This window comes from Amphiura filiformis, chromosome 17 (assembly GCF_039555335.1).
Source record: "Amphiura filiformis chromosome 17, Afil_fr2py, whole genome shotgun sequence".
Taxonomy (NCBI): domain Eukaryota; kingdom Metazoa; phylum Echinodermata; class Ophiuroidea; order Amphilepidida; family Amphiuridae; genus Amphiura; species Amphiura filiformis.
Window position 1 is genome coordinate 28,937,330 of NC_092644.1, and position 116,675 is coordinate 29,054,004.

The window sequence follows — 116,675 nt, forward strand, 5'->3', positions numbered from 1 at the left end:
TTACTTTCAACCGTATTCATTCCATTAACCGCCCAGGGCGATTAACAAAGTCATTTGGGGTGGGCGCTTATTTTTTTATATTGTTTACATAATTACATTATGTAAAAATGGCCCAGAATATGAAATGGCCCAGAATATGGACTTTGTGTGTTGATGGCTCTGTGTTTGATACACCAAAAGAAAAAAAGTTGCATGCATGGATCCTGCACATGATGATAAAGGATCATGTGTAGTAAAGTCGCTGGGTGGGTGCTTATAGGGGTATGGGCGGTTAATGGAACGAATACGGTACATGTTGTGAGCGTGAATTAAATATAGGAACAAAGTTGGCTGTTTTTGTATGCAATCTTGCTGCAGCCCTTCCATACAAAGCAATTTTAATTAGTTGAGTGGAAAAAAGGCAGCGGAGAACTGTTTATATTTCTGTTTATCATTGTTCTTGTGGAGATAGATTATTGAAGAATACAGTCACGATTTCAACGGCTAAGAAGTTAACAGTTTCCTCATTGTTGCTCCCATTTCAGCGTGGACATTTAACGGTGCTACTCTGCGGAGAGAGAGGATTAGTCAAGTGCATGGAGTATGTCTTACAACATGGCTTCAGATCGGCGAGACTATTCCGCAATAATTTCTTTGTCTGGGATTTCCTAGGTGAGTAACATATGGATATGGATTTTGAATATCTGTTAACAAACAGTAATTTGGCTTTTCATTAGAAATTATTCGTGGATATTTCCGTGGATAAACCATATAAATTTTTAAGAAAATCTAATTTTCACTTGGGGTATACTATAATATCTTTAAAAAATGATTGACGAGTAACAAAATGATGTTAATCAATGATGTCGATAGAGATAAGAATGGTAATAAAAACAGCAACCATCTCCCAGCCCACCCAGGTGTGTTACCTGTTTACTAAATGCATTTTGAATTGTATACCATACCATCGTGTTATTATATACGGATTCGAGCAAGGATATGTAGTGACTTGAGGGTAGTCATGCTGATGACTGAAAAACCTTACTTTACCATTCTCTGAATCATTTAATTGTTGCATTACCCACTCTTAACCATTTTTACTGCATTTCTATTTACAGAGAAAGTTTCCAAGTATTTGGACAGTCTAGATTGTGACGATGAAGGGCGTCTAAGCTCCCAGCAGGAGAAGCGTGCCAGAAGGACTTTCTGCCATACCATAGATGAGATCAATTTTGGAGCACACATGGCTGGCAAAGATGGCAAATTTCAGCTACTAGTGTGCATAGGAATCAGGTAGGTGCTTGCTTGCATGGATGGCATAGAATTGGAGTATAGTCTGTCTCGTCATAAGTTAAGAATAATGCAAATTTTGCAACAGGAGACTCACTAAGCTAATCCCGTGGGGTGTATACACATGTGTAGAAGGGCGATTTGTCTGTACGCTGGCGGCACAATCACGTAAAGGCACTTATTTGAATCTGCCACTGTGAAATCTTAACTACAGATGAGACATACTATATTAGTGGTAGGGCTCATATTATACTGCAACAATATGTATACTGTATTTAACCTAATTGGCATCCTTCCCCCAATAAACGTCGCCAACTATATTTTCAAGTGACCACTGTTCAAGTGGCCCTTTCCAGTACACTTGTACAACTCAATTTGGTTTAAAAATGTGTCTAAATAAAATTACCATCTAATAAAATCATTGTAAATTATCTCACACAGCCCTGTTCCATCTAGTTCTGGTAAGTAACCTCTGCGCCTATTTCTAGGAATGTCCTATCCTGACTTGCCCATTTATGTCCAACATCAGTCCATTGCACAGTTTGGGATAATTCAGTTTTGCACCTTCAGGCCTCTTATGAAAATGAGTGTTACTGTCACCTTTGATTGTTACTGTCACGTGTGAAAAGTGTTTCTTTTTTTATTGTCAATTTAATTAACAGAGATCACATGCTGCATCAGTGGCTCCCTCTGCTAGCCGAAACACCAGTAGCAACCAGCATGTACGACGAATGCTCCTTCTTTCACTCGCACAGCGCCCTCGACTTTCTCGTCAATCTTCTCATGCAACTTGAGGAGTTCACCATCACCTTGGAATCATCTATTACCAAAGGTTTGGAGTTATAGCATCAGCGTGTAAGGTAGATTGTCTTATATATGGTGCAACTGGTAGAAATAGTTAACATGATGTATTTTACTCCCTTAATTTTTTTACTGGTCATGTTATAAACACATTTGTTTCATGAGTATTGAGGTATAGGACATTGATATTCTGAGATGAAGTACTGTCTAGTGAGTCTGTTCCTTTGTACTGTCTTTTAAGTATTAGGACATAAAGAGGTGCAAAATTTGGCTACAAGCTTAAAACCAATTGAACACTAAGGTCATAGCACTCTCCAATGGCTACTCTCTCCATAGAGGTACATTTAAAACACCATTTTGCTGAAAAAAACACACCAGAACTTAAACAAACAGAATCAAAATTATATAGAGAAAAAAAACCACAAATTCCCGGCATGTTTTATAAAAGTACAGGTATCATGTAAGCAGAATCTAAACTCTTTATATGGACAAAAACCCAAATTCTCGGCTTGTTTTATAAAAGTATAGGTATCATGTAAGCCACTAGCCACATGTTTGTCCTTTCGAATATAAATTGTCCGCTCTGAAACAAAGGTAGTTGACTGAATGTGCTGGTTATACTAACAATCCAACATGTATGTTTGGTTTGACATATATCAAGATAAAATGCTGCAACATTTTAGTATTTTATGAGGTAAAAAGTATTACTTAATTGCAAAAAAAAAAAAAAAAGACAGTGTTCAAAATTGAGAATACTAATCCTTTTTGAAAACCACCTATATTTTGGTGAAGCAGGCAGATACGACTCTTTCTGTACACACATTTGCATTGATAATGTAGGTTGAATACTATGTAACTTAATTTTGGTAGGCGAGCTTTCAATTTTTCGTCAATTTTTATTTTAGTTTTAAGAGTCAAATATTTGGTTGACATACTTATCATATCATACAATCACATGGTTGTAAGATTTTGTTAATTTGAAAGACAGAGAGGTGCTAATATGGTTAACCCCCTGAGCACTACCTGCCGATCTAACATTGCCTCTTATTGGTCAATTACATGATATCTTCCCTTTAATCACCAATCAGAATGGAGCTTTTTAAATAATTCATCCCAATTTTTTTGTGTGGTGAAATTATTCTAACAATGTTGCTGATTGGTCCAATTGATAATGAAAACTTCTCTTTGGCCAATCGGCAGGTAGTTCTCATGGGGTTTAATCCTCAAATGAAAATGTGCTGTTGTGTATGCTGCTTTTACTAATTCAAAATTCTGTGGCTCCATGCATGAACCTGATAACCCACACAGACACGAAACTGAGAAAAATCAAGTTGAAGTGATTTATTTCTGTATGCTTTTGCAGGAATAACAGAAACTTTTGCCCTCTATAGTAAAAAACAATTATGCTATTTGGGATTTTTAGCAAAGAATTATACAATGATACCCTACAAATCCATGAACTTATCTCAAAATGTACGGCGCCACAGAATTGTAAAACACCTAACTTCCATATTCCCTTCATGTAAGCATACTCAGAGTTAGTCTAGTATCAAGACAGCCTATACTGAAAGACAGAGATAAAAAGACTAGTTTGCGTCTGATGTCATCTGTCAATCAAACTCGAGCACGGTTTGTTTACAAATGTTGTGATGATATGAGTTGCTGAAGGCGGTGGTAAAACCGGGCGCCTTATTGTTAATTTTGCACCTTCAAACATACAAACCGTCTCAAAAGTTAGGTCTTTATAGTAGGAAAGCGAAGGCACCATGTCACAATGCCTAGAAAAGTTGCTTTTTGCCTTGTAAAAGTACGTAATTTTTCGCCATGTTCTGCTATTCCTTTTCTCCGATTGGCACCAGATAAATCGACCTTCCTTTTACGTGCTATCAACCAATCAAGGATCGTAGGGAATTTGATTGACAGTGACGTCAGATGCAAACTAGTCTTTTTATCTCTGTCTTCAATTATAGACAGGGATTATACAGCTTAAAGCTGACTTATCCCTCAATGAAGTCCTGACAATAGGCTAATTCCATGTATACATGCCTACATGTAGGATATACCCTAAATTTGCAGCACTTAATTTCACTAAAATAGTTTATTTATTTTATAATTTTATTTTGTTTATCTATTTCTAGTTTATTCATATATTTTTTGTGAGATCACATTGATCCAATTTTTATTATTTTATTGGGCTCAAAACTTATATATAAATGAGGGAACAATTTGGTACCACTTTTTAAAACACATTTTTTTAGAAAAGATATTGACGAAATTAAGTGTTTTACAGAAAACACCTCATGTTATTTTTTGTTACACTTTCCATATTGTTTACAAGTTACCACAAAATTGCAGTAAATATGACCATTATTAAAATGATATCATGTTTTATGTTTTCAAATGAAAAAAAAGAAGTTGTATGTATTTTCAAAATTATACAGTTGATTACTCGTATTACAGTAGGTTGAAAGTTTCAAAAACCGATTTCAATATTTCTAGCAAAGACATAAGCTTTGATATTTTTCCATACATATAATCTCTCGACAGAATTTTCGTCTATATACAATATATAATATGAAACAAACACCGTTTGGTAGCTTAGTTTTGTAATAATAATGTTATTAACTCTGTGGTCACTACCGGCCAGATTAGTGGCGTCTAAGAACTGTTTTGATTGGTTACAAAGATGGCGATATCATGTATTGAGCCAATCAGAGATATGGTAAGAATAGTCAGTAGGGCTGCAGAGGATTATGCTTAAGATTGCTAAAAGCTTGATTTTGATTGGTTACTCAGATGATTATATCATGTAATTAACCAATCAGGCGCACTGTAAGAAAGGCGATAGTGCCCATAGAGTTAAGATCATGTGGAACCCTAGCTTCAATCTTTTCAAACATTTTCTTCCCTTTCTCTTTGATTCCAGTGTGAGATTTTGTTTAATGTTTCATTTTAGAAGAATTGGGGCATCCATTGCAGAAAACTACCTCATTAAAGACACAAACAAATTGTAATTTATTCGTCATTTCCCAAATTACTGCCATTTTGCATCATTGTTAGTATTAGCAGTATGCATGTCATTAGATTATGCATCATTTACCTGTGTAAAAAAAAAGCAAGCGGCAGGGAAAATTGAATGCCCCATAATCAGCAAATGAGATACCAATGGTACAGGAAACATTTCTGTCGTATCTTATTTTTGGCACAAGCTCAAAAAGCCTTTTCCCCTTTCCTCTGTCAAAACAAATTGATTGGAAAATGGGGTAAACCATGTGGTATAGGTATGATAAAGCTACATGTGATACTTGATCCGCATCAAATCAGTACTTTCTGAAATCCAGATAAGTATGGACTTGCATAGCATCCTTTTGGACTGTTTACATGGTGCAAATTTTGTGAGCGAACTGATCTAGTTTACTTAGTAACAGTTGAACATGACTAACAGTAGCACATCAGAAATGTTGCCTCGTGTTGAGAGAGGTCTACTTCTATATGCATTCACCATGCAGTACAGTATTGCGATATACCTATCTCAGTGCAGTGTAGGCCATGGAAGAATCACATTGATGTGGGTTGATGCAGATCCCCTATCCCATGTGGATTACCCCATTGTTAGTCACTGTATTGTTCATTCTTAACACACCTGAAGCTCAAAAAGTAAGTTTTGTCTTTTCTATCAAATCAAATTTATTTCAAAAATATGTTTTGTGATATTGAGTCATTAGGCCTACTTATAAATTCAACTTGTATTGATGTTATAGCATCAAACAAGTAGCACTTCAAATAGATTGAAGTTGAAACTTTTCTCCATGTTACTAGAAAATAATTAGGGCTCCACATGATTTTAATAAGTGTACATATTAATTAAACAAGTACTGTCCTAAGGTTTTTGTCTCCCGTAAAATGCTAGTGAAGTATACCATGTAAACTTGGCTAGCATTCAAAACTAAGTATTGTGCAATGTAATTGAAAAAATAATAATAATGTACTTATGTACTGTATTTTCCTTTTAAATAAAATTCAACACCAGGTGTATTATGTAAGGCAAGGTCAGGGCCTTAAATTCAATAGTAGACAAAAAAGTAAAACACATGTGGGGTGAAACACATGTCTGGTGAATACTTAGGTACCTATGTAGTCACGTCTTGAACTTACTTATATATTGTCTGCTACCATCATCATAGCATATTGTTTGAAGATTAGGATGTGTCGCAATATGAAGAAATCAGGTGAAAACACTGTGTGCTGCCTTGTGTGTTTATGTTTTTTTATCAATATTGTTATTGACAATTTTTTTCATAATTGTCCTTATTATTTTTCTAACCTGGACATGACCTATGAATATCTTAATCTCCCTAATTAAATGCCGTCTCTAATTAGAGATTACTAAGATATCGCATTACATAACAATATTAATACAAAGATACCACAAGGCAGCTATATATTATTACACAATTAAATGTAACGCAAGGCAGCCTTTTGGTTTATCACATGTTGCATCTGAACTTTTCATGTTAACCATCATGCTCTGAAAATCGGCAGACATGGGGTGAGTCATAACTAGTTCAGGTTACCTTACCAAACACCTTGGTGTTGCTACTATTTAAGGTCCCCAGTTAACGGTGCTGTCATTAGGAGTGACGAAATAGTGATCACCTGATCTTTCCATTGAAGTTTGGTATCAGCTAAATTGTGTCAAATTTTCAAATGACTTTCTGGTGTAGGCTAAATTGTGCCGAACAATATTTCAAATGACTTATAAAGTTTTAAGTCTTAAATTGTAGTGAAAACTAAGTTAGTAAGAAATAAAAATATTTGTAACCACGTCAGATTCCAATTTACAAGGATAATACAGTATATTACAACATAATAGGTATAGATAGCAATAGAAAAAAACACCCTTGAACAACATAAAAATTGTTAAAAACTCATCTATTTTATACATGATTCAAACTAAAGACCTGTGTATATAGTTGTATGTTGCAATGTTTAACTAATTGGTTTGTTATACGAAGGCTTGTTTTGTGTATTATGGAAAGCAGCATTTTTGGTATAGTATAGTCCCCCCTTTAAATCCCTGTTATTTTTGCTATGGATGATTGCACTGATTCATGCAAGTTGGTATTGACCTTGTCATTTTTCATTTTAGATAAGTCCCTGGACAAGCAACTAATGGTTAATATTGTTAACAAGTTTTAAAGCACAATTTTATCAACGTGAGAAACGACACGGTGGGGTGGTTCGATCTGAACTGTTATGCATCAGAGGTTTTCTGCCTTTCTTTTCACCATAGAAAGTCAAGGCTCTTGTGTTTTGGTCAAAGTTAGAGTAATTTACTGCATAGGAACGATCACAGAGCATTGGAGGGGTTACACTTAAACTTACACTTTAACTTGAGATTATGTGGAGAGTAGTGTGTGTTAGTGTAGCATCAAGGAAATAGGGGTGTATGAAAAGGACTTGAAGTAAATGAATCCATCATCTTAGCACTACTTTCAGGCCCTGCCACTTTGGTACACTATAGGCATTAATAAACTATCCATACAGAGAGGGTGCAATGCCCTTTAAGCTGTGCCAAGTCAGCAGGGTGCTACAGACTGCAGCTACCAACTTGAACATCTCAGATGTTGATATTAAAATGTGTCCCTTAAAGCAGTGGTACAATCCAATCGGCCAAGTTATAGCATGTCAGAGCAAAGAGTGGGACATTTGACCGGTGAACACCCCACCAGGGGCATACCAGGGCCACCGAGCCAGGGGGAGGGGGAACGATTTGCAAATCATTGTTGTTCCAAACTGGGCACATGACAACTTTTGGTCAATTTAGTCACAGTATGGGGCAACTTCCTTCCTACCTGTGAATTGGTACACCCCTACCCCACACACCAATACCCATAAAATCTGGTTGCAGTTTATTCATGCATCTTTGGAGAAAGTTTAGTTTTTGCCCTTTGAACAAGCATAGGGCCCCTTGATTCTGGATTGCGAAAGTATGGCATACCGCTGTGCAAAGACTTTTTTGGCGAATGTCCAAAAGTTGAAAAAAAATCAAAGTCAAAAATTGTATAGTATAATCTGCTGGTATCCTTGTAATAATTCTATGAAAGTCATAGTCATACATTCCATTTCTGTTGTAAGATAAAATTGCATTATTTGCCTGTCATTGTTTGGTGGGGCATTTACCTAAAATGGCACCATCAGGAAGGAACACCAGTTACTTTATTGGTTATTTTTCATTTTGACAGAATTGTCACAAATTAAGCATTTGTAGTTGCAAATGATAAAAGTGCCCTTGTATCAAACAGAGAACTTTCCAGTTGTGTGTAATGTTTAGGCTAACAATTGCAACATTTCGGTTAAATAATTTGAGCAAGATCTGTGCAACTGTGAGTCAGCATTGCCTACATTGACCTCATTGGGAAGGGAGAAAAAGTTTCCGTTTGTTTGTGCATAGCCCATATCTGATATAAATGTGAATTTCAGTAGTCAGATTCTATATAATATACCAATTGTATGTTCATCAAAACTGCAGGACTTACACAAGTCCCAAAACTTATGGATTAAAAAATTGTAATTTTGTTGTGCTAGGAGATTCTAGAAACAACTTTCCAGCTCTACAAGGTCAAGGCCATATAATTTTGTTCAGCCACTTTTAAAGGTACCTATAAAATGCAACCAAGCATGAAAACAGAACAAAAAATTGGTCAATTTTTCTTTTTTCTTTTCAAGATTAGAATTCAAGGTTATTTGGTAAACCTGTAAACAACTGTCACAATGCAAGGTGTTGTGAAATCTTTTTTGTAGTGGAAAAAAATGCTCGCAATGGAAAAAAACCATCCCACTTGAAATTGAGACTACTTCATTTTGCAGACCGTATTGAAGTAATATGTTTAAAGCGCACTTCTAATTGGCCAAAATATGGGGGAAAGATTTGTTGGATGTTCAACTACTAGCAAATTCACTAAGCCGCTGTCCTCGTAAGTGTTAAATTAAAGTTTAAAATAAAAAGATAATAATAAAAAACCACACACCCACACAGGGAAGATTTATTGGCTGGCTACAGTTTCTTGGTGAAAAAGGAACGATTCCATCAGGCATAAAAATGTTCCCTATTTCCTGAAATTTCTAGTAATTGACAAAAGTTCAAATTGCACAAAATATTAGTTTTGAGAATTACAACCAATTCAAATACAATATACTTGTTTTGTTTTGTTCCACATCTTAATAAGAGCATGGACCAACATGATATTAGGTGTTGATGGTATTACATTATGATAATTTATTGGATATAGATCCTGTGGAAATGATCAAAGTAATTCTTATTACCATTAATGTTGTTAATGCATTTTAATTTTTATATTGATCTCTTGGTCCCATAATTATATCTGATGCATATTTTAACTTACGACATGATATGCTAAGTTATAATGCAGTACTGAGCCATGTAATTGATTTGGTAGTAGTGGCATACCAAACGACCTTTGCGAGGAAGATGAGGACAGATGACCTTTCAAAGATGGTGTTGGGGGGGGTAGTGGTTGTTGTACAGACAACCTGCAGAAATTTGGTAGTTTTAATACTACAGCATCCCAAATGAGGCTGTTTTGGGTTAGAGACAGGTCTGAAGGAAGATGCACATTGCAATTTTGTTGTTCCTGGTATTTTGAGCTGAGGGATGAGCAAATTACCACTGTTGTATGTGCAGCTGCACTGATGTGAAATTCGCAACAGATTGCGTATGCCGTTGATGTTTCTCTCAAACCAGTTCCAACTAGCCACCACTGTCCAGATAGTGGGCGTATGACTTCCCATCTGTTACTGCTTTGATTTGATTGTTGTGACATCATCATCATCATCAGTAGACTTGTTATATGGTGCAAAAATGTCGTTAAAGGTCGGCAAGTGTTGGATATCGTCAGAGAGACGCTTCCATGCTGTTGCCGCCATTTCCTTGAATGAACTCGCTGCTAGTCTGCCATTACAGAAGGTTCTGATATATTTGTAGGGTTATAAAAGTTTGTTGATGATTTTTATGGGAATTGTATCATTCTCGATGTTTATGAGGACTTGGTGACCCCTCGAAATGGTGTTATAACCTTTACCGGTACCCCCTCCAATCTTCATGAAGTGGTATCACCCATATTGCTACCAAAAACAGTATAAACAAAGCACAAAAGATCAGTCTTCTACTTTGAATATGTTTAAAGGTGTAGCGGAAGCCCGTAGTAAACACAGTGAAAATTAAGGAGGGCTGAAATTGTCATTGATATGTCACATGCAGATTCCTTTTCAAATTGGATGCATGCGTTGGGATGATTCAATCAAGAGCATGTGGATGTCAATGTGACCGGCATGGATGTGATAGGGATTTAAGGTTAAAGACCGCTTTAGGTGTGGGAGAAAGGGCCTTTAGGGTTACATTGCATTGAGTTGTTTATGTACATCTTAAGGGTACATGTCGGACAAATCTCGCTGACAATTCTCAGGTTATATTAAAGTGTGCATGTTTACATTGAAAACAAGGTGAATTTTTTCCTTTGTTGTAATTTTTTTTGGCATTGGTGAAAAGAAAGAGAAAAAAACTACTGGTTTCAAAAATTGTGTAACCCTTTCACAGACACAGAGTTGGAATTTTGATTAAAGTTGGTAAAATGGTGGGGCAGTTTTTATAAATTCACCTGCATATCCTCTGAACCAATAGCGTAGCATCAAATTGAAACTTTCAATTGAAAATTGCTGAAAAAAATGACTGGTGTCCCCTCAATCAGACCCCTCCCCAGAATTCACACTACGCCACTGCTCCAAACCAAAATGATAACCAACCCTCACACCTGTGATCTGCCCATTGAATTAAATTAAAGTACTAAACTTAGCTGCTTTCTTATGCTAGTAGTTAGGCCATTTGAAATGAATAATGTGTATTCATATGGACCAACATTAGGATCTCAAACATCTGTCAAGGGCAAAGTTCCGGAACCCCAATAGATTTCTAGATACATAGACTGACCTTTCTATGTGGTGGGTACACAAACTCATCATCCACAACTAGAGGTCAGCTATTGAGCTATGAATTATCGAATGCAGGTTTTTGAACTTTGCTATTGGAGATGATATTGCTGTGTGGCTTATAGTGCAAAATTCATTGCTCTAGTTTCGAATTAAGAATTTATGTTGTAAAAGTTTGTCAATTTACATAAAAGTTGTAAGTTTAATTCATTTGATGAAATATATTGGTACCCTATTGGACAATTCTGTTATAACTATTTCTGTATAGTAAGACTTAATGCTCATGTATAAATTAAGGAAAAAATCTTGCCTTTTTAAATTGCCAGATTTGATTATTCATTGTCTAATGTTACATAATAATGCTAATTATGTTTGTTGTCGTACAGAGTGTATACTTATCATCATCATATTAACAACTGCACATATTATTGTATAGTTAGGTATTTATTTCAGCAACAACAACTCAAGATCATATTTATCAATTATATCTATTATTATAGTCATGGTATTATATAGTTTGGTGTTCAGTTTAGAGTTGGTTGCCTTTATTAATTTTTAATGACGTGTATAATATTTTGCTTATCTTCTAAGGCATAAAAGGCGGTAAATACTGCTTAAAAGTGTTGTAATTTATGGCTTTGGTGACTTTTTCATATTTAGTGCAACAATGACTTGCAAGAAATGGAATTGGTAATACTGGGTGACTTCATATTTCAGGCAAATCTGCATCAATGTGCACTCCTTTGATCCGCATCAATAATAACAACTGTCTACACAGCACCAGATCTGCACTAGGAACGGTGTTACAGTGTGCGTGTGTGTAGGGGGCTCATGGCGCGATGGTATGTGTGTACAGGGTGCTCGTGTTGCGATGTTGTCTGCTCGCACAAGAGTAGTCCACATTAATCCGCATCTCAGAAGTGTGCATTGATGCGGTTCTAGCCTCCAATGTGGACTGATCCAGTGTTGCACTATGAAAAAAGGTGAACGGTACTTATTAACATTAGTAATGATCGAATGATGTTTGCTGTGTAACTGATTGTTTTGTGAAACAGTTGGGTAACCATGGTAACAATGATGTGATCATAGAAGAAAACATGACTGAAACTTTCATAATATAGCCGTCACCGTGGAATTGGTTGGATGTGGGTTTGCTTCTTTCTTTAACCTTCATAAATTGGATCAAATAAGATAGTAACTTCCTTAATCCATATCAGACCTACACGCCGACTGCTCAGTGCCAGAAGTGGGAGCAAGGTAATTAGTTCTTTGGAGCTCCTAATTTGTACATTTTGAATGGTTTGCCTTTAATATAACTAACATGCATATATGGCGGTATATATTTGTCTTTGTTTCATCATTGTATGTATCTTTATTATTAACTTTTATTATTAACTAAGTTGTTGTTTGTTTGCCATTGTATTTGGGATATCTTATTCATTGATAACAGGGGCAGTTGGTAAGAACCATTTGTGGCGTGATGTTTCCGATTAAACATGTCGGCTAATACAAGAAAACACCTGTTGCTGGTTTCCCAGGAAAGACAAATTTTCAAGTTAAAAATGAGAGAAATGCATGTTTAAGGGGGTACTACACCCCTTGATAATGTTTTGTCTATTTTGCATTTTTCTCAAAAACTAATACTACAGTGGTAACAAAAGTTACGTATATTATAGGGGCAAGGAATCCAATTACTACGCTGGAATTTCAGTGACCCATGACAAGCGGTTCGGTATTTATAATAAGAAAAGAGGTACCGCTAGATTGTACCTCATTTCCAATCATATATACTGAACCGCTTGTCATGGGTCACTGAAATTTCAGTATAGTAATTGGATTCCTTGCCCCAATAATATACATAACTTTTGTTACCATTGTGTTATTATTTTTGAGAAAAATGCAAAAATAGTCACAAATTTACCACAGGGGTGTAGTACCCCCTTAAAAGCCCAGTATTGAATATATTGAAAGTATTAAATATATGGTGCCTAACTTTGGTTTCCAGCATTTAAATTCACAGATATGGATCCTAAGAGTTGCTTCTTCTCTGTACTCCTTTAAGCAGTAAGCCTATATAAGATAACAGGTGCATATATTTGCATAGTATGCTCAACTTGGTCCAAGTAACTATTTAAAATACTGCAGAATAGATTGGAGTCTTTATTTATGGCACAGATGTATTGATTATATAATAGATAAGATCACAACTCTTGTGTACATATTTCTATGTTATCAACTGATTAAATGCAAACTGGTTTATTTTTAGTCAAAAAGTCTCATTTATAGCATATGCATAAATCTCTCATATGTAGCATACGTATAGTGTAAGATGTACACAAAGTCCTAAATTGGGTACCACTGAGTTACTCTATCAGGTACCTTTTGGTACTTGCCTGTGAAGTCTGTAACTCTCAGTGCCATAATAAAATTACCACCATATTAAATTAGAGTGGTATATAGTAGGTACCAGAGTACGTACCATATAGAGGTGTACTTATGGGCACACAGGGAGTAAGGAATCTGGTTGTGTTAAGTTACCATTTATGACATTGACAATGGTATGCTGCTGCTGCTACCACAAGATTTATAAACATCTGGACCAAAATATGCAATAACAACATGATGCAATCAATCAATGATTGAACATAAAAATTCAAAATCTATTAAAGCCATAATATATGATATCGGTCAAATTGCGATTTTGTTATTGTTTTGTCAAAGATGAAATTACTGTCAGGAAGGTTGTCTGTCCATTTTAAGCTGAAATGATAAGGTAAAATGAAAGAAAACAATGGGGGATTTAATGTTGTAATTACGACATTAATGCAAAATTGCTCTGTTGTGTTACAAACGCAACAACTTTTGCTGATTCCATTTACTGAGTATGTGAAACATTACAAATATGCTAAAAATTCAGGCTAGGAAAAAAATAACCAAATTCATTCAAAATGGTCGCATATTATGGCTTTAAGGGACAGTTTCATTGGCAGATAGTCATGAAAGTTTTATGACAGATCTGCCATTTTTATCCCATTGCCATGTGGACAGGTGGTTTTGAAAATTATCCAAAGCATCACTAATCTTACCGAGTTTACCAACACAAATGTGTGCAAAGTGTATATTATGACATTGTCAAAGTAAACATGTAAGAAAAATACATATAACATAATTTTTATGCCATATTATTGTATTTTTGTTAGCGGTATAAATAATTGCACCCAAACATCATGGAATTGAAAGTAAAGCTAGCCACCAAGATCAATCAATCAAAAAATTAAAGCCTGCCAACAAATATTTTCTGAAGACTTGTTTCGGCAGGCTGTTGTTATTTTTATATTCAAAATAAAACAATTTAATTTTTTCTTTCCAAGTAATTTCTTCAGAAATTGAAACTAAATCTAGTGATTGTTGGAGGTACGTGTCAGTTTGACATATGAAAGCAAGGTCATACGTGCTTTGTTATTACTATGTGCTTGCCACCTTCATGCATTCAACTGACAAACTAAGAGCACAAAAAAGTTAACTGCTTTTTCAAATTGGTCACTTGAACACTGGCCTATTTGCATTGTGATATGCAAAACCAAGGGCATCAGATATTTCTGAAATGTATGATCAAACTTTACATGTACTTTGGTCAACTTTTTTTGTAAATAACAGGACTACATTTCTGAAATGTCTTATAATGCCATTGGCTTTATATGCATACATTTACAATGCTTATATAGTCCAGTACAAGTGACTGATATGAAAAAGCACTCAACCTTTTTGTGCTCCAAGTACTTGTTATGGTACTATCTTTGCAATTAAAATTTATTTTTGTTGCGGCCTATTTGAATGTAACAGATGCTTTTGCCGAATTAATGGATTTATTGTTAACAGCTGGTAGCATTATGGCTTAATTAACATAAGAGGAATATGTAAACAGTCATATTGTTTCACACAATATAGTAGCCTTGTCCAAGGCTCTTCATTAGTACTGAGCACTGAACACATTGACCATCCATAGATATTATCAGTGGCGTATCTGGAGGGGGGAGGTAGCTTCCACCAGTGAGAAGTTTTGCCTTCCTCTGTAGGATGCTGGCCGGCCTGATATTTAAGATTTGTAGGCCTTTTTTGTACTTTTCAGCCAATTTTTGACCATTTCCATCAAATTTTGCCCCATTTCAAAGTTGTCTTTGCCCCCCCCCCTCGGATATATTATTATTATTATTAAAATAAATGATGTCTGAATTGAGTATAGGAGTAAGTGCATGTGTAGACTCGTAACAGGCTTGTAGACTCTACCCAAACTCAGTTGGTCAACATGTTACTCACTGTCATTGGGTTGTGCTGATCATGACGGAGGAAATCTTAGAGAGCCTTGGACAAGTCTAACAACACAGCAAAACTCGCAAGATGGAAACTGAGCTGAAGTTTAACTACATCATTTGGGCATATATTTTAACCCTGAAATTGAAAACAAAGCAATGAAGTTGTTATAAAATGATGTAAGGGTTTAGGTGTTTTTAAAGAAATAATTTCAGTTACTCACTGCTAATTGCTACTAAACTAGTGTTCATAATTGTACGATTTTGTTTACGTACATGCACTAATTGTACCATTTGAAATGGTTAAAAAGCACATTTTGCCCTTTCAATCAGTTTTATTTTTGTCCACACAATAATTTGATTTCACTTGAATGGACTGATGATTGGATAGTGTTCAAAAGGATGCTTTAAATCATGTTGATTGAAAAATTATAAAAAAAATACTCGTAATGTTAAAAAGCATATTTTAATTATGCATTTAATTGAATATTTATTAATCTTTATGTAATAATGTTATCATATTCAACTCAAATTCTGCAGTTTATATGTAGTTGTATCGCTAAATAATTGTGTACACATTTGTATTGATTTAAAAATTCCCTGATTTAGGAAATAACCTACACGGAGGTTCGCAGAAGTGACTGATGATCCACCAGCCTATGAAAACATCCTTAATTGTGTCGAATATTGCAGTCATGTCATGCAATGGGCTATTCCATTTCAAATCCAACTCCCCCTGTGGAAGATTTTGGAAATCTCTTCTGTATGGGGAGTATGAATTTCAAATGGAATGAATGCATAGCAGATCCATTTGAAACTTGCCCTCCCTCTGTGGAAGATCAGGTTGAATCTCTCTCAGAGGGTGTATGAAATTCAAATGGAACTCCCTAATGTGCTCATTCATTTGAAATTCATACTCCCCCTGTGGCAAATATTTCCAAAATCTTCCACAGGGGGTGTGTGGATTTTAAATGGAATTGCCTAATATGGGTATTTCACAATGTGGACAAGCAGATGGGCATATCATCCACAGACGAACCTTTTGCAAGTTAGCGCTTGCTTGTGTTGCAAAACTTCAGTTAAGTGGAACCAGACACACTGTGGCTAGTGGTACAGGCTTCAACTCATGATTGCAAAGTTGCCGGTTCAAACCCCATGTTCAAACCCGGGCTCTGCCAACCTGTAACAGTTCCACTGGTTACTAAGCCAAAGCCCCTGTGAAGCCTATGTTGGGAATGAGCTTATCATCATGATTACAAGGTTGTGAGTCCGAACCCATCAGGGCAACCATTGTGTACAAATTAGCATCCTGAATACCACAGTATTTTACCATCCTGGGTATGATGAAGGTATGAAGCTATTGTGATTTATCACTTGACTTCCAGATTTCACAAATAGGCCTAAATTGCAGTGGTGGATCATCAATCAAGTGAATTTCTTTAAGCGTCATTTTAAGTAAAGGGGATGAACATGTTTTTACAGGCCGGAGTGCCTATGTCTCTTTCAAAGCAATTGGGCCAGACTTTTTCAGATAATGTTGCTGCAGAGGGATCACTACACCTCCCCCACAGAAAGTCTGTTACCGTCCCCGACATCGACTAAAGCCCGTACCCATTTGTACACCAGGTTGAGGAGAGGCAATAGGGGTGAAGAGCCGTAACTAAGTGCATCCCGCAGGGACTCAAACCCACGACCCCCTTTGCAATTATGAGTCGAAGTCTTGGACCGCTGCATCACCATGCCCCCCCCCCTGATCACTGTACACATGTAGTATCATTGTAATTTGGTATAAAACTCATCACTTGGTATCTCAGGATTCAGTCACATGAATGTATAATAGAATCTTGTCGTCTTGTATCAATAAATAACTCCAACATATTTTCTTCATAATGTATACTAATGGAATAAGAAAATCATAGCTTCAAATCAGTATTAATAAAAAATCTGGCATGTATTGATTTTTGTGCAAAAAATGTGTGTTACTGTGTTATTTCTGTTTTTCAAAATGTGTAAATTGAGAGTAATGAGAACGTCTGGAAAATCAATATTATAGACTGGACAGTATTTGTCCAAATTAGTAACCCAGTTACTTTGGTAAATCGTTATGAGGGGGCATTTATTATTTGTGACCTGCTATCACGAAATAAGCATAAAAGTCACAAATTGGTCTGAGATGCTCTGGCTACTGCAATGGTGTTCTTCGTTTCTTATGTGATTCTCACTGTTCAAGCCAGTAGTATGTCTTTATGTTCTGGGGGGCACATGGGGCCATTCTCGAATGACATACTACTGGCTTGTACACATGGGCGACAAACAAAGAACATCAACTCAGTCAACCAGGATGTCTTAAAACTACCAACTTCCGACTTTACGCTCATTTTGTGGTAGCAGGTCACATATAATAAATTTTGGTGTTATAAATTCATACTGGATGTTTCCATTCAAAATAGTGCTGCAATTCAATTGGTCTGCTTTTACTAGGCAAGATCCCAAAGGAATTCTTGTATGTTACACCCAGGGAGGCTACATGCGGCATTGAAGGGGCTGGGCTTGTTCAGCTGGTTAAATAGGTATCACCCTCCCCAATTTTTTAGTGGTCTTTATGCTGAAGTACAATTGAATTCCATAAATGTTTAAAAACCTGGTTCAGGCCTAGAAATCCGTGGCAGTGCGGGCGAATCCATTTAGATTCTCGCAAGAGAATTTCGTGAGAATCCTTGATCCGCGCAAATCTACATCCCGCTCCACAATGATTGAAAAAAAATACTGCCCTCATACAGTCTGATTTAGTCATCCAAGATGGCGACTCTGCCGAACAAAAGATTGGCCTGCAACCGATGGCTGTTTTTGCTTTTAAAATGCCCTCTCAAATCAGTATTATTGCACAAATTATTAATGATTTAAGTAAATTATACCATAATTCGCCATTTTGGGGGTTCGGTTGCTTAAAAAATGAAGTATAGGCCTAAATAGTCAAACCTGGCCGGTACGTATTTTTTCCTTTCTGTAAACTGCCAATGCACTAGGCGAATCTATATGGATTCGCCCGGTTGATGTTTTACGAGAATCTTAGCGCGAATCGATTCACGTCGGATTTCTGAGCCTGTGGTTACACCAAACAAAAGACACAATCACAACATTATTTGATCACCTTTCATTATTTAATCTATCACTTTTTTTAAATCAAAATATACACATACTCCTTTTATCTCATAAATACCAACTTTTTGTTGGTCAAATTAAGTTTGTAATAAACTTATCAGTCATCGTTTAATCAAACATCACTTCTGGTAACATTTTCTCTTCATATTTTATACATTTATGATATTAATAGATATTTATTACCTATACCATTTAATATTTGTTGTTAATTAAACACTCCTTAATAGATAATGCTGAAATATTTATACCAAGGATTTCTGCAAGATTGATACGAGATGGTTGTACATAAAACTGGACAAACAACTATGAAATTGCCAACTTCAAACATGGTTGTATATCCATTTTGTGTACTATATGCCTGTAACCATGGTAATTGTGATGTAACAGGTAATTAGTGAATGAAAGGTACCAATTAAACATTAAAATCTATTAATGAAAGCCTTCCACGAATGCTACATATTATCGACGACAGCAATCAATGAATGCTTCCATTAAAACATGGTTAATTAACGGTTGGCCTTTCATTTTACGATACCTGTTACATCACACATGGAGGTATAGATTTACAAGTCAATTATTTGGTTCACCTTGGGTTCGTTAGTGACATCAATGTATTTTTGAGGTTGCGATGTAAGTGCAGACAAACCATTCTGGTGTGCATGTATGTTCTGTGCGATAAACATTTATCACACGCTTGATTTGATACTGCAACCAGCAAAACCTACGTCACTACTATTGTTTGCCTCAAGTTACGTTGAAAATGGTGTATCTACAAGTGAATAACCATGCAGGTACTGCATTCTTATGTGGCAGGCAGATACATTGAATTTGTCTGCTACCACAATAAAATGTAATATCTGCTTGTAATTTACAAAGCAGAGACCGTGTTTTTACCTACCAGGGCAGTAATACCATTACGGTTGCAGCTCATTTCATTCCCTCACTAACATATGCAATATTTCATTTACTCAGTTAATATATTTTGTCATTGCATCGTAGATCAATGGAAATGAAAGGTCGCCACAAAAATGACCTATGAACTTTTGACCTTTTGACATTCAAATTTCATTGATGTGGGTTTTCAGGGCTAGTGTATTAGTTTTGCTACACTTCTTCAATTCTATTAAGTTTGGTACGGAATACATTTTCATCAATTGCTCTGATACTCAAATATGATCTGAAGTTGGCAGTTTCCAAATACTTTTTACATTAAAACATTACTGCAGAATTGGACATTTTTTGAGCTGTAACTATAATTTGTAACTTTAACTCCTATGACATGTGCAAGTGGGTAACATATTTGATTATAATATTCACATTACCGCAGAACTTGAAATTTTGAGTTGCACCGTTTAGTAACTAGAATTCCTATGACATGTGCAACAGGGTGAATTTTGTGAGCATGCTTGATTATAATATCCACAAGTTAAGTTACATTAAATCCATAATGAACATTTTACATCACACTTTTTCGTACACTAGCACTACTTGGTACATTGCATAAGGCTATCATTAAATCTGTGTCGCAATTACAGAATAAAGTCTGCCACCCAAAAAAATAATTCTGGTTATGATTAGGAGGCAGACTATAATTCTGTAATTACGCCAAAAATCTGCAACTACAATATTTCTAAACGATCTACCCAAGAATTGTACTGAACAATGTTCAGAAGAGGTAATTTCTACTGTTGTATTATGTACAATTTCTAATGGTCTACTTGGCAATTATTTCTAAGATTATGTAGCATAATGTACAAGAAATTTTCTAGTGTTTTAGAAAGTTTTTATGCCAACATAGAAGGAGAACATATGTGATTCTATGTTGGCATAGTGCTTTGTGGCAGTAAACATACTACATTTAAAATCAACAAAGCCACACGTACAGTTATTAGAACAAGTATTACAATATGTATTAAGTAACTAATTACCCCCCCCCCTTAATTAACACACACATATACAGCATAGGCTAGATATAATTCAGAGGTTTCTTACAATCTATGCCAACATCAGTTAAATTGAGTCACTCACAGAGTGATTTTGATTGATTTTACTGGCATACACATATCAATATAGAATTGGCGTAAAACTCTCTGAAATAACATCTTTTGAGGTCACATCGCCATTTTATAAGGGCAGTAATTGCCAATGCCAATAACTGGGGATATCAAAATAATGATCTCTAAAACTAGTATTGACACCAGCATACAACACACACATATAGTTCAGTTTTCAACAGTTTACTTTGTTTTGCAAGTCTTTTCTATTTTTTCCTGTTTTATCCAAACAAATCACATAATAGGAAAATAGTTCAAAGAACAATAACGTATGTACACCAATATTTCAGTACATATTTGTAGTTCTAGAATTATAATTAATTAATATACATTGTATACAAAAATATCTTTTTCTTTTTGTTATAACTCTAGAACTTGAAAGATTTACTGAAATATTTTTTCCTTGACAATTTTCCTATTAAATATGTTTTGTTTTGATAAAACAAGAGCCAAATGTAAGAAAACTTACAAAATAAAGGTCAAACTGTTGAAGACTTGGATACGACAATGTTCTAAAATTAGTTTCACCTTAGTATTTCAAAACAGATTGTTTTGATATAGATCACACATCTACACAGATTGCAAGACTTTCAGACAAACTAACTTGTTATAGTTTCATCTTTTATATATATATACATCTACAATATCGATTGCTTGGAGCGCACAAAAGCTAACTTCATTGGCTGCCATGTGTACAAAAGGGTTTATCGCCAGGTTAAAACCAAGGCAGTTAGTTAACTCTTTTGTCCTTCAGGCAGCTAATGTAGTTAGGTTTTGTGCGCTCCAAGCAGTTAATATTTTAAGATTTTTTGAATCACATTTTTTGACAGACAATTTTGATATGGTCTATGTATCTATCTCCAGTCACCGTCACTAGCTTTGAAGTTCAGCTTGTGCTGCGTTGGCTTCGCGTGGTTTCTTGCGTGTACATAGGCACAAAGTAATGAAAAGCTAACGCAGAACACGCTGAACTTCAAAGCTAGTGCCGGTGATTAAAGGTAGATATATGGACTATATTATACAGTCATAATTATTTCAAACACTTTGTTTCAAGCAGGTAAGTTCAGAATACACATGTACAAAACAAAAAATAGAAAAGTTTGCATTTTGCATCAAGTGCTCAGACCTTGACGGTCAAGACATGAAATATGTATAGATCACAAAATAAATTCCGACTAGTATCATATCGCATGATACATAAAACAAGAATATTTCACATACAAGGAACCCAATTTGACCAAAAAAGATACAAATTTGTGCAACATTTTAAAATATATATTTGAAAGACACCACAAAGTTCCACTATTTCATCACTTGTCGTATCTTATATAAATCTATTACTCGCTTTCTTATGCTGCGATGGTATAATTTTATAATTGGTCCATAATTTTGGTTTTGTTGAATAGAATGTCATCTTTTTAGGTCAAAATGGGTTTTCGTGTAGTTTGATATTCGTGCTACTTATTTGTAACACTCCATTGGTGCTAAACTTGATGATAATTGTTAATACACAAACAGTGTTGTTAGTAAGAAATTGTTTTGATAAAAACTGTATTAGTTGGTATGATATAAATGACAAAAATGCAACTTATACTAAATTTAAATATGAACAAGTTAAATAAATGTAAGAAACAGTTGGGGTTAAACCTTATATATGCACTAATATCACACACAATTGGAAATTAAATGAATGGGAACGATAAAACAAGATTAATTGTATGTAAGTTTTGCATCTTTTTGCATTGCATTGCTTTACAAAAGCAAATTAAATCAATTGTGTTATTATTTTTCTTTCATATATATACTTAAAAATCTTCACATGTAACTCATAAATTGAACTTTCAGTTAATCATTCAAATATTCAAAATACATAAAAATGCTTCTACACCACACTTCACCCAGACACATCAGGTTTTAAGCTTTTATCATCATTACTCAACTTTTTGTGCGACGTGCAAATTTGCATCTTTTTACAACTACTTAAACTCTCAAGCATGAAAATACCCACATAATCAAGTATTAAATTCATTCTTCATGCTTGGAAGTTTGAACTAATAAAAGCTTAAAACTTGTGTATACTGGTAATAAAATTTGCATGTGAATCATTTTCCCTATATTGAAAACCTTATGTCATGTGAAGCATTATTTTCGGCAAACTACTGAAAAAGTAGTAATTTTTATTCGTAATTTTTTCACCTTGCCAATTTTGAACTACGCTTGAGTTTGAGTTGTCTTACATAGACCTAAAATATAACATAAAAATACCATAAAACCCCGTTTACAAGCATATATAGTGTCTTTGATGAAAGATAAATTAATATGATACATGCGTAAATATGCCAATTAATAGATTGGTCTTACAATAATACTTGTTTGTATGTGCTTGGATCTATAATTTATTTGCTCTAATTCCATAATGGTGCCTGGATTAATTTAGCTTTTATCAGAAGCACTCTATATGCTTGCAGACAAGGTTTTACAGTATCCATTTCAGCTGTATTTATTTTTGTGTTAGCTGCATTGAGCTTGAAAATTAATTTTGCACGAAAAATGTGCACTTTTTCAGATTTCTTATTTTTGATTTCTCAAATGCAATTGAAATGCTAGAATATCATGTGTCAATTATTTTGTTGATACTTGTTACCTAAGAACTTATTTGTGCATAAAGACTGCGAGGTATGCCTAATGCAAGCACAGCAAATCTGATAAGTGGTTAAGTTTCTAGACATAACTACTTCAAAAATGCCCAGTTTGTTAGTACATATTGAATCTCAAGATCATTCAACCCCACAAGTCACTGTGGTTTAATCTTCAACACACTACTGACAACACAATGTGTTAAAGATGTTGGGTTGAGTGATCATACCACTATCTGAATACAATCAGACAGTTACATAACTTTAAAGAGTGATAAAGTTCACATTATGCAATCAATGCCTTCCACATGATACACCAAGGGTTATTTGCCAACTGGGTTACCATTTTACCCGCTCTATCATATTTACATAATACATGGCAAAGTTGCTACATATGATTAAGTTATTATCACTGTGACAAGCATTGATGCATACTGTGTTTAGGTGGTTGAGAGGTACTATCTCAACTGCAGTACAAAATTAATGTTTAATTATGCTACAAATTATTTGAAACAAGTAACGAGAGTGTCAAATCCCAACATTGGCTTAATTATTAACCCTATGAGAACTACCTGCCTATTGGTCAAAAAGAAGTTTTCATTATCAAATGGACCAATCAGCAACATAATAACATTGTTAGAATAATTTTACCATGCCAAAAAAATTGGGATGAATTATTTGCAAAGCTCCATTCTGATTGGTGATTAAAGTGAAGATATTACACAATTGACCAATCAGAGGCAATGTTAGATCGGCAGGTAGTGCTCAGGGGGTTAAACATGTTTCCATCTGTGTTCACCTGGAATTGGTGAGTCAAAGTTGGGACATGAAGCACCCTGCTTTCCTGTTAAACATTAACAGGGCACAGTAATATTGATAAAACAAAATCAGAAGAATCAAATTCGCACCCTGTTGAAAAGTATAATGTTCATAGGTCACCTCCTCTCTGGGAAGCGAACCCATTTCCTCCTTACAACCAACACCTCCAATGCTTGGTTCCTCATCCAGATACTGAACAAGCGTTGATGAGTAACATCATAGATAAGCAAGAAAGCCGATTTGTACAGCTTTTTTATAAGCTTACTCACAGCTACTTTATTGAACAACCACCAAATACAAGACTATATAGAATTGCTTTCTTTGAACGACACTTCTTATGTACAGACAAAGCAACCAGCCTGCTGAATTTGTAGGCGCAATTCATGCAACCTATTCGACCGTTCAATATGAGTTTTTTTCTGATGAAAGTTCTGAATTCAGAATTTCTTTTTACTGAACTTGCCGCGTGGCCATAACTGCCACTCTCTTCAGCTGCTCAAAGGTGACGAACATAACGATGTTCCACGCACCGAGACGGATGAAGTTGGGAGTGAATCTGTAACAAGAAAAAAATAAAAAGATACCGGTAGTTTGAATTAATTAGTCTCAATTCACAGTGATGTTTTTCTCATTTATAAAAAAGGTTCTTTTTGCATGCTTTTTTGGAGTCTTACAAATCCTGCCACAATTTCTTTGCTTGGTCTGGCATCGGTTGGATTGATCATGATATCCCATCAATTTTGCACATGGTAAAGATTCTTTAACTTCAGATTGAGGATACAGTATGTATATGGTGTATTATTTTATTCCACAGTGATGCTTACCCTTTGTAGAATGCTACTGGTCCTCCTTCTTTGAACATTTTCATAGCACAGTCGATGGCGCTCTTGTACTGTCCTGATTTGGAATTCATGTATCTTGTCTTGACGACATCTACCGGGGATGCGACGCAGGTGGTGACGAATCCAGCTCCAAACGCAGAGACTACATGGAGGGGGAACAGATCTCTCATGTATCCCGAGCGGAGGATGCGTTCTTTGATCATGCCGTATGCTACGAGTTCGCTGGCGTTTACAATGGCATTTCGTGAGATGTTTGGCATGATACCTGGAGAAAATGACAAACATGGAAATTCAACAAAATTAGTCGATCAACATCAATTAAACTAAGATGCATGAACTATTTTAAGTTCTTTTATATCATTTTATTTCTGAAGATAAAACTGAAAGATGAACAAATTTAGTGGTTTGAAGCAGTGCATGTATTTCAATGTAGTATTGGCTTTAAAAGTTTATACATTACCAGTACAGTTAGAAAATGAAAATTTAATCATAGAAATTGTTTTTCTTTCATAAATGCATGACCAACCATACACTGCCATTGCCATAGCAAAGTAATTTCTTTGTAGAAAATGTATCTAGCTAGGACTTGGAAAAAATGTTTGTTAGCCTGGAAGAAAAATAATTTCCCTGGAATTTTATTTCCAGATCCGAACCAACATACCTTTCCAGAGTCCTGCAACGCCTTCAAATTTGGCAATACTTCTGTAGGCATCCAAAGCACCGTTATACCTGATGGCTCCAACAGCCCCGACGTTGACTTGAGCTTGCATGCGCACTTTGACGACATCTGTTGGCTGAGCGCATGTTACTGCGAGGGCGCCAGTGGTAATACCTGCTGCAATTTTGATGAAGATTGCAGGTCCATGGTATCCTATAGTCAAAGAAAAACAACATAGAAATGCTCATTAATTTCAAATCACATTTTTTTAAACAGCCAGGCATTACCCTGATCAGAACTGGCTGTGAGGTCTTTGTCCTCACCTGCATCTACCCCACAATTCAAATGTAGTAATGGAGAGAGCAGGTAATTGCATATGAATTTTGCCTGCAACAGGATCGAACCAGGAACCTCTCGCACCCGAGTCAAAGACCTTAACCATTGGATCACACCGCTCTCTATTTGTTTTTTGGATGGTAAGCACTGTGAGGTTCATGGAACTCCCATTTTCAATAATATTTCCAACATGTGCAAGCAAGTGTCAAATTTCTAATAGAAAAAATTAAACATATTCAATAAAAGAGTGAAAAATTGTTAGTTACTTACCATTTCTTTTTGCCTTTTCAGTGTAAATCTGACTGACGGTATCATAGCAACCAATTCTAACTGCACAGAAGCACATTTGTCTCTGAAGACCTGGTACCAGTCCATTGTAGAGGCTCTTAGCTCCCTCCTGACGTGTGATGGTAGCGATGGTGCCAAAGACGCCCTGATATTTAAATTGCGCCCTCTGTTTGGCCTTGCTTAAATGTTGCATGGAGTTCTTCTTCTTCTGCGTACTCTCTCCTTGTATCTAAGTAATGTAAACATGTAAAAAACATGTTTGTTGGCTATTATAGCCATTGAGGGGAAAAGGAAATTTTGTAGAAAAAACTTATTTAGTAAAGTTTGAATTTGTTTTTCTACTGAATCCTAACAATTGGGTGAAGTTGTGACTTCATTAATGTTTGCTCTTTCTTCTAAAATATAATCCCATATCTGAATAGCTCACCACTACAGAAGCTGGCACTTGGTCAAAGAGGAAGCCCCATCAGTGCATTTCTTCTGGGGTGAACCAAACATGCCTGGTTATCAAATTAATCAGTGATCAGGTTATCTCTGAATTTGTCAGGGAGTAATTGATGCAAAAACATTAAAACATCAATTAGCACCTGTCAAATTCAGAGATAACATTGTCACTGATTAATTTGATAACCAGGCAGGTTTGATTCACCCAGAAGAACTGCTCTGGCGGGGCTTCTTCTTTAAATGGTCCTACTACATGTAGATCAGTACCATACATGCATATAGTTCATAATCTGAAATCACAAAGTTATTTTCAATAGCTTACCTGTAATCTGACTTTGGCAGTGTCCAATGGGAAGGTGAGCAAGTCTGCGATACACCCTGCGCTGCCTGCTGCGATGACCTTTGCCCCTAGAGTCGGGGTGATGTCTGATGGCGTTAATCCAACCATGGTTATTGAGTTGTTGATGATTGGTCAGTCCGAATATAGCGGAAATGATGAATTTTTTTGTAGTAGTAGTAGTTTTGGAACACAAGGATGTTTGTGAAAGGTCATCCGAAACCTTAGGAATTGGAATATTGCACTGATCTGAAATGACAGAAACAAAATATAACATTGAAAATTAAAATATTTAAAAATAAATTCAACGAAAGCTGTTATCAACATATCAAATTCCAATTTAGTTATTCAAAAATTATTTCAAACTATTTCCTAGAGATCAAATCCTGTATCAAATAAAGAAAGTTTTTTGTGTGTTTAATTTGAATATAATTTTGGCTGAATCGAAACAAAATAATATGAACCTCACCATGTTCATAGTATTAACTGCATTGTGCATAAAAAAAATTGTGGATGCGTATCATGTGTGTAATTAAGACACAGCTAGCATATTAAGGTTGTAATTAGAAGCGCACAGTAATTAATCTTGTAATTACTTTTTGTTTTAATTAACAGCAGATGTTCATATGCCATGATCAAAATTAATTAAATATTTCAATACATCAAACTAGAGTGGCAAGTTTTCCATTTTCTAAAATATGTCAAATTTCTTGTTTGAAGATTCTAGTGAAATCTGAAGATTAAATTTTGGTTCTAGAAACACTATGTAAACATAAAAAATATTTAAAATCATCATACTCACCAATAAATAAGTAAAAAAGATATAAAAATATTCTTAGTTGTGTTGATTAAATATCGATGTGCCGTTTTCCCTGTATTCCTCTTTCTTACTTCTGTGTTGTTGATGTATACTTGATCGTATCTGAGGGTAGCCCATGAGGTAGTTTAATGTGGTTGTGGTGGGAGAAAATATCATCTGAAAAGAGACAAATAAACAAAAAAATATGAACGCTATGGATAAATCAGATACCATTCGGTGATTGAAATTGGCATAATATAAATCATTTCAAACAAAATAAATCTGTCCAGTATCGGCAAATCTGTGATTTTTACTTTTGATGGAATTGCTTCTGTGATGTTTCTCAATGAATAAACAATTTTGAAGTTAGTGAATTCAACTTCCCCGCATCCACAATGTTTTTGAATGAAAATTTCTATATCAATAATTCCTCCACAAGATGAAACTTTTGATATTGTACTGAAGTTAAACTTTGGAAGGGATTGTAGATATTTCATCTTTAATGGCATTGGTCCATATATTGATAACAATGAGTACTGTCCAGTTCCAGTTAGATTTTTCTGCGTAAAGTCAATCTGAAAATCAATAGCTAGTTAGTACAATTAAATAAATCAATTATTTTTTCTTTCTAAATCATTATCGGTCAATGCATTGCTTAATGGCTAGATACGGTACATAACCTTCCACTCCTTTTTGAATTTTTTTTTTGACAATGACTTTAATATGCTCAAAATGCAAATTGAGGAGCGATTGCCAAATAGGGTGCAACTCTACTAGTCTTATTACAAGACTGCCCTACCCCAACCCTAAACCCTAACCCAAAACTCCATAAATGAGGACTGGACTCAAGTCTAGCAAGTTGCACCCTATTCGGGTAATTGTACCCAAATAAAGCCAGTCACATCTATAAGCTCCTCCATGATTGGCTAAAAAGTTAGATCTCAATGTTCTGTGTGTGCTCACTGTGAATAGAAAACCGGTTCGTTCCAGTTCACCATGTGCTCGTATGTGTTGCAGACAGAAACCTCTTGCATCATCCTGTGGTTTGTCATGGCAACAAAGCTCAGGGAAGTGAGAGTACATCTATAATTTTACTTCCCAGGTTCAATGAACTCAGGAAAGACTTGAAAATTACTTTAAAAATATTCAAAGAATTAGGAAGAATAAAAAGGAAATAAAAATATATCCAAAACCAACTTCAAGTAACAAAATTTTCCTTACAACCAAGCATACTCTGAAGATTAAAACAAAAGAAAGAAAGAAATAAAGAAGGAAAGCAAAAACTACAAATCAGGAGTCACATCAAATGTTGTTTTGTCACACAAACTTGGCAAAGTTTTAAACGAAAAGAAGAATCCACAAAACAAGATTTTATTCAAATGCTAAGACTAAAACGAAATGATGAAAGAAATGAAAGTACCGGTACAAAATGTTTCGAGTTGAACAATCACAAGCTATAAATTTTTTTTGTTAATCCAATAAAAAACAACTGAGAAATAATAACTTACCACTATAAAACTGTATTCCAAATATATGGTCACAATATGGACCTAAATCCTTAAGAAAATCCAAGGAAGACTATAATTCACTGAAACTCATACCAGCAAAAGGCTGATCAATTGTATGGTAATTCTCTGTGCCGCTTCACTGTGCACAACCTCTCTATAGCAATAGCTTTGATAAACTGGCATGTTGCTGGGCTCTGTGCTGTATTTATAGATTATTTGTGACTCACAGCTTGGATGACGCAAGATCTCACCATAACTGGTTGTCGCCCAGTCGCCCACTATGATCACCTGATCACCATGTTGTACGTAAATTGAACTTGTGACCATGTATTATAATAAGTAGAACATTGTATGAATGTCTTTGGAAAATGTTTGAATGGACTAGAATCATGAATGGCCCCATATAATTAATTAAGGAGGGCAAAAGTTCATTTCAATAATCAATTAGAACAAAGAGATCCAAATTAATTTAAAAATTGGATTTTGTGAGTTCCAAGATAAAAATTGTATAATGCCAGCTCAGTACTCATGTTGACATATTAAAATCAATTGCACATTGTCCGCTCTGTGATCATTTTTGTATCATAACTAAATAATTCACAATAACAAAACCTGATTGAATTTACATGAAAATTGCTGCTTAGATGAATAAACACAAAAAGGTAAATACCCCTATGACCAAATATAGAGCTAACAGGATCAAGATGACTGGACAAAAGTTTTATCACAACAGAGAACAGGAAAAAGGAAAAAGTGCTGCAAGTAACTTTTTGTGTCACCCTTTTGACGTCAATAAATGCCAAGATACAATAGGCAAAATTATTTCGTTCTCATTATTTGACACTTGAAAACTGAGTGACTTTCTAAAAATATCTGTTTCCCTATTTGACCACCCAAGCGTGACCAGGTAAACATGAACAAAAATATCCAGATTGGGTGGGTCACAGGTATTCAGTATCCTATGATGTGGGGTGGGGGATCCCAATTGCTCTTACCAGACAGGCCAGGTCAAAAATGGGCTAAAAGGAAGACAAATTGTGGCCTGAAACCAGTGGTGGTGCTACAGTGAGGGGTGGGGAGGAAGGGGGGGTGTAAAAACCCAAATCACAAAAATGTCCACTTTTTGCAGCAAGTTTGATATAAAATTGGACGGATTGAGTGTGATACCTGAATTTATCGGTGAGCTAGAGTTTTCAAATATCATGCGAGGCGAAAGTCGAGCGTGATATTTGAAAACTCTAGCGAAATAAATTCAGGTATCATGAGAAAGTATCCGTCCAATTTTATCATTATTATGTCTTCAGAATCTTTTTTTTGGTCAAAAACATGATTTTTAGTTAAAAAAACATGATTTTTGGTCAAAAATGCAACTCTTGGTCAAAAATGATTTTTGACATGATTTTTAGTCAATTAAGGTGATTTTTGTCAAAAATATGATTTTTGATCGAAAATGTGATTTTTGGTCAAAAATATAATTTTTGGTCAAAAATGTGATTTTTGGTCAAAAATGTAATTTTTAATCAAAAATGTACTTTTTGATCAAAAATGTGATTTTTGGTCAAAAATGTGATTTTTGGTCACAAATGTATTTTTTGGTCAAAAATGCGATTTTGGGTCATGGCTTGTCACATTTACAAGAAAAAATCACACCAAAAGAGACTTTTACGCATGAAGTATAATGAACTATGCACTCTTATGAAGAGGCTACAGATATGAAAAAACCCTGTAGCTCCAGGTGACCGATACACAATTTTATCAGACAGCCAGGTTATGTACAAAGTATAGGAGCCAAGATTCTGAAGACATAATAATGTGCAAAATTGGTTGATTTCCCACCTTTACCCTCCCCTCCCCCCGAAAAATTCTTGGCGCCGCCACTGCCTGTAACTGAACCAAAGGAAAATACACAACTTATGGTCATCTTTGACCTTTTGTTTTGACCTGAGGTTGCCCCCAGTCAGTACACCACTGCTTCCCCCCCCCCCTTGAAACCATCAGAAATCCTGTGTTGACAACCAAATATTGAAATAGGCCTATACAAATTATTTTACCAACCCCAACCCCATTTTTACTTTCATATAAGAACTATTTTGGGAATGTTTGCCTAACACCAATGTTTGCCCTTTAAATAATGTCATAGATGAAGGACCAGATGTAATTCAATAACATAACAAATACAAATGCCAAGTCACATGACCTAAGGTATTCACTCACTGTGTGCATTAGTACTCAGATTACATTTACATATAATAGTATAACAGCTGTAGCCAATCAGAAGGCACCATTTGGACACACCCATGTCGAGCCCACGTCAAGCCTCTTAGGTAAATAATACAATTCTTACAATACAATAGCCAAAATGATTTTATTCTCATTTGTTTAACACTTGAAAATTTTTCATGCGCTGACAAATACTTGATCTAAGAGGATTTTCATGACATACTTTTCCACTTCACCAGGTAACCATTGCAAAAACATGAGAACAAAATAAAAGCGGTGGGTCAGATGAGAATAGGTACAGTACTTAGGCCTACAACCATTCAGCTTCCCCCCCCCCCCCATCACCACCACCACTTATTAATAAACCCATCAGAAATCCTGGATTGACAACCAAATTTTACAATCCCCTTGTTTAGCTCCCTTTTTTCTTTTCCTTCATGATGTATAAACAAATATTTTGTGAATGTTTCCTGGCACCATTATTTGCCCTTAAATTGAATATCATCACAGATGACGTACCAGATTAACGTTGATATTTAAGCCAAGTCACAAGACCCAGGGTATTCACTGTGTGCATTGGAGCTCAGATTACATTTACATAAGCACCCCAGCACGACAGCAGCAGCCAATCAGAAACCTCCATTCAGACACACCCACGTCGAGCCCACGTCAAGCCTCTCTGGTAAATAACACAATTCTGGCTACCTTCCAAGTTGCCCTTTAAATTTTTGCAGTGTCACAGCATCACAGGCTGCTGCTGGCAATTTCGAGCAGGATATAGGACCGGATTATTAATAATAGAAAATTAATCAATACATTTAACAGCTCCAGCAGCTGTTATGAATTAATAAAACAATCATCAAGATCATGTACAATTATATTTTCATTCCAAATCATTTTTTGAGCTCATTTTCAGCTTTATACATTTTGTTTTTAAGGCTCATATATCTTTTAAACTTTGTAATTGTACATGGGTAGAGTTTTTTGTGTTTTGGGCTACAATTAATAAGTCAAAAAATAAAGAAACATAATAATTTAAATCACCCACTATAAGCAACAAAAATGTCCTTATAAATGATAATTTTATAACCATATGCATCTCCAAAATAAATGAGCTTAAAAGATGATGTACTTTTTCAACAACTGGCATGTTTTGATGCTGCACTATCTATGGTCACCTTCTGGATGTGGTCAGCCTAAAAAGCCCATTTGCAGATAACAGGGGTCTGTGTAACTTAAAGGGGCTTTCAGCAATCTGCTGATGACCAACAAAATCTGCAAAATTTTCTTTAGTCATTCAAAAATGTTTTATATATCAGGAAAAAATCCTTAAAATCATTTTCTTTATCAGAAATATCAACAAAATGAAGAAAACTGACCAGTTAAAGTAACCATGATCTTTGAGATCAGGTCTCCTGTTCAGATTTCCATGTGTATAAATGTGCCCAGGCAGTGATGTTACTGACGTAGCCAGGATATTAGAAGGGATGGGGACAAAGACAATTTGTTGTCCCCAGTTGTCAATTTGTTGTCCTGTTTTTAGTCATTTTAATAACATTTTACTCTTTGTTGTCCCATTTTATCCCTGAAAAAATTCTGCGAGGGGAAACACCCCTGGCTCCCCCACTGCCCATGCATTAAGAATTAATTATTGACATGAAAAGCAAAGCAATAGCATTCTAAAATGGCAAAAATATTTGACATATATGTGGGGAATATTGTAGTATAGGATTGACAGATCTCAAAATGACCCTTTATTAGACTTCAAAATAAAAACAGGAATAAAGATCTTGGATTAGTAATCTCAAACTTCCTGATCAATTGAAATCCAGGGACGATAAATTTAATTCACTGTCTCTCAGGAAGTTTTGACCACATGTGACTATTTCGCTTATTGACATTAAAAAGTGTTCAGCCCAAATCTTGGGTTCAGTCATCAGAAAGTTGCCCAATTTTTCTCTTAGCCATTGATTTTTACAGGACAGCAAGCAACCAAAAGTTGCAGAAGCAAATGTTGAACAATCACCAAAAGTTTTTCTTAAACATTGGTTTATACCGTACAAGAATTGCCAAAGTCAAGTCCGATGTATTATATACTCCACTTCGCGACCGTAATTTCGCAGGCCGCGAAGTAATTTGAGCTAAAATTTTAGGAAATTCCTTCGCGGAACAGGTTTCTTTGCTTCGCGGAACATGTTTCTTCGCTTCGCGGAGAGTTGGATTTGGTTCAAATTTTGGGGGGTAGGCCAGCGAAGTTTCTATATGAAAGCACAGAGCGGGCAACAATTCTTCGCGATACTCTGCGATATTTTGATGAAGTATACATGAATGCCTTCGCGCGAAGCTGCAAATTAATTTTTTCATCACAACTTCTCGCGAAGTGGAGTATACATTGAACTTCATACAGGAAGTCTTCAGCTATCACCCAATTGGGCTATTTACATTGCTATTTAATCATGTCCCTAACTTCCTGAAACCCTTTATGGTCATCAATCAATATACTGTCCGAGGCTATCATGGGAAATTTTGACGATGACTAGCAGTTACATTTGCTATTGGCAGTTTACTGGGCACACGCCCAACATTTGAAATACATGTGAATTGTTATTATTTGCTTGATTTCACTCAGCCCATGACATAACTTTGATCAATATAATATTGCAAATCAATAACATTACAAAATACTCTTCAATGCAGTAAAGTGGAGAACTTTCCTGTTTAATGTTTACCAAAACAGAATTCTTATCAGGGAATATTCCCTACCGTTGGCCCCAGGCAGGGTCAAAACTGCCCAGGGGGCACATCAAAAATTTTTGGTGGGTATGTTCCCCCTGAAATTTTGAGGTGGTGGGTCTTTGGGAGCTGACGGGGTACCGATAAAAGGTAGTCCATACAGGACCAACGCAATATTTAGCACCATCATCAACGCCGTCAGGCGTTGGTCCTGCAAACCGTTCGCTACCCCCAGCAGTGCACCCTCATTATAATAAACAGTGACCAAAACCAAACCAGTCGATAAGTTACGTCATGAATCCAAATATGGGAAATAGTCCCGCCCATCATTCGGGCCATCATTCAACCGCATCTATTACATAACTGGGACTCTCAAGTCATCTCAAGTACTTGGTATCCCAATCGATTGATTTTGATAATGCAATCAAAGCAATACAAACTTTTGAGGTCGCTTACCAGTGCATGGAAGTAGTAGATATCTACTATTTTCCATGACCAGTGTAAATCGGGCTGGTATGAATTAAATGCGAGTTTTTTGTTGCTATATCAGTGCAGAGATAATGTAGGCCTAATCAGTGTTAACAAAAAGTCATTTGTATGATTCTAGGTTTGTTTTCTTTTTTTAATTTAATATTGTCACATTTGTCGATAGGCCTAACGTGATACCATTAAAAAAGCCCGGTAAAAAGCTAAAAGAACATCAATTCTACACACCGTTTATTTGGAACTGAACTTTGATTTATTAAAGTCATAATGTACGATCTTATAATATGAATTTGGTTAATTTTTTTCAAACCTGATTTTATGGCATATTTGTAATGTATACACATGTCACAACTTGCATTTAAATGGAATCAGCCAAATTTGTTGTGTTTGTAGGTAAACAGAGCAAAGTTCGACATAAAGTCATAATTCAAGAATTATGACTTTATAGAACTGCGTGTTAAACAACCAAAATAACAAACAGTGTTTACCTCGTTATTTCAGTTCAAAATGGACAGAAGCCATTCCCGATAATTAGGGCCTATTACTGGTATTATTTCAGCATTTTGAATATATAATGACAAATTAAAAATTTGAAGAAATCGTACATTAACCCTTTAACACCAAACTGGAAATAACAGAGTGAGTAAAATAAAATAAAAGGCGATACCACTCACAAGTAGGCCTACTGTTGAATGTGTTGATATTTCAAATGCATAAAAAAAAAAAAGGAACGGAAAAAAATCACAGTATATTTCTTTAATCTCGAAGGCATGAAAGGGCCTGTGATTACTATTTGAATTTAGGGTTTTGATTTAAACTATTTTAATATCAAATCTTTAAAAAAAAAACATGGTCTTCTCGTTTGAACCGAGGGGCATGGGATTCATCACTTTTAACTACGTCATTCACGGGCGGAGCTGAGGCAACGGCTCTCCGCTCCGTTGATAGTAATACTTTCCTGGTCTTTGTTTCATTTCAAAGTTACAAACAACTAAAGACAAGACAAGACAAAATTTTAAAAAGTGCACTGCTTTCATCGTTTTTCAATTTTTGGCAGCCGTCTGTTTGTATGAGGCGAGGTCAAAAAAGGAACACTGCAAAATCTAAATGTTTATAGGCCTAATTTGCCATATTTGGAAGAGATACAGTACTTAAAAAGCTAAGGAACGTTCATAAATACTTGGGGGCTGGAAAATTTTGATATCGGTATGTCAAAACTTTTTGACCCCCTACACATGTTAAACTTTTAGAACCACTTTTTTGGATCCTTTTTTGTATACACCAAAATATTTTGTACCCCACACCAAAATCACTAAAACACCCGTTTTAGGCCTACTTATGAATTCCAAGGGTCATAGGTCAAAAACCATAGGTCGCATAAAAAGGTTATGAGTGACGCTTTTGATCCAAACATCCATCTTATTAAACTGATACACTTTGCAAGATGTATATGTCAATTTTCAAAAAAAATCCCATATAAAACCTTGTTCTTTTGGTCAAAACTGAACAAAAACCACCAAAAAATGCCATTTTTTAAATTAAATGTATTGAATAAAGCGATGGTCTTTTTTTGCCTTATTCCAGGGTCCTAAAATAATGGAGAAAATTTGAACATCATTAAATGAAGAGTTTGGTTCCAAAAGGCATTAAGTCCAAAGACTGTTTTGTGGGATTTTTATTTGAAAATATTGAGTAGCAGTAACCTTGCCACTCTAATAACATTGGCGTAGTAGAATATATAGTTATAACAATAATATTTTGGCAAATAATTGCAAATCCCTTTAACTTCCCACGTGCGAAGAAGAAAAGGGCATCACGTGCAATGGCAGCCATTTTAAAACCTTGGATTTGACAATTTTAGGGGACAAATCTATTATTGAAAGAGAATAAGCCAGATGTGCAAACATATCCATTCCAATCGTTAAATGTCATTTAAACTTTAGAATGTAAAAATATTCCAGCAAAATGTTACACAAGGCAGCTATTGAACTAATGCCTTTTGGAAACAAACTCTTGAAATATTGTGTTAGTAAAGAAAGTGAATAGACCTACCTCACTTTAATAGGAATTGGACTAAACTACAAATCAAGTAAATGACTACATTTTATGGCGATGTCGACATTTTAAAGAAAATTAACACAAATTGGCGCTGACTGGAAAATAAAGCTCTTCCCATATCCTGTCGGAAAACCATGTCCATGTAAAATTTAGTTTATTGAAGCATGCAAAATAGCGGCGTCATCCATTTTTATAGTATTGTAAAACAAATAATAATAACTGAGGCCTAATGATAAAATGAAACGATGGCCACCCCCCCCCAAAAAAAAACCCCTGTATAATGTGCGCAACCTACAAAGTGAAGAACTTGAAAAAGAACATTTCAGTCCGAGTCACGGGTCAAATAATCGCCTAGTATCTTCTTAACCATTGATTTATATGGGACAGGAATAGAGGTTATCCATGTTCTATAAGCCGCATGTCCTATCAACGACTGCTATACCTTGTTTAGGACATTCTAAAGAAGTACCTGCTGCATGTGCAACCATGACTGTTTCAAAATAGCCCGCCAAAGTCATGCAGGTAACTCCGAGGTCGTGCATTGAATTAGTTTGAATGACGAATACTACGGGAACCAGTGCCTTTTGTTAGAAGTCACACATGAGTGAAGTGGATAACCTCTATTATCAAAAGTCCCGGGGAAAATCTTCAATAGTTTCCCAATTGAAGAGGACATAGATAAATTGAATGAATGAATGAATGGACATGATTATCGATATTGTTACGCATAATAGTGGTGTTAGATCCAAAGCTGGAAGCTAGTAGTTGGCAGGTGGAAGGCAAGTCTAATCTGATTGGCTAAATATCGTCAGTAGCTGTCAGTAGGCGTGGTTAGTCAGTTTGACATTTCCCTTGACTTTCCAAGGGAGGATATGTCGGATCTATAAGGACCAACGCCTGACGGCGTTGATTATAGTACTAAATATTGCGTTGGTCCTGTATGGACTAATAAAAGGGGGTCTTTTGGAGCTGCGAACAGTAAAAATCAAGGGTCTTTCTTGGCGTTTTGGTTGAAAATCGCCTGAAAAAAACCCCCAAAAATATGAGGAATGAGTAATTTTTGGGTCGTTTAGAGCTGAAATGATTAAAATCAAGGGTCTTTCGGAGCTGCAAAATCCAAAAAGGGGGGTCTTTCCGGGGGAACATACCCGCATGGTCATTTGTGTTGAGTGCCCCCCGGGCAAAACTGCCTGTCCAAATTTGACCAGGAAATTGTGACCAGGAAGTCTGAGAAAATCTTTAAGGTTGCCCACTTGGGGGGTTTGGCAACATGATTGTAGTTAGGCCATAGACCTTTGGTCATTCTTTTAGGAAAGTAATGCTATAATATCACCCTATCATGGAAGAAAGAGAGCGACTTATCTCTTTCTTACATGTACATGTACATGCATGATTAATAAATTATACGTTTACTTGTAGTAGCCCATTGTGTTTGACCTTTGTATTGTGTATGTGTCTTGTGCCACATACGATTACATAACATGTTGACTCATGAATGATGTGCTTGATTACTCCAGATTCCAAAGAAATGGAGCAAAATTTAGTAATTTTTTGAGATTGAAAAAAAATTCTGTTTTGGCAATAAACTGGCAATTAAATAAATAAATAATAAATAAATGTAATTAAAAAAATAAAATAAACAAATAATAAATATGTAAAATAAATAAATAAATAGGATAATTAATTAATTAAATAAATAAATAAATAAATAAATAAATAAATAAATAAATAAATAAATAAATAAATAAATAAATAAATAAATAAATAAATAAATAAATAAATAAATAAATAAATAATAAAATATGCAGTTTTACTTTTATTTTGGTATTTATGTTTTATTTTATAATTAATTATTAAAAATTAATGATGATATATAATTCTGTGGAGGGGGTAAATATACCCCCTCCACAGAATTTCAGACTGTTTTGGTGGTAAATATTCATTTACTTATTATTTGGTTATTTTATTTCATTCAACCTAACCATATGGGAATTCCAGTCTGTTTTTTTGTAGTCAACTGTTTTTTTAAATAAAATTTGGCTATTTTCAGAAACCCATACTACTCCATGGACTTCAAGATTTCTTCCTCAAAACATGTCTGGAATCCAGTTTTCTTTATCAAGTTTACATTGCACAGTGGCACCACCATGGAAGGGTTGGGGAGGGGGCAGAACTCTTGCCCCATTAAAAACTCAAAATGTCCACTATTTGCAGCAATTTTGTGGAAAATTGGTTGATTTTACCCTGGATGCCCCCCCCCCCCAAAAAAATCCTGGCACTGCCACTGCCACTTGCTTAGCAGTGTCCCAGATTTAATAAAAGTCAATATGAAGGAGTTATTAAAAAAGTGTCTATATTAAGGGGGTACTACACTCCTCGATAAATTTGTGTCTATTTTTGCATTTTTCTCAAGAACTAATAACACACTGGTAACAAAAGTTATGTATATTATTGGGGCAAGGAATCCAATTACTACACTGGAATTTCAGTGACCTAAGACAAGCGGTTTGTTTTTTATGATAAGAAATAAGGTACCGCAAGGATGTACCTCATTTTCTATCATATATACTGAACCGCCTGTTTTGAGTCACTGAAATTTCAGTGTAGTAATTGGATTCCTTGCCCCAATAATATACATAACATTTGTTACCAGTGTGTTATTAGTTTTTGAGAAAAATGCAAAAATAGTCACAAATTTACCACAGGGGTGTAGTACCCCCTTAAATTACTTTCAGGAGAAATGGTTTAATTTAGCCACCCCCCCCCCCCACTCCTTACCTAGGCCTAGCTGTCATTTCCCTTGAATCTCTTTTTAATAATTATCCTGCCTTGTAGCTTAGTTTCCATTTCTCCTATGCCGCTTCTCATTCCTATTGTTGTTTATAATTATGTACCCCCCCATCTCAAATACCACAGCAATCTGGATCTGGAAGATAATTTCAACACTTCCTGATTCTTGTATCTCTAAATTGGATCCCTTTAGCTTTGCAGCCATGAGAAACAGTTATAAAACATGCATAAAAATTTTACAATTAATATTTCTCACAATTTTATCAAGTACAGATTTATATTATTATAGCAATAATTTTTACAGAACTCAATAGGCCTACCACTTGCTTCAGCCAGTACTTTTCCAGACAAAGACTTGATGCATCATGGAAAGAGAGAAATCTTACACAATACCGACCGGATCTTGCTCAAATAAAAATATTCAATTTTTTTTGTGCTAAATACCAATATAAAAAAAATCATCTCATTCATACACTCATCTGTGATAAAAATGTAAAAAATTATATCTCTTACCTGAAATGTAACTCGGTAAAACAAAGGCTGCGAAGCTGGGTTTTGGAGAGAACAAAAAACACGTTTGGTCTATCTAACTTGTACTGCAGGAGTGCGAAAGTAATTGCGTCATCTCAAAAATCGAGACAGTGGCACCGTAATGCGCAGGACAAACAGCTGATTGCCAAGCCCCCAGACACACCACCAATTTTAACCAATCACAACGCTGGATTTGGGGGTGTGTCTACGTGTAACCAATAGCACAGATGTTGCTACGCGATGATGTCATACAACTGGACTTAATTTCAAGTGCAGACTGCATGAATCGCGATTTCTTGCATAGGGATAACAGAAATCGGCTGTGAAGGAGGCTATGAGCTGGACTGAGCTGGTTATTCGCTGGAACCCAGTAACTTTTTCGTCTCGCAAGATTTGCCACATGTTTTTTTATACCGGTTTCTACCGTTGGAGCAAATTACAGAGTGGAGAACTATTTAAAGGTACAAAACATAAACCATGTGAGCGAATGGACGATTTCTGGCCTTGATATTTTGCCCTGGTATTTTGCATGTGGTCGTCCATGTGCATGAAGATAAATAATAATAATGTTTGTATGCAAAGCTGATCTTTCTTGTTTGCAAAGTTATATAATCGGTCGGTACACATTCTGGTCTTTGTAGGGATGCATCATTTGACTTGCGGGGGGGGGCGGAAGTTTGGGTTTAGATTTCAAATTTAATGTAGTTCTTTGTTCACAGCGTGAGTGAGTCAAGTTTTGTTTGTTTGTTTTTGTTGTTTTGTTTGTTTGGTTGTTTGTTTGTGTTTTTTTTGGGGGGGGGATGACTGGGCAAAGTTTTTGCGCATATATGCGTATAGGCCTAGGCCCGCCTGGCCGCTAGTGAGTGTTTTTTTTTTTTTTTTTTGAAAAACTTCCAGTTGAGTTCCTCCCTGGATATCTAATGGTGCATCCCTTAGTCTGAAATTCTGTGGCCTGCTGGGATCCGGGATTCAGAATGACCGCAAATGCTGCTTAGCATATATTTGCATACAATAAATAGGCCTACTAGTAAATAAGTGAGTGGAATATTTCACCTTTAAGGGCCGCACCATTATTAGATTTCCAGGGGTGACATGAAAGTTTTTTTTGAAAAAAACCCAAAAAACTTCGCCCACTAGTGAGACGAAAAGAAAAACTTCGCCCACTAGTGAGACGAAAAAAAAAAAAAAAAAAATTGCCTCCCTTACCCAGCACCAGCATCATTATGATTACCAACCCGGGCACCAACCCCATCGTGAGTGCTCATCATCTCACTTCACAACTACCATTTGGCACCAACCCCCTCCAAAGTGAAAACATTTGGGGAAAAAAATGAAAATGTTTGCAAAATTTTAATCTTTTGGTGATATTTTAGGGTAATTTTAGCCTCCAGAAAAAAAAAATTGTTGCCACGCGACCGACCCTACTTGAAAAGTCCATCCGCCAGTAACACAGGGTTTTTTTTCGTCGCCTTTAGTGCAAACCCTACTCCACCATCTCCTCACACCTGGCACCAGCATAATTATGAGCGCAGCACCATAAAGCATCAAACATCATCACTTACCCAGCACCAGCATCATTATGATTACCAACCCGGGCACCAAACCCCATCGTGAGTGCTCATCATCTCACTTCACAACTACCATTTGGTACCAACCCCCTCCAACATCATTGTGAGCGCCCAGACCCACCCCTCCATCCTCACCTCATCATCAATATGAGCACCCAGACCCACCCCTCCACCATCCCTGATACTTTACCCACGTCCTCACCTCACCAAGTTATGAGCACCCAGACCCCACCCACCCCCTCCATCATCCCTGATACTTTGACATCACCTTGGTCATCATCATTATGAGCAACCAGACCCATCCCTCCATAATTCCTGATACTTTACCTCACCTCACCTTCATTATAAGCACCCAGACCCACCCATCATCCCTGATACTTTGACCTCACCTCACCATCACAATGAGCACCCAGACCCTACCCTCCATCATCCCTGATACTTTGACCTCACCTCACCATCATTATGAGCACCCAGACCCACCCCTCCATCTTCCCATATACTTTGACCTCACCTCACCTCACCATCATTTTGAGCACCCAGACCCACCCCTCCATCATCCCTGATACTTTGACCTCACCTCACCATCACAATGAGCACCCAGACCCTACCCTCCATCATCCCTGATACTTTGACCTCACCTCACCATCATTATGAGCACCCAGACCCACCCCTCCATCTTCCCATATACTTTGACCTCACCTCACCATCATTTTGAGCACCCAGACCCACCCCTCCATCATCCCTGATACTTTGACCTCACCTCACCATCATTATGAGCACCCAGACCCACCCCTCCATCTTCCCATATACTTTGACCTCACCTCACCTCACCATCATTATGAGCACCCAGACCCACTCCTCCATTATCCCTGATACTTTGACCTCACCTCACCATCATTATGAGCACCCAGACCCACCCCTCCATCTTCCCATATACTTTGACCTCACCTCACCATCATTTTGAGCACCCAGACCCACCCCTCCATCATCCCTGATACTTTGACCTCACCTCACCATCATTATGAGCACCCAGACCCACCCCTCCATCTTCCCATATACTTTGACCTCACCTCACCTCACCATCATTTTGAGCACCCAGACCCACCCCTCCATCATCCCTGATACTTTGACCTCACCTCACCATCATTATGAGCACCCAAACCCTACCCCTCCATCATCCCTGATACTTTGTCATCACCTCACCATCATTATGAGCACCCAGACCCACCCCTCCATCATCTCTGATACTTTGACATCACCATCATTATGAGCACCAAGACCCACCCCTCCATCTCTGATACTTTGACTTCACCATCATGAGTACCCACACCCACCCCTCCATCATCCTGGATACTTTGACCTCACCTCACCATCATGAGCACCAAGACCCATCCCTCCATTATCCCTGATACTTTGACATCACTATCATTATGTGCACCAAGACCCACCCCTCCATCATCTCTGATACTTTGACATCACTATCATTATGAGCACCAAGACCCACCCCTCCATCTCTGATACTTTGACCTCACTATCATGAGTACCCACACCCACCCCTCCATCATCTCTGATACTTTGACCTCACCTCACCATCATGAGCACCAAGACCCATCCCTCCATTATCCCTGATACTTTGTCCTCACCTCACCATCATTATGAGCACCCAGACCCACCCCTCCATCATCTCTGATACTTTGACATCACCATCATTATGGGCACCCAGACCCACCCCTCCATCATCCTGGATACTTTGACATCACCTCACCATCATTATGAGCACAGACACTCCCCCTCCATACACCCCCCCCCCCATATCCGATACTTTGACATCACATTGTCCACAACACAAAATATACCTTGCCGTAATTCTGAGTCTTGGTCATGAATCACACGTACACATCCTCATTTACATATGTACCAGGTTCCAGGTATCATCATCTTTATTTAGTAACCTAGCTACCATCTTCTTGTGTACAAATCATACAAGTGTTTATCATCTCAAATTTGTTCATGATACACATTTCTATTTTTAACATGACAGTACAAAAAACAAAAATATAGGACTGTTTTATTTTTCGAGTACACATTTTGTGAAATAACTGTGTACAATATTTATAAAACAAATTAACTTATTTACATATTTTATGTACAAAACTTTTGAGTGCAAAACTATACAAACCTTGATTGATTAACCTGTCACTATACATGGTCAGTAATAGAATGCAATAAAATCTCTGGCTCTTATACCTTGATGTTAGAAAATACATATATACAATTAATATAAAATAATGCACAAACATAATGAATGATTTTGTTATTTTCCCCTAGTCTTATAATCTGAAGTGAAATACATACATGTCACATTGCTGCAGTTGCTAAATCATACACACAGCGTTTGAAATAAGAACTATTGCAGTGCAATTTGCACCCCAAAATTTGCCTGTTGCGATACAACTTTAAAAACGTGGTGCAAATTTAAATTGCGAAACCACATTGTACTGACTTTATTGGCTGATTGTCTAAGACTGTACTTGCTCAGTGTCAGATAAAATTGCACCACAACTTTCAAAATGAAGTGCAAAAGTGCACCCCAAGGTAAAAACCAATTAATTTGAAGACTGCATACACATAAATATGATTTTTAGGATTATGCTTTCATTACATCTGCAAAACCATTGAAACCAATTATAGAATCAATTTGCTACAAACCATGGGCAAAACCAGCTGATACAGTGGCATAGCCTTGACTTTTTCAGGGGGGGGGCAAATTGGCAAGGCAATTTGAAAGGGGGGAAAATTTCATGAAAGTGGTCAAAAATGGGCTAAAAGTACAAAAATGGACCCCCTACTCAATGCACATCCACTGCAAGTGATCAGCATCAAATCCATTAACATCTGGCTGATAACAAATTAAATTAAACATAATTTTTGTTGTTAATTTCATACAAAAAACATAATATGTACATATAAAATAATGTGCAGCATTAATGTATTATTGTGTATTTAACACAACTTTTTCATAAATTGGTACATTTTTCTGAGTAGCAGCAATTTGGTTAAAGAGGAATTGTTTTGAATTTTTACAAATAAACATCAAAATACATAATTAATACCAATAAAATAACACATATGGTTTACATAATTTGTTAAAATGTCAAAGGTAAGGGTACAGTATACATGTACTATAATAGGTTCCAAATTACATTGGAGCATATTCCTGGACCTTGGCCATTGTCTAAAATAGTAACGGAATTTAATATTATGGATCTCTTCTTGACAGGGGCGTAGCTAGAGTCTCGGTCAACCTTCATTTAACTTGCAAAATCAGTGTTTTACCAACGTTTATGATGATTATACAATAATGTAACCTTTCTCTCTCTCCAAGATCTATGCTGAGAGAAATACATCCAAACTATGTTTGTAAACAAAAATATAAACATTTAGTAACATGTAAAAGAAATAAAATAGTGAATATTCTCAGTCATCCAGTCGTTAAAATCACAAAGTTTTGAATTAAATCAAATACTGGAACTTACATTTTTTTGCAACTTGTTACGTTGCGTCTGAAACCATCAGACTTCATCAGGTAAAAGAAATACTCATTATGGACCTAAATATCAATAATTACATGCTAGCTACGCTAGGTACAGTGATAGTAATTGATAAATGATATGATACATTTATGATGGTAAATCAGAATGCTTAGAATCATACTTGGCTATGTTCAACATTGAAAAGAGAAGACCTATACATTTCTGGTTTTAAGCCCACTCATGATGTCCAAAATAAACATGGAAACCTTGTATTAACTTGTTTGTTCAATTCATACACAAACCTTTGTCCTGACATCATCTTTGTGCATTGCATGGCACCACAATTCTGAAGTACACATAATTATTTTACAGTAATCTAATATACCATAATAATAATAATAATAATAATAATAATGTATTTAAGGCATATTAAAACACCATCGCAAAGCGACCTACATATTTATAGACCATTACACAGGATCATCCATATTATACCTGGGGGTATTGTCCCTCCCAAGTTTTTAAAACTGAAATATCATTAGAACATGGGGTGGGATCATATTGTGATCTCAGACAGAACACAGGATATATAGGTTTTACATATTTGCTTAAAATAAATCACCTTTAATTAATAAATCATCGAAACCATCTTCTTTCATTGCAACCACACTTGCTGTAGTCAACATTTGTGGTACAAAATCAGTCTGATGTGGTACATATTTAATTTTCAGTTTCTTATAGTATTGTAAACAGCATTTGCAAGGCTACATTTTGCAGAAAACCTTATTGAATTTGGATAACCAGTTCAAAGATGTGAGCAGTTCAAGAGTTTCCAAAACAATTTGCCAGCCAGCAAAGTATTACGTTAATCCGATTATCACTAGGTCAATTGGATCACGCTTTTGAGTTCTGCACCACGATCGAAATGATCACAACATAATGTTTACGGCATTTTACTACCAATTCCAAAAGGTACGTGATCCAGTTACCAAGGAGTTATGTAACCACTTCACTGGCGAATAGGAAACATAAGTAAATACTTCCTTTGTTTGGCGGTATCTCAAAACAATATTTCCGACTTCTGACGGATTTTGCTTGATCACATCACATTTAGAGATGGGATTAAATATTAAAGCTTACCTTTGGCAATTAATGGAATTTTAAAAAATGGGGGTGGGGTGGGATTCAACACACTATATGTGTAATTATTACAATGCCCATATCCCATGATATAAGTATCACATGGCAGCTGACATGCAATTTCAATGCCTGTAAATTGCAATTTCTTGATTCTACATGGCATTTTTAAAGGTCCAATTCTTGAAAATAACAATATTAAAGGGGCATTTTGTGATCAATACCACAGCCTCATCCCCCTACTTTTATAAAAAAAAGTTTGAGATTTTTATACCATCAGAAACTTATGGCTACATAATGTTTGTATTATGTTCGTGTTATTAAACAGAACAAAATTACAACACAGTGGCCTATGGCGGGGCCTATGGAGCTTATGTAATACACATGATCATACATAACTCGCAAACACAAAATCAGAATCAACCAACATTTTGGGAATAAGTTTTTGTGAATATCTATTGAAACACATCATAAAAAGAAGATGCCAGAATCACAAAATACTCCTTTAATAATAATAATAACAATATTAACAATAACAGCTACTGACAATGACAATAAATACCTTGTGCGTGGAACTCTCCTTGATTTAACTTGCAGTACTTTGGTCTTCATTTGGCAATTATTCATGTTGTAAATAGTTTCTTTTCATATAATACATTATACAACATTACCGTTTCCTTGCTATAAAACATGATTTGCTCGTTTTCCCAATTTGACAAACTATTTGTGCAGCATTACATTGACAAAAGTTGATATTTAAAAATGATATCAGAGCGGAACTCTAGAATAATGTTCCCCACCCCACACCACGATCCTAACTCTATACTCTTAAAAAAAAAGGTTCTTGGCCATTCTGTATGTAGAACTCTCCCGAGAAAAGGATTCTTGAAAATTGAAAGAACTCCAAAATGGTTCTTTCTTGCCTTTCCAGAACCCTTTTCAAGTCTAAAATGGTTCTTTCTTACATTTCCCAGAACCTTTAGGGTCTATGTACAAGACAGCTCAAGAACCATTGTAGGTTCTACTTAGAATTGGTTTTTTTCTAAGGTTGTAAGGGAGCAACCCAAAAGATTGATGAAGCCTCCCCAGTCCCCATCTGTATTAACAAATCTAAAAGTGAGTTAACCTAATGTTGGATGTTTTTTTAAGAGCATAGGAGAAACATAATCAACATATTTAACCCCTTCCTCCGGAAATGTTAAGGCAGGCTGTCAGGTGTTCTATTAAATTGCACTCTGTAAGAAGTTTAGGACTTGAGGTGTGCTATAAATCACACTCACATAGGTGTGCGATGGTGTGTGATCGCACTCCCGCACCTTATAACTCAATCACTGTACAATATCGATCTTTTGTTTTGTTCCTTAACCGTAGCGCTAACGCTTAACATAACAATATCTTAATCCTAAATCTCTTAGGGTGGTGACAACTGTTATTCTGAAGTCTTGCTTGACATACAATTTATTTCAGGGTGGACCCCAACCATAGGTTAAGTACCAATGTGAAAGCTCTTCCTACCACTGAGCGTAGTCCAAACTGATTCAAACCCATTACAAATAACCATACAGGAATGTGACACAAATATATGTTACAAATATATATAACAATGTCTGGTATAACAATATATGGCCCCTTTCTGTTTATTTTGATATAGAAGTGGGTCCTTTAAAAAAAATTTTCAACAACAACAAAAGACCCCCCCCCAAAAAAAATAAAATAAAAACAAACCCTCTTTTACCATAATTTGGATATTCTTTTTGAAATTTTGTAAAAATTCACCAAATTGTTTTAAATGTGTATAAATTCATATGGGTCAACTTTAAATTCTCGGAGGCATATACATGCCCAAAACCCCACATGAGTATCTCCCCCATCCTGATTCAAACACACCTACTTCCAAGTGATAAAGACAGTATCAGCTACAATAGGCTTATATGCAGATACTACCTTCTTACTTGCTGGTCAAGCGGAAGTGTTGTCATAACAGCTGCAAGTGTACATGGGCATTCATTCTGTACACATTAATGTAAGAATATGCATACACACGAGCCAAACTTGTTTCAATGCGACCCCACCCATGTTAAAACCACACCAAACATTGCAACACCCTCTTACCACAGCCATTATTACACACACTTTATCCTGTGATAAATAAAATGTTTCTCTACTATAGCTCTGTCACACACACATTATTGACTTGACAAAATCCCATGATGCTTCACTCAATACTCCCACAATGCAGCACATCTGATCTGTGAACAATAAAAACAGAAAAGGTAGAAATGTTCATTTAGTACAAATTGTCAATCTTGCATTTATTATTTATAAAAACAGACGGAAGATTAGGTTCTCCTTTTCTAATCTAAGTGAATAAAAAATTTCATAATTGGCCACAGTTCCATGATGCGCAGGCAAGTATCACAACTGTGTGCCCGAGTCTGATGTAGATGCGCAACATGACCATGCATGGCACATTGGAAAAACGAATGTATGAGTAAAATATCAGCCGGATGAATATGGTCGCATACAAGCATACATGACATATGTACTCAACATAATCAAGCACAAAGCCAGGTAGGTCTAAACGGGGGTCTGAAGGGGGAAAAAGTATGAAAAAGTGTCCTGGTCAAAACATATTTGGCCCCAAATTGGCTATTTACGATAAAATGTTGTCCTTTTTGATCCAGAATTTGCCTGAAAAATAGATTAATCTAATTGAGTTGTGAGAGTTTCTTTTGTGCCTTCACTTCATCTCTAAAATACCCACTTTCATTTGTACATTTGGGTACCTGTAAGGTAATTGTGTTAATCACAAGAATCTGTTAGCCATTCCATTTATTGTTTTAACTTTAAACTACACAGTAGATCCACGCAAAATTGGAAGATCTGTCATTTATACCGGAACATAGTACATTTCAGACCCGACAGCTGCATCGACAATTTCAGACAGTGATGGGCCGCATAATGTTATTGTATTATAATGGGGAAAAATAGAGGCTAGCAAAATTTACCGCCTGACTGCTGAAAATTTATAACAACTGCGTCCAAAATGTATCAATTTTATAATTTGACATAAAATTCACTGGTGCAAGTGCAACTTGAAAAAAAATCTAGGAATTATAGGATATAGGAAAACATAGGAAGAAATAAAAATATCAGAAAAATGGATATTTTAGGGCTGCTTGAAGCCCTAAATCTTGCCCAGCAACCCTAGACAACCTGCAATTCAGTGATAATTGTTCTTTCTTAATTTGCAGAACTTGTAAGACTTTCAAAGCCACATCTTGGCAACTTTACAAAATATACACCACAGATATGATATCAAATACCAACCGGTCATAATGATAGTACAATTACAAACAACTTTAATAATCAAGGTCAGTGTCCTCACCATGAGATATACAATTAAATAGTGAAATATAATTTTCTATTAATTAAAAGAAAAATTTCAGGCAATTCAACTAATAAAACATTCAAAGATTTAAAGGGACACTTGATATTTTTATACCAATTACCATCATAAACCTGGGACTATACTGTGCATAACCTTTCTTGCAGATTCATTCGTTAATAACAAAAACATTGGCCAATTTGCATTTTCTGTCTGTCGTCAGGCAGAAATGAAAGTTGCCTATGGGGCACTGTAATCCTTACAGCACTCTAGCTTTGATGTCCACATGAAAGTTATTGCACTTGAGGCTAGATTGGGTGTTTCCATAACCTGACCACCTTTTCTGACTACCTTTTCTGACTACCTTTTCTGACCAGCTTTTACAGTGAGCCCTGTGATATTTGATTGGCCTTATCCCAATGCCATAGTCCAATAACATTAACTAAACAATCATAGTGCAAAATTTGACCTCAAGTTGCAGAGTATGAGGTTTTTGTACCCCAATTTTCAAAGGTCATTCAATGAATGTACAAATGTATTGGAGTTAAAGAACTGTGCACTAATAGATGATAATGTTTTGGATCCTAGTGTTTTACACCATAATCATAGACAGTCATGCTGGGTGGTAATTAGCAAGCTTTTCTCTGGGACTTGTTAATAGATAAACAACATTTTTAAGGGTACATGGTTGTTATTTCTTTCTCACTTTAGATTATTTATTTGTACCTTTTGCTTGTCGAGTATCCTTTGATTTTGTTTTGTTTAATACAGTTTTGTTTGTATATTTAATGTCTTGGATGCACCATCGGATCGAGTGCCATGATGTAAAAGCAATTTCCAAATAAAAACTTGAAACTTAAAAACTACAACACTTTCATGGTAAATGAAATTATTTAAAACAAATAAAATAAAATTTTGCACACACATCCAATTTTCCTGACTTCATTCGAACGAGTGCTCCCTAGTGTTACCCTCAGCACTTCCCTGTTCAGACTTTGTCTGTCTGATGGACAATTAAGGGTATACGATGTATTGTTGGTCGAAGCAGCAGAAAACAAAGTAGTTCACAGCACCTTGCAAATGGTAGTGAGCTTTAGCAAAAATTGCATTGCTCAATAAGCCCAATCGGCATTGGAAGTTTGCAATGCATTTTGCAGTTTTGGGACACTTTGTCCTTTGACCTATCGGGAAAATTCAGAAAAATTGGGGTTTTGAGCGTACAAAATATAACTTAAAACGTGTTACTAGAATAAAAACAAACCCAAAAATTTGATTATTGTATAAATTAATTATTTTATTATTTATAATGATAACATTATTACAATAATAAATTAATGATTACAGCAATTTTCCAGATATGTCAGAGGTCAAAGTGTCCCCGGAAAGTGTCCCAAAAACCTGAAAGTTATGGCGATTGGGCTTATTCATAGCGTAGCGTGTAGAATAATTCAAATATCACAGATACACTTTTGTAAAACGTTCTTGAGTTATGTTGTAGAGATCTAGGGCTGAAACAACAACACACAAAGTTTTCCAAAGTATATGATTTGTATAATGAACTTCTGCAAAACACCAAAGTGTTATTTTTCAATAATATATTGATTCAGATAAATGAAAATCTGCTTCGACCAACAATACCTCGTATACCCTTAAACCCATATTCACATTCATGCTGTAATATATCAGGGCATGTTTGACCATAGGCCTGAATGTGACCTTGTGAAGTGGTAATTGTGTTTACTCATAGCTCTATTGACCCAGCACCTGAAATGATAACTGTCTCCTCTCTAAACTGAGAAGTTAACTGCCCTGTGAAAAACCATGGAAGTATGGAAAAACAAAACAAATTTCACTTGATAATTTCAATTTTATGTCACTTAACATCCAGAATGGTACAACATTATTGTGTAAAGTGTAAAGATAATAACAATGAAGCAAACATCAAAATAATGTCAAATAAGATTGTCAGAAAAGATTTATAGAAAAGGTGGTCAGAAAAGGTAGTCAGAAAAGGTGGTCAGGTTATGGAAATTCCCGGCTAGATTCCCTAAGCTATCGTTTTTCGGTATATCAGCATGGACATTTTTGGCAATGCATGTTAATTTTAAATTGATATTTATGTTTTGAAGAGTCATCATTTAGGGATTCAATAATGTTTCACCGTTGTTCATCACCGATTAACAACGATGCATCCGCGTCGTATGCATGGTTTACTTCGCGAGCTAAAGCTGCCCGAGCGAAGTAAACCACACAGACGCGCCGGACGCGAGTTGTTAATCGGTGATGAATAACGGCGAAACATGATTGAATCCCTTTCAACAACGAAAACAAGCTAAAGATCGTCTAATTCACATGATTCTTTCATTCGGAATGTCCATTTGTCACTGCCACTCAACCTTACAAGAAGATCGGTGATTTCTCTGTTGATATCAGCAATAAAACTAAAGAATAAAGTGGTAATGTTTAGCTGCTACTTTTATAACATGTTAAGAAAGTGTTTACGCATAAGTTCCATGCATGACGAGTTTTACACGCTCACACGTAACGCTTACGCGTAACCTTGCGTTCGCGTATACGCTACTGGAAAAGTATGGATTCATCACGGATTAACAACGCTTGGCTCCTGTACAAAGGTATAGGAAGAGTTGTTGAAGTTAAAATAAACCCACTTCTTGGTTGTTTTTGTTGCCTCACCAATACTCAAAACTAGAATGAATCTGAACAAGAATCAGCTTGTATAAGCTTTGTCTTACTTGTGATCGAGGTGGGGACAAGTAGTGGAGCCGCGAGAGGAGCGCCAAAGGTGTGACAGACTGACAGAGTGGCAAACTCTGGTTTCTGTGAGTGTGTGGTACCCAGTAGTTTCTCTTCCTACGGTGACCTTGAGCTACCTTGGTCTGGGGCGGACATTTTAAAAATGAATTTAGAAGAGCAGCAATGACATCACTTGCATTACATTCCAGATGTTAAATCTACATCATATGCAAAATTTGAGGAAATTCGCACGAGTCCATTTTATTTTAGGGCCATTTGTCTATACTGGTCTTTACATGTAGCCCTATGGAGAGAGTGCCCGTTGAGGGCGCTTATAACCCCATTTTAGGAACAAAATGTGATTTAAAAAAAACGGACTCATGAATTTTCTTAAATTTTCAGAGTATGTAGTATGAACATGTAGAAATATAATCGAGTAGTTGCCCTACCTGCTCTTCTTCGAAAAAATAAAAAGTCCTATACCTCAATGATAATGAAACCTAGGTGTGATATGTACATGGTCTGTAGCACAGACTCTGTTAGCTTGTAACTGTTAAATAAACAGACACCATGTCCTCATTTTCTTTCGCAGGTCACAAGTTAAGATAAGTTTTAAGCTTTCTTTCTTACATTTATCCTTGAACCGATTTTTTTGAAATCTGATTGGTGGGTTTATCTAGGGTATATTGGAGGTGTGTCGGAGGTGTGTGTATGGCCTTGTCCCATGAAATTATCAAAATTACTAGACAAAATTTCCAGTATGTTATCGTCTGAATCGCTGCATAATCAACACAACATTTCTCAATCTTTACACAGCGAACAGGCTGGTTCGAGTTATTGATACATGCAGTTATATTGTCAAATATTTGTTTATGATGACACTATTTATATGTAATTACAATAATTGAATACCTGAGTGGAAGAAGGGCCCAACTCCATCAAAACTGTTTTTGAGATATTAAGAAAAAACTTAATATTTGGAAAAGTTTTATAGACAGAATATTTTCGTCTTCAGGGGACCTTTAATACATGAACATACAATATCACATACATTCAAAATTATATATGATGTTTCAATGGCAACGGTACAGGTCTTAATACGAGCTGGAGTTGGGCCCTTCTTCCACTAATATACTGCAAGCGCCAGTTCCGTGTTATAAATAGCTCCGGAAATTAGGTAATCACCATTATGCATAAGTAGAACTCATGTAATATGTTAGCAAGAAAGTTTATTGTAGTAAAAAAAAAAGATTTCATGGATGAACACAATTCCTCTTTAACCCTATATTTGTGGAAGAAGGGCCCAACTCCATGGAGTTGGGCCTTTCTTCCATGAAAACCATGATTAAAGTGTACGTGGAAGACTATTTAGAGTGTAGATTTTGGCTCATCTTTCACACACAAGGAAGAACAGTCTGCTGGCAATAAAATACTGGGTCTAACTCATTTTTGTAAAAAATTGGAGTTGGGCCCTTCTTCCACTCAGGTATTCAATTGCAAAATATCATATGATTTTTCCTATATTAGTGATTGCATCATCTTGTGTATCAATAAATCAGCAGCTTTATTTAATACAGGCATATTTATTTTGCCGATAACATTATACCAGTTATCTTTATTATTTACATTGGCACTTTAATTAAGACGGCTGTCCAGCAAGAGATTTGTTTTAACCAGTTATCGCAGAAATTAATATTTAAATACATATTATTCACCTTCATACAGGAATATACCTGCCAAATTAAGTTGCTGGGATGACGATATTGGCGTATTGACACATATTGATCCTCACAACGGTTCTTGTAAATATATTTGCATATATTCAATAAATACAAAAGTGGTGCCCATGCTTGTTAATCATGCCAACTTTAAAATGCACCATAAATGGCTTTTGAACTGATGTTAGCAAATTTGTTATAACCTCAATGTCAAACGGATACAGTGGCGGTGCCACAGGGGGCCATGGGGAGCAAATTCCCCCCAGTCAAAACTCTTTCCCCCTGTTGCCCCAATTTCCACTTTTTGCAGCAATTTTGCAAACAATTTATTGATTTTGCCCCCCTAAATTTCTGGTGCCGCCACTGAACAGATATGATTTCCAATCAGATCGAAAATTACCATATTTACTCGCGATGTTCAGGCTGGGGGACATGCTCCCACCTTATGACATTGCCTTGCAGTTGTCCTTGTGCATAATATATCATAATGTCATTCTACAGGAAGGGACCATGGGGAAACCACTATATTAATAACCAGCAATCACCAACAGCACACTAAAAACAACCCAGTTACCCTGGTAACTTCTGCTGCTAGGTACCTGGATATTCCTGGTAAATGTTAATGACCTTCACATCCCTGGTACTTGTAAATTAACAAGCCATTAAGGGTCAATCAGTCATACATTACGGCCATCTATAAATTGATATCCATTTTGTACTATTTACACATAGCCCTCTAGGAGTGCAAGATTCTTTTTAATAATAATTATTTGAATTATCAACTTTCTGATATGTACGATATGAAAGTCAAAAAGCCGACCAACAATTCATGCCAGTATTTTTGCAGCATTTCCATCAAATCAGAAACAGACCAAAATTAAGTCATTTCCATTTTCAAACGATTGTGACGCATCCAGGCCTGTATCTTAACTTTCTGAAACTAGCCAGTAATTTAAAAAAAATGAAAATAATTGCCTGGTATTTGGATTCTTACAGGTGGGTGTACTTCATGGGGGATGTGCAATAATTATGAGTCCCAGCCCCCACAGGAGAGTGAAATGGGGGGATGGGGGGGGGGATATTTTTGACAAGCTGAAAGGGGAGGGGCAAGCAATTTTTGGCAGGTCAAAAAAAGGAGGAAGCTACATGTATGTTCTGCACACATTGTGAGGCACCTTATAAATAAAATGCTCTAAAAAGGCTAACAGTATGAAAAGGTTTAAATATGCATTACGGTATTTCATTTATATCATGCATTATATAATTAGACCACTGAAGGTTTGAAGTGGGTTCCCAAAAAGTTGGCATGTGCACACTGAGTAGGGGGGAGATGATTTTTGGCAGCCCCCCCAAAAAAAAAAAGGAGGGTATGGCAAATAATTTGGGCATGCCATTTGGAACTTTTACTCCCAAGCTCATAATTATTGCACAGCCCTTTTAAAGTTGATTTTTTATTTCTTCCGTGGTCGAGGTGGTGATCAGCGATCGTGTAAAAGTGGCCAATGGGTAAACCGTCTTGTTGCCAAGACTGTTGATCAGCCAATTCGTGTGATTGTTTATCGCCTGTGTGTTTACGCTTGTATACGCGATACGCACAGCTCCGATCACTGAAGAAATAAAAATTCACTTTAGGAATCAATATTTATGGTGGGTGATTACATTTTCCATGAAAAAGTTTTTGCGAGTCCCTATTCCTATCATTCAAGGAAATACTACATGTATCACCATGCAGCCTGCTAACAACATTGAGAAACAGGAACTTACATTGAGAAAAGAGTAAGCAACCATTTTTTACAGGACAATGGACAAAATCCTAGGCATTCACAGTGGCAATATGACATCAAGATGACACACATGATAAATAACCTTGGAAAGTTATGAAAAGGAGATGAGCCAGGCTTAGGCTGGAAAAGTGGAACCATAGTTGCATACACAGGGAAAAGGTTGTTTGTTGGATTCCCAGTAAAGAATCAAAAGCTGTATATTTCAATACAATCGCTTCTATATTACCTAATCAACACCGCTCTGAAGAAGGAGGCCCATAAGAGGATTTCCATTTTTTATATAATTTAACCAAAGTGGCTAGCAGACCGTTCACAAACACTTGTTGGGGGGCCTGCCTGATCTTGAAAAAATTTCATCATAAAATTTTTTGGCCCCCCTTTGAGATCTCAAAATTTCAGGCCCCCCTTTTGACATGAAAATTATGGGTCAACCCAATAGAAAAGCATATAAACTCAATTTTCCTTTCCCGGGAAAATTTGTGGTCATTTTTTCAGCCCCCCCTTAGGAGGGTCAACAATGTTAAGGGGCCCCCTTTTGGATCAGGCCCCCCTAACAAGTGTTTGTGAACGGTCCCTAGAATACTTTGATTTAACGTTATGACCCAAGTTTCCAATGCGATCATAGACACTAGAAATGTGTGTGGGTGTGTTCTGCCACATTAAATATATATCAAAACTAAACAACATTAAAATGTTTTTTCTTTTAATACAAAAAGCTCTTGGCTTGAAAGAGTTTCTCAAATATTATCAGGATTAACATTTGTGAAATAACTGTGTGTCAAAAGGGTATGTACAAGGCTTTTTTAATCCCTGAAACACCAACATTTAAAGCAGGGGTCCTCAAATAGCGCCGTGACTTCCTGAGTGGCGTGGCGCCGTTTAGATTTTGAAATAGAAAAAAAAAAAAAAAATTAAAAAAAAAATCAAACCCTTTGATCAAACTTCATCCATCAGGAATATCTTCAATATTCTACATTTCAACATTAAACAATGCGATTCCCATGTTATCCTTGTAAAGACAGGCTAAAATAGTACAAAATGTTGCACCAAATGGCGTCATTTGCACCTCAAATTAAAAAAATCGATAGCTTAAGAGGGGGAGGGGGCTGCGATGGCTGCCTCGTATCCATTGAGTGGCCCCGGGGGGGCACTCCAACTTTGGAGGTGACGCGTATGTAGGGCTGTTAAGACCCCTTTTTCAGCATCGCTGTCACCCAAAGACCCCATATTTTTTACGAACACCTGCTCGCTCCGTGCTCTGTCACCCGAAGACCCCCTATTTTTCCATTTGATCTGTCACCCAAAGACCCTTACAACTTCAATTTGAACAGCAACTTTCATTTATCACTGATTTTGTTACTTATTTTGAAAAATTAAAGAAATTTGAAGCCATTTAGAACTAGAAATTCGATTTTCGAGGTTTTTGTGGCGCTGTTTTGGTTCTCACCCAAAGATTACATTTAAAAAAAGGGCATGTTCTCACCCAATGACCCCATATTTTTTACATTTTGCTCTCACCGAATGCCAAAATCGTGCTCTCACCCAATGACCCCATATTTTTTACATGTTGCTCTCACCGAATGCCCCTTAGTGCGAAAGCACCAGCCCTACACCTATATCCATTTCAAATTGAAGTGCCCCCGGGTGAGTGGCGCTTTGCAGTTTTTTTTATTTCATGTGGCACTTCAACAAATCTATTTGAGGAAGCCTGATTTAAAGCAACACAAGAATTTTTTACCCAAGATATTTACACACACATTTGCAAAGCCATACACCTTAGAACTAAGAATACATCACTTGATTCACTTCCCAGCTCTCTAAAGCAAATATATGATTTCCCTCAATTCTGTTATTCTTTGCCAACATTTATGCAATATTATTAAAAACAGCTGTCAAGTTTATTTTTAGTATCTTTGCAGGAAGGTAGTTCTGTCCATAAGGCAAAAAAAAAATGTTTGTTTGTCCATAGAGGCTTATGAAACAGTTGGGTCGGTAGGTCGGATTTCTTTTTTTTTTTTTTTTAGATATTGCACTTGAAACTGACAATTTGAAGACTGGTAAATAAGTCAAAACACACAGCACTTTACTGGTTTAACTCTTGAGATGGTTCTGCATGTTATACTGTTCATTTTCTTTACATTTTCTTTCTTTACATTTTCTTTCTTTAAATTTATACTAACCACTGTTTTACTAGCACATTCAACGCAAATTTAAAAAAAAAAAAAAAAAAGAAAGACATGGTCGGGATCAGGGTACACGGTCGGTCGGAGGTGGACAAACAATTTTTTTTTTGGCCTAAAGCCAAACTAATGAGGTAAAATGAAAGAAACCCCACACACTATCTTGGCCACTTACTGTGGAGCTCTATGGGGGATTTAATGTCCTAATTATGATATTATTTGTAATTGCGCTGTTGCCTAACAAACACAACACATTTGGCTGATTCAGTATTAGTCCAATTAAGCTGTAGGTATAAAATAGGAGGACATACATGACATGCAAACATTACAAATGTCCCAAAACATCTGCTTTGAAAAAATTAAACAAATGCATTTATAAATATCATAATTATTTGCTGCAATTTTTTTTAGTCAGTTCTTTAAGATTTAAAACAATACCAAAAGTATTCTGCAGAGGAAATAACACAATCTATTAATACCGAGACCAACTTTACTGAAAAATAGGAAAGAGGTTGTGAAATTACTATAATAGAGTAAGACTTCCCCATAAAATAGTATTTGCTTGTCCTTGCCCAACCGACCGACCCTAATCTTGAAAATCTAGAAAAAAGTTTGAACTGTACAAAAGAATATGACCTGGATTTAGGAAATTCCAGGAATAGTTGTTTTTCTTTTGAACTTTTCGCCATCCTCATGACGGAAAGTATTTTTAACAGTTTCTTCACACCTTTAAAAGTGTTTTAAAATAAGAATGAAGTGATGCAGTAGACAACTATTCCAAAGCACAGTTATTGCCCAGGCTTTTTTATTTTCAAGCTAATTGGGCTTGTAATTGTTATTTAAATTCCAACTGCCTGACCCTGTCTTCTACAAAGTGTGCAAGATCAAGCAAACATTTTTTTTCATTGCCCTAGAAAAAGTACTTATGACCTTGTTGCAACTCAGGGGTGTGAGTGACCACAGATAATAAAAGTCTGAAATTTGGAAAGCTCCTATACTTTTGTACAGAAGAAATGCAGAAAAAGAGATACAAATTTAAAGGGGCATTTCGTGATCCACAGCCTCATCCCCCCCTTTTCTCAAAAAGAGTTGAGATTTTTATACCCAGGGACTGCCATTTGAAAATGAGAAAAGAGCTGTAGAATGCTCTTCTGGTCTCTTCAAGAAGAGCTTTAGAAGAGCTGTTTGCACCTGTGGCCATTAAAGCATAAAGAATTTAACAAGTCATCTAGAGGAGCTATAAATCGCTCTTGCAAATGCAACTTAAGAAGAGCTGTAGAGGAGTGATTGCTTTAGCTCCTCTCAAACCAGTCCCAGAACAACGCCAAATATGGATTAAAAGACCTTTGACCTTGGATGTACAACAGCATGTTATGATCTAATGGGAAACTGTGCACATCAACAAACACCATTTCTATCAAAAAGGCAACAGCCGATATAATTTGAAACCACATAAATTACTAGAGTTGGTTCTTCTCTTGGATTTGGACCAAGCTTTAGAATATCGACTGTTGCGCTTTTGAAATAAAACAAACCAGAAATTTATCACCCATTGTAAAGATATGGCACATGTACCGAATACATGTACATACACTGGCTGACCTTGTGGATTTCCTGGCCCAGCCATGCTAACCACATAAGGAGATTATACGATTAACCTAGTGCAGCTATTGTCATAGCAGGGTATTATTATGTAATACTCCTGATCCATATTTGGCGTTCTCTTGGACTGCAAACGACAGTCCCTGTAATACCACTGGAAATCTCTGGCTAAATAATGTTTATGTACCAAATATTTCTTGCAGATTAATTCGTTTAGCAAAAATATCATCAACTTTGAATTTCGTTCTGGTATACCAGAACGAAATTACAACAGTGGCATAACTTGCAAATGCAAAATCGGAATCAACTGAAATTTTGGGAGTACGCTTTTTTCTTGGATATCTACTGAAAAATGTCATAAAAAGAGGATGCTAGGATCACGAAATCCTCCTTTAAGATAAAAAAAGGTCTGAATTCAGATTTCAATCTGAACTCCCACACACCTGTTACATTCAAGTCCCTATAAGTTCAAGTGTCAAATGAAAAGACAACAGCAATGTGAAGAAGTGAGATTGATTGCTGGTCTACATTGCAAAAGTACTCATGCCTGAAAAATGGTTTCTCTAAATTTCTGAAGTTAGACAGATCAATATGTGAGTACTGTTGGCCAGCCTATTTTCCCACCCAATTTACACACAGACATCATGCGCGTATTGGGGGGCTTTAGCGCCAGCCCCGGGTGAAAGCAGGGGCGGCAAGGGAAGAAGAAGGGCGGCAAAAAGAGGGCGGCGGAAGAGGAAGGGCGGCAAAAAGAATTAGTAAAGAAAAAAGGGGGGGAAAATGTGAAAAAAATTTACTATACATCAAAATGTGTTGCTTTTGGGGCGGTAACGCCTATAAATCCTTCTTTTTTTTTTTTTTTTTTTAACCTTTTCGGGCTGTTTAGGAAGGGGCGGCAAAATTAGCTTTTCTTCAGCCCCCCGGGGAAGGGGAGGCCACGGTACGCCACTGGACATTATGTTTTCATCTAAGTAAATGCACAAGTCTTTTTCTAACAGGGTTCCCAGAATATCACAAAAAAAAATCCTTAAAGCCACAGCTAGAAACAACAGATGTGGAAATGAGAGTATAAACTGACCAGTAGATACAGTTTCATGGCACATTAGATGGCTCAAGGGAAAGTTAACCCATACTTGCAACTGTAATACTATGAAATAAACCTACTCGTGTTATCGTCTGGCCATGGTATGGCCTGCTGTCTGATATTTCCCTGGGAATGAAATTTTCCAATTTGGGCCTTATGTTTCCCTGACAAATTTCCAAAATTCCATGAGAAATATTTTCAATTTACCAGCAGATGAAGGCTGAATTGAATGGTCGAAAAATAATTTCCCTCTTGGGCCACTCAAATTACCCGAGTTTTTCCGTCTGGAAAATGTATTTTCATTTTCCCTGACTTCCCTTGGTGACTGGGAACCATGTCTATTAAGCAATATAGTGAGGTATATGTGCATGTACAGGTAGTTGCATTGAATCCTTTTGTGCGACTACACAAGTTGAATTAGCCGTAAAGGTATTCATCTCATTGCTTGTTTTTGCCGGGATTCGACTGGTCTATCTCTTGCCCTCTGACACAAAGTGGACACTTACCATTGCACTCAATGGGAGAAATCACAAACATGTCATAATTGGTGAAACAATTCAAAAAGTTTGGTTTCGTATCAGGGGAATAAACTCACAATAATTACAAAAGGAAAGGCAAATTGGTGTTTTCTATGCAGAGAAAATTGGCTGGAACTGAAACACACTGTACAAACCAATAGGGATTTTGCGAGAGTGTCCCATTTGACAGACGTCAGAAATGGGTAAGTGCAATAGATGGAACAACCCTGACAGAGAGAATGAAGGTAAAATCCCTATGAATTCATCCCACTGGTATAAAACTTACCTTTTTTAAAACTAGAAGCACATTAGGCTGTAGTGGGAAGAGATGAACTGCTTGTATGCTCAGATTCCTCAGCAATTATGGGCATTCTAGGGAAAGACTGTGTCCGCCTGGCGGGATTTGCATAGGCTGAGGGGGGAACCTGTATGGAACCATGACCTTCCGTGCCAGGTACATAAAGACGACGGTATTTGGTTCCAAGGTGCTGATAAGGGCTGAATGTTGATGATATGGCCTGAAAGAAAAGAAAAACAGGACACAAGTTACCACCTCAAAATCAGATGCTAAATTTGAATGAGAAAATCAAAGTACACAAAATACTATGGGCTATTCCATTTGAAATCCACACACCCCCTGTTACTAAAACAATCTTGATTCCCAGTTTTGAGTTGCGTTGCTTCTGCAATTTCATAGATATTAGAAGTAGACATGTGTATCACAATGAGGGATAAGGTGTTCACATTAATTTTTGTTCATACAATCTTGAGGAAACTAACGGCCTAAAGATTTAATGGGGTTATGAGAGAAATATGAGCTTTCTTTAGATGCCAATTTCAAAGGACCAATGTGGGAAAGGGTGTAAGATTATCAATCATCCATATTTACTGACCGTGCAAACATACATATTACCCCGGGATATGACGAAAAAGATAACACACCGCGTACAAGCAGTCAAAGTCTCAGCATCACCTGATAATGAGGGCCGATTGTTCCATGAAATGCGACACGCAAAACTGCTACGTACTTACCGCATATTTTTACGGTCTATTGCGAAAGCATGTAACGCTATATCGGGTATACGCGAATGCACGCAATGCAGGCGTGATTGTAAGACAAGCCACAATCGAACAATCGGCCCTCATGAATATGCAAGAATTCACAGCATACAATGCATGGGGACTTTGTTGATACATGGTCTGTAGTAGTCTGTGCATATTACAACTTTCATAGAAAACTTACCCCATAATCTTGACCGCTAGCTACAAATGTTTCGTCGGTATCTTCCGTCCGATACACAGGATGGAATACTACCAGTAATGTTAATATAGGCACAACAATTTTAAGAATCTGAGGAGAAAAAAGAGAAAACTTATGCTAAAATCAAGCTGGGAAGCATTTATTACTTTACAAACTCTGACCAAAGATGGAAAATGAAGTATCAATGTGTGAACATATGAATTCACCGCATCAGTTGTGTGCACATACTCCCGGCCCCCCAACTCAACACAAAATTTGACAACCATGAGAGTTACCAAATTGTGCGGAAAAGGGGTTATTTTTTTACCAGTAGCAAGGACCTCGAAATTGGCAAAATAGGGGATATTTAATTTGCACTGTCCATGAAATTTGACAGTGAAATCAGCAAAATAGGGTATTTAATTTGCACTGTCCATGAAATTTGGATAAAAGGGTACTTGGGAAAATCTAGAAATTTTATGTCAATATTTAGTGTCATTGATAAGGAGTGTTTGAAATTCTAGTCATTGAAAACCACAAAAAAGGGATTGTTTTTGGCCAAATTTTGTCCTTGATTTTGCATGAAAAAGGGGGGGGGGTAAATTTGATGAAAAATCATTGCAAAGGGGGCTTTTGAAAGATTTGGTAACTCTGATGGTTGTCAACTTTTGTGTTGAGTTGGGGGGCCGGGCACATACTGTGTGCCGACAATACCCGTTTGGCGACAAAGCCCAAGCAGAGGCATACCAACTGCCCCCACCTCAAAATGCCGGACTAAATTGACCAAAAGTTGCATCTTCCTTTGGCCCAGTTTAAGCTCACAATTGTCCTCACTTTTGCCCATTTTAGCATTAAAATTGCAAATTGTGTGTGTATGCTTTCTATGTTAGGGAACAAACCAAACGATCGATGACGTCCTATAAACGAAACTAGTTTCGTTTAGGGAGGAGGGGGTAAAAATACTCGATTACATTTGTAAAAACATCAGTTGAAAGAATGTGTCATTATATATTTTGTAAGCTTTTCTTCATCAAAATGGTTTTGGTATGTCTAAAATGTCTACTAATAGTAATAAATAAATGAAAAAAAATCGCTTCTGCGGTGATACAACTTTTTAGCATTCTTCATAAGTTAACTGAATGCAAGAAAGTTGTATCTGCAGAAGAAATATATTATCTCTATTAGTAAGTTTAATAGCGGGTTCGCCGTCGGACAAGTTTGGAACTGTCAAGCTTTCATGAGGATTAGCCCTGACCTCTTCAGGACGCAGTACTTAAAAATGAGATATGCGCCCCTCACCTACTGATGCCTCTAAAAAGAGTCGTTCACTGAATACTGCCCCTTGTCAACAGAAAACAAGCAGACCTCACCTATCTGCTGATTGCCGTCAGATAATCATTTGACAGCAATTGGATGTGCGATGAGCGTATATCAATTCATTGCGGATGTGGTAGAGATGTAGCCATGAGAACTCAACGTCCCCAAATCCCCTAAAAGCAATACCGTGCCCATATAGTATGTATATTTTAGGTCCCGAGACATCACCATTAGCCTAGTATGGTCTTTTATAGATGTTTCTTTTCTATAGTGATGTTTTATAGGTACCAAGTTTGAGAAAATGTTTAGAAATCAGTTATTTATCCATCCACTATTTGTTGATACCAGGGGTAACCCTGTCATATGTCCCATTTATTATCCATATACCTTTAAAAACCGACCCAAAATTTTCAACATTTCATTATTACGTTTCTGGCAGGGAGGGAAGGGGTCGGCCGAGAAACGAAACTAGTTACGTTTATAGGACGTCATCAATCTTTTGGTTTGTTCCCTTAGGCGTTTTATTGGCATTTCCATGTGTGAATCTATGGGATTTCATAACACGTTGAGCAGATGATATTGGAATTTATGTTATTTATATAAATCTAAGCTCTAGACAAAAAAAACATGAAACCAAAATTATAAATAGCATGAATACTTTTCATGATATGTTGTATGGTATCTTGCTATTTTTGCCTTATTCTGAGAAATGGGCCCAATTAGTTGTCTGCTTTACACAAGATTGACTTGGGATAAGGTCATTTTACATTTCCGAATTTTTTTTATGGCCAAATTTCCGGAATTCCAGCAATTTCCGGAAGATTTAAATCTCTGCATATGTGTACAATATAGAATGCAGAAATGGTCAAATTGTCTATAGGCCAGCTATTGCAGATAGGTCTTTCTTATGTTGTTGTGACCTTGTTTTGTAAATCTGATCCAATTAAGTTCAATATATTTTCTCAACATAGTAGCGTAGCCAGGATTTTAGTGTGAGGGGGCAAAGCCAAAGTTCGTCCCCATTTGTCAATTATTTGTTCAATTTTTAGTCATTTTAAGGACACTTTCCTTGTTACCATCCCCATTTTATCTGATCCAATTAAGTTCAATATAATTTCTCAACACAGTAACGTAGCCAGGTTTTAGTGAGGGGGCAAAGCCAAATTTCGTCCCCATTTGTCAATTATTTGTTCAATTCTTAGTCATTTTAAGGGCACTTTCCTCATTACAGTCCCCATTTTATCCCTAAAACTTTTTGTGGGGAAGGCGGGGGGGGGAGTGTCACCAGCTTTCCCTCAGCTTTCCTGTGCTACGCCCCTGTCTCAACAGGTTTTTTTTTACAGATTTTGTGGGAGTGGGTCACATACAGTTTTTGTGAGAGTCGGTCAACGTCACATACAGGTTTTGTGGAAGTGGGTCATATACAGGTGACACATACAGGTTTTGTTGGAGTGAGTCACATACGGGTTTTGCGGGAGAGGGTAACATAGGGGTTTTGCAGGAGAGGGTCACACACTTCTTTCACTTTATACTTACCATTAAGATGAGGTAGATAACACTATATGTAGTTTGGTTATGATTCTGTTCCAAGAAAAAAAGAAACATTGAAATTAATAAAAAAAAATGAAATACCATGAAAAGGAAATAATGTGTGATAAAAATTGTGTTAAAACATCATGTTCTGAATTCAGGGCCCAAAATACACAGGGGCTAAGGGTGGCTGCCCGGGTGACTGGCTCCCTAATTTGATAAAACAGCCCTCATAGCTCCTCATTTGTCAAGGGGGATTACTTCTACAAGTATGCTGTTCAAACTAGTAGCTCTCATATTTAACAAAGTATTTTAACTCTGTCTAAATTTTTATCAACAATACTGGAATATTATGTAACAATTATGTAACTAAGTAGAGTTAATCTGCATCACTAACAACCAAGATAATTTAGCAAACATACATCCACGAGTTGGCATTTGCTTACCAATTTTTCAATACCAGATTACCATAGAGGGCAGCATACATATATCTGTGCAATACAAGAAATTGTAGAGGGCAGCATATAGGTTCACAAATGACGTTTCAATTTTTTGCCAGGTGGGGTGGGTCATGCTCTTGTGTAGAAAAGAGGGTTTTTAGTTTATAGTTCTATATAATGGACAACTATAGACTAACTATACACTTACATAAATCTCACTGCAGCTATCATGTTCTTTATCTGCAAAGTAACAAAATTAAAACATTGTCAATGAGATGTAAAAATCCATCATCAAAACTCATCCCACTGCAGACTACAACATGTACAGTGCCATTCAATATTAACATTAAACAATAAAGAATGAATGACTTGATGTTAATAAACACCTCACAAACAGAAAGTCTGCACTTGGTACGAATGGTTATTAATAATTTTAACACGATTAATGATTGAATTCCTGTGAAATGAATGATTGATTGACATTTAGGTTATTCCTTCATGTAATTTTACACCAAATTAGGGTTAGGGTTCCAATTAGTTGACTTCAACATTAACTTCAACTTTATTTCCATAATCAAACAAACAGACAAATACTTATTGGATACATTATTACAAAGAAAGATTAAACGAAACGATTATGGAGGGAATGATCGAAAGGCCAATAAGGCCAGAATTGACCACCCCCTTTTATAAGACAGAAAAATGAAAAGCAAAATGAAAAGACTATCACACAAGACACATTAAACTTAAAAATTTGCTACAAGAATTAAATGTATGATGAGAAAAGATGAAATTTGTATTTTCTTCGAAAGTTTTTCAATGATTTAGCTTCTTTGACATTTTCGTTTAGGGAGTTCCACAGGATTGGGCCTGTGGTTCTGACCGCTTGATCAGTAAAAACCTTTTTATTTCTTGTTTGATTATAATTTTTGCTGTTTCTTGTGTGATAGCTGTGGATATCAGAACGTTTTGTAAAGAAGTTATTAAACGAGTTTGGTAATTGATTAAGACAGTATTTGTACATAAATACACCTAATTCTAATTTGTAGGTATCAAATACGTTTAAAAAATCATATTTATGAAAAAGTGGCCCAGAATGACTCCGATAGTGGCTATTGGAAATGGTTCTCACAGCCCATTTTTGAAGCTTGTGTATTTTCTCAAGGGTTATGATTTAAAAAATTGAATGATTGGCAAAGCCAATTTCATTTTGTAACTTTTATTCTTTATTTCATACGCTACAATAATATGTGATGTGATCAAGCAAAATCAGTCTGAAGTCGGATATAATGATTTTCAGATATAGCCAAAAAAAGACAACCATTTCTTTTGTTGCATATTGTTTTGGAAACACTTCAACTGTTCATATCTTTGGAACTAAATGTTCAATTTCAATGGGTTTTCTGCAAAATGTAGCTGTGCAAATGCTTTATACAATCATGCAAAAAACTGAAAATTGAATATGCCCGACTTCAGACTGATTTTGCTTTATCACACCACATAATGTTGAAACCCATCCAAATTTGATCTTTGGTAATTGAAATATGATACACTTCACATTGTTATTTTAAACAAATAAGAGGTAGAACCAAAGAGTACCGTCTCTGCGATGTTTGCATGTCATTCATGGAGGGACAAATAGCGTACCGCCGGATTATTTCGCTATGCACTCGGCAAGCTTTGATTTGAAGTATGTGGTTGTTTACATTATGCGCATATTGCGTTGTACTGAAAAACACGCACTAAGCTCTGCATGCACTAACTTTTGCAAAGCTCATGCTTAAGGGGGTACCACACCCCTGCCCAATATTGTGCCTATTTTTTCATTTTTAAACAAAATTATAGCGCATTGGTGACAAGTAAGATATGTATATTATAGGGGCAAGGACTACAACTACTGCACTGGAAATTTTATTTCAGCACAGGCAACAGTTGTGGAGTTACAGTCAAAAATGAGGGAAAACCAATATTTGATCAATAAATCGATAACTACTTGCCTTGAGTTGCTGAATTTTCAGTGCAGTAGTTGTAGTCCTTGCCCCTATCATATACATATCTTACTTGTCACTAATGTGCTATAATTTTGAGAAAAATGCAAAAATAGGCACAAAATTGGCCAGGGGTGTAGTACCCCCTTAAAGACACCAATTATCATTCTATTTTGGACTTTAGCTGATAATTGCCAGAGGTACACTATTCGTCCTCCATGAGCAACAAACCAGTATGGCATATTTACCATAGCATTACACATGGAGTAATTTTGAGTCTGTACTCTTTAGGTTAGATCTCTTTGGAAATTACAGACACAGTTAAAACTTGTACTTACTTGCAAACATTACAGCATCATAAATTAGGGTAGCAAACGCTGATATTTCAAACGCTATTATAATGCTGCAAAGATAATAGAAAGAAAACAATTGTTGGAGACGGAATTTAGTAGAAATCAACCAAATAATTGTGAATTCTCAATTGGGCTGGAAGGAGAAGGTTGTGTACAGGCCGAAGCAAAATAATTGGTACCTGTCAGTCACTGATAATGTGAAAGACATCAAAATGCAAACATACAGTCCATCTACTAACTTGTAGATTAATTGAATTATAAAAGCTAATAAAAGTATTAATTCTAGCCATTTCAAGAGGATTTGATGTAGTATTTGGAAGATGCAGCCTTTTTAATAAACATCAAAAATGATGGGTATAGGTAATTTTGATATAGCATCTACTTATGTGATAAAATCAATACATTCACTTTGTACTTGGAGATGATTTTGTAAAGATCCCGTAAATGCCATAGCCAGTACTTATTTGTTTATTCCTTTATTTTGGGGTCGAGAGCACAACAAAGTTTGGCTTTTTCATGCCACTTCACCAAAAAAGACAGAACTTGAAATTTCTTCACACAAAACGTGGGTCGTGCGCCATGAATTGGGGGCCAAATGCGTTACATACTAAAAAATTGAACAATTTACATGTGTTTGTACTTAAACTAATCCAATTCATAAAATGTTCATCAAAACCCTGTAAAACTATATATCACTGTCAAGCTTAGAGTACCAGGAATACACACATACAAACAATTGGTCAATAAACAGGGTGCCGCAAATGTCATATAGGGTGGAAAAGTTAAATTTTGGTTCATAAAGTATAAAATTTTGTTCCTCTCTTATTTACTAACGTAAAAACTTTTTCTGTTAAATCCTTTTCAGATGTGCTAATAACATTGTAGGCTTTCAAAAAAAGCAAACATGTAATGAGTTATGTTGCCTTACTGAGATACAGGGTGTTCAAAAGTCGTACATAATTTTTATGATTTTTATAACATTATCAATCAAAACTTTTTTCCTCCAGGCCCTACACAAAAACCAGTGGCATATTTGAATTCCTCGTCAAATTTCCATCAAGAAAATGCTAACTTTCACAGCAGTAGGGTAACTCCTTCATGAAATATGATAGTCAGAACATTTCGGAGCATAAATAAATACCTAGTACAGTAACATATAGGGAAAAGTCTAGAAACCATGACACAGAATGCAGCACACTTGCAACAAATTTTACACATTTTAAAACTTTACTTGGAGTAAAACTAGTCACACTTCAAACTAGACAGAAATACCAAAACAATGGTACATAATCCATCTCAATACCTTGCTGGGTTATGAAGTTACAGTAAAAAATATATTTGAGAGTCGCCAAAAAACAATATTCCCTATACTTTAACACATGCCTCATCCGTAGGCTCCTTCATCCGTAGGCTCCACCACCCCCGACTTGACATCCTTTGATTGGCAATATCTCACAAAGTACAAATAGTATGAAAGTTTTACCTTCCACAATTTTAGCCAGATAAATTAGCAAGAAAATAAGACCAAAACCAGTTCAGTACCCCTATCCATTCTTGAGATCTGTGACAAAATGTTTGGGAAAAAATAAAAAAATGTAACACCGCCACCTTTTCCTATACCCCAATTCATGGCGCACGACCCGTGATGAAACTTTGGTGTCTACGATTACAAAACTTACCTCCAAATATTTCTTTTTTGTGCTCTTCTTTCAATATCTTGTGTTTGTACTGCATTTAATTTGTAAGTTATAAATACTCCAGCAGAGAGGAAAAACTGTACCAGGAGACATTCTACAGTTGATAACATTACCCAATACGGATCTGCAATGCAAGGTGTGAGAATATCATTCAAAACAGCATCTTTCTTTACTACATGTACTCTATACAGTTTTGCAGTAATAGTTTCATTGACCAATTGTGCTGTTCAACAAATCAACATGAACCACATTTCTACAAGATATCTTACTATCCATCTCGATTATCTTCTACATAATAGGTTTACTTTTATTTGTTTTATCCCTTCATTTAATGCTTTGAAAGCATTTGAATGACTTTTCTTTTTTGTCTGTAGTAGTATTTTAAACAAGTAGCAAGTTTTGGTGCTAATTAATAACTTATTCAGTAATTTTCCTTATGTCAATAATACACGCATTAGTAAAATCGCCCACTTTTTGCATGTTATACCAGCTAGATTGAGCAAATTTCAGTTTGTTTTCCAAAAAATCTCACGTCTAACATCGACAGACGTCAAAATAGCCTAACTCGTAAATCTCAATAAAATTCTTCATCTTTACATCTATTCTTGTCAAAAAGCTTGTCCCACAGATTAAAAAAAAATTAAAGTAAAAAAACCTTTAAAAAAACACATTCTGCAGTATGTTTTTAACTTGGGAAGGGCTTCGAGATGAACTATTAAATCAAGATGGCCTTATACATGTAGGCGGTAGATTAAAGCCATGTGTACTTACCAAAACATTCTGTTTTTGTATCTTTGGCTACAACAACAGCATAAACAAATATGGTTGAGAAATATACAGAAAAAGCACCTAGTACTGGTATAACAACACTGCAAGATAAATAAAGCAATTATATGTTTAATTTAGCAAATTTTATATTTATAATAATAATACCACAGCAGCATTTATTTAGTGCATTGTGAACCACCGATCCTTCAATGCACTTTCACAGATCCCTCAATTTACAGTAATACATTATAGAAGCAATATGTACATTACTTCTGGGTTTTAGAACAATAGATTAGGTTTCTGTGGACTTCAACCAAGTCAAAGTCTTGGGCAGAGACCACAGGAGGTTTGAACATGGCATTAAGGATGAAGTCAACATAATTAAAGTGAATGAGCCATTTGTCAACAAGGATGGGTGAAGGTTCAAACTTCCAGGAGTATAGGAGTCTGTGATCATGTCAGAGGTCAAAAAGGTCATGACCTGATGTCAGTGATTATAGTCTCATTCTCACGTATGAAAGATAAAGTACCATCTAAAAATTCCGAGGCAGGAATTCATTTCTTGTGTTTGGATCAAAAGTTTAAATCCATTATGGATTCATAAGCTACCAACACAGGTGAACTTTCAAGAACATATATAGACGAATCGAATTTCACACATTCCTAAACCTCAATGGCAGCCATAGCTGGGTCCCCGTCGGCTCCATCTCACCTAAAATGTGAAATGATGCGGCCTTGGAGGGTATTTTAAACTGCATTCTATCACCCGTGTTACAAGTAGACAAAAGAATGATGACAGTTTACAACACAAAAGAATTTAACATCGACTTTTAAGCGGCTTTAATCCACCCAATTGGGCAGTCACAACACCAGTTTGGTGCTGCGGGGACCCAGTAATGGCCGACCAAATCCTGACCATGACTTGGCTTGTTGGATTCGTCTATAGATGTCATTGTTGCTGATTTTGTTTTTTGATTCCTTCTGACTTCAAGGCCAAGTTTTATTTCAAAGTCCCCTCACAAAAATCAAATATGTTCACTAAAATGTTACAGAAACATTTCCTAGAAACAATAGTCGCTATAATTAAAGACAGAGATAAAAAGAATTTATCGCGTCTGACGTCATCTGTCAATCAAATTCGAGCACGGTTTGTTTACAAGTGTCGTGATGATGACTTGCGCGGCGGGACAACCGGGCGCCTTATTGTTAATTTTGCACCATTAAACATGCAAACCATCTCAAAAGTTAGGTCTTGATAGTAGGAAACTTTCTTTGGTGAAGGCACCATGTCAACAATGCCTAGAAAAGCTGCTTTTGCCTTGTAAAAGTACGTAATTTTTCGCCATTTGCTGCTATAGATCGGTCTTCCTTTTACGCGTTATTAACCTGTGTAAACCAATCAAAGATCGTAATTGACAGTGACATCAGAGGCGATAAATTCTTTTTATCCCTGTCTTTAATTATATTTGATAACAACTTCCAAATCGCTTTGGATTCACAGCCATTTTCATGTGAACCAGGAGCCACTTTAAGCCTACCAGGAGTCAGTCCAATTCAAACTTACCATAAGTGACACATACCTATATTTTTGCTCACCATACTTTAGAATCCAAACTGATAATATTATTTAATTTATCTTAAGTGGAAGTTTAGTCCCCAATAGATTAGTTCAATAATTTCAAGGTTTTTGAAATCATCAAAAAGTGTCTCCTGGTTCAGGCTAGTTGACAGGAAACCGTGGGCCGTGTTTAAGGTTTCGTGGAAGCCAAATAGCTCCTGGCTCCTGCTTATTTTCATTTTTGATTTCTATCCTAAATGGGCTATTCCAGTTGAAATCCACACACCCCCTATGGAAGACGACATGTCCTTAATCTTCCACACATGGAGTGTGAAATTCAAAAGGGGTTACCTGAATGGATGACTCCATTTGAAATCCACACTCCCTGTGTGGAAGATTAAGGTCATGTCTTCCATAGGGGGTGTATGGATTTCAACTGGAATGCCCATTATACTGACTGTTGAGGTCAAGTTACTTACAATTGATTAAGATATTCCCTCCTAAGTAGCCTGGCTGACCTTGACAGATAGAAATGACACACAGCCAAGAGTTGTAACATCTTAAGGTACTGTACTGCTAACTCTAATTGTGCAAAATGAATGTAGATCCAGTGGATTATTCTGAAATCAAGTAGAAATGAGAGAACATGTTAAAAATTGTCAGTGTTTTCGGTATTTTATGATTAGATAAGCCTATGAAGCCTGTACCAGGAAATAAAAAAATATCACCAGGAATAACACTACATTCATCATCATCTGATTTGGAACAATGGGCAATTATCCAAGTTTCAGCATCAATACTTCTTATATTGCAACCACAATGTGCTTTATTGGCTATGAGTATCACAGAATGCTGAGTCTGTGCAAACCCTTTCACAGAATTTTGCAGACAGAAATTTTGAATACCTTGGGGATTTCAGGATATAGCAATTTTGATGCCCTTTCTACATGACTAATGTGACTTGAAGGTGGTGATTTTGATTGTCTATATCCAGTATACATTCTTCTGTAGTCCTGGGCCTGTGAAAAACCCTCATGAGCATGGGTGTCAGACAATACCCAATAGCCCCATGCCAATGAGTACATACAGATAGACTACCCCCCTCTTGTTGAAAAACTTGCCAACTAGCCCTTTCCAAGGTATTAGCCTCCCCCCCCCCATTTTAGAGTGCTATTTATAATTTCTCATCAAAGAATGGTAAGCTTCTCAGGCCTTGTCTTTTGAAAATTGCTGGCGAGTGACAAATCACTCTCCTCAAAACTTGTCAGGAGAGCTGTATAGGTGAGTGATTTTAATCACTTGTATTAGTATTACACCAAGTGTAGGCGAGTGATAAAAAGCTCTCCTCAGCTTCATTTTAGGCGAGTGATGGCGAGTGATCACTCTCACTCACCTCAAAAGACAAGGCCTGGCTTCTACCAGAGTGTTCTCAATAATATGCATCACTGGCACTGGGTCACATTTTAAGTGAAACCAAAGAGTGATCATGAGCCTACATATACATGATGCTGTTCTGTCAAAACCTCTAACTCCAATAGCTGCTAGGTGTTACATATATAATATAAAATATATTGCATTTACATATTTAACACATAGCAGCTATTGGAAATACTGAGGTTTTGACTAAGCTTATTGACGATGTAGTACAATGTATGAGGTTAAGATTTCCCACATCCTAGTGCATAATGAATAATCATACCTAAATTATATACTTTCTTTTTCAGTCATTTTGCTCGCAGGCCACATGCTGGTCTTGACAATGTCCAATAATGCAGGCACCGGGCCGCAAAGCGTTTTTGCAAAATAACACAATAAATTTATTGATAATATCACTATATACAGCCAATCAAAGAGTCTGAACTTTGCAATTCACTATGGACCACAATGGTCTCATCCCAATGGCATAGTTCAATAACCTCAATTAAACACTAGTACCGGTAGTGCAAAATTTGACCTCAAGTTGCAGAGTATGAGTCAGGGGTAGCATTAAGGCCCGTAAGTCGGGGGTTGTTTTCCCGTGTTTATCACTCCCGAGCTTGCAGATAATCCCAATACATTGGCTGAAAAATAAATCTTGGGGTGAAAAATATTTTGCAGTGTAGTCAGGGGTAGGAGTAAGGTCCAAAAGTAGAGGGTCAGAGTTCACCCCAGAACTTGCACATTCCCAATATATGGAGGGTGAAAAATTAATATTTTTTAAATTCAGGGGTCATTCACCCCGATCGGGGTTAACGCTACCCTGGTATGAGTTTTTGTACCCAAATTTTCAAAGGTCATTCAATGAATGTACAAATGTATTGGGGTTAAAGAACTGTGCCCTGATATATGAGCATGTTGTGGATCCTAGTGATTGGTCCAAAATGGTTGGCCACCACCCCTGCTTTATACTTCACATTTTAAAATATTCTGTTGCGGTCTCTACCTTTGTTCCTGTTATCAGTTGTTCCAATCCAAAAGCCATAAAAGAGTGCAATATAGGCCATTGACTCGGAAATAATATTGTTTATTCTGTGAAATGGTGTTCACATATCATTTGGTGTTCAAAAGGGCATCATAAAAAGCGCATCTGCTAGGTCATTGACTCAGAACGATATAAATAAAATATTGAATGGCTTCGAATGTGATACAATACATTGCACCAGATAGCAAAATATTGCACGAGTCAAGGATGAGTGCAATATTTTTCTATTGATTGCAATAAATTCTTGTATCATACGAAAATGCCATTCAATATTATTATAATAGCCGGACTGACTTGGTAAAAATAAATTAAAGCCATATATTGTAACATTTCCATAAAATTATTTTCTTTTCTGCAAAATGTTACTTTTTACTGTCAGATAGTCCACTTTTTAATTTTGAGCCGAATAACCAAGGTAAAGCAAAGAATATTGTAATTTAATTCCAGCACATATGTCGCCAATGTGTGTCACTCCATCAGTTGTGACTAACGTCGGTCCTGTTGATGTGTTATGATCAACCCATGTACAGTGTTATCAACATCATGTATGTGCTTGACTAATATTTCGATCATATGTGACACGATCTGGTCCATGGGGGCCAAAGGAGGCATTTTTGAAAATTGGGTTACTGTAATGATTACATAATACATACAATATGCTATCATGTACTGAAAACACCAAAGGTCTAGCATACTTTGTTCTAAAGTTATGAAGTTTTTAGATGTCTATTTTCTTATGTATTTTATCGTTTTTTACTCCATATTTTTACCTTTATCTCAGTTTCAAATTTACCGCCTTTGGCCCCCATGGACCAGATCGTGTCACATATGAATAACATGACGGGACATATGGTTTTATTTAAAATACCAGATTTTGTCAAATATACAGCACTTAAAGCCTTGATTTTTGCAGGGTATTCTATATTCTAATTATTAAAATAACATTGCAATCATGTAATAAAAATCAGAATTGTGACAAAACTTGAGTGCCTCATCACTCAGCAAATGTTACTATATGGCTTCAATTTCAAATTTGAATGGTTTGATCTGCTTCAGTGTGAGTGTGATGCCATACATCATCTGTGCATACAGTATTTTTTTTTGTTGAATATGATTATGAGTTTGTCTTTTGGAAAATTGTATAGTTGAATTTAACTAAACTGTGTTCAGGGGAGGCTAGTGCAACATGTTATGTTCTTGCATTTATTTTTTGCACACTTTGAGCTTCTTGCCTTATATTACTTGCTTGTTGTTGCTCACACTGGATTTTGTTGAGTATCCCCTGTACACAGACTTTCAACAATTCATGCAGGACTTGCAGGTCAGTTATCAATCTATATACAAATGTAATTTTTTTCTTTTAAATGTGAATTATGTTATGTAACAGGAAGGGAAAGCACTGTGTTTGGACTTTATTTCTGTTTTTTGAATTACCATTTACTTACTTGTACGTTGTATTATATTGTTTGTATTTTGGTAATTCAAATAAATATTACTACTATGTTAAATAATGAGCTTCAGGTAACCCGCCCACAAGAAATTTAGACCTGAGCTCCTTAGGAATGGGTGGGTACCAGAGTCCCCGTCCGAATATCCCAGCCTTAATTAGTGCTCATTAATACTTACATGAGTATGCATTCAAAAGAGGCACAGTAAAACACAAACAGTTGATGGTATAGGCGTTGATTACTATGATGAAGCTTGATAACCTGAAATGCAATTGGATTTAACAATTGATGTTATTATTTGCAGAGCTCCAATTTCATATAATTATTATTATGATTTCAGAATCTTTCTTTCTATACCTCTCTACAGTTTTAAAAATCTCCTTGAGATTGCTTGATTGCATGATGGGGGATCTCCCATCACCTCACATGATATAACTTTCAATGTCACAAGATTTCTTGATTGCAAGATAGGGGGATTTCCCATTTCACATGAAATAACTTTCAATGTAATGAAATTAGATTTATTGATTGCACGATAGGGGGGATATTCCACCTCACATGAAATAACTTTCAATGTCATGAATTTAGATTTATTGATTGCATGAAAGGGGGATTTCCCATCTCACATGATATAACTTTTAATGTCACAAAATTAGAATTCTTGATTGCACAATAGGGGATTTCCCACCTCACATGATATAACTTTTAATGTCACAAAATTAGAATTCTTGATTGCACAATAGGGGATTTCCCACCTCACATGAAATAACTTTCAATGTCATGAATTTAGATTTCTTGATTGCATGACAGGGGATTTCCCACCTCACATGATATAACTTTCGTCTTTCAATCTCACAAAATCAGATTTTTGATTGCACAATAGGGGGACCTCCCATTTCAATATCATAATGCATGATCCACTCAAACAAAAAAAAGGGTCACCAGTCCGCAACTTAGGGTAGGGCAAGGTTTATGGTTAGGGTAAGGATACTGGCAAACTATTCACACTAGCGCACATTCATTTCAGACCAAACCAATTACCTGAGCAATGCACAGAACTAGTAGTGTGGCTGCAAACACTGATAACACGCCATTTCTGAAATAACAATGCAGACAGGGAAAAGTTGTGTAATTACAGTTAGTTACTGAAAACACAACTAGAAATAATAAATGTTTCATGAGTACACATTGTAACATTATCTAAATGGCCTAGAACGAAGGGCAATGGTACAGATCCATTTATATTATTGACACTGGCCTATATCTATTACTGATCAATACAGATATATCAAATCCGGTTCTGTGCAACTGCCGTACACTATACATGTAGCTGTATAAGGCCATGCGTTTTAACCTCGCCGACTTTTCGTCACACACTGATTTTTGAAATTTGTGACACTCTTTCACCTTCAAATGCCCATATTTTTCAAACCATATCCCCCAGCATGATAAAAGTATACATTTTCTGAAAGGAAATTGAACATGGAATCCAACAAGAGCCTCAGAAACACTGTCAGGTGCTAATGCTACCTTTATGTGAATGAGAAAAAACATCAACTGACAGTGGTACAGGGGTATAATGTCACTAACATTTCTGTGTTACCCCTGCATCTTATTTTACGTCATTTTCCAATAGATCAGAGTAAGGGCTTTCCTGCAATATATAAATGTATGGGGGTTATCACTTTTGTAAAATGATACAACCCTTCAAAAAGTGACCGAAATAGAATTAATTTTTCTTATTGTCTTGGAGAACATTGGCCTATCATATACCCTAAAACAGCTAACTATTTGAACTTTTTACAAAATAAAAGTGTAGATAATAATGTCAGCTTTCTTTTGATACCAAATTTATTGACAAACACTCATTTTAAAGGAAAATGGCAACACATTTGCACACCGACTGTGAGGCTCCCAAAATGAAAACTTCGCTTACAGTTTTGTGCAGAGTGCCCTGCTACCTCCACCACCCCTGCCTTGGCCAATTGGATTGAGTCCCATTCTATAGATGTTCAAGATATCATATTGACACCTTTCCATAATTAATAATTGGTGTTTTAGCTGTCATTTGATACCAAATTTACTTTCAAATCTTTTTTATTCCAATGATACATTAAAAAAACTAATGACCACAGTGAAAAATGTGACGCCACTCACCCATTTTAGATGTCAAGTTCAAAGCACTTGCCCCTATCATTAGGTCAAGGCAGTTTATTGTTTCAACTATTTTACAGAATAAAAGTTCAGATAACAATGTCAGCTTTCTTTTGATACCAAATTTATTGATATGCACTAGTTTTTAAAGAAAATTCCAAACTTTTTGCACTGCGAGGCACTAAAAATGAACTTTCCCATTGAGTTTGTACATAGTGAGCCGCTGCCACATGAGCCGCTGCCACCACCACCCCTGACTTGGGTCATTGGATTGAATGCCATTCTGCTTCTGTTCAAGATACCTTCATGTAACTTTCCATAGTTCATCATTATTATATTAGCTTTCATTTGGTACCAAATTTATTGCCATAGCTTCTTAACTTTCAAAGATATACTCAAAAAACATTAAATGATCATGGTGAAAAGTGTGACACCACCACCCTTTTTGGGTGTTCAGATCAAAACGCATGGCCATAAATAATATGTTTAATGGTTAGCCAGTTGGGTCTGGCAATTCTTAGAAATTGAACTTGTTCCTTGTGCAACTCAATTTAGATACCCACCAGCCACCACTACTCCACAGGCAGCAGCCCGAGGCCTGAGTATGTTTCTATTTTTGCATTCATTAGTTTGTATCAAGCACATTAAATCCAGTTTATTCATCAGTGCAAATTCTTTCAAAGTGAAAGTTATACCTAAGCCCAATTAGATTTTTAGAAATGCCAATATGACTCAAATGCACCCTGTTTTTTTGGTTTAAAAAAAAAAAGGATCTGTATGTTTGAAAAACAACCGATTAGGTTTCAGTTTTGTTGTTTCCTCAAAGCGGAAGCACATAGCACATTCAAGTAAATGTTAGTTTTAAGCCACGCATAGACTAAATGAGCTCTTGCCTAGCCCCACTAGAGATATGGGCTTACTTAATAAGTTACTTTTATTGTGGCCATCTGAACACCACAATAACCTAAGAATTATGCCGCTCTGTGAAACTTTTTTTCAGAGCAACACCGTTCTTGAGGATAAGCAGCCACAAAAAAGGTCATAGGGCTATTCTTATTAGCCATTTGCATATAATATTTCATTTATCCACATTAAGATTATAAATCGCAGTCTCTATTATAACATATATCATATATACTTGTCAATGATTCATCATACATAGATTACATACCTGACACAAGCTAGAGGATCAAAATAACAAAAGCATCCTTCTTCCACCACATCCATAGGTCGTTTGGAATGGTTAGCCGTGGTTGCCACGCCAACAACTGTTACCAAGTTCATAGCCTGACCCTGCATTGTCTTTGATGTGTGATGATGGTTTACAAATTGAGCTACATGTGAAACAATGACTGGCCAGGTACCGTATATGGAATTATCAAAATAAATTATTAAATCATTCAAGCTTGGCAAATAATTTCTTTTTCTGAGTTGCTCATACAAAATTGTCTACAGCAAGATGAGTCGTCAGTGTCACATTATAAGTAATGACCTCTCTGACTTTCTTTCCATGTCCTGTAAATCAAAACAGAGAGAAAACATACATGTGAATTATAATCTATAATAAATTACCGAGTTGCAAAACTTTTCGTGATAGAAACTCGAACGGTGGTGATGCAAATGCAAATTTCACTTTTGCAAACCTAATCATTCACCGAGTTACGCTGCATATTCACCTCATTTTTTTCAATCTTAGTGATTAAAGTCTAAAAATGAGCAAAAATACCTTTAAAAAATATCCAGGGACCTCAAAATAGTGAGCATCAGTTACTATGTCCGCTTAACAACTACATCGCGTCAAACAAAAAAATATTGCGTATTCGCGTATCAACACGCCGCGTCAAACAAAAAAACGTGTGTCATTTAGTTCGCGTCATCTCGCGACATCGCTTATCAACACGCTGCCTCTAAGGCAAGTGGGAATAATAAACATGGGAAAATCAAAATGAGTGAGGAGAGTGCATGGGTGCCATGGGTTGCAGATATTATTTTACAATCCACGATGCATGGGTGGCCATCAAACTTTGCGAACATGGCAAAAATACAAATTAATAGCCGTTATAAACTTTTTGAGCATGGGACCTACCTATACTGACAAATTGTACATTTTATGTTCACAAATTTTTTAGCAGTTGCTAAGAAGAAGTATGGTACTAAAACCATGATACTAGGGACAGATAAGAGGCAAAGCGGATTTAAGAGTGGCTTTGTAGAAAGTGTTGAGAAGTATTTAACCAGAACCAGAACAGAAGAGGAATGTGAGCGGGAGGATAGGGGACATCGGGGGGCAAAGAAGTTGATTAAAATGAATTAAATGAAACAACTGCTCTAAAACTGTAATAAATTAAGGGGTTGGTAAAATTGTTCGCTTGCAATAAAAACTCGGAGGGTGATTAAAATGAATTAAATGAAACAACTGCTCTAAAACTGTAATAAATTAAGGGGTTGGTAAAATTGTTCGCTTGCAATAAAAACTCGGAGGGTGATATGCATTTGTAAAATTGCATTTATTTACGAACCGCGAAAGACGGGTGACCGCTAGTGTATAAAAACGGGCGGATGTACACTCAGTTGGTCTGGATTTTTTTTTTTGAGGCTATGACCCTAAACCTAATTATATTCGTTTCAGCCTAAACATCAACAAAAGCTTGAAAGTTAAATGAAAACTGTGGAAATAAAAATGATTTTTTGCAAATTGCATATTGAAAATGTCTTAAGAAAAAAATATCAGTAAAAAATCAATAAATTTTGGCCCAAAACAGCAAATTTTATACGATATCAACCAATTTGTTTAATTAAAAATCTCCCAAAATGTAAAATGTGGTCAGTCGGGCCCGTAAAACAGGGTTTTGCTTTTTCGTCGCCTTACCAAAGGTGTATCTAAATCAATTAACTACACTGGGAAGAAAACATACGCTATATTATAACAGCATGCGTGATTGGTCGACAGCTTTCCGGTCGTAAACAAGTCACACTAGAACCGATGGACGTGCTCGCGAGTAGGATGCACACGGTCGCATGTCATGAACTGGGCATAAAAAGTGTTACACACACTAAAATGTCAAAAATCACACCGATTTGTATTCAACTGAACATAACTTTTTATTTTGTACATATCATGTATAGGAAAGTACATACATTTTTAGGAAGTCTACATTACAAGGATCTCATATGTGCCAAAAACAAAGTCAATATTCAGGGTGGGTAAAATTTATATAGGGTGTAACATAATAATAATTTTAAAATAAATGCAATTTGTTACACCCTGGTAATTTTTCCCCATTGATGAATAAGTAAAAACAGATATTGATCTAGAAGGATGTAACCATGGCCTTTCATTTAAAAAAAAATCTGGGGCTGATTTCATTGTGGTTAGAACATACAGGGTGGTCAAAATTGTGTATTTTTACCAGGTAAAAAAGAAGTTTTCAAGCTATATAGTCCCATGAAAGACCTGTTTATCTGATGTGTGATTATTTACCAGCTAGATAAGTTTAAAAAATCACATTTGCTTAAGTTTCTTTCTGCTTTGTAGAGCTAGTATTGAGAATACAGGGTGATCCATTAAGTGGAGATGATTTTTGTTGTGCGATGACCAAAAAATCCATCTTCTTCATAATACATTGGATTTTGTTGTGTGGTGATAAACAACACATATTAATCTTGTTGTATATTAATCATTTCTGCTCTATTTGGTTATCAATGTTCCAAAACCTAGAAAGGAAGTATGAACAACGTACACAAAACCCCCACAGAAAATGGGTCAAAATGAAGTTAATTAACAGTCAATTAATTAATTAATAGGTTGCATAACATTCAAAACTGTTTATATCATGAAATAGATCTAGTATCAAGGATACTATGTATGAAATTTGTGGTTCATGCTACTTGTACTTTTCTAAATACAGCATTTCAAAGTTGCTTCCTTTTTTGCTTTTTGTGTGTAATTCCTATGGTGTGCGACGTCCTCCCATCATGCGACGTCCTCCGATCCCCCGCAACCCACTCGGACATTTTGACCCCCAACTCGCTTGTTACTAATCCAAATGAGCTATAAATGGTCTTAAATGAAGGGGGAGATCAATAGCAACAAAATGACACCAAATTTACTTCTTTAGGGGATGTAATTCTGAAAATAATTGAGACTGAACAATAAAAAACCTATTCACATGTAACAAATCCCCCATATTTGATAGCCCAATTCCAGTTCACGACATGCGACCACACATACTATGCTTGCAAGCTATAACGCAAAGTGCGAGTGACACGCAATATTCGCGCATGTCCAAACATGTTGGACTGAGCAAGTAAATGTTTTCGCACAATTAGCGACGGAAAAACTTTTAAATAAGGAACTGGTACCGTAGTGTTTTAGTCTATGATGATATTTTTAGTTGTGGAGGAAAATAAATAACAGCATGCAGAATGAGAATGTTGTATGAACGGGGTTCATTCATATATATTTTCATGATTAAACGTTGTTTATGCCCTCGGGCACGATCGTTTAGTCATGGAAATATATGAATGAACCCCTAAATCATGAAATCCAAATTGAAATATCAACAGAAATTGAATATTTGCATTGTAAGTGTAAAAAATGTCAAAGACTAAAGTTAAGTATTTCACCGGGGTATTTCAATAAATCATAGCATGCGCATACTAATCATTCCGGTGGTTTTGCTTTTGACTAAAGACAGCATTCAAAGAGCAACACCACTTACATTACTCAATTCAACTCCATCCAAGTTCACACACCATTTTATTTTTTGCATGACACATACGCCTCACACCGTCGACGTCCTATACGATAAATATAAATTTAATACTCCGTTGGTGAGCGACGGGCGAGTGGTAGTGAGCGACAGGCGAGTGGTATTTCACTGAAAGCAAGAAAAGGAGTTCTATCTGATTGGCTAGCAATCGATCGCTTAGGTCGCTCAGTAGTCAACTACAAACTCATGCATTCAATTCGATTGAAATCGATTATTCTATTATTGCGAAGATAAAGAGCGTGATAGTGTGTCAATAATGTACATTGTATTGCACCTGGTTTTACCAGCATTCCTTTATAAAATAATTTTCTCAAAGAGTTGAATATTATCAAAATTTTTACAGCGGATTTCAAATGTTTTACATCAAAATTGCAGTTAAACATATCCACAGCAAAATACCGGTCCTCACTAATTAGTACATTTAATTTCCAGTTAGTACATTTAAACGAAACCTGTGATTTACGTGACAACAAATAAAATTTTCTTACAATAGAAATATCATATGGGATACTGATATGGTAGGCCGCAACCGCCACAACGTGGAGCTGCTACGCGTAGCTGACTTTTTGTTCCGTGGAGCCAAATTGACCAATCATGTTAGAGTTTTTCATTACTCGGAGGTAAAACTGACCAATCAAGTACGACTTACTCATTACGTGAAGCGAATTTAGTCATTAAGAATTTGCCAGGCAGAGCTTCACGTAGTTGCAAGATATCCTCGGTCACGATAGTTATGATTCAAAAAGTAATTTATGAAAAGTACGAACCGACTTATTATTAAGATGGACATGCACTCACAAGAAACTCATACAGTATTGTACACAACTATATAGCTAGGCAGAGTGGTGGTAAACCATGCACACAATTCTGCGATCTGCAGTGTATCGCCGGGAGCTGATTTGTACATCTTGCGCGTGGCGTGGCCTGCGGAATTCGACCTTCAGCAAACCAGTTCGGATTTACTTTATATACTAGTAGTAGGCCATACATACTGTAGTTACGGTACTGCCCGTTTTCCTATACACAATACTCAGTGCGCTCATCATTGACGCGTGACCTAGTGTATGTTAGAAGTATTATGCCATTGCATATATGACGTCACTGTGTAAAAAATAACCAGTGAATATTTAAAGTATTCTCTGAAATTCTAGAAAATATAGTTTTGTAACATTTCCTAAATGTTTAGCTAATTTAGGTGTTTGGAAATATTGGTACTTTTGTGTTTTAGGAAGGATATGTAAACGACAGATAACACCAAAAAATATGAACAAATTATTTCTAAACCGTGTTAAGTCTGCAAACCATTATGCTTCTCATTTTCAAGAACGCTGGTTAACAATAAGCAGACTATTGTCTCATTTTAAGTAAACAAAAGCCCAGACAGTATTGTTACCTTGCGTTAAGCTTTATAATCATTCACCCAACTGAAACTATAATACCAGCTCATTGTTCATTGCACAGGTAAAACAGACACAAGTGCAGTGTGTATTTAACCAGAGAAGATCTGATGTAACATAGTTGAGCTGTTTTCATTGAGTGTTATCTTGGTTTAATAGCTTTTAATGGGGTTTAAGTCCTTCAAAGGTCGTGGTGAATTCTACTGTAGACATGACTGCATCATGATTATTTTAAAGTCAACAACATTCAACAATATGATCACCGTGATAGTATGACAGTATCAGTACCGTGGGTGTCAGTGATCCTGGCCTGACACAGTAGACAAACACGCCACACACATGGCACATGCATGCAAAGTAACATTGACTATACACTAATCAAACAATGGTATTGATCCTGTACAACTGTTTGTGGTTTATTTACATTCGATTCATTTAAAATCCACATAGTAAACATTAATTTTGGCAAGAGTTTTTCTCTCTGGAGCGATGATGCATCAACTGGCTCCAGCGTAATGAAAAGATCTAACATGATTGGTCAATTTAGCTCCATGAAGTTTAAAAGTAAGCTTCTGGCGTAGCAGCTCCACGCCATGGCGGTTACGACCAGCCATATACTGATCATGCGAAAATCGTAAAACATAGAATAGAAACAGTGTGGCGGCTCTCAAAATCTCAAATTGTATGCATAGCCTGAGTCGCACGGCCTATCTCGAACAAAATAGCTCAAAATCACCATGCGTAGTTGTTGAAAAACGTGAGGATTTATCGTACTACCACGGCAATTTTTAACACGAAGATATAGGGATGATGGAAACAGGACACCTCGCCCCCACGCACTTCGCCTACACGGCATCTCGCCTATACGCCACTTCGCCTACGTGCCATCTCGCCCCCTATGCAATGCATTGCAATGGCGATTGCGGATGTATAGTCGGGCTCTCATTCACGCGCGGATGGGAAATAGTGTTCACTTTATGTTTGATACGGTTTCTAGACTGAAATTTTGCGTAGAACACGCTCCCGTAGTCCACTTTAATTAAAAAATGTGCCCAAAGTGCTTTTTCGGGGATTAATTTTATTCCGTGTGTGATTTGTCGAAGTATGTGAATATATTAAATGATTGATTGACAGATTGACAAGTATTACAGATTAATCATAAAATACAATGATGTATCATACATACCTGTCAATCATTTGTATATCATGCATGATTTGCCTTTTTTGTTGTTGCTTTTATAGTTTAAAAAAAACCCATTGCAATAGGCTATAGCCTACGCAGCATAATATTTATAATAGGTCTACCCCGGAGGCCTATACATGATATGTATAATAGGCCTTGGTCCTACTTAGCGGTTTTTTACATGTTTTGACTCATTAAAACCTGGCACTGTACTGTAAAAGCCAGATCAATTCCGAATTGAAACATACATCAGCCTGTGAATGATGATCTGATGAACCAGAGAAGATGATCTTCTCATCTTCTCTGGATGAACCATGTACTATAAAACGTCAGACTATTATTAACTCAGCTCAGATCGAAAGTGTAGATTATGTTCGGTTTTTAACACACCGTGCTGATGTGGTTATAATAATATTTTTAAATATTTTAATATGTGTAGGCCTATGCATTTTTTCAACATGCATTTTTTATAATTTGATAACTTCGTGTTAAAGTGTTATACGTGAATTTTTATGAAGATAATTTTGTATGAAGATAATTATAAAGAAAAATATGGCAGTCTTAATTTTCTTAATATTTTCCCAGATACCATTGATTGTTAAAACTTTCAGCCTGCTTTTAACAACTTGATAACGTGATAAAGTGTTTAAAATAAATTTTGGCCATTTTCTCCGAGACAAATTTAAAACAAACCGCATGAGGGAGGGCCTGATGTGCTATGCGTTTCGCCCCTTTTTACACCGCGGGTATTTGCTGCCGACGATTGCTTGACAAGTCCCCTGCGTGCCTGCACACCGCCAGCCAAACCACGGAATGGCCCGGAAATTGAATATACTGGATACGTTGCTATGCTACGGTCACAGTGCCATTGATTTACCCATGTCATACCCGGCGATTTCGCGGAAGTCTTTACTTGCCAGCCTTGTTGGAGGACGGGTAGCGTGCGCCGCAACAAAAAATGTGTAATTGCGGGCCGTGTTAAAACATGTTTTGTGCTTGTAAGTCCGGACCATGCACACGAAGACGAAGGAAAGCCATTGAATTATGACAATATCATAAGGGTAATGAAAGTTGATTCCAAGTTTCCCATCATCCGCATCACTTTTTTACATTATATTAGCTTATATTTTCACGAACAATAATTAATTTATTATGTCGAAATTTAGGCCTTATAAATGTATTTTTAAGTTAAATCCTTATGTATTTTACTTGGGGTATTTTATTTTTACAGGTATGTTTTCATGATTGAACAAAGAATCAATTAGGCCCCTATTATATATTTGAAATGTGTTATTTTATTTTACAAATTATGTTTAATTACTTCATATAAGTTCATACTTTTTAGTGTTAAATTAATTATAGCCAGTATGGCCTAATAATTTATATAATATGGCAAAAAAAGCGCTAATTGCGAGTTTTGTGTATTTTTATTTTTATTTAACCGAATCATTCATTTTACCGACTCAAACTCAGTTAAAATAAAGTTTGAGATGTTCAAAACTTTTAAAACTTGCAGTCCTATAAAAGATATTAAATCAGAGATCTTCTTTGACATAGCCTAATGAAACAATTAAGGGAAAAATATTTGGCAAATTTTTCAAAGACAAATACGCACAACTAGCAAATCAAACGCCAGCAGCATGCAGATATTTTGTGGGGTGCTGTGCAGTGACTTATGCCCCATTTTTGCATCGCGTGTTAGCGGCGGATATTAGCTACCACTTACACGAAAACGCCGGGTGTGATTATGTTCAATCAATGCATGGTACCGTGATTCTGAGCACGCAAAAATGCCAGAATACACCGACATACCTTCCTTGACAAGTCCCGGGCCCCGCGCGCGGCCGCATGCCTTACACACTGATGTACGATCGATTGCTTGACAAGTCCCGGGTCAAGTATGCTCTCAGTTTGATTAAGACCCCGAAAATTACACGGGCCATGTTTTGTGCTTGCGACGTAGGCCTATCGGAGGCACGAGAAAAAGAAAAAGTTGCAAATGTTTGCAAAACTGGTTAATACCAAATACGATTTCGGTAAAATTTTAATTTGGGTTTATTCTTCTTGTTTTCACGCAAAAGGCCAGCTCCCAAGACCATTTTGTGGGGAAAGTCCTAAATTTTAGAATATGACCCAGAAAGAACTCTTTTTTTGGGTGGGGGTCTTCCCTCGAAAGGCCTCATTTGTTAGCAACTGCCCCCGAAAGACCTCTTTTTTTTATCCTACTCCTATTTATCGCACAATTTTGCCCACGAAATACCTTATGACCGCAAATAATAATATTAAATATATTTTACTAGCGGGGACCCGGGTCTCCTACTAGTTTTACTTAAAGACCAGAGGAAACTGAAGCTGAATTTCTGTAGGCCTATATAGAAGAACGGCGTTTCCGACATTTGTAGGCCTACTCTTGGAGTGCAGCACGGGTTGGAATGTATCATCATGCACGTATATGCAGGAATGGGATATTTGACGCTATAGGCATACTAAACCTTTAACCATACCCCCACCCACACCCACACCCTTTCATGAGCAGTATTGAACACATGCACACATAGTCCCTACTCGAAGAATTGAGCGCGGAAATGGAAAATGTTACTTTTGCGCGCATTAAACTGAACTTGTGTTTTGTTTTCTTTCTCCTGTAATTCTCTAATCTTTCTCATTAAAGCCATATTATAACATTTGCTGAGGAAGACGCCCTCACTGAATTTTTAAAATTCCTTTTTTACACGATTAAATTGTACTTTATTAAACCAATATATCCTGCAAAAAGTAAGACTCTAGGTGCTGTAGTTTAATTGTCAAAATCCGAGATTTTGAATAAAACGCCGAATCGGCGCTTTATTATTACGATGGAATTATTAGTCGAACGCATACACGATGTTCATAACACACAGTACGTACACAGCGTGCGGGACGGTGATATACATAACAAAGGGTCGTACCACAACATGACCGAAGGAGTGATGTACGTATTGGCGACATGTGCGCTGGTAGTAAATTCCAATTTTCTTTGCTTTGCCGTAGTTGTTCGGCTCAAAAATAAAAGGGATATATCTGACAGTAAAAGCTAACATTTTATGGCAAATAAATGCTAATCTATTTTGTTTGAAAATGTTATAATATGGCTTTAACGTTGGTTTGTTTATTTGTTCTCTCTACGTCCACCCCCACACACACACACCCCACCTAACACTCCATCCACACCCCTTCACGAATACATCTCGAAGAATCAAGCGCGGAAATGGGAAATGTTACTTTTGCGCGCATACATCCGAATTATATTTTTTTTCTCGGTGTTTGACGGTGGTGTTTGTTAGAAATCAGTAAAGAAATGGGATGTGCATATGTATAATATATATACAAGAAGGTATACACATGATAAATGAACGAAAGATAATATAATAATAGAAACAAGGAAGGAATTATTTTAGACAAGTGTTAATTGTGTGTATGGCCAGCCTGATCATGCAAACGACATCCGAGTAATTATAGCTTCCAAATCTGGGTGTTTGATAAGCCTAGATAGGGAAGACCTATTCCTAGACGGTGCGCACATGAACAGGCAAAATAATGATTTATATGAAGTTTAAAATGAAATCATGTATGGTATTTGATAGACCTATGCGGTGCGCGTGTTAACAGGATCTAGGAAAAATAACGAGTTATATGAAGTTAAAATGAATCATACCTGTACCGGTATATAAAGCCAAACAACCTACATCTTCCAAATCTGGGGGAAAATAACGAGTTACGTGAAGTTTCAAATTAAATCACAGCCCGTATATCAATAAACACATTTATTACACAAAATGTTTCCATTTATTTGAATTTTTTCCCAGGGTAGCTCCGATGTCTTACAAACAGAATGAATTTGATGTATACTCAGTGGACATGTTTAAACATTACAATGCCAAAAAATCAGCATGATCAGGGTTGAAACGTATTATGTAAAACGATCGAAGGGGCCTACACTATATGGCTTTATCTCTTGGCCCCGGCTCTTGACAGCTCAGTTTCGACACACTAAATTATGTCACTTCAGTACACCCATTATAATCATTTTTTCTCTTTCCCGTCCAATGTTTGTTTTGTACTCCGTCGGTAATCACATGGTTCAAACTATAATACGAATACCGTATTAGATTGTTAAACCCGGTTTCTTCCTTCAGGCTTAAGGCCAAAGTCTTTCTTTCCTTATGTCCTTAATTTTTCTTTATTCAAATCTGTTCTTTCTTGAGGCCTAGGCCTAATTCTTTTTTCCCCTTTGAAACGTTATTGTATTGTCAATGGTCACGTCATATACATAAATAATTCAAACTTTCTGACTTTGGTTTGAGCTAAGACTAAAATACCTAATACCTAAAGCCTTACTTGCATTTGAATCAAATAAATATATTATATAGGATACATGCTAAATACTTGAAGCCAAAGCAATTAAGTATAACGAGTCAGATCATGATGACGGTGTTTATGCTACATCATATGCGCAGGTGCTCCTTTGTTAAAAGGGATATCCCTGATGAGGAACGGTCAAAGAGTAGTTCTTGCCAGTCAAGAAAGATAAACTGTGAAAGTCCACTATAACCGCCCCACCCTAAAAGGAACTTTCGCGATTCGTCTTCATGGTCTTTCTTACGCCATGTGAGATACTAGTAGTGATCATAGTCTGAGTTTGGTAACTATAAAGAAAAAAAGGTCCTACTCGTCGGACTATCAAAAAGCTGAGACGGTTAAATAATACCGGAAATAATAGCATTGAGTACGACATAGAGTACTAGCTTAAACATATAAATCATCATTATCAGTTTGTTTTATAAAGCAAAGTTTCAACACCAGTATAAATTATACGATATGCATGAATAAAGTGCACATGACATATAGGCCTACGTGTCTTCCAAATCTAGGTTTATCAAACTACCAGATTTGGAAGTTATATGAAATGGTCCTTTAAAAAAAAATTTTTTTATTAATTTTGCATTTATATTAAACAGGACAAAAGACAAAAGACAAATAACTTGAGAAAAAAACATACACAACACAAATACAAAAGCATCTCTTACATTATAATATATGACTAGTACAATATTATGCATTTTGAAATTCGTTTAAATACTTTGTTTGTCCGTGGGCACACGAGAAAGACAATAATATGTTATATTTATATATAATTACTTTGTTGTTACATTATTTTCTTACACAAAACCTCCCCATTTCATACGAAGTGGTCCTTCAATAATGTGTGATTTGCATAAAAAATAGCTTCTTATTTAAATGTTAGTTTTCACTGATAGCTCGTACTGATCGCATTATCCCCTTTTAATTTCGAGCAAAACAAATGAGGTAAAACGAAGAAAATTGCTATTTCATTCCAGCGCCTACAATCTGTGTATTAGCTCGCCGATCATATTATTATCGGGAGCTAAAGGAAAATTATAAAAGACCACGGGACCCAAACCAAACCGATCAGATAGGGCCTACCGCGAGTCAGACTCAGATGCCAACAACAACCCACCAGGAACCACGGAAATCCATCCAAAAGTGGCTATATAATAATAAGATGTTAAATAATAACATAACACATAATCAAAAAGCAGAAAAACAAACATAAAAATAGAACAAAAAGGCCTAAATCCAAAAGAAAGCAAGACCATAATTGATACAGACAAAATAAAACAAACAAAAACGCATAATATACAAAAAACAATACGATCGTACCAAATTAGTATATAGTAGGCTACAAAACAGTACAAAATAAAGAAAAGGATAACTAACCCAAACCGAGCCAAAATAGAACTAGAAACGTAAAAAAAACAAGCAAAAAGCCATAGGCCTATCCCAAACAAAGAAATTAATTTACCAAACAAAGAAAAGCATAAACAACAGTACACTAATTAAAGGAAAAAACTAAATTGAAAATATAACCAAAAATCCACTCAGACAAAGCTTTAATAAATCCAAAACAAATAAACATTAAACAACATAACAAATTATAGCAAGAACCAAGAACAACAACAAAGCCAGACACTAAAAAAAACCCATTACGAAATATAAAAGACGAATATTACAAATTACCCAATAAAGAATTAGAAAACATGCAAAAGTCCAAAAGACTAAAAACGGTACCGTAGGAAACATAAAAACGTAGGCCTATTAAATTTTGATGCACTTTTCGGAAACACAATACTGAGCTACAATTCTAATTGCCGCTTTAGCTAAATTAGGTGAGGGGGAAATACAACTGTACTTCTCAACTTCAAATCACCACAGCACGATCATTAAAAACAATCATCATCCACCTATATCGCTATTCTCAAGACTACACCAGGACGTGGTCACTAGGCCTATTCTCGTCCATTCAATAGGGGCGATTTAATGAATACATCATTGATAAATACGGTCTGAATACACACACATCCTGTGCGCATCGATCGTATACATCCACAATGCCATTAAGCGTCGCATTGCCGCTTATAGCTAATTAGGGGCGAGATGGCACGTGAGGCGAAATGGCGTGTAGGCGAAATTGCGTGTAGGCGAAGTGCATTGTGGGCGAAGTGTCCTGTATTCAGGGATGATGACGATGTGCGCCTGGCTGAATATCCTACCATAATACATTTTAGTTTTTACATTATATTTTTTAAGTTACATGTTTGAGAGTATACAGACATTACAAAATATATCAGTTGGACAAATGTCTATGCCAATAAAATAGTATAATTGAAAATATCATTATATCCAAGTTTTACTGCTAAAAACTGTGTCAAAATAAAATAATCGTTGAACGCAAAATGTAAACAATAAACATAAACACACCACCCGGCTTCTCAGAAATCACGTCATGACCACGCACTTATATCGTCATTTACAAGGCCATATTTAGGACTAAATCCGTTACAAATCACACCAATTTATACCAGAAAATACAGACAGAAATCAGCAAATACCTACGTCATGTACGTGAAAATATTCTCCAATATTTAAAGTTTACCAAGTCAAACAATCTGCAACCGTGATGATTCCGGAAATTATCAGCGTGTTGTTTCCCATCAAAACACACGTAGATTTTGGTGGTTACTTGTAATGAAAACATTGTAGTTTTCAACGGGAGCTTCGGCTATCAGAGAAACTCTCGGGAATCTAATTGGGCGTATTTAAAAAACAAGAAATGCTTTGAAAAGCGTAACAACCCGCCTTCAAGTTCAAGCATGGGAGTAAATAATATTAGTATCCCAGGGGGGCCACTGGTCATTGACCAGGGGGTATCATGCGTGGCCAAAGATTCAAGTAAAAAGGGTCTTCAAGAAGTTTTGCATGATCAGGCACTGTACTTACGTATCGTGAATAGGGTATCTAAAACAAGGAAATTTGAGAAGGGTAGGCCTATACCTTGTACAATAAATCAGTGTTTAGGGTCCTTTGAGACAAATGTAATAAAGGTTAAAAATTATGAACTTCAGTTTGAATTTGTGTTTTCCCAGTTATCATGAACGGTTTTAGAGTCAAAATATGACTGATTTACTTAACTTGCTTCTAATGGGGGCAAAAATAATGTCAATACTAGTTTAGGGTATGAAATTGCACCTGTACTTGTTTAGGGGTGCATTTTCAGACCTCGTAAGTTAGGGGGTGCTAAGTTGAAACTTCGTGGCCACGCATGATACCCCTTGTCAATGACCAGTGCCCCCCCCCCCCGGAATATTATACGATAGATTGTATAACAGGGGTGTGAAATCTCCTCTTTTAAGCTGAATTCCTCTTTTTTGGACATTTCTTTGAGGTAAAATTTTAGCATTTTCAGCCCATTCTGAGCATTTTTCAGTGCTTTTCCTCTTCTTTCCTCTTTTTGAACAAAGTTCCTCTTTTTTCAATAGAGGTCACTCACACCCTGCAAATTGTAGGCCTACCGCATTGCTTTTTTGAATGTTTACGGGGTGCCCGAGAGGGGGTTCCCCCTCGGCAGTGGCATGCCCAGGGCTTTGGGTGCTGAAGCCCCTCGCACTTTGTTAAAAATCATGTAAAATCACCCGTTTTTTGGCGACTATAGCCATTAAGCCCCCTGACTCAGTGAAAGCCCCTGAGCCCCCCCCGCAAGAAAAGATCCTGGACACGCCGGTGCTCGGAGTCAGAAAATTTATACCCGTGCGGGAGCTGCACCCCCTAAGTCCCCCTGGGCTCCTAAACCTATGTTTTGTAAAAAAAACTGTATGAATCATTTAGGCTCGTATATATCTAACCTACTCCGCATTGGCAAATAATTTTAAAAACTTTTTTTTTCATTAAAAAAAAATCTAAAAATTAAAAATAAAGATGAATAAACTGTGCAATTTGAGCAAAATATAAATTAAATTTAAAAATGGCAAAGCGGTCATAGCGTCGCAGCTATACGGCGCTAATGGACACCCAATTGGAGCCATTTGATGGACCATTTTGGCACAATTAGGCCTATAGTGTAAAATCTTAGTTTGAAAAAAGTAGAAAATACGCGAAATGACGGCCTGGCACTGTTATTGTATAAATGATTGCTTCAAACATAAAGGTGTGTGCGACGCAGGCGTGATTCTGAGGGGGGATGTGCCCCCTAGAGAGAAACGTTTGAAAAATGAACTTTGAGATCTATGTTGTTCAGCAATTTGTCATGTTTGTTGGACCATTTTGGCACTATTACTAGTAGTTTGAAAACTGAGCCGAAAATGTGCGTGACAGGCCAAAGTAACTTTAACAGGGAATGTGGGGTGGACATTGTGTTCAGTCGCGTTTCCTGCATTGATTTGAATCACATTTTTGATCAATTACGGACCTGAAGATGCGGCGTACGTAAAGCGTATATAGGCTCTACTGTCTCTATTTCTCTAAAATTCTCTATGCAAAGTAGGACTATTAGGCGTCACGTCGTAAATTGCAAAAATAAATCCACACAAAATATATATATCGACCGATCGACCAGGTGTTGGTACCCAAAGGGCAAGTTAACCAATTTTTTTTAGCATGTGGGCCTGTCATTCCCTCGCTCTCCTTCTCCCTATAATACTGATATCCAGAATATTAACACTGGTACAGCTCTAGCTCCTACTTATACTTTTTCAGATTCACCTTCAAATACCAAAGCATTTGCTGAGATACCCTACTGCTGATAGCAATATTGATAAATTAGCTATATATAATGTTGATAGCAGTATAATATTTGCTGAAGTAGCTATCTACTGCTAAATAAAAAGATTGGTGTAAATAATCTAGATGAAGTAGCTATCTATTGCTGATATCAATATTGATGATGTTGCTATCTATACTGCTGATAGCAATGTTGATGAAGTAGCTACCTAACTGTCGATAACAATGTTAATAGAGTAGCAATCTACTGCTGATAGCAAAACTGGTGAAGCATCTATATACTTCCAACGGTAAAGTAAATGAAGTAGTTATCTACTGCTGATAGCAATATTGATGAAGTATAGCTAACTACTGCTAATAGCAATATTGATGAAGTAGCTAACTACTGCTGATAGCAATATTGATGAAGCAGTTATCTACAGTAGATAACTGTTGATAGCAATATTGATGAAGTAGCTATCTAATAATGCTGATAACAATATTGATGAAGCCGTTATCTACTGCTGATAGCAATATTGATGAAGTAGCTATCTACTGCTGATAGCAATATTGATGAAGTAGCTAACTATTGCTGATAGCAATATTGATGAAGCAGCTATCTACTGCTGATAACAATATTGATGAAGCCGTTATCTACTGCTGATAGCAATTTTGATGAAGTATATATCTTGTGCTGATAACAAGGCTGATAAGGTGGATAACATAGCTATCTACTACTGATAACAATGTTGATGAAGTACCATCTACTGCTGAGAGCAACATTGATGAAGTAGCTTTCTTCTGCTGTAGCCATCTACTTCTACCAATAATATAAATGAAGTAGATATCTACTGCTGATATCAATATCGATGAAGTAGCTATCTACTCCTGATAACAATATTAATGAAGTAGATATCTACTGCTGATAGCAATATTGATGAAGTAGTTATCTACTACTATACTGATAGCAATATTGATGAGGTAGCTATCTACTGCTGATAGCAATATTGATGAAGTGGTTATCTACTGCTGATAGCAATATTGATGAAGTAGCTATCTACTACTGATAGCAATATTGATGAAGTAGCTATAATTACTGATAGCAGTATTACTGAAGTAGTTATCTACTGCTGATAACAATATTGATGAAGTAGATATCTACCGCTGAGAGCAATAATTAATGAAGTGGATATCTACTGCTGATAGCAGTATTAATGAAGTAGTTATCTACTAGGCTACTGATAGCAATATTGTAGCTATCTATTACTGATAGCAGTATTACTGAACATGATGCAGTCATGTCTACAGTAGAATTCATTTCGACCTTTGCAGGACTTAAACCCCATTAAAAGCTATTAAACCAAGATAACACTCATTGAAGCAGCTCAACTGATTAAATCAGATCTTCTCTGGTTGTGCACAAGTGTCTGTTTTCAATGTGCGACATCACAATAAAGCTGGTATTATAGCTTCAGTTGGGTAACCGATTATAAAGGAAACGAAAGGAAACAATGGTATGTGTACTTTTGTTCACGAAATGAGACAAAGACCTGCTTTTTGTTAACCAGCATTCTTCAAAATGAGCAACATAATGATTGTTGACTTAACACGGTTTGGAAATAATTTCTTCATATTTTTGGTGTTATCTGTCGTTTACATATCCTTCCTAAAACACAAAAGTGCGACCCTCTCCAAACATCTAAATTAGATAAAAAATTAGGGACATGTTACAAAACTATATTTTCTAGAACCTATTTAGAATAGTTAAAATGTAGCTTATACCCTTTTTAGTGGCATCCTTCAGAAGTGAGCGGTCCGATACTAATATTTTCGGTCAAATCTCCATTCAATTAACACGGGGAGTTGGCTAGCTATGCCTTGCCCTCACTCATATTTTACAAAAGTGCGACTATTTCTGAACATCTAACCTAGCTGTAATTTTAGGTCATGTTAGAGAAATATATTTGCTAGAAGTTTGGAGAATAGCTAAAATATTGGCTGGTTATTTTTCACACAGTGATGTTAACTAGGCATGTGCCCATTCTTTTGTAGAGTTCACGCGTCAATGGTGAGAGCACTGTGTATTGTGTATAGGAAAACGGACAGTAACTGCAGTATGAGTAGATATCTACTGCTGATAGCAATATTGATGAAGTAGTTATCTAGTACTGATAGCGGTATTAATGAAGTAGTTATCTAGCCTACTACTGATAGCAGTAGGTCCTATTAATGAAGTAGCTATCTACTACTGATAACAATATTGATGAAGTAGATATCTACTGCTGAGAGCAATATTAATGAAGTAGATATCTACTGCTGATAGCAGTATTATTGAAATAGTTATCTACTACTGATAGCAATATTGATGAGGTAGCTATCTACTGCTGAGAGCAATATTAATGAAGTAGTTATCTACTACTGATTATTAGCAATATTAATGAAGTAGTTATCTACTGCTGATAGCAATATTGTTGAAGTAGCTATCTACTGCTGATATTGCAATATTGATGAAGTAGTTATCTACTGTTGATAGCAATATTGATGAAGTAGCTATCTACTACTGATAGCAAAATTGATGAAGTAGCTATCTATTACTGATAGCAGGATTACTGAAGTAGTTATCTACGGCTGATAACAATATTGATGCAGTAGATATCTACCGCTGAGAGCAATATTAATGAAGTGGATATCTACTACTGATAGCAATATTGATGAAGTAGTTATCTACTGTTGATAGCAATATTGATGAAGTAGCTATCTACTACTGATAGCAATATTGATGAAGTAGCTATCTATTACTGATAGCAGTATTACTGAAGTATATAGTTATCTACGGCTGATGACAATATTGATGCAGTATAGATATCTACCGCTGATAACAATATTGATGAAGTAGATATCTACCGCTGAGAGGGATATTAATGAAGTGGATATCTACTGCTGATAGCAGTATTAATGAAGTAGTTATCTACTACCGATAGCATTATTGATGAAGTAGCTATCTACTGCTGATAACAATATTGATGAAGTACCCGTAGCTATCTACTACTGATAACAATATTGATGAAGTAGCTATCTACTGCTGAGAGCAATATTAATGAAGTAGCTTTCTACTACTGATAGCAATATTGATGAAGTAGCTATCTACTGCTGATAACAATATTGATGAAGTACCCGTAGCTATCTGCTACTGATAACAATATTGATGAAGTAGTTATCTACTACTGATAGCAATATTGATGAAGTAGCTTTCTACTACTGATAGCAATATTGATGAAGTAGCTATCTACTGCTGATAGCAATATTGATGAAGTAGCTAACTGCTGCTGATAGCAATATTGATGAAGCAGTTATCTACTGCTGATAAAAATATTGATGAAATAGTTATCTACTGCTGATAGCAATATTGATGAAGTAGCTATCTACTGCTGATAGCAATATTAATGAAGCAGTTATCTACTGCTGATAGCAATATTGATGAAGCAATGTTGATGAAGTAGCTTTCTACTACTGACAGCAATATTGATGAAGTAGCTATCTACTGTTGAGAGCAATATTAATTAAGTAGCTATCTACTGCTGATAACAATATTGATGAAGCAGTTATCTACTGCTGAGAGCAATATTGATGAAGTAGTTATCTACTGCTTATAACAATATTGATGAAGTAGCTATCTACTTCTGATAGCAATATCGATGAAGTAGCTATCTTCTACTGACAGCAATATTGATGAAGTAGCTAACTACTGCTGATAGCAATATTGATGAAGCAGTTATCTACCGCTGATAACAATATTGATGAAGTAGCTATCTACTGCTGATAGCAATATTGACGAAGTAGTTATCTACTGCTGATAGCAATATTGATTAAGTAGTTATCTACTGATGATAGCAATATTGATGAAGTAGCTATCTACTGCTGATAGCAATATTGATGAAGCAGTTATCTACTGCTGATATCAATATTGATGAAGTAGTTATCTACTACTGATAGCAATATTGATGAAGTAGCTTTCTACTACTGATAGCAATATTGATGAAGTAACTATCTACTGCTGATAGCAATATTGATGAAGTAGCTAACTACTGCTGATATCAATATTGATGAAGCAGTTATCTACTGCTGATAAAAATATTGATGAAATAGTTATCTACTGCTGATAGCAATATTGATGAAGTAGCTATCTACTGCTGATAGCAATATTGATGAAGTAGTTATCAACTGCTGAGAGCAATATTAAAGAAGTAGCTATTTACTACTGAGAGCAATATCCTGCTTATAGCAATATTGATGAAGTAGCTATCTACTTCTGATAGCAATATTGATGAAGTAGCTATCTACTGCTGATAACAATATTGATGAAGTACCCGTAGCTATCTACTACTGATAACAATATTGATGAAGTAGCTTTCTACTACTGATAGCAATATTGATGAAGTAGCTATCTAGGCCTACTGCTGATAGCAATATTGATGAAGCAGTTATCTACCGCTGATAACAATATTGATGAAGTAGCTATCTACTGCTGATAGCAATATTGATGAAGCAGTTATCTACTGCTGATAGCAATATTGATGAAGTAGCTATCTACTACTGATAGCAATATTGATGAAGTAGCTATCTACTGCTGATAGCAATATTGATGAAGTAGCTAACTATTGCTGATAGCAATATTGATGAAGCAGTTATCTACTGCTGATAACAATATTGATGAAGCCGTTATCTACTGCTGATAGCAATTTTGATGAAGTATATATCTTGTGCTGATAACAAGGCTGATAAGGTGGATAACATAGCTATCTACTACTGATAACAATGTGGTTGAAGTACCATCTACTGCTGAGAGCAACATTGATGAAGTAGATTTCTTCTGCTGTAGCCAACTGTAGAGAACAAAACAGACCTGACGACAGTGCTGCAAATGCACGCATTGAACGGATTTTTTTGTTTTAACTCTTTTTCGTACCATTTCAGAAAAAAAGGAAACAAAATATATTTCCTCTTGCAATATGTACATTTCAAATGAATGTAAAAAAACTTTTGGTTAAAAATTTGGAAAAAGAGAACTAATATCGGGTATTGAACCGGGTACCTCATGGGTAAAACATTACGCGCTAACCAACTGAGCTATTTGGCCCGCCTCGTTCATAACGGAATTTTTAGATCTATATAGGCCTACTACCGCCGTAAAGCTGGCGTCTCCCTTAGAGTCTCCTCAGCAGTTAGTGTGGTTCGCTCTTTTCACAGAATGTGAATGACGCGAAACAAAAGTAGCGGTTGAGGAGCCTGATTATTCATTCATAATTCCCTACCCAGAAATCCGACGTACTTTTAGTATTTAGAAATTGGTAGCCTGTAATGTAAAGGCCGATGTTTTTCATGATTTCTCCGGAAATACATCGACTTGGGGCGTCAAATTTCAGGATAGTAATGAGAAAAATAGTATCTATTATGTGATAACAAAACCTCATCAACAATGAAAAATATCGGGGGGATGATGCTGTCGATCGGGTTACGGACCTTTAAGGAAGTAGCTATTTACTACTGAGAGCAATATTGATGAAGGACTTTATCTACTGCTGATACGTTATCTACTGCTGATAGCAATATTCATGAAGCAGTTATCTACTGCTGATAGCAATATTCATGAAGTAGCTATCTACTGCTGATAGCAATATTGATGAAGTAGCTATCTACTGCTGAGGCAATATTGATGAAGTAGCTATCTACTGCTGATAGCAATATTGATGAAGTAGCTAACTACTGCTGATAGCAATATTGATGAAGTAGTTATTTACTGCTGATAACAATATTGATGAAGTAGCTAACTACTGCTGATAGCAATATTGATGAAGTAGTTATTTACTGCTGAGAGCAATATATCAAGTAGCTATCTATTGCTGATAACAATATTGATGAAGTAGCTATCTACTGCTGACAGCAAAATTGATGAATTAGCTATATATCTACTGCTGATAGCAAAACTGATGAAGTATAGCAATATCGTTGAAGTAGCTATCTTCTGCTGATAGCAATATTGATGAAGCAGTTATCTACTGCTGATAGCAATATTGATGAAGGAGCTATCTACTGCTGATAGCAATATTGATGAAGCAGTTATCTACTGCTGATCTTGGAATTTTGACAGCTTGGTCGTGACATCTGACAGAGCACTTCTGCTGATAGCAATATTGATGAAGTAGCAATCTACAGCTGAGAGCAATATTGATGAAGTAGCTATCTACAGCTGAGAGCAATATTGATGAAGTAGCTATCTACTGCTGACAACAATATAGATGATATCTACTGCTGAGGATGGAAGGAATGATCTCTGGTGGCTGACCAGCTTGGATCTTGGAATTTTGACAGCTTGGTCGTGACATCTGACAGAGCACTACTGCTGATAGCAATATTGATGAAGTAGCTATCTACTGCTGAGAGCAATATTGATGAATTAGCTATCTACTCCGGGTATCTACTGCTGGGAGCAATATTGACGAAGTAGCTATCTACTGCTGACAGCAATATAGATGATATCTACTGCTTAATTAATGAGGTATAGCTAATGATTATAGCAATATGGATACAGTAAGTAGCTATCTCCTTCTGATAATGCTATTTATGAAGTGGATAACTACTGCTGATAGTAAAAGATACTAATATTTACTGAGTACTGTCGATTTGAAAGTTTAAAAGTATAAAAAAAAACTGTATTAAAATCATACCTATCGAGAAAGGTCTTTTGTCAGGCTAAGCGTGAGTTAAAGCCATAATTTACGATTTCCGTCAACTTAAATATTGATTTTGCTAATAGATGCTAAATGTCTGTGATGAATTTTGTCCGTTTTAAGCCGAAATAACGAGGATAAGTGAAACAAAAAACCTTAAAAACCTAAAATTGCCCCCACACGCCCATTATCTATGTTAGCCGTTAATACGTGGAGTTCTATTATAGGGGACTTAAAATGTCCTTTGCTCTCTTGACCTACACAAACACAATTTGGTTGTGAGTTAGATGAAGCAAAAATTCAGGTTTGAAAATAAAACAAACCAAATTTATAAGATCGTTCATTATTGGTTTTAAATTCAATAGGTTAAATATTATTAAAGGGACAGTCAAGGATGATGTGGGACAGTTTTTGTAGGTTTTTTAACAAAATTTAATGGTTTTTGTTGGGTGTTTGTGTGTTTGTTTAGCTTCTTTCTAATCTTGTTTTTTATTTTTAAAAGTAGGCCTATGGTCAAACATATTTTATCACACGCAGTTTGTCAGTCCACACACATAATCATGCTAATTGAGTGAATTCGTAATTTTGAGCAGTTAGCTATAATGAAATTGCCTACAGAAAACCGTACATATGATAGTATAATTTGCAAAATGCGTACCCAATTTAAAAAACATGATCAGGGAAGTGAGAGTTTTTACTAGTTCTAAAAGGCTAACACAATACATATCCTACATATCCTACAGATACCGGATATCTGATGAACTTTGTGAACATTGGCACGAGTATTGGTTGATAATAGTTAGGTCAAGGTGAAACACCTAATTGGTATTGTGCATGTTCCGGCGAACAATGGTTGTACATTTATATTTAAAAGGTGAATAGCGGAGTGTATAATAGCAACTCCAAAAAGCAAACCTTTGATTCTCTCGAGCGTGTTAGCCTGACTATTATGTACCGCAAAAAAGCTGATGACGTCATTCAAATACCAACAATATTGAACGTGTTTCAATGACTTTGAGCTACATTGTATTTTTCTGTGGCCATAAGGGGCTGTGCAATAATTATGAGCCCTGGGGAGGGTAAAATTGGGGGGGCAAGAAATTTTGGCGAGCCGAAAGGGGGGGCAAGCAATTTTTGGCAAGCCGAGAGGGGGGGCAAGCGATTTTTGGCACACATTCATGGGGCGCCTTATTGATAAAACGCTCTAAAAAGGCTTAGGAAAACAGTACGGAAACGCTTAAATATGCAAATTTTCCTGCTCGCTGCGCTCGCAACATACATCTAGACCATTTAAGGTTTGCAAATTGGGATCCCAAAAATTTGGCATGTTCAAGGGGGGGGGCAAAGAATTTTTGGCGGGCCAAGAGGGGGGGGCAAGCGATTTTTTGGCGGGCCGAGAGGGGGGGGCAAGCGATTTTTGGCGAGCCGTTCGGAAATTTTACCCCCCCGGGGGGGGGTAAATAATTATTGCACAGCCCCTAATGATAAGTTAGTCATAGTGAGGCACTGTGACGTCATCATGGTCATTAAGTTCCGGATTATGTAGGCGTGCTTTTAGATCATGAGAGCTTATTTTATGATTATAGATCAGTTGCCAAAAAGATACTAGCTATCAAAACTTCATTAAAGACTATTGGCCTTTATTGCATCTAGAGATATCGAAGTTTCGGCCTTCATTCCCGGGCCTTAGTTCATTTCATGATTGCCTGACCGTTTAGGAATATCAACATGGGATACAACCAAGGCACCGTTCGTGGTTCCAGCATCGCTTTATTAGTTTTCAGCATTATTTTGTTAGTCTTTTACATTGGGTGTAGTAATTCCTGCAGATATGAAAGCAGCTCTTTATATTCACCAATATGGACATCACTTTGGGTAAGTCAGTAAATACACGTGAAAGGATTGGTATAGGCCTATGATTTACCTCGTATTATGTGCCTTATTATGTTGTTGTGTTATGTTATGTTGTGTAAAATGTCATTTTTATGTGATGTTGTGTTATGAGCCTATTCTATTATCTTATATTAGGACCTGTATTTTATAACATTCAATTATTATCTTATTAGTCTTATATTAGCCTATTACATGTAGGCCTATGATGTTTTGTTACGGCTGTTACTACGTTCGTAGCCCCTACGTTATGCTAGGCCTATGTTATATGTTATGTAATTATGTGTTATTTTATGTTATGTATTTTATGAATGTTATGTTATGTTATGTTATGTTATGTTATGTTATGCTATGTTATGTTATGTTATGTTATGTTATGTTATGCTATGTTATGTTATGTTATGTTATGTTATGTTATGTGTTATGTTATATGTTATTTTGTGTTTTGTTATGTTATATTATATGTTATGTTATTATGTGTTATATGTTATTTTATGTTATGTATTTTATGTAATGTAATGTAATGTAATGTAATGTTATGTTATGTTATGTTATGTTATGTTATGCTATGTTATGTTATGTTATGTTATGTTATGTTATGTGTTATGTTATATGTTATTTTGTGTTTTGTTATGTTATATTATATGTTATGTTATTATGTGTTATATGTTATTTTATGTTATGTATTTTATGTAATGTAATGTAATGTAATGTAATGTTATGTTATGTTATGTTATGTTATGTTATGTTATGTTATGTTATGCTATGTTATGTTATGTGTTATGTTATATGTTATTTTGTGTTTTGTTATGTTATATTATATGTTATGTTATTATGTGTTATATGTTATTTTATGTTATGTATTTTATGTAATGTAATGTAATGTAATGTTATGTTATGTTATGTTATGTTATGTTATGTTATGTTATGTTATGTTATGTTATGTTATGTGATGTGATGTGATGTGATGTGATGTGATGTGGTGTGATGTTATGTGATGTGATGTGATGTGGTGTGGTGTGATGTGATGTGATGTGGTGTGGTGTGATGTTATGTGATGTGATGTGATGTGATGTGATGTGATGTGGTGTGGTGTGATGTTATGTGATGTGGTGTGGTGTGGTGGTGACATCCCGCTATATCTCTAATTTCTTTAATTTTAAATAAGGTCCCCATCTAGGCCTATAAGGTCCGCTATCTCTATAGTTCGCTATCTCTAAGGTTCGCTATCACTAACGTGTAAAGTCTATGGAGATCAAAATCCCGCTATCTCTAATAGAGAAAAGGGTTCGCTATAGGGTCAATCCATATGAAATCAAGGAGTCGCCCCACCTGACCCCCTCAGATTTGCTTTATATTTTAGTCATATGTTGTACCTGTAAAAATATTAAAAACCTGCAAATTTGAGGTCTGTATCTCTTACGGATTTTCTGTGGCAGCCATTTAAAGTTGGAGTAGGGGAGTCTAAATTTGGACCCAAAAGTTGCCCTTTAAATAAATTTCATCTTTGGGAGGCTGTGCCTTCTTTATAAAAAGAGAGAGAGGTCTGAAACTTTGTGTACACACTAACTGCATGCCCAATTTGTCAAAAAATAAAAAATAAAACATTTCTGTAATTGCGTGTTGTGTCACGGGGTCATTAAATATGCAAGAAAAATGTAATGTTTGGTAATCTGGCAAGTTTAGCCCCCCTAAATTCACATTTTTTGTCAGATTAATAATTTTTTGTTGTCACTGATGCTATATATAGGATAAATACAATGCATATCCAAAAAATTGAGGTCACAACTCATTTACATTTCGAACAGCGCCCTCGCGAAGATGAAATTTATTGCAAATTCAACATTTTCAGGGGGCCCGAAGTCGATGTGGTCTACCTTCAAAATTTATAAAACATCACTTTTATATAACTACTAGTCTTAAATTACAACTTTGCTAAGTCCCAGTAATTGTATAGGTTGACTTCATATAAAATGACAAGCCCAAAGTTGACCGTTTTGTTATGATTGCATGTAGTGCAAATGTGCCGAATTCAGAAGGCTTGAAAGTCAAATTGGCCCAATATTGAAAATAAAATGGAAATAAAAGTAAATAGGGCCAATAACTATGCATCTAGTCATTTATTTTCAATATTGTGGCCATTTTGACTTTTAAACCTTCCGAATTCGGCACATTTGCAGTACATGCAATCATAAGAAAATGGTCAACTTTGGGCTTGTCGTTTTATATGAAGTCAATCTATAAAATTACTGGGATTGAGCAAAGTTGCAATTTAAGACTAGTAGTCATATAAAAGTGATGTTTTATAAATTTTGACCACATCGACTTTGGGCCCCCTGAAAATGGTGAATTTGCATTAATTTTCATCTTCGCGAGGGCGCTGTTGGAAATGTAAATAAATGGTCACCTCAATGTCTTGGATATGCATTGTATTTGTTCTATATATCGCATCAGTAACAACAAAAAACAATTAATCTGACAAAAAATGTGAATTTAGGGGGGCTAAACTTGCCAGTATACAAAACATTACATTTTTTTGCATATTTAATGACCCTGTGACACAACGCGCAATTACAGACATTTATTTTTTTTTACTTGTTGACAAATTGGACATGCAATTAGTGTGTATACAAGGTTTCAGACCTCTCTCTCTTTTTATTAGGAAGGTACAGGCTCCCAAAGATGAAATTTATTCAAAGGGCAACTTTTGGGTCCAAATTTAGATCCCCCTACTCCAACTGTAAATGGCTACCATAGAAAATCTGTAGGCCTATATATTGAAAATGAAATGGAAATAAAAGTAAATAGGGCCAATAACTACTCATCTAATCATTTATTTTTAATATTGTGGCCAATTTGACTTTCAAGCCTTCCGAATTCGGCACATTTGCACTACATGCAATCATAACAAAACGGTCAACTTTGGGCTTGTCATTTTATATGAAGTCAACCTATACAATTACTGGGACTTAGCAAAGTTGTAATTTAAGACTAGTAGTTATATAAAAATGATGTTTTATAAATTTTGAAGGTGGACCACATCGACTTTGGCCCCCCTGAAAATGTTGAATTTGCAATAAATTTCATCTTCGTGAGGGCGCTGTTCGAAATGTAAATGAGTTGTGACCTCAATTTTTTGGATATGCATTGTATTTATCCTATATATAGCATCAGTGACAACAAAAAATTATTAATCTGACAAAAAATGTGAATTTAGGGGCTAAACTTGCCAGTTTACAAAACATTACATTTTTCTTGCATATTTAATGACCCCGTGACACAACACGCAATTACAGAATTTTTTAATTTTTAATTTTTTGACAAATTGGGCATGCAGTTTGTGTGTATACAAACTTTCAGACCTCTCTTTCTTTTTATAAAGAAGGCACAGACTCCTAAAGATGAAATTTATTTAAAGGGCAACTTTTGGGTCCAAATTTAGACCCCCTACTCCAACTTTAAATGGCTGCCACAGAAAATCCGTAAGAGCTACAGACCTCAAATTTGCAGGTTTTTAATATTTTTACAGGTACAACATATGACTAAAATATAAAGCAAATCTGAGGGGGTCAGGTGGGGCGACTCCTTGATTTCATATGGAATGACCCTATACCTAAAAAAAGGTCCGCTACTTCTAAGGTTCGATATCACTAATTTAGAATAAGGTTCGCTAGTTCTAAGGTTCGATATCACTAATTATAAATAAGGTTCGCTATCACTAATTATAAATAAGGTTCGCTATCACTAATTTTGTTTCAGGTTCGCTATCCCTAATTAATTAAGGTTCGCTATCTCTAAGGTTCGTTATCACTAATTTCGATTAAGGTTCGCTATACCTAAGGTTCGTAATCACTAATCTTAAATAAGGTCCACTATCTCTAATTTTAAATAAGGTCCGCTATCTCTAATTTCAAATAAGGTCCGCTATCTCTAATTTTAAATAAGGTCCGCTATCTCTGATTTTAAATAAGGACCGCTATAGCGAACCTTATTTGAAATTAGAGATAGCGAACCTTATTTAAAATTAGAGATAGCGAACCTTATTTAAAATTAGAGATAGCGAACCTTATTTGAAATTAGTGATAGCGAACCTTAGAGATAGCGAACCTTAGAGATAGCGAACCTTATAGATGGGGACCTTATTTAAAATTAGAGATAGCGAACCTTAGGGATACCGGGATTGTTAAAATTAGAGATAGCGGACCTTATTTTAAATAAGTGATAGCGAACCTTAGAGATAGCGAACCTTCAATAAATTAGTGATAGCGGACCTTATTTAAAATTAGAGATAGCGAACCTTATTTAAAATTAGTGATAGGCCTATCGAACCTTAGAAATACCGAACCTTTTTCAAAATTAGTGATATCGAACCTTAGGTATAGCGAACCTTTTTCGTAATTAGTGATAACGAACCTTAGAGATAGCGAACCTTAGAGATAGCGAACCTTAGAGATAGCGAACCGTAACCGGTGTGGTGTGGTGTGGTGTGGTGTTATGTTATGTTATGTTATGTTATGTTATGTTATGTTATGTTATGTTATGTTATGTTATGTTGTTATGATATGTTATGTTATGTGCTATATGTAAAAACGAAAAGAAAACTGCTTTTGATGTTTATCGTGCCAAGTTCGTATAATAATATATATTCTATGTTAATTGAGACTGTACGTTATATCTCATACACAGGGAATCACCATAGCTTCGTTGGGAATTGGAATGACTGTTTCCAAAACGGAGACAAGATGGGTAAGAACAACTATATCTTTCTTATGCAATATGAGCCAAGAATACTCGCATTCCAATGGCGCAGTTCATTAATCTCTATTTGGAAACTGTAGTACAAATTTGACCTCGATGTTTGTTACCCAACATACTCAAAGGTCATTCTATGAGTGTACAGGCATAGTGGGTCAAGGAACTGCGTCACGACAGATGCGCATGTTTGAGACCTTAGCACATCGAATGATTCATCTAAAAATACCAATATCAAAATGTTCGACATGATGTTCGTCAAATTGAAAATGTTAAAATATTGAACTCAAGCATCAAAAGTAGGAGCAAAATTGTTGTTCGTGCAGAATTCATATTTTGTCAACAAAGGTTTTTGGTTCACACTAAAACGCACATCATTTGGAAGTCATTAACTTTGCTAAATTACATTATAAAAAGTGTCACACCTTGGTCTATTTAAATTAGCCAGATACTCTCTAAATTCAAAAGAGTGAAAAAGTCAATCCTCCTCGGAGTGACTCTTCTTGTCAATCAAAAAGATTGACATTTCAATCAAGAGTGAAAATCACATATTTTCCTCCATAAGAGCGAAATTTTCAATCTTTTCAAAGAGTGTTCCCTCAGCACAATCTCTCTCGATTGAAGTGTGTTTAAATTTAATAAACATAAATAATGAAGTTTTGCACTTTTCATTTATTCAGGGTGGTTGTTTCTTAGCTTTATGTATCATCTGTATCTTCATGGCTTTGGGATGTATGATCCTGACATTGGTAGCCTTTTTCGCAGAGCTACTTTATGTTCCACCATCTGTATTCCTGGGGCAGATCGAACCGACACCATCGCCGTCTCCGTCGTCAACATTTAATCGTGATGCCGCTGCTATCTTATGGCTTTGCATGATGGGAACAGCTGGAGTAATGACAATTATTTCAATAGTGGCTTCTTGTATGTTTTGTTGTTGCCAAGTGTCCGCACAACCAGTTGTTTCTGTAAGTCATTTGAAAACGCAAGTAGTAGGCTACTCAATATTATATTCAGCGGCGTAGCCAGCGTCATAATTTTGCTCAAGGTGGGCGAGATCATAAAAGTTTAGTCCACACTTGAAGGTCCCAGTGGCGTAACCATGCTTTCGCAATCGAGGGGTCATCGGGAGGAATCTGCCACGAGGGAGGGGAGTTGAAATACCGATTCTGCATTGAAATATGTACAAACGATGAACATTGGGGGCGGGGGGGGTCCAAACCAGAGTGGTATGGGGGCCTCTACCCGTTGGTCACGCCACTGAAAGTTACTTAAAGTTGATTGTGTTCTTGTCTTCGTCTCTTCCCCATGCTCACCATGTCCATTCCATCTTTGAATTTTACACCTGGGTTGTTTCTAACTAGACAAGGGGAATAAAAGATTTGGCACTTTCACAATAAATACCTCAGACAAAAAGTTAAATTTAAATTAAATTATAAGTAAATGAACCTAATGGTGTAAACTTATGTTTTGTAGCTGCGATATTTCTACGTTGGAACATTTCTTACTTACCGTAATGATTTGATTTGACTTGACCAAAAGTAAACATTAATATGTAAAAACAAATTAGTACATGAATAAGGCATATAAATTGTCTTTTTGAATTTGATACGATCTGTTTCTCTAATTTCTCCAAGTTGTCACTAAAACAAAACCTAACAGTGTGATTCATTTGTTTCAACTTTTTCATTAGGAAACTCGTGTGGTGATTACCGGTGGAATTCCGACTACGGGACAAACGATTGTCTTAAATAATCAAGAATTTGTACTCCACCCTGTCGTTTCTGGGACCACAACAGTTGTTACTGAAGACCTACCACCACCATATAGCACTATTGCCAACCAACCTACACCAATAAATGGAACAAGGCCTATTCGACCAATGAGACCTGATGAATACATGCCACTTCAACGCAACGGGAATACTACCGCTGCCACCAGTGTAACTAATTTAGTTGACTCAGGAGAGTATGCGTATGTTGAATGTAATGATGCTAACAATATTTCCAACCCACCTGTGCCAACAACACCTATTCCACAATTGAGACCAAATGAATACATGCAACTTCAACGTGATCCCAATCCCACCGCTGCCACCAATGTAACTCATACGGTTAACTCCGGGGAGTATGCTTATGTTGATTGTAATGATGATGACAACGCAAAACGAGAAAGGATTCCAACTCCAGATGAATATTATGACGATGTCGGTGTACCACAAAGATCCTCGTCTCAACATTCAGGTGACTCTAATTATGATTATGCAAGTGATCATGACCTTATCAGACAGGCTACCACTGAAGAAGGCCAACAATACCTTAACAGCAGTGTACAGCGACCTAGGAATGTTAGTAATCCCAAACCTGAGCTAAATACGCCAGAATACTTGGAAGTCTTACCTTAATCCTTCCCCGCAATGCAGGGTACATCCCATGAGACGGGCGGGATTGCTATTTTGCCGGACAATGCTTCCTGATACACTGCAAAAACAGTGTTTATAAAGTGAAGGCAAGAATGTGTTTCAAAACGTTATGTTTAGAAAATGGATGTCAGATGTTTAGAAATTGAAGACCATCACTGACCAATGTTCAGAAATTTGACACATGATGTTTAGCTGCTAAACGTGTTTACAAGGTGAAGGCAAAATTGTGTTTAGAAAAGTGTTTCATTTCTAAACCCTGTTTTTTCTAAAAAATGTTTATGGTACCCGACGTTCTACAGCTTTTAATAAACAATATCGCGGGAAAGACCAAAATTGAAAAAAAAAAAATAAGGGGTTTCAAATTTAACTTTGAAAAGTATAAATCACGTTGGGTCTGAAGGGGGGGGGGCTAACACTTTTCTCTGATGACTTTGACCACAATTATTTTATTTTGTCAAATATCTTAAAAATTAAGAATTTAAGTTTTTGAACAAGTTCATTAGGCATGTTGATTTAAACTGTGAATTTTGTTCGTTATGAACAATTCCAACTAAAAACGAAGGCGATTTACTCACGTTTTAGTAACGTTTCACCACTACACTAGTGGTTTCATCAGACTGGCAACTCATCACATCAGGCTGTTTCCTTTTATCACAACAGCATCTTTGACCAACTCATCACGCCCTCTACGGTGCAGCCTGTTAACATAAAAGGAAACAAACTGGGAACAGAGTGTGCTTTTAGTTGGAATAGTTCATAACGAAAAAAAAATTCACAGTAAGAATCTAAGTTAATTAAAAAGACAGTAGCGGTATAAGCCATAACGTAAGATCTTTTTAAATGAATATGGCTCGGTGGTGTTTTTTTTTCAAACTTGATTTTGCCTCATCATTCGTCATAAAATGACCTGAACACCTTCATGACAGTTGTTACTTTGATTTGATCAAAAGCGTACATTATAGCTTTAAACATTCAAACTGGATACTGCAATAAAATAATATATGAAAAATAACCTTGTTTTAGTGTTGCTTTTTTACAGTGTATAACACATTCTTGTGTTTGCTGGGTACCGACTGTTGATGTTCATATTGATGATAGCAATATTGATGAAGTAGCTACATACATACATGTATACATGAGAGCTTTTGTTACACGCCATTTCAAAAGATCACAGCGTGAAAAACCAAAACATATGCAAAAAAGTAAAAAAGTAGTGGCTGCGTAGGTTTGAATAATGATAAGTAAAAGAGTCCAAGAGCAGAAATATTTGGTGTCAAACCACATTTGTATAAATTTATTTGCGTAGCAAAATTAAACACGAATTTTCGGTCATAGACCTTTGTCAAGTGATGACCTTTTGCGTGCCGGAAAACAAAGGAAGAGGAGAGCACAGAAACATGCAAAATATATACAAGAAACAAATTGAAAAACAAAAGAAAAATGAAGCAAAATGAAGCATGAAGCAATCAAAATTATGTTTGCGGAAACAGATGGGTTTTGAGGCCTTTTTTTTTTAAAGGCAGAGACTGTTTGAGCACTTCGCACAGATGACGGTAAATTGTTCCAGATCAGAGGTGCATTGTAGGTAAATGCCTTGTCGGCAGCGGATTTAAAAGTCCAACTGCGTATGATCGGTACATTCAAACGTGTGCAATCTGAGGCGGATCTAAGGCCTTCGCGAGGATTCTTAAGTTCCAGACATGACGACAGGTATTCTGGTCCAATGCCGGCAAGGCATTTAAAAACATACAGCATGGCTTTGAATGTTATTCTATCCTCTACAGACAACCAGTGGAGCTGATGTAAAAGCGGCGATACATGGCCCCTTTTCTTTGCACAAAAGATGATTTTTGCAGCCCAGTTTTGGAGGGTCTGAAGGCGAGCGATATCAGAAGTATACGGCGTATAAACAATTTCATGTAAACAAAACCAAATTTAACTCACGAGTTTGACGGTTTCGCTTTTCATGGACGAAAAGCATCATCAGAATATTGATTGATGATTACTTCTTCCGGTTTGACGAATTCCGACCACAGAGGGTGTAGAACTGTCACTCAGTAGAGGATCATATACGTGACTTAGATGGTGGGCCCCGTCGTCCCTGTTCATGACGTTGGGTCCTCTTCTCCGAATCCATATGGACTCCTTGATGCGTCTTATGTTTGCGTTACACTCCTTGCCAAGGATTTTTGAATTGTTCCAGTCTATGACATGATTTTTCTGTACTGCGTGATCTACTATGGCTGATTTTGATTGCTCTGTTTCTGACTGTTTACGCGTTTGTCGCGTGTAATTTTGCTTAGACTTTTCCACCCTTGTGGTTTCTTTTTTATGTTCATTGAGGCAAATTTTCTTCCAGTCTCACCGACACATGTTTGATTACAATTAGTGCATGGTATTTCATACACACAATCCGTGCTGTTAATAGGATCTATTTTGTCCTTTGGGTGGACCAGAAGTTTTCTGAGACTAGTGTTAGGCTTCATAGCCGTTGCGATACCGTGTTTTCTGAAAATTCTGTTGGCCTTCTCCGCAAGTCCTTCAACATATGGGATAACCACAAGACCTTTGGTTTGGATGTCATTGTCCTTTTTCTTTTTAGGTTTCTTTGTCTGTTTCTTATCAATTTTTTCTTGCACTTGCTTGAACGACCAATTTGGGTAACCACAACGACTGAGGGCCTCTTTGATCTTAACTTCCTCTAATTTCTTATCTGCATCCTCTGTTATGATTGAGTTCATTCTGTCGAAAAGGGTTCTGATCACCCCAAGTTTTTGGTGGAGGGGGTGGTGTGATTTGAAATTGAGGTATTGGTCAGTGTGAGTAACCTTCCTATACACCAGTAGCTTAACTGACCCATCTGGCTTGCGTACAATTAACGTGTCCAAAAATGGGATTTTGCCCTCCTGCTTTTTTTTTTCATAGGTAAATTTTATGTTCCCCGTAGGATCACTCTGATGATGCTTTTCGTCCATGAAAAGCGAAACCGTCAAACTCGTGAGTTAAATTTGGTTTTGTTTACATGAAATTGTTTATATATTTATCTACAAACCTGATGAATCTGTTCAGTGATATCAGTAGTGTTGGCACCCATGAGGAGAACATTGCCATAATCAAGCCTGGATAAGATAAGTGAGCGGATAATGTCATTACTAGTATCAAAGTCCAAGAATCGTCTAATGCGAGAGATATTGCGAAGGTGGAATGAAACACTGCGTGTGAGTGAAGAAATTTGGTTACGCATTGTCATGCAGTGATCGAAGATAACTCCAAGATTTCGGACTGTTTCCGATGGTTCAATGGCCTCACTTCCAATTTGGAGTGTGACAGCAGGCATCTGGTTCTTAACATGAGATGAAGCGGCGATGAAGAATTCAATCTTCTCACGATTGAGTTGAAGCATATTGCACGTCATCCATGATTGAATGTCACCAATGCATGATGTAAGAGAGGCGAGTGCACGATCAATGGACGACTGACATGCCGGGTCAAAGTTGGTATACAGTTGCACGTCATCTGCATAAAGATGGTAAGAAAGGCGGTGTTCGCATATGATTCTTCCAATTGGGATGGTGTAGATGCTGAAAGATATGGGACCAACAATTGACCCCTGAGGCAGACCATAGTCGAGGGCACACTTCGCTGATTGGCAACCATTTACACATACACTGGTGGTTTGTCCGCTGAAATATGATTTCATCCACTGAAGGGCTGTGCCACTGATACCAAGTTCTTGATGCATTCGCTGAAAAAGGCACTCAAGTCTAATAACACAAGAAAGACCCCTTGTCGATGATGAAGAGATGTCATAATATCATCTTTGACCTTAAATAATGCCGTCTCTGTGCTATGTGCTACACGTTACGCCGATTGCAGTGGCTCACCCAAATTATTATCTTGCATATGTTTGGTAATGCTGTTTACAACAATTCTCTATTCAATTCAATATTGTTGTAAACTGCTGATAGCAATATTGATGAAGTAGCTATCTACTGCTGATAGCAATATTGATGAAGTAGCCATCTACTGCTGATAGCAACATTGATGAAGTAGCTATCTACTGGTGATAGCAATATTGATGAAGTAGCTATCTACTGCCGATAGCAATATTGATGAAGTACCTATATACTGCTGATAGCAATATTGATGAAGTAGCTATCTACTGCTGATAGCAATATTGATGAAGTAGCTATCTACTGCTGATAGCAATATTGATGAAGTAGCTATCTACTGCTGATAGCGATATGGATGAAGTAGCTATCTACTGCTGGTAGCAATATTGATGAAGTAGCTATCTACTGCTGATAGCAATATTGATGAAGTAGCTATCTACTGCTGATAGCAATATTGATGAAGTAGCTATCTACTGCTGATAGCAATATTGATGAAGTAGCTATCTACTGCTGATAGCAATATTGATGAAGTAGCTATCTACTGCTGATAGCAATATTGATGAAGTAGCTATCTACTGCTGATAGCAATATTGATGAAGTAGCTATCTACTGCTGATAGCAATATTGATGAAGTAGCTATATACTGCCGATAGCAATATTGATGAAGTAGCTATATACTGCTGATAGCAATATTGATGAAGTGGCTATCTACTGCCGATAGCAATATTGATGAAGTAGCTATATACTGCTGATAGCAATGTTGATGAAGTAGCTATCTACTGCTAATAGCAATATTGATGAAGTAGCTATTTACTGCTGATAGCAATATTGATGAAGTAGCTATCTACTGCTGATAGCAATATTGATGAAGTAGCTATCTACTGCCGATAGCAATATTGATGAAGTAACTATATACTGCTGATAGCAATATTGATCAAGCAGCTATCTACTGCTGATAGCAATATTGATGAAGTATCTATCTACTGCTGATAGCAATATTGATGAAGTAGTTAACTACTGCTGATAGCAATATTGATGAAGTGGCTATCTACTGCTGATAGCAATATTGATGAATTATCTATGTACTGCTGATAGCAATATTGATAAAGTAGTTATCTACTGCTAATAGCAATATTGATGAAGCAGCTATCTACTGCTGATAGCAATATTGATGAAACAGCTATCTACTGCTGATAGCAATATTGATGAAGTAGATGTCTACTGCTGATAACAATATTGATGAAGTAGTTATCTACTACTGATAGCAATGTTGATGAAGCAGCTATCTACTGCTGATAGCAATATTGATGAAGCAGCTATCTACTGCTGATAGCAATATTGATGAAGTAGATATCTACTGCTGATAACAATATTGATGAAGTAGATATCTGCTGCTGATAACAATATTGATGAAGCAGCTACCCAGCAAACACAAAACGTTTTCGACGTCATTCGCAAAAGGTTATAAAAGGTTGTCAGAAAACGTTTAAATGTCGGGTTATATAAAGGGTATATTAAGAGTATAAAACGTTTTCATAACCTTAAAAAACATTTTTGATAATCTACTGCTCAGCAAACAAATATGTTTTACAAAAAACGTTTAAATGTCGGGTTATATAAAGGGTATAAAAACGTTTTAGTAACATTCCAAAAACATTCCTGAAAACTTGATACAAAACATCCTAAACAGAATGTTATTTTGGGGTTGAAAAAATATTTTGCGCAAAATTTTTGCCCAAAATATTTTCAATAACGTTTTAAAAACGTTTTCATGACCTTTATATAACCCGACATTTAAATGTTATTAGAAGGTTTTGAAAAAACATTTTAAGAACATTTCTGTGTTTGCTGGGTTCAAATATTTTAACATAATGTTATTTAAGTATTGACACAATATTTGGCAAAAATGTTTGCAAAAATAGTTTTCAATAACACTTTTTGAAAACATTTAAAAATATTGTTGTAGTGTGTTTTCATATAAAACGTTTTAAAACGTTATCATGACTTTTATATAACCCGACATTTTAATGTTATTAAAACGTCTTTACCTAAACCAAAAGCCAAAATATAACTTATTTAAAATGTTTTTAGAACGTTTTTGTGTTTGCTGGGTATCTACTGCAAATAGCAATATTGATGAAACAGCTATCTACTGCTGATAGCAATATTGATGAAGTAGCTATCTACTGCTGATAACAATATTGATGAAGCAGCTATCGACTGCTGATAGCAATATTG

The 116,675-nt window shown here is 36.2% G+C and overlaps 4 protein-coding genes across 6 annotated transcripts in view; 2 read left to right on the plus strand and 2 right to left on the minus strand.

Annotated features, from left to right (window-relative positions):
* Positions 1-2,499, plus strand: part of LOC140138235 (DENN domain-containing protein 5B-like) — a 99,683-nt gene extending 97,184 nt beyond the window's left edge. The window contains 3 exon segments of the mRNA XM_072160150.1: positions 525-651; positions 1,098-1,272; positions 1,932-2,499. Coding sequence (XP_072016251.1) covers positions 525-651; positions 1,098-1,272; positions 1,932-2,115 — 486 coding nt within the window. The 3' untranslated portion in view covers positions 2,116-2,499.
* Positions 2,500-21,336: 18,837 nt separating this feature from the next.
* LOC140137576 (putative mitochondrial transporter UCP3) lies at positions 21,337-40,200 on the minus strand. 3 transcript variants are annotated; one of them, XM_072159296.1, is made up of 7 exons: positions 40,070-40,200; positions 27,765-27,938; positions 26,948-27,211; positions 26,164-26,410; positions 25,561-25,770; positions 24,882-25,164; positions 21,337-24,613 (listed from the first exon to the last, which is right to left on the minus strand). In XM_072159296.1, the coding sequence occupies exons 3-7, from the start codon at positions 27,071-27,073 to the stop codon at positions 24,508-24,510; spliced, it is 972 nt and encodes a 323-aa protein (XP_072015397.1). In that variant the 5' UTR covers positions 27,074-27,211; positions 27,765-27,938; positions 40,070-40,200; the 3' UTR covers positions 21,337-24,507. The 3 variants fall into 3 exon arrangements, with proteins under 3 accessions (XP_072015397.1, XP_072015398.1, XP_072015399.1); XM_072159297.1 differs by lacking the exon at positions 40,070-40,200 and adding an exon at positions 29,270-29,445; XM_072159298.1 differs by lacking the exons at positions 27,765-27,938; positions 40,070-40,200 and having other exon boundaries at positions 26,164-26,447; positions 26,948-27,070.
* A 3,360-nt stretch (positions 40,201-43,560) lies between these two features.
* LOC140137577 (uncharacterized) lies at positions 43,561-92,744 on the minus strand. Its single transcript, XM_072159299.1, has 13 exons — positions 92,614-92,744; positions 79,479-79,822; positions 77,195-77,249; positions 76,332-76,414; positions 72,724-72,864; positions 70,690-70,787; positions 69,901-70,042; positions 68,207-68,271; positions 66,089-66,120; positions 65,447-65,491; positions 62,597-62,704; positions 61,640-61,871; positions 43,561-48,574 (listed from the first exon to the last, which is right to left on the minus strand). Exons 2-12 carry the CDS (start codon positions 79,604-79,606, stop codon positions 61,662-61,664), a joined length of 1,107 nt encoding a protein of 368 aa, XP_072015400.1. The 5' UTR covers positions 79,607-79,822; positions 92,614-92,744; the 3' UTR covers positions 43,561-48,574; positions 61,640-61,661.
* A 10,226-nt stretch (positions 92,745-102,970) lies between these two features.
* On the plus strand, positions 102,971-110,802 carry LOC140137578 (uncharacterized). Its single transcript, XM_072159300.1, has 4 exons — positions 102,971-103,355; positions 108,057-108,116; positions 108,803-109,090; positions 109,816-110,802. The coding sequence occupies exons 1-4, from the start codon at positions 103,209-103,211 to the stop codon at positions 110,524-110,526; spliced, it is 1,206 nt and encodes a 401-aa protein (XP_072015401.1). The 5' UTR covers positions 102,971-103,208; the 3' UTR covers positions 110,527-110,802.
* The last annotated feature ends 5,873 nt before the right edge of the window (positions 110,803-116,675 follow it).

Bases quoted from the DNA above. Each gene is read 5' to 3' on its own strand.
- LOC140137576 (XM_072159296.1), bottom strand. From the start codon at position 27,073: ATGGTTGGATTAACGCCATCAGACATCACCCCGACTCTAGGGGCAAAG. The intron at 26,411-26,947 runs GTAAGCTATTGA...TACATTACTTAG, and splicing joins CTGCCAAAGTCAGATTACAG to ATACAAGGAGAGAGTACGCA. The intron at 24,614-24,881 runs GTAAGCATCACT...TTCTTGTTACAG, and splicing joins CCAGTAGCATTCTACAAAGG to ATTCACTCCCAACTTCATCC.
- LOC140137577 (XM_072159299.1), bottom strand. From the start codon at position 79,606: ATGCAGGGTCAGGCTATGAACTTGGTAACAGTTGTTGGCGTGGCAACC. The intron at 77,250-79,478 runs GTATGTAATCTA...TTGTTATTTCAG, and splicing joins GATCCTCTAGCTTGTGTCAG to AAATGGCGTGTTATCAGTGT. The intron at 66,121-68,206 runs GTAAGTACAAGT...GTTACTTTGCAG, and splicing joins TGATGCTGTAATGTTTGCAA to ATAAAGAACATGATAGCTGC.
- LOC140137578 (XM_072159300.1), top strand. From the start codon at position 103,209: ATGGGATACAACCAAGGCACCGTTCGTGGTTCCAGCATCGCTTTATTA. The intron at 103,356-108,056 runs GTAAGTCAGTAA...TCTCATACACAG, and splicing joins CAATATGGACATCACTTTGG to GGAATCACCATAGCTTCGTT. The intron at 108,117-108,802 runs GTAAGAACAACT...TCATTTATTCAG, and splicing joins CCAAAACGGAGACAAGATGG to GGTGGTTGTTTCTTAGCTTT.